The following is a 144,179-nucleotide window of genomic DNA, read 5'->3' on the forward strand; positions in this document are numbered from 1 at the left end:
GGACATGTCATTTTGGTTGCACAGTGAACGCTCTAAAACCAAAGCCCGTAAGAAAGTCGCAGAAATGCATTTTTTCTTCAAATCCACCCCATTCTGAATTTTTTCCCTGCTTCCCAGTACATTATATAGAATAAATAATGGTGGCATCAAGAATAAAAATTTGTCCCAGAAAAATTAAGACCTCATATGGCTCTGGGAGCGGAGAAATAAAAAAGTTATGGGGTTTAGAAGGAGGGGAGTCAAAAACGAAAAACGAAAATCAAAAAATGCCATCGGCGGGAAAGGGTTAACTTCAAATACTTCTGTCCCAAAGTCACTATGTAAAGTTTCTCACAACACCGTATATATAGCAGCTCAAATACAAAGTAACTTCAACACAAAAGTCTCACGTATTCTCTGAATTACAGCAACAACAAGATACAAAGTTACATTTCATATCCCATCCCTTATACACAGTACGAAAACCTTACCCGCGCCTGTATATACCCACTTCTACAATCACCGCAGACGAAGTCGCGGGTACCAGCTAGTAGTTAATACATGCAGCAGGTCATGAGTGCCTATAGTCAATGGTAGCTAGAAAGTACAAGATAGAAACAGCTGCCCCATGCAGTGGAGACAGTCAACCGACTTACCCACAGACATAGTGTGCAAAGTGTGGATGTAACCCTGAGAGACAGCAGCAACCCTGACGTGCATTTCGTCTGTCAAGACTTTGTCAGGAATTATAATAACTAACGGTAAGTATAAGGGAGCATTCACACGGCGTAACGTCCCGCGAGATTTGGCACGTGTACGCCGCGTGACCCTTTGCGTGCCGTACACGCTCCCATTCATTTCAATGGGAGCGGGGAGCGTATGCGCCGCGCTAGTTTGCGGCAGTGCATTTATTCACGGCTGCAAACTAGCGCGGCGCATACGCTCCCCGCTCCCATCGCTCCCATTCATTTCAATGGGAGCGGGGAGCGTATGCGCCGCGCTAGTTTGCGGCCGTGCATTTATTCACGGCTGCAAACTAGCGCGGCGCATACGCTCCCCGCTCCCATTGAAATGAATGGGAGCGTGTACGGCACGCAAAGGGTCACGCGGCGTACACGTGCCAAATCTCGCGGGACGTTACGCCGTGTGAATGCTCCCTAAGACTAGATTAAAACCAGCTTATTGAGGGAGGAGGGGCGTCCTTCTATGCGCTGGAAACAAACAGAATGTCTTACATACCATATAATGTGGAAGGACACGATGTCTGCCAGTATAAGCACAATTAAGAAAACAGAAAGTGTCCCGTGCTCATGGGCATGCCAATACCTGAGGCATATCTGCCCCAGACTGAAAATACATATACCTGCGGCAATAATCAACAGCATATAATAATGCTCAATGTTACATAATATAAAAAAACAGAAAACTTGCGAGTCTTCAGTAGATGATACCTTTTTTAATACTAACTCAAATGATGACAGAATATAATGTTTCGAAGCTCTCGGCTTCTTCTTCAGATATATCTAAAAACACTTTCTAAGGGTGCATGCACACTACGTAACGCCGGGCGTGTATGAGAGCCGTACATGCCGGCGTTACAGCAGGGCTGCCGAGCACTTCCCATTCACTTCAATGGGAGCGCTCGTAAATGCCGCTGTTACGAGTGCTCCCATTGAAGTGAATGGGAAGTGCTCGGCAGCCCTGCTGTAACGCCGGCGTGTACGGCTCTCATACACGCCCGGCGTTACGTAGTGTGCATGCACCCTAAAGGCTAAAGTGTTTTTAGATATATCTGAAGAAGAAGCCGAGAGCTTTGAAACATTATATTCTGTCATCATTATGAGCTAGCCATTAAAAAAGGTATCATCTACTGAAGACTCGCAAGTTTTTTGTTTTTTTATATTTCCTACCCACTGGCTAACACAGTACAAAAACAACATTTTTCTTATACCAATGTTACATAAGCAATATGCACATCACTCAAAGCAGCGTACCATCAGGCAAGAACACGCCACATGTGCATCAGAAAAGCATGGTATGAGCATTAAGCGACATTTTTAATATTGGTAGTAGTGATAAACAGCACTTATAGGAATGCAATAAATGTCCATATCCACATTAATAAAATGACTCACCACCAGCAATACAGGTACTAAAATACCATGTATAGTACTAGAAATAGTATAGGGTACAGCTCAGACCTGGGCAAAGCCCGGCCCGCGGGCCATATCTGGCCCTCTGACTAATTCAGACCGGCCCACACAGCTTGACTAGGGAGGCGTGTCTTAGTGCCGACAGGACAGCGCAAGAAGATGGAGACGTGTGTGTCATAAAGTACTGAGAGATGTGAGGTGAGATGCAGGGTGGAGAGTGTGTGTGTGTCTATATGTGTCTGTCTGTTTGTCTGTATGTGTATGTCTATATGTGTCTGTCTGTCTATATGTGTCTGTCTATATGTGTCTGTCTGTCTGTATGTGTGTGTCTATATCTGTATGTGTGTGTGTGTGTGTGTGTGTGTGTGTGTGTGTGTGTGTGTGTGTCAGTAACCTAGGGCAGAGATGAAAGGGGAATGTTATACTAGGACAGAGATGGCAGATGGAGGGGGGGACATGAAACTGGGGGAGAGATGGAGGGGGGGCAAGAAATGGGGCAAATAAAGAGGATATGAAACTGAGGGAGAAATGGAGGGGGGACATGAAACTGGGGGTAGATGAAGAGGGCACTTAAACTGGGGGGACATTAAACTGGAGACAACTGGAGGGGGCATTAAACCGTGGAGGAAGCTGTAGGGGGACCTGTCTGCCTCTAGTTGCCCCCAGTTTAATGTCACCCTCCAGCTACCCCTACGGTTTAATGTCTACTTCCAGCTTCCCGATTTTAATGTCCCCCTCTAGTTGCCCCCAGTTTCATGTCCCGCTCCAGCTGTCAATTTATTGCCCCCCTCCAACTACCCCACTGTTTAATGTTCCCCTCCAGCTGTCCCAGCTTCATGTCCCCTCTAGTTTCCTCCAGTTTATACTGGGGCACCACGAGAGGGACTTAATACTGTGGGGAAGTTGGAAGGGAACATTATAATGTGGGGGCATATAGTGTATGGGTGACTGTAGGAGGATTATACTTTGTGGGGGCACATGGAAAGATGATTGGGAATGGGCGGAATCAATGTAGAAGTGGGTGGAGCTAAATTTGCGCAGCGCGGGCCTCTCTAGCATAGTTTCAATTTCTTATGCGGCCCCATGGGAAAATTAATTGCCCACCCCTGGTATAGCAGCTAAAATACCATGAATAGAGATGAGCGAACAGTGTTCTATCGAACACATGTTCGATCGGATATCAGGGTGTTCGCCATGTTCGAATCGAATCGAACACCGTGTGGTAAAGTGCGCCAAAATTCGATTCCCCTCCCACCTTCCCTGGCGCCTTTTTTGCACCAATAACAGCGCAGGGGAGGTGGGACAGGAACTACGACACCGGGGGCATTGAAAAAAATTGGAAAAAGTCATTGGCTGCCGAAATCAGGTGACCTCCATTTTAGACGAATAGTGGATTTCAAATCCGGGTCATATGAGAATGTGAACTTTGTGACTATGAGACAGGGATAGCTGTACAGGCAGGGATAGCTAGGGATAACCTTTAATTAGGGGGGAATGTTATTAAAAATAACTTTTTGGGGCTCTATCGGGTGTGTAATTGTGATTTTTGTGAGATAAACTTTTTCCCATAGGGATGCATTGGCCAGCGCTGATTGGCCAGAGTACGGAACTCGACCAATCAGCGCTGGCTCTGCTGGAGGAGGCGGAGTCTAAGATCGCTCCACACCAGTCTCCATTCAGGTCCGACCTTAGACTCCGCCTCCTCCAGCAGAGCCAGCGCTGATTGGCCGAATTCCGTACTCTGGCCAATCAGCACTGGCTAATGCATTGTATTGGCGTGATGAAGCAGTGCTGAATGTGTGTGCTTAGCACACACATTCAGCTCTACTTCATCGGGCTAATAGAATGCATTGGCCAATCAGCGCTGGCCAATGCATTCTATTAGCTTGATGAAGCAGAGTGTGCACAAGGGTTCAAGCGCACCCTCGGCTCTGATGTAGCAGAGCCGAGGCTGCACAAGGGTTCAAGCGCACCCTCGGCTCTGATGTAGCAGAGCCGAGGGTGCACTTGAACCCTTGTGCAGCCTCGGCTCTGCTACATCAGAGCCGAGGGTGCGCTTGAACCCTTGTGCACCCTCGGCTCTGCTACATCAGAGCCGAGGGTGCGCTTGAACCCTTGTGCACACTCTGCTTCATCAAGCTAATAGAATGCATTGGCCAGCGCTGATTGGCCAATGCATTCTATTAGCCCGATGAAGTAGAGCTGAATGTGTGTGCTAAGCACACACATTCAGCACTGCTTCATCACGCCAATACAATGCATTAGCCAGTGCTGATTGGCCAGAGTACGGAATTCGGCCAATCAGCGCTGGCTCTGCTGGAGGAGGCGGAGTCTAAGGTCAGACCTGAATGGAGACTGGTGTGGAGCGATCTTAGACTCCGCCTCCTCCAGCAGAGCCAGCGCTGATTGGTCGAGTTCCGTACTCTGGCCAATCAGCGCTGGCCAATGCATTCTATTAGCCCGATGAAGTAGAGCTGAATGTGTGTGCTTAGCACACACATTCAGCTCTACTTCATCGGGCTAATAGAATGCATTGGCCAATCAGCGCTGGCCAATGCATTCTATTAGCGTGGACTGAGTTTGCACAGGGGTTCTAGTGCACCCTCGGCTCTGCTACATCAGATTGCTACATCTGATGTAGCAGTGCCGAGTGTGCATCAGATGTGTAGTTGAGCAAAACTGACTCAGCACTGCTAAGTCTCTGCATTCGCATAGGAATGCATTGGCCAGCCTTCGGCCAATCAGCGCTGGCTCTGCCGGAGGAGGCGGAGTCTAAGGTCGGACCTGAATGGAGACTGGTGTGGAGCGATCTTAGACTCCGCCTCCTCCAGCAGAGCCAGCGCTGATTGGTCGAGTTCCGTACTCTGGCCAATCAGTACTGGCCAATGCATTTCTATGGGGAAAAGTTAGCTTGCGAAAATCGCAAACTGACAGGGATTTCCATGAAATAAAGTGACTTTTATGCCCCCAGACATGCTTCCCCTGCTGTCCCAGTGTCATTCCAGGGTGTTGGTATCATTTCCTGGGGTGTCATAGTGGACTTGGTGACCCTCCAGACACGAATTTGGGTTTCCCCCTTAACGAGTTTATGTTCCCCATAGACTATAATGGGGTTCGAAACCCATTCGAACACTCGAACAGTGAGCGGCTGTTCGAATCGAATTTCGAACCTCGAACATTTTAGTGTTCGCTCATCTCTAACCATGAATAATACTGGAAATATTAAATCTCAAAAGGACATTATATATTGCAGCTACACAATGAAATCAATTAAACACAGCCTAAGCCATGTACCCAAAAGAAATTATGAAAAATAAAAAAAAAATAAAAAAAAATGAAATAATAAAAATTAAAATAAATAAAACTATAAAAAATAAAAAGGGAAGAGGGAAAATGTGAAACCACAGTGGTGAAAAAGAAACCAAAAGTGCAAGCCATGCCAAGTGGAAAAAAAAACCGAAATTAAAATATATACTAAATATAGATAAAGATTAGAGATGAGCGAGTAGTACTCGATTGAGTAGGTGTTCGATCGAATACTACGGTATTCGAAATACTCGTACTCGATCGAGTACTACTAGCTGTTCGAAGTTAGGATTCGATGCAGAACCAGCGTTGATTGGCAGAATGCTATACATTGCCAATCAACGCTAGTTCTACTCTTATCTTTAGAAGTCTTCTCCCTGTGCAGCTTCCCCGCGTCCTCTTCCGGCTCTGAATGCACTCTGCCAGGCATCGGGCCTGGGCAGAGCCAACTGCGCATGTCTGCTTGTAGTGCGGGCATGCTCAGTCGGCTCTGCCCAGGCCCGATGCCTAGCAGAGTGAATTCAAGGCCGGAAGAGGACGCGGGGACGCTGCGCAGGGAGAAGAATCCCGCCCGACCCTCACTCATGGACTTGGTAAGTAGAATTTGATTGAATGTTGCGTACCCCTGAAACGAGCATTTCCCCCCATAGACTATAATGGGGTTCGAAACCCGTTTGAACAGTGTGCAGCTGTTCGAATCGGATTTCGAACCCCGAACATTTTAGTGTTCGCTCATCTCTAATAAAGATATCAACACAACTACAAAAGCATCAAAATGTATCAATAATTGCATAAGTTATCAATGTATTTAATAAAATAGACATGGTAAAAACAATATCTAATACATGAAAAAACACCATTGTTTAAAAAATACAATTGTGTGAGATGAAAATCAATGAAACAATTATATACAGCGAAGGAAATAATTATTTGATCCCTTGCTGATTTTGTAAGTTTGCCCACTGACAAAGACATGAATTGTCTATAATTTTAAGGGTAGGTAAATTTTAACAGTGAGAGATAGAATATAAAAAATAAAATCCAGAAAATCACATTGTATAAATTTTATAAATGTATTTGCATTTTGCATAGAGAAATAAGTATTTGATCCCTCTGGCAAACAAGACTTAATACTTTGTGGCAAAACCCTTGTTTGCAAGCACAGCAGTCAGATGTTTTTTGCAGTTGATGATGAGGTTTGCGCACATGTCAGGAGGAATTTTGGTCCACTCCTCTTTGCAGATCATCTCTGAATCATTAAGATTTTGAGGCTGTCGCTTGGCAACTCGGAGCTTTAGCTCCCTCCAGAAGTTTTCTATGGGATTAAGGTCTGCAGACTGGCTAGGCCACTCCATGACCTTAATGTGCTTCTTTTTAAGCCACTCCTTTGTTGCCTTGGCTGTATGATTTGGGTCATTGTCCTGTTGGAAGATCCAGCCATGACCCATTTTTATAGTCCTGGTGGAGGGAAAGAGGTTGTCATTCAGGATCCATCCATTCTCCCATTGATGCAGTGAACTAGTCCTGTGCCCTTAGCCGAGAAACACCCCTAAAACATAATGTTTCCCCCTCCATGCTTGAATGTGGAGACGGTGTTCTTTGGATCATAGGCAGCAATTCTCTCTCTCCAAAGACGGCAAGTTGAGTTAATGCCAAAGAGCTCAATTTTATTGTGATATCTACCTCAAAAGGAATAACAAAAAAAAATAAAAAAAAAAATACAATACTACGAAATAAAATCCTACTAATATTATAAATGTGAAAGTTTGTGTGTTTGGATGTTTGGATGTTTGTGAGTTTGGATGTTTGTTCCTCAATCACGCTAAAACGCCTGGACGGATTTGTGTGCAATTTTCCACAAACATAGTTTTCCCTCAGGATTGAGTCACAGGCTACTTTTGGTGCCACTAAACAACTTGGCTTCCTAGCAGGAGACTCACAAAAGCAGGACTCCTAGCCCCAGCTATAGACTCACACACACTGCCTGGCATTTCCTGCCTCAACCTGCCTGCACACTCCTTACTGTCACCTCAGGAGTAGCCCTCACTCTACTCACTCACATAACACATCACATTGTCTGTGTCACTACATACACAACACATCACATTGTCTGTATCACTACATACACAATATAACACATCACATTGTCTGCATCACTACATACACAATACAACACATCACATTGTCTGTATCACTACATACACAATACAACACATCACATTGTCTGTATCACTACATACACAATACAACACATCACATTGTCTGTATCACTACATACACAACACATCACATTGTCTGTATCACTACATACACACTCACACACACTGCCTGGCATTTCCTGCCTCAACCTGCCTGCACACTCCTTACTGTCACCTCAGGAGTAGCCCTCACTCTACTCACTCACATTTTACATATAGCTTTCCACTATATAACATATCACATTGTCTGTATCACGACATACACAATACAACACATCACATTGTCTGACACAATACAACACATCACATTGTCTGTATCACGACATACACAATACAACACATCATATTGTCTGACACAATACAACACATCACATTGTCTGACACAATACAACACATCACATTTAGAGATGAGCGAACACTAAAATGTTCGAGGTTCGAAATTCGATTCGAACAGCCGCTCACTGTTCGAGTGTTCGAATGGGTTTCGAACCCCATTATAGTCTATGGGGAACATATACTCGTTAAGGGGGAAACCCAAATCCGTGTCTGGAGGGTCACCAAGTCCACTATGACACCCCAGGAAATGATACCAACACCCTGGAATGACACTGGGACAGCAGGGGAAGCATGTCTGGGGGCATAAAAGTCACATTATTTCATGGAAATCCCTGTCAGTTTGCGATTTTCGCAAGCTAACTTTTCCCCATAGAAATGCATTGGCCAGTGCTGATTGGCCAGAGTACGGAACTCGACCAATCAGCGCTGGCTCTGCTGGAGGAGGCGGAGTCTAAGATCGCTCCACACCAGTCTCCATTCAGGTCCGACCTTAGACTCTGCCTCCTCCGGCAGAGCCAGCGCTGATTGGCCGAATTCCGTACTCTGGCCAATCAGTGCTGGCCAATGCATTCTATTGGCGTGATGAAGCAGTGCTGAATGTGTGAGTTTAGCTCAACTACACCGGTGGAGTAGTTGAGCTAAGCACACAGATTCAGCTCTGCTTCAATCAGCGCTGGCCAATGCATTCTATTAGCTTGATGAAGCAGAGTGTGCACAAGGGTTCAAGCGCACCCTCGGCTCTGATGTAGCAGAGCCGAGGGTGCACTTGAACCCTTGTGCACCCTCGGCTCTGCTACATCAGAGCCGAGGGTGCGCTTGAACCCTTGTGCACCCTCGGCTCTGCTACATCAGAGCCGAGGGTGCGCTTGAACCCTTATGCAGCCTCGGCTCTGCTACATCAGAGCCGAGGGTGCGCTTGAACCCTTGTGCACACTCTGCTTCATCAAGCTAATAGAATGCATTGGCCAGCGCTGATTGAAGCAGAGCTGAATCTGTGTGCTTAGCTCAACTACTCCACCGGTGTAGTTGAGCTAAACACACACATTCAGCACTGCTTCATCACGCCAATAGAATGCATTGGCCAGCACTGATTGGCCAGAGTACGGAATTCGGCCAATCAGCGCTGGCTCTGCTGGAGGAGGCGGAGGACCAGAATGGAGACTGGTGTGGAGCGATCTTAGACTCCGCCTCCTCCAGCAGAGCCAGCGCTGATTGGCCAAAGTACGGAATTCGGCCAATAAGCGCAGGCCAATGCATCCCTATGGGAAAAAGTTTATCTCACAAAAATCACAATTACACACCCGATAGAGCCCCAAAAAGTTATTTTTAATAACATTCCCCCCTAAATAAAGGTTATCCCTAGCTATCCCTGCCTGTACAGCTATCCCTGTCTCATAGTCACAAAGTTCACATTCTCATATGACCCAGATTTGAAATCCACTATTCGTCTAAAATGGAGGTCACCTGATTTCGGCAGCCAATGACTTTTTCCAATTTTTTTCAATGCCCCCGGTGTCGTAGTTCCTGTCCCACCTCCCCTGCGCTGTTATTGGTGCAAAAAAGGCGCCAGGGAAGGTGGGAGGGGAATCGAATTTTGGCGCACTTTACCACGCGGTGTTCGATTTGATTCGAACATGGCGAACACCCTAATATCCGATCGAACATGTGTTCGATAGAACACTGTTCGCTCATCTCTAATCACATTGTCTGACACAATACCACACATCACATTGCCTGTATCACTACATACACAATACCACACATCACATTGCCTGTATCACGACATACACAATACCACACATCACATTGCCTGTATCACGACATACACAATACCACACATCACATTGTCTGTATCACGACATACACAATACAACACATCACATTGTCTGTATCACGACATACACAATACAACGCATCACATTGTCTGTACCACGACATACACAATACAACACATCACATTGTCTGTATCACGACATACACAATACCACACATCACATTGCCTGTACCACGACATACACAATACAACACATCACATTGCCTGTATCACTACATACACAATACCACACATAACATTGCCTGTACCACGACATACACAATACAACACATCACATCACATTTGCTAGCCCACCAAACTTTTTAAAGCACTTTTACAGTTTCACACGTCTATGTCCGCCCAATTCTCAAATCACCGCAGACGAAGTCGCGGGTAAAAGCTAGTGTAAAATATATGACAAACAAAAAAATATATGTACATAAATAATAATAAAAAAAAAATTATACAAAGAATTAAATATAAACATCAAAGATGGTGGCAAGTAATCCTTCCCAATAATACTTCCAGACACATTAGGCCATGTACATGAATCATAAAATATAAATGGTAAAAAGAGATTGGATTTGGCATAGCAAATGTGGTGCCAATTTTTAAAAAGGGGTGTAAAAGTGAACCTGGATACTATAGGCCGGTAAGTTTAACTTCTGTGGTGGATAAGATATTTGAGGGCTTTCTAAGAGATAGTATCCTGGAGTATCTCAATGTAAATAATCTTATAACGTCCAATCAGAATGGGTTTATGAGGAATCGGTCCTGTCAGACTAATCTGATCAGCTTCTATGAGGAGGTAAGTTCAAGACTGGACATGGGTAACGCAGTAGACGTGGTGTATCTGGACTTTTCAAAGGCTTTTGATACTGTTCCACATAAAAGGTTGGTATGCAAAATGAGATTGTTGGGACTGGGGGAAAACATATGCATTTGGGTTAGCAACTGGCTCACTGATAGGAAACAGAGGGTACTTGTTAATGGTAAATATTCAGACTGGGTCACAGTCACCAGTGGGGTGCCGCAAGGGTCAGTATTAGGTCCTCTCTTGTTTAATATCTTTATTAATGACCTGGTAGAGAGTTTACAAAGCAGGGTGTCTATATTTGCAGATGATACTAAACTTTGTAAGGTAATAAAAAATGAGGAGGATAGTAGAATATTACAAGGGGATCTAAGGAAACTGGAAGCATGTGCGGAGACTGGGCAAATGTTTAATGTTGACAAATGTAAGGTTATGCATTTTGGTCGACATAATAAAATGTATGATTATGTACATAAAGGGGCTCTATCATTGGGAAAAGTCATTTTTAGATAAGCACATTCTTGCATAGCCTTTAGAAAGGCTATTCCACTCCTTCCTTTTATATGTAAATTGCCTCAGCAGTCTTTGAATAAGTCTGTTTTTATTCATATGCTAATTAGCCTTCTTCGTGCACCGGAAGTCTATTGTCTCTGTGTATGCATAGCAGAGGCTGCTGTGATGATGACTCATCTCCCTGCTAGCATACACAGAGAATAGCAGACACAGACACTTCTGGTGCAGGGGGAAGGCTGATTAGCATGTGAATAAAAACGGATTTATTCAAAGACTACTCAGGCAATTTACATACAAAAGATACGTGTGAAACAGCCTTTCTAAAGGCTATGCAAGGATGTGCTTAGCTAAAAATTTCTTTTCCCAATGATAGAGCCCCTTTAATAGTAAATTACTGATTAAGACTGCCAATGAAAAAGACTTAGGGATTTTGGTGGACAGCAAGCTTATCTTTAATGGCCAGTGTCAGGCAGCTGCTACCAAGGCAAATAAATTTATGGGATGCATCAAAAGAGGTCTAGATTCTCATGACAAGAACATAGTTATGCCTCTATACAAATCACTGGTACGGCCACACTTAGAATATTGTGCGCAATTTTGGGCCCCGATATACAAGAAAGACATAAGTGAACTTGAAAAAGTGCAAAGACGGGCAACCAAAATGATTGGGGGAATGGGTGGATTGGAGTACAACGAGAGATTAACAAACTTGGTGTTATTCAGTTCAGAGAAAAGACATCTACGGGGAGATCTAATAACAATGTACAAATACATGAAGGGACAATACAAAGAACTTTCTAAGGATCTTTTTACTCCTAGGCCAGTGACAGTGACAAGAGGACATCCTCTACGTCTGGAGGAGAGAATGTTTCACCAGAAACATAGAAGGGGATTCTTCACAGTAAGAACAGCAAGGCTCTGGAACTCTCTGCCCCAGGAAGTGGTGATGGCGGATTCACTGAACAAGTTCAAAGAGGGCCTGGATGCCTTTCTTGAAGAGAACAATATTACAGGTTATGGACTCTAGATTTTAAGGACACGTTGATCCAGGGTTTTACACTGACTGCCAGATTGGAGTCGTAAAGGAATTTTTTCCCCTGAAATGGGGCAATTGGCATGAGCCTCATGGGGTTTTCTTTGCCTTCCTCTGGATCAACACTGTAGGGACTGTAGGGTTATAGGTTGAACTTGATGGACTGATGTCTTCATCCAACCTCATCTACTATGTTACTATGTAACTATGTAACTCATCTGATAAAAACAAAAGTACAACAATTAGCAAGATATAAAACAAATAAAAACCACACAAATTATAGAATGATTAAAATTCACACTAGATCAGTTATCCAAAAATGGCTTGAAATTCACATTCTTATTCAAGCCTGATGGTGAAATGATATTGAGCATAACTATCCATCTTGCCTCTTTCCTCAAGATGGCCCGCTTCATATCTCCACCTATGAAACCTAAATTAACACAATCAATCCCTTTAACCTTAAGGGCCCCTGGATTACAAGAATGGTAATCCCTAAAATATCAGGGAATAGGTTCCAGAGCCTCCAGGGCTGCTGAATCATGTACAGATTTAGCCCTTTTGATTCGGTTCACATGTTCCAGAATCCTTTGTATGTCAAATCCTACCATCCTCCTTTTCTGTACTGTTTTTAAATGAAGATGGAATAAAGAGACATTTCATTTTTAAGACTCTGTGGTGAGTGCCCTGGATTTTTTCTTGTTTTTCTTACGTTATATTGGCTATAATACAGTGAGCACCTCCTTACCCATTGAGAGCAGCTGTCTTCTTCCTGAAAACTACCACTATTCCTCCCTCACTTTCTGTCGTGGATTTGAGAAGTTCATGTCTGAGCAATAGTGCCACCTTTATTCTCTTGTTGTTGCCTTAGTTAAAAATTAGTTTTCCCAATGATAGAATCCCTTTAAAGTATTATGTTATCGTATCTTATCTTACTTCAGCGCATTGTCAGCTTTCCAGTTATGTGCCCCAGGGTAAGAGATATCGATCCAATTACCAATAGCTCTTCACTGTCAGAAGGGCATTCCTGAAAGTCTAGCTGGGAAGGCCCCTCCAGACAGTAGTGTCTGTAGTGCTATACTGTCAGAGGGGGCATTCCTTACCACCCAGTCATGACGTTGAGCTGTAGGGAACAACAAGTACTGTCAGGAGGGGAGGGGCGCTACTACTGTCGGGAGAGGCGTTCCAAGCTAAACTGTCAGGGACACCCTTCTGACAGTGAAGAGCTATTGGTAATTCAGCGCACTGTCAGCTTTCTAGCGGTATATAAAACCGCATGTGCATGAGGACATGAAAGGTCCTCTTTAAGACAAAAATTAAGGCAGACCCACAAACAAGCAACAACTGAAAACAGCTGCAGTAAAGTCCTAGCAAAGCATCACAAAGAAGGAGGTCCAGCATTTGGTAATGTCCATGGATCCCAGACTTCAGGCAGTAATTGCCTGCAAAATGTTCTCTACAAAGTATTAAAAATTAACGTTTTATTAGTGGTAATGTTAATTTGTTTAAATACTTTTGAATCCCTGAAATGAAATGAAGAGGCTTTGTAGAAAAATGTCTGCAATTCCTAAACTTTAAAAAAATGTATATTTACCCATATGCCTGGAGCAGTCATGTGAATGCCGGCAGAAGCAAAAAGAAGCAGCATTCTATTGCGCATGCATGGCTTGTGCCTGTGTTCTATTGTGCAGGTGCCAGTTCTAGATTCCAGGTGAAAAGGCAGAAGAGGGGACAGTCATTTCTAAAACGAGAAGACAGGTAAGTATGATAGGGTGGGGTGGGGAAGGGATTAGGGAAGTGAATTAGGTAGCAAGGTAGGTAGATAGGGCTTGTAGTCCGCGTACTAGCTAGGGAAACAGGGGGTTTGTGAGAGAAGACGTGAGAGGGGGGTCTGAGTGAACTGCAATGCATCATGGTAGTTGTAGGCTAAGACAGCAGAAAGTTACCCATGTAAGTAAATGCAGAGTACACCATGAGCTCCTAGAGAAATCCAGAAATCACTCAAAACACTGGTAAGGTATTTGGGTGCACCTATTAACCCATTGATAACAGACCTTTTTTAAAAAATAATTGTTTTTCCTGGAAAACCGCTTTAAGGAGACATAGTACCACTTTGACCCATCAAGCTGAACAAATGGTTCCATTTTAAAAGCTAAAAGGCTGAATTGATACAGGGATGGATGAATAAAATAGCATAATCTTTTAGTACTTCTGGAAGTGTTACTTTAGATGTTGTAGAGATGATAGAGTAGAGACAGTCAGAACATGGATGATATAGATAGATAGATAGATAGATAGATAGATAGATAGATAGATAGGAGATAGATGATTGATAGATAGATAGATAGATAGATAGATAGATAGATGATAGATAGATAGATAGATAGATAGATAGATAGGAGATAGATGATTGATAGATTAGATAGATAGATAGATAGATAGATAGATAGATAGATAGATCATAGATAGATAGATAGATAGATAGATAGATCATAGATAGATAGATAGATAGATAGATAGATAGATAGTCCTCTGACAGCATTCTAGCAGCTGGAAGACTGTGCAGAGCCTCTCATTAGGCAGTCACTAATTGCCAATGATGACTACCCCTCCAGTGAAGGCTGCAGTAACTGCTCTGCCCGTGCTCATGAGCCTCGATTACTAATTATGCTCATTAGGCAGCTTTGCAGGTGAACAGCCATCCGTCGTTTATTCAATTAATCCTGACAGCCCACGTCTATTTGCTCTAATGCTGCCCTGTCCCTATAATAACGTTATTATATGTAACATAGATGTAACACCTGTATGTTCCTCAATGTAAGGACTGTACTGCTGGTCCGCCAATAACACTGCGAAGGTCATCATAAGCAATTAATAATATACTAACGACAACCTCCCAAACATAATTGAATATTGCACATTATTCATTGTCTATTATTCTCATACTTCCAGTGATGCAGAGAAGAAACAACAGGTTCCCAATTTGTCACATAGGGAAGTGCTAACTGACTTTCCCTAGTACACGCAAACGTTTGGCTGTATGTAATACGTAGGTGTAAAATAGAACACTCTCTCTCTCTCTCTATATATATATATACACAACAATACTCTTAAGAGAAAGATAAGATGACCATAGAACCTTGTACTGATAGTACAATACACCTATTTTCTATTTTCTACCTATATAATTATATAATCTACCTATTTAATTTTCAGTATTCTTGTTCAGATTTTGTATTAGCTGTAAATAAATTATTTATATATATAATGCTATTGTATGACTAATACTATATCATAGTGCCAGTGTGTAACAGTGTAGTGCATATTATAATAAGGTTGTACTAAACTACTAATTTAACGATGCAGTAGCATGAAGTCGTGTACATATGAGTGAGATTACACTAGGTTGCTGTTGCATACTGTAAGATTATACTTGTATTGCAATAATTTTCTGAGCACAGTGTGAGATTTCATAGTAATCTTGTAATAATACGCCATATCGCATAACCATGTCATATAACAATGTACTACCACTATCGATCGACTGTATTCATTTTATGTTACATATTGTTTAAGTACTTTTTATTTTAATAATGCACATAACCAAAGTATTACTAGTGTATGTACAACAATGGGTGTTGGAAAAGTACTGTATTTGTACTTGTGTAATGTTTGGTATTATGTTGTAATAAATGTAATTGGAATAATGTACTATAACATAATTCAAGATTCTTGTACTGTAGGTAGGCACTGTACTATTCCAGTAATATGCTATAAGTATACAAGATAACACAATGTGAAATTACACCATGCTGTCTAGTAAATATATTGTAAGATAATGTAAGATCACTCCACTGTAATGGGCATTAGAAATATATTGCTGTATAACCTGAGATTACTATAATATTGCACTATAGTGTGCTCTACAATTGCACCTATGTGTTAGTATACTGTACCAGAGTTGTTATATAGTAGAGTATAGAAACTGTATATTATACTTTAATGTTACACTGCTGTAACAGTGTGCCCTAAAATGTCTACTAATGTTGTGTGAATGTAGATCTGAAATAATGTCCTGTGGCATCTACTTGTGATACTGAACTGATATACCATATTGTAATGTATTTGACTGTATAACTGTAATAATGCACTATGACTTCTGTAATTCTGAACTGTAATGTAATACTATAATATAGTACTACTGTAATATACTGTAATAATGCACTATAACTTCTGTACTGTAATGTAATACTATAATATAGTACTACTGTAATAATGCACTATAACTTCCATCATTCTGTACTGTAATGTAATACTATAATATAGTACTACTGTAATATACTGTAATAATGCACTATAACTTCTATCATTCTGTATTGTAATGTAATACTAGAATATAGTACTACTGTAATATACTGTAATAATGTACTATAACTTCTGTACTGTAATGTAATACTACAATATAGTACTACTGTAATAATGCACTATAACTTCCATCATTCTGTACTGTAATGTAATACTATAATATAGTACTAGTGCAATATACTGTAATAATGTACTATAACTTTTGTTATTCTGTACTGTAATGTAATATTATAATATAGTACTACTGAAATATACTGTAATAATGCACTATAACTTCTATCATTCTGTACTGTAATGTAATGCTATAATATAATACTACTGTAATATACTGTAATAATGCACTATAACTTCTATCATTATGTACTGTACTGTAATACTAGAATATAGTACTACTGCAATATACTGTAATAATGCACTATAACTTCCATCATTCTGTAATGTAATGTAATATTATAATATAGTACTACTACAATATACTGTGGCAATGCACTATAACTTCTGTTATTCTGTACTGTAATGTAATACTATAATATAGTACTAGTGCAATATACTGTAATAATGTACTATAACGTCTGCCATTCTGTACTGAAAATGTAATACTATAATATAGTACTACTGCAATATACTGTAATAATGTACTATAACTTCTGTACTGTAATGTAATACTATAATATAGTACTGCTACAATATATTGTGGCAATGCATTATAACTTCTGTTATTCTGTACTGTAATGTGATACTATAATACAGTACTACTGAAATATACTATGACTATGCACAGTAATATTGTATTGAGCTTTGCTCTTATAAAGTATTATTGTGCTATTTCAATCTGACCTAGCAATATAATATATTTTTATATCTAATACAGATATAATATTCGACTACTGTTTTTTTGTATTTATCCGAAAAGAAATATTTGACCATCTCAAGAAATAGTCGGAGTAATGGCTTCTATGGGCGGGTAATGTGCCATCATGTGGCTGCCAGTGCCCACACATGGCCCTCCTCTGTGTCGTTCTCCTCCCATGAATAGGTATCAGACAGGCAGGTGTGAACAGGTTCATGTTCAAGTAGGTTCTAATTATTATTTGCTAACAGCATAATTAGAGGAGAAGCTATCTAATACGCGGAATATTGCGCCCGATGTTTGTTGTCATTCATTTCCAATCAGATTTACTTGTTTATATGACAGGAGACGCGAGAAGAAGCGAATCCAGAGAGCAGCTATAGGTTAGGATGTGTCTACCTGCCATCCGCGACAGTGACATAGAGGACAGATAGCCTGGATAGTCTCCCTCCAGCCATCTGATAGCAGAGAATGACATAGAGGACAGATATCCTGTATAGACACCCTCCGGCCACCTCATAGCACATAGCATGACATAGAGGACAGACATGTACAGTCCCCCTCCAGCCATCTGATAGCATAGAATGGCGCAGACACTGGTCAGCTCCTATCAGCCAATCACACCTGCGACAGTTGTGCACATGTGTAGCGACACACACGACTTGTCACTTGTTATTCTCTTATTGATCGCGCATATTAGACACTGCGAGATGTTTCCCCCATCTATTCGGATTCTTTTAGCAATATATATATTTTTAATTATATATATATATATATATATATATATATATATATATATATATTAAATGTATTACATCGAAATATATATATATATATATATATATATATATATATATATATATATATATATCTCTGTCTCTATAAGTTAATCTATTTAATCATCTCTCAATCTATAATGTATTATCTATGTATATAGCTAGGGAATCTTTCTATCTGTCTATCTATCTATCTATCTATCTATCTATCTATCTATCTGTCTATCTATCTATATTCTCTATTCATATATTATCCATGTATTTTCTATTTACCCATTTAGTATTTATATGTTTAGAACCTCTTTATTATATAAATGTATGTATAGTTGTTCACTTTTAGTATCTTAATTTCTAATTGTTCTATTGTTTATCTGCGTTATGCATTTCTTATATCTATTGATTTTAGCTGGCAGTCCATCCAGCATCTTAACTCTATATTAATATCAATATCTATCTATCTATCTATCTATCTATCTATCTATCTATCTATCTATCTACCTAATAAGCCATGTGTTATCTATCATCCATGTATTATCTATTATCTATCTAGGCATTATCCATGTATAATCCATCATCTTTGTGTCCATCTACTATCCAATATTTATCTATGTATTTTCTATCTGTCGATTTATTATCGATCTAATTATCTATCCATTTACATTCTGTTATTATCTATTATTTTTCATTTATCATCTAACTAGCTGTTCATATTTGTAATTGTTCTATTGCTTATCTGCTTTATACATTTCTAATATATATATATATATATATATATATATATAATCTAATTGTACAATTGTACACCTCTATCTATCGTCCATGTATTGTCTACCTACCTACCTATCAGCCATGAATTATCTATTATCCATGTATTATTTATCTATCCATCTATGTATTATCCATGCATAATCTATCTATCTATCTATCTATCTATCTATCTATCTATCTATCTATCTATCATTCATGTTCTATCTATTCTATCTATATACCTAGTTAAAAAAAAAGTCTAAAGCAGAACAGTTAAAAATAAACAGAAAAAAAAAAGCGGGTGCAAGTCCCTGCCACAAGTCCTCCAACTATTCAGTAAAAATGGGCAGATAGACAGATAGATAGACACAGATAGATGATAGATAGATAGATAGATAGATAGATAGATAGATAGATAGATGATATAGATATAGATAGATAGATAGATAGATAGATAGATAGATAGATAGATAGATGATATAGATATAGATAGATAGATAGATAGATAGATAGATAGATAGATGATATAGATAGATAGATAGATAGATAGATAGATAGATAGATAGATAGATAGATAGATGATACGTCATGATTGGGGAACCTTTTACATTTATACATCTGCACTGACTTTGTAATTATATTAATTCTGACTATTTGTGCACTTTGATATGTTATTATTTCCCTTTTGATTGTATCTGTGACACTTTCTATTAATACTGTTATACTTAACAGTTTTTATGCTTATGTGGCTGTATTAATATGCACTGGATAGTGTTTTATATAAATTGAAATATATTAATTAGTCAGAGTTTGTGAGCTATCTAGCTATCTATCTATGAATTATCCAAGTAATATCTATTTATCTGTAATGTATTATCTGCATATCTATGATCTATCATCTATCTATCTATTTATCTATCTATCATCTATCTATCTATCTATCTATCTATCTATCTATCTATCAATCAATCAATCATCTATCTATCTATCTATCTCCTATCTATCTATCTATCTATCTCCTATCTATCTATCTATCTATCTATCTATCTATCTATCTCCTATCTATCTATCTATCTATCTATCTATCTCCTATCTATCTATCTATCTATCTATCTATCTATCTACCTATTTACCTATCTCCCTATCTTTCGTTCTATCACCCCTTTTATTTGACATATCCATGTATGCAGAGCCTCCAAACAGCCGAGTGTGTTTAGTCACCTTTTGTGGTGTCAGCTGAATGGAGAGCCGTATTAGTGAGGCTATTAGAGCCCTGTGCACTGAACAACTTGACAGATGTGAGGTAATAGACTTTCCACGGCCTTCACGTCTCCTCAGTCCCAGCTGAAGCTCATCTATCAGTCCTGTAACGTTCATTCACTCCCTCAGCCCACATCTCTCCTGCCCGTACTTTACACCCGTTCGCCACCCTGCAGGAACGGACAAGTCCACCACAAGGACAGTTCAGGGGGTCACAGGCCAGGACCCCTCACAGAGCACCGCCGTAGTGACGTAACGTCGGTGGACAGCCAATCAGTGCACTGCTAACAGAGACCACCGTCCAATGGGCTGCCGCGGGGCGCTGTGAGTGGCAGTGAGGGAGGATACACGGAGCGGCACCAGGGATGAAGTTGTACTAAGTGCAGCGCTGAGACAGGAACAAGTTAATGGGCATCCTGAGCTCCCAATTACCCGCCCTGTAATCAGCACCGCCGCCTGTACGGGACCCGCTCTCCACAGGACATAGTGCAGCAAGTAAGTGCCCTGTCTGCGGGGTGAGGGTGGGGGAAGGGAGCCGGGACTCCCCAAGCTACAGGTCTCCTTCCACCTGACCTGGGGGGAACTGGCTGCCCAACTTAGTAAATAACACCCTAGTGTCTGTGTATAGAGAGGGGACACTGCTAGGGTAAATGTTCTCACTGGACTGGACGGCGACATTACCTAGAACCAAGATGTCATCCAGTGGGTCCAATAAAAGCACATCTTCTAGCTGTCTGCCTATGTCATATCTGACTACCAAGCTTTCTCTCATAACTCCTTTCTTATCTATTCTTCTGGATATTTATTGCCCATCTATTTCTAATATAGTTTACGTTTTATTTTTGCCTGTACATAAATATATTCTGGTCGGTATTCTACTTTCGTTCAAATATATTGTCTGCTGTACATTGTACCATTCATAGATATCTAATAATAGTGTCAAATATATCTAATAAATAGATCAATAAATACAATGAACAGATTAAATAGACAATCAGATTTCTGTATAAGAAATAGAAAGATAAACAATATATTGATAAAAATAAATAGGATAAATAGAGCTAAAAGACTAATACATATAATACATGAATGGATACAGGAATATTGAAGAATAGGTGCTGAAATAAATACTATATATATATATATATATATATATATATATATATATATATATATATATAATCATTCAATTCTTAGAAGAAAATATGTGGTCAGATGAAAATAACATATCTTCAATATCGAGTAGAGTATGTATAATAAATAGATAGAAAACTGGAAAACTATCATAAAAAGGTTGTCAGATAGAACTAGCTTAGATATAACGGATATATATATATATATATATATATATATATATATATATATATATATATAATTTTAGAATAGGAGTTCAGTTAGAGATAGTATATATCTATAATATCGATAAAGTATTTAATAAATAGATGGATAGCTATAAAGGTATATTAGAATAAAATAGGTGGTCAGATAGAGAATATATATATATATATATATATATATATATATATATATATATATTTAGATATAATAAATAGATGGATCACTACTGTATATCAGAATAGATTAGGTGATCAGATAGAAATAATATCCTTAATAACATGATAAATAGATGAATCAGTACTGTAGAATAGAATAGGAGATGAGAGAGAAATTATTTATCTCTCTGTATATTTCTTATTCGATATGATAAATAGATGGATGGCTACTGTATAATAGAATAGAATAGGTGATCAGATAGAAGTAATATATTTACTCTCGATTAGAGATGATAAATAGATGAAGTACTGTATAACAGGATAGGTGATCAGGCAGAAATGATCTATCGAGCTATCTATGTTCGATTAGATATGATATATAGATGAAGTACTGTATAACAGGATAGGTGATCAGGCAGAAATGATCTATCTAGCTATCTATGTTCGATTAGAGATGATATATAGATGAAGTACTGTATAACAGGATAGGTGATCAGGCAGAAATGATCTATCTAGCTATCTATGTTCGATTAGAGATGATATATAGATGAAGTACTGTATAACAGGATAGGTGATCAGGCAGAAATGATCTATCTAGCTATCTATGTTCGATTAGAGATGATATATAGATGAAGTACTGTATAACAGGATAGGTGATCAGGCAGAAATGATCTATCTAGCTATCTATGTTCGATTAGATATGATATATAGATGAAGTACTGTATAACAGGATAGGTGATCAGGCAGAAATGATCTATCTAGCTATCTATGTTCGATTAGATATGATATATAGATGAAGTACTGTATAACAGGATAGGTGATCAGGCAGAAATGATCTATCTAGCTATCTATGTTCGATTAGAGATGATATATAGATGAAGTACTGTATAAGAGAATAGGTGCTGAGCTAGAGATGACCTCTTCCTATTCCAGTCCAGTGGTGATGTGCGGTGCCCTTTGACACGGCTGTGTTCTGTCCACAGGGTCGTATTTTGGGAGGCCTTCTGATGTGACTCTGTGGCGACCCCGCATCTGTCCTGGAATGACACGCATTGCACCGGCCACAAGAATTCCCGCCCGATTTGTGGATCTAATCCTCGCCCCGTGGCGGCCCCCATGTTTGTGAGCCGGAGGGCAGGAGCCGTGTACGGGCCGCTCTAATTGATGGTTCTGTGGAGTTGTATCTGTAGTCGTAGTCGTAAAGCAGGGTTAGTAGAAGACCGCCATGAAAGAGAAGTCCAAGAACGCTGCCCGGACTAGACGGGAGAAGGAGAACAGCGAGTTCTATGAACTGGCCAAACTACTGCCCCTGCCCTCTGCCATCACCTCCCAGCTGGACAAGGCATCCATCATCCGGCTGACCACCAGCTACCTGAAGATGCGAGTAGTCTTCCCTGAAGGTAGGTGCTAGATCTACCTACCTGTCACTTTGGTCCACAGACCGCCCTATACAACGTAAACATATCCATCTGTTCTCTGCAGACTGCCCATACATACCCAGTGCTACCTTCTCACTAATACACCACATACAGTATATGTGGCATTAGATCTATAGAAGTGCAGTCAAAAATAAGAGAAAATCATTTTATCCATTTATCCATCTTCATCGATCTGTCATAGTTTATATATATATATATATATATATATATATATATATATATATATATTATTTATTAGATAGATACTAGCTCTATTATTATTCAATAATATTTAGATATTGGAATTTTATTTTATTTATGGGCTTTATCAAACAATAATAGTAAAGATATATATATATATATATATATATATATATATATATGTATATATATATATATATATATGTATATATATATATATATATATATATATATATATATATATATATATTCTCTTCACACATCTTGATAGATTTTAATACAGAGGGATTGGACTAATTTCCTAGTAATCCTCCTGATGGTTGGGTAGGTAGGTGATTAGTGGTGTTTATGGCATTGACAGCATAGACTGTGTGCTTTGCACTGGATGGAGTCGGCCATAGCTGATATTCCATAGAGCTCTGCTACATTAGCCATGATTTGTCGCTCTGGCAGTCTCTGCGGGCTTCTTTTCTGCGTGATTTCCAGCAGATCTGGCCAATTATTGCCGCCTATGTAGCTGCCTGTGTGATCAGAGGAAGCATATGGTGCAGCGTGCAGGGCTGTGCCTGAAAGAATAGCGCCTGCCTGTCCCTGGGTGCCCAGAGAATAATGCAGCGTCCTCCAGGGGATACACAGCCTGGCACAGTGCGACAGATCCCTCCACTCACTATGCTAATGCATGTACAATGCCCGACCACCCAATTATCATCCTAGACCCAGGCTCTGCTCCTGAAAGGAAACCACAGCTCTCATTGTCCACAGCTCTGAACCTCGTATAGAACGAAGCATCGGGCAAATACTCGATAGAAACTGTACAGACAGAAGAATCATTATCCAGACTTCCAGAATCAAAATCTGGAAGATGTCACATTAAAATCCATTAGACATCTTAGATGGAAAGCATATAATATCTATTGTTTGCATATAGTATCACACGCTGTTACATTGAATATATATATAATATATATAATAATTAAACTAGAATTACTACTAGCAATCATAAGAGTACTAAAAATATATCACTTCCGGTAATGCTAATAACATTTCTAATATAAATAACAATGAAACTAATACTGATAATAGCACTACTAATAATGACAATAATACTAATAACACTTCAACTACAACTTAGAATAGAACTGCTAAAAACAAGACTACTAACAATAATAATAGTGCTAATAATAACCCTATTAATATCAACACTACTAACAAAGATAATAGAATTAATAGTAGCACAACTAGTATCAACACTTCTAACAATAACAATACTAATAATAACACAACTAATAACAATACTACTAACACTAATAATACTACTGGTTATAACACAACGACAACAGTACTATAACAGTACTAATATCAATACTACTAGCAATGATAATAGCACTAATAATAACATTGCCACTACCATTAGTAATGTACTACCAATACCAGCACCGCTAACATTAGTAGTAATAATACTGCTACTTACAACAATATAGACAATGATCATTGCATTAATAATATTACTACTAATACCAACACTATAAGGGATAATAGTACTAATAAAACACTACTAATACCAATACTATAAAAATGATATTAGTACTAATAATAACAACAGTATTAAAACTAATAATGACACTACTAATATTAGCCCTACTAATAATGATAAAGTACTGATAATAACATCACTATTAATACTAAAATAGCACTACTAATTACATTATTAACAATTATAATATTAATAATAACACTACTACTAAAACAAATAATAGCACTATTAATAGCAGCACGGCTAACAGTGATAATACTAATAATAACATAACTTCTAGTATTACTACCGACAGCAATACTTAAATCCCTAGTAACAGTGATAATAATACTAATAGTGACACTACTAGTAACGCTACTACTAGTAATATTACTGGCAGGAATAATTAAACCACTACTAACAATGATACTACTAAAAACACTGTTAGTAATACTAATACAGTAATAGTTGAACCACTACTAACAATGGTACTACTACTAGTGATACTAATCCAGCACTACTAACAATGGTACTACTACTAGTGATACTAATCCAGCACTACTAATAATGATAATAGTAACACTTCTAATAATAGCAATACTATTTACAGGACTAATACTAACACTACTAGCAGCAATGGTAATAATGACGATATCTCCAATAGTAAAAGTACTGATAAATAAACTAATACAAATAGTACTACTAAAGCTAATACTAATAAAATAGTAACACTACTACTAATATCAATTCTCTTCTTATTGTATACATGATATAAGGGGCTTCTCACGTTATTCTCCCCATTCTACAGTAGAGACACGTGGTGCCCTGTGCACTATTGTGTGTTAGGAGAGGTGAGGAGGGGGTGAGGGTCGGGTTACAATGTTTATTCTCCCTGCACAAGTTTTTCTCATCTCCAGGCCTTTACACTGGCCACTTTCGCTAATCCCTACGTTTTTCACGTGGGCTTATACATTGATGTACTGGACTCAAATTCTGCTAGAACAGTTTAGAAGCCGAGATTTATGTGCAGACAGCAGCCGCTCTCACATACGTGTATTTACACTATAGAACCGAGAAGTACATTTATACTACCCCCATTATACTGTATACCTTGTATGTGACAGCAGCAATGCAGGATACATAAGCGGGACGTATGCTGGGCATGGCAGATATCTGGCTGCATATCTAATATCACAGTCACGGCCAGCAATAAGTGGTTACATATATACCAGTGTATCTCAGGAGCTGTCCTCATACTGTCTGGAAATCTATGTGGTCGCAGTAATAACACTTATTTCTTGAAGACTAATATCTATTTCTTCTATCTATCTATCTATCTATCTATCTATCTATCTATCTATCTATCTATCTATCTATCTATCTATCTATCATCTATCTATCATCTATCTATCCCACACACACAAAGGTGGGGTTATATATTGCGCTGAATAGCTGTTAGAATACAATGTATGTCTTATACTATGCCATTAAAGTCTATGTACAATGAATTTAACAATCTCCCACCACTTTTAATCGGTAAAAACGTAAGTATGGCAAAAGAGAAGTATTAAATGACATAAAACACGGAATGTATTCGCAGTAAGATCTGAGGTCAGACATCCATACCAAATCCGTCACTTATTCTTAAAGTGGTCGATAACTTACATAGTACCCAGCTGATGTGATATGGTCTATAGGGTACTATGCTAGTCATTTCTGTATGTACTTGCATGGGGCGCTATATCTTATTGTATGTTCATGGTCAATATACAATGACATCATGCATATCATAGCGGCAGTATCTGAGGACGGGAATGCGATTAATTATACGATGATTATTACTCTTCTACAATAGGAAGACATTTGTCACATGTTTTTGTGTTGTCTGTTACTGATACTTAGATCCATTGGCCTTATGATGTATCCTGTATGATCATCATATCTATCTATCTATCTATCTATCTATCTATCTATCTATCTATCTGTCTATCTGTCTATCTATCTAATATCTATCTATCTATCTATCTATCTATCTATCTATCTATCTATCTATCTGTCTATCTATCTAATATCTATCTATCTATCTAATATCTATAATCTATCTATCTCTATCTATCTAATATCTATCTATCTATCTAATATCTATCTATCTATCTATCTATCTATCTAATATCTATCTATCTATCTATCTATCTATCTATCTATCTATTTATCTATCTCTCTCTCTATCTGTCTATCTAATATCTATCATCTATCTAATATCTATCTATCTGTCTATCTATCTATCTATCTATCTATCTATCTATCTATCTATCTATCTATCTATCTATCTATCTAACATCTATATAATATCTCTATCTATCTATCTATTTATCTATCTATCTATCTATCTATCTATCTATCTATCTATCATCTATATAATATCTCTATCTATCTATCTATCTATCTATCATCTATCTATCTATCTCTATTATTATCTATAATAATAGTAGTTGTATAATCGTATAAATATAATAATTCTTTAACGGGTATATATAATACACTGTACATATATAATATATTTCAGAATAATCGCTCTAATATATAGTAATTCATAACATTTGAGCTAACTGAATAGTTGCATACAATCGGATTGTATATAGAATGGCCTTCTGTACATGGGCTATACAGAGGTGGTCTATAGTAGTACTGACCCCGGAGACTATACACTGATACCTGCAGCCGCCGGGGTGACTTGTTAGTATTGTATTATTAGGTGGGGTTGTATATACATCTCGCAGGCAGAGTATATATAGCACCTCCCCTTGCTGTCTATTTATAGATATGCTTTCCTGTGTATTACCGCAGCCGACTTGTTGTGTACATTGTATAAATTATTTGTAACTTGCTTCCCTAAAGTTCTTGCAATAGTCCGATGTGTAAATCCCATTTCTTTCTAAATATGAATGAAGGCTTCATAGAGGTATGGTTATATACAGATGTGAAGAAGATCAAAACCATAATATTCCTGAGTGAACAATTAACCCTAAAATCACTGTAACAGCAGCCACTGACTGTAAACTCTACTACTATTTCCAGTTAAATCATTCCCATCAATCAAAAGGTAATATCATTTCTAGTGAAATATAGTACACAGGGTGAGACTAAACCACACTCCCTATAGTATATACATGTTATAGCCTTTTAGCAGTTTTTTTTTCCTTTGTGATTATTCAAGATACTATTGCAGGAAGTCTGACAGTAAAATATCTCAGCAATGTGATGACAAGCTCCACACCCCTCTTAGGTAGCTTATCTACCCTGACCAGCATTGTAGTAGGTCTATACAACAGCAATGAGCAGAGTACATGTTCCTTTACTGCTAAATCCTACACTTCTGCCATGCTACACATGGGGATGTATTTTACTAGTTTCATACCCAGGTATCAGAACACATTTCTCAGTTTGGAAGATATGTTGTCATTGATTGCTTTGCATTGTACTTAGTTGGATACAAATCCAGTCCCCCTGTCAATGGGAAGCTTACAGTAAGTCTTTTTTATACAGAATAATACAGAATAAATATGTTCTGCGCTGTCTGTTTAGGTTGTGTAAGGTCACAATGGGAAACATGAAGCCATTCTTCTGCTAGCATTCACTTGTGCTGGTTTTCACTATAAAATTGTCCAACATTAACACCAAATATCTCAGAGCGTGTTCCTTCCTAATGGAATATAGCATGTGACAAGGTATCACACATGGATACACTGTACTCTGGCAGAAGGCTCTTATTTATTTATTGTTATTATATAAAGGGATACATGATTGATCGTTTGATATATGTGAACAAGTCTTAAAAAGTAAATCATCTGTCGATTTGTTTAATGTACATCGGTTTTGCAATCCATGTTTTTATTCCTTGGTTAGAGATCAGACTAAGATTCCAATTTTTGCACTGGTCTGGGTAAGTGTCAGCTCACTTCACATACATTATTTGTGTCCAGCTAGTTGTTTTATACCTAAGACAGACATAACTGATAACATTTTGTGCACCAGCTTCCGTAGCTTGAAATAACTGGTCAGGATAGTGCAGAATGCTGCATTTTTCTGCTCAGCACAAGGAGACTTTTGGGGTCACCAATGTTATGTAGGATGCCAGAAATGATCCTATAGAAACCGATAGGCTCCGTTTAGGCATCTGCACCCCTCCAGGAGGAAGTATGCAGGATATAAACTTATTATTTGGCACAGAGAAACACCTGGCATAGTATCTGATGCTATGGAGCACAAACCATTTTTGTAGGAAACTATGGGATGAGTTTTGTCATCAGTTTTCCTCTGGTGCCTTAACATATCACAGGGAATTATGACAAAACACTAAATATATGTGAAAGGGAACTTAGTTTGTTATTATTGAGTTTAATGCCATTTTCCCCATTAACTAGCTAATATGGGGATTTGCTTTCTAATAATTCTAGAATACTAGAGTACATATAATAGTGTCTTGTAGGCTTGTACAGTAGCACAGAAATGACTGCAAGTGTCTGAGTATAACTAATGGTTGCTCAGCTACAGACAGGAGTTCCTGGCCATGTTTCAGCACCTATTAGTTATGCTGGATCCCAAACAACTGCTTTCTTAAAGGGTACTGCAGAGAAAGGTGTTGCCTCTCCAGGATCATGCACAAAAACTAGTGTTACTCAAAGTATCAATGTATTCACTGCAAACCATGAAATTACTACTCTCTATTTTCTATCTTGTTTTAATTTGTCCGTTTATTGAAAATTATTTTATGTACTAATTATGTTAATAAAAATGTATAAGTTGTTATTATACAATTAATAAGCTTCATTTACTGAGACGTAAAAACTAATGTCAATATAATGATTAAAATGCTGCTAGTTGCCATTGGAAACAGAGTGTAATTTATTTTCTCTCTGCTGTTTAACATGCAGGGCCACGTTAACTATAGAGCAAATGGTACATCCACAGTGGGCCCTATGGTGGTGAGGGTCCCTTAGTTCACAAGAATTTAGAGGGGCAGTCCTGTATTTCAGGTTCTGTCCCACTGTTCTGGTTGGTGGGTAACGATTTCAACTCTATCTGTGTCCTTAAGACATGGAGGGCGGAGGGGGGTACTTAGGAAAATTTTGAACTGGGCTCACAAATGTATTAAAATGGCCCTGCAAATATGTCTCCCTACACCATGATGTATATACAATTCAAATGTATATATTTGTAAGACAGAAGTAAATTCTTGCATTGTGATATATACATACACTTTAATTTGAGTTGCTGCCACACCTATGCACTACAGACAAAGGTCAAGGGTTGCGAATCCAACCAAGGACAACATCTGCAAGGATTTTGAAGGATGTTTTATGTTCTCCCCGTGTTTGCATGGGTTTCCACTAGGTGCTCTGGTTTTCTCCCAAACTTCATAGACATACTAATAGAGGATTTAGATTCTAAGTCCTCTATAAAACAGTGACTCATAATGTCTATAAAGCGCTGTAGAATATGTTGGTGCCATTCAAGTAAGAAAAACAAACAAACAAATAAATAAATAAGGGTTGATCATTGGTGTTTAACTAGTTAAACAAGGGATGTAGTAATAGGATCCCAGTGACATAATTTTTGTAATATGAGAGGTAACTTGGGCCCTTTGAAAGTATACTTTAGCTGTGCCAATACAGGTGACTATGTATTTTATATTAGGATATTTTTTTTACCAGTACATTAGACTTAAAACAATTATTTGTATGGTAAAATTGTAAAAATGTATAGAAAAATGATAAAACTTGCCAAATAATAATAATGATTTAAATAAAATCAATTTGATATTTATAATGAAAATGATGTGCACATATTTGTTATCTCCATGCCTGTAACAACTAGTTCACTAAACATAAAGGAGTTCTAACTTCATATTATTACTATTATTTTCATCAGTATTAAATCAGTTGGGGTCCAACACCAGGCACATCCACTGATCAGCTATTTTTTGTACTGTGTACGGAGCTAGGAGCAGACAGCTCTGTTCACTATGCAGTGGCTGTGCTGCGCTTATTTCAGCCCAACCCTAATTCATTTGCATTAGTGATATTGACTTCAATGACATTTTTTACACGTGTAAAAAAACACGTCAAAATACACACCAAAATACACGTCAAAATACACGTGTAAAATGTCATTGAAGTCAATGGGAGTCTTATTTTTACATGTGTATTTTTTACACGTGTATTTTGCCAAAATACATGTGCGTTTACTCCGTGTGAACGGGCTCTCTCAAATTTCTGTGTGCTTTTTTTTAATAATATATGTACAAATTGTAAAAACGTATTCACAAGCCAGGATTTCATGGCAGTGGGCTTCGTTTTTTTCACAGATAGCACACAGCCCCATTGAAATCAATTGGAACTATTCACATGACTGTATTTTTAATAGTCTGTGTATCCAATGAGTTAATTAATAGATCGTGTCATTTCTCAGGCAATTTTCATGGATCCTTCAATGGACTCAAGTCTATGAGGTATCCATAAAAACAGATTACCCTTGGATGTACACTCGGGGTGTGAAAAACATACTGTTTCATGGTACACAGCCCTGTTATGTGAATAAGCCCGAATACTTGGTTCTGTCTTTACATTATTTAAATCTACATTAGTACAAAGTAAGTGTAGCAAAGTGCAGTAAAATGTTGACAATCTAACATTCAATGAAAAAATTACCTTTAAATTTATGCAGCTCCTGCTACTGCTCACACCTGCACAGTTCTCAGTGACGTCACAGTAGTATAGCTAGGCTTCAATGCTCATACACCAGACCTGTTGCATATGTGTAATGAAGTTATGGTATAATCCTTGAACAACTATGCAGTTGCAGGGAGCAACAAAGATGAGTCTGATGAGATTCATTGGGCTCATCTCTTGGTAAGTATTAAGTTCGGGTTAGGTAGAGCATTAGCCCACCAGTCTGTAAGGGTCCATTCACACAGAGGAAAATGGTGAGGAATTTGGTGTGGAATATCAGCGCTGAAGAAAAAGCCTCCCATTGACTTCAATAGGTTCCTTTTTCTGCTAGCAGAAGTCAATGGGAGGCTTTTTTTTTAGCACTGAAATTCCACACCAAATTCCTCACCATTTTCCTCCGTGTGAATGCACCCTTATAAGGGAGCCTTCACACGGAGTAAACGGACGTGTATTTTTGCAAAATACACGTGTAAAAATACACGTGTAAAAATAAGACTCCCATTGACTTCAATGACATTTTACAGGCGTATTTTTACAGTCGTATTTTTACAGGTGTATTTTTACACGTGTAAAAAAAATCATTGAAGTCAATGGGAGTCTTATTTTTACACGTGTATTTTTACACGTGTATTTTGCAAAAATATACGCGTGTTTACTCCATGTGAAGGCTCCTGTGTCCCAAACTTCTGTTTTTTGCGTTTTTTGTTACAGATTTTGCTGTGTTTTTTTGAGCCACAATTTAGCAGAATGGAGAAGTATAAGTGCTTCATTTATAGTACCCTTTTCTTTTTATAGTCACTCAGCTTTGGATTAAAAACAGGGTGCAAAATCTGAACAAAGAAGCAAAAAACCCGCTGTGTGTACTGACAGGTTCACTTTAATAGCACAGGATTGAAAAGGGCTGCATGTTATAGGTCTGTACAGGGGAAGCCAAAGGAAATATCCCCTTCCCTTAATTTCTTCCTGTTCTGTAATTATTGGCTGAAATTTTACCTGGCATACATTCTGCACATAATACTGTCACTGCTGAGAGTTCTGTCCTCTATTTTTGCAGCTTTTTGCTCCAGGTAGATTTTTCTCTTTATTAAAAATGTAGCATTGGACTAAATTCAATATGCTTTTCAATATAGTTTGGGTTGTGGGGCTTCAAACATATAGCAAAAAGTATGCAAGATATAAATGGAATCAGCATTAAAATTAAATTTCTATATAATTTTCACCCCCACCCTCTTGCAGAACCTGGATTTGAAGCAGGCTGTACAAGCATCAATTGGGCAGATTTACTAATGCCATCTAAACGTTAGACAGTGCATAGTTAGAATGGATAGTCTTAAAATGCGCCATATTTATCACAAAGTCTGATGTTAGATGATAAATTTGTCAGATTATTATGCTGTCTAGGCTAGCGTTACACCTCCTGCTAGCTGAATTAGTATACACCAGGAAAATGTGTTAAATTTTGTGGAGCACAGTATACGATAAATGTGATGCGAGGCTGGTTACATAGGTTGTTGGAGTTAGTTACACCAGAATTCTGAACTTCGCTTAGTAAGGCTTCGCTCCCACGGAGTAACGCGCCGTTCATTCAGACACGTATACCTGTGTCAGAGTGTGAGCGCTCATAACAGATCCCATTGACATCAATGTGTGACGGCTTAGAGGCACTACACATTGAAATCAATGGGAGGTTTTTTAACCCATTGATTTCAATGTGTAGTGCGCGTGAGCCGGCACTCATTTAAGTGAATCGGATCTGTTTTGAGCGCTCACACTCTGACACGTGTATACGTGTCTGAATGCGCGGCGCGTTACTCCGTGGGAGTGGAGCCTAAAGCTAAGGTCCCATGTAGTAGGCCGAAGCATAAAAGTGCTGTGGGAAAAACCGTGGCAATGCATTGCAGTTTATCCAGCAGTGCTCGTCACAGAAAGTCCCCAGACGCTCTGTTTCATTTATGTCTATTGGGAAAACGCCGCTATTTCCGTATATTTGACACGCTACGATTTCCAAAACCATGGCGGTTTTGGAAATTGCATTTGTCCCCAGCACATATTTTTTCGCAAGGTATGGATGGAATTCGCTAAAATCCCATCCACTTTGCTGTGACTATATAACACTGCAGTTTATGCCACGTGGGGCCATGGCCTTAGTCCTCCCCTAATGTGTCCTCCACATGGACATCACAAACACTTGCCGTAGTAATGAGGTTATAGGAAACAATAGATGTTCTTATTTTAGGCTCCACATTAAGCCTCAGCTGAAAAACGCTGCAGAGAAGACTGAGGTGTAAAAGCATCATTTTTTTTCCACAGCATTTTTCACAGAAAGTCCACAGAGGAAAATTATTTTTCTGCATGTAGTAATCCTTTACGGAAAATGCCAGTGCTTCCGTAGGTATAATTGACATGTTGTGGTTTTTGAGCATTTTTTCTGCAATGTGTGGATGGGATTAGCCAGAATCACATCCAATTTACAGGTACTATTTTAACACTGCAGCCAAAATACTGCGTACTCGCACTGGCTATCCTGCACTGGGCCAGAAGAGATCTTGAAGAGATCTATGTAACATCTTACAGATAGTGTGCTCCTGGTTACTCCTCCAGCATGTATAGAAATCTGTTTTATATTTGCAGCATGTCCCAATATTTAATATGGATTCAGAAGAGGAAGGAAAAAAAATTGCATGCAACATGTAGTTGGATCAGAACTTTTATACTTAAATTAAAGAGAGTTAAGTTTGTTATGGATAATAAACAGATTACTGATTAGTGATTAATACTTATTAATATTATTAATAGAGATGAGCGAACAGTGTTCTATCGAACACATGTTCGATCGGATATCAGGGTGTTCGCCATGTTCGAATCGAATCGAACACCACGTGGTAAAGTGCGCCAAAATTCGATTCCCCTCCCACCTTCCCTGGCGCCTTTTTTGCACCAATAACAGCGCAGGGGAGGTGGGACAGGAACTACGACACCGGGGGCATTGAAAAAAATTGGAAAAAGTCATTGGCTGCCGAAATCAGGTGACCTCCATTTTAGACGAATAGTGGATTTCAAATCCGGGTCATATGAGAATGTGAACTTTGTGACTATGAGACAGGGATAGCTGTACAGGCAGGGATAGCTAGGGATAACCTTTATTTAGGGGGGAATGTTATTAAAAATAACTTTTTGGGGCTCTATCGGGTGTGTAATTGTGATTTTTGTGAGATAAACTTTTTCCCATAGGGATGCATTGGCCAGCGCTGATTGGCCGAATTCCGTACTCTGGCCAATCAGCGCTGGCCAATGCATTCTATTAGCTTGATGAAGCAGAGTGTGCACAAGGGTTCAAGCGCACCCTCGGCTCTGATGTAGCAGAGCCGAGGCTGCACAAGGGTTCAAGCGCACCCTCGGCTCTGATGTAGGAGAGCCGAGGGTGCACTTGAACCCTTGTGCACCCTCAGCTCTGCTACATCAGAGCCGAGGGTGCGCTTGAACCCTTGTGCACACTCTGCTTCATCAAGCTAATAGAATGCATTGGCCAGCGCTGATTGGCCAATGTATTCTATTAGCCTGATGAAGTAGAGCTGAATGTGTGTGCTAAGCACACACATTCAGCTCTACTTCATCGGGCTAATAGAATGCATTGGCCAGCGCTGATTGGCCAGAGTACGGAACTCGACCAATCAGCGCTGGCTCTGCTGGAGGAGGCGGAGTCTAAGATCGCTCCACACCAGTCTCCATTCAGGTCCGACCTTAGACTCCGCCTCCTTCGGCAGAGCCAGCGCTGATTGGCCGAAGGCTGGCCAATGCATTCCTATGCGAATGCAGAGACTTAGCAGTGCTGAGTCAGTTTTGCTCAACTACACATCTGATGCACACTCGGCACTGCTACATCAGATGTAGCAATCTGATGTAGCAGAGCCGAGGGTGCACTAGAACCCCTGTGCAAACTCAGTTCACGCTAATAGAATGCATTGGCCAGCGCTGATTGGCCAATGCATTCTATTAGCCCGATGAAGTAGAGCTGAATGTGTGTGCTAAGCACACACATTCAGCACTGCTTCATCAAGCCAATACAATGCATTAGCCAGTGCTGATTGGCCAGAGTACGGAATTCGGCCAATCAGCGCTGGCCAATGCATTCTATTAGCCCGATGAAGTAGAGCTGAATGTGTGTGCTAAGCACACACATTCAGCACTGCTTCATCAAGCCAATACAATGCATTAGCCAGTGCTGATTGGCCAGAGTACGGAATTCGGCCAATCAGCGCTGGCCAATGCATTCTATTAGCCCGATGAAGTAGAGCTGAATGTGTGTGCTAAGCACACACATTCAGCACTGCTTCATCAAGCCAATACAATGCATTAGCCAGTGCTGATTGGCCAGAGTACGGAATTCGGCCAATCAGCGCTGGCTCTGCTGGAGGAGGCGGAGTCTAAGATCGCTCCACACCAGTCTCCATTCAGGTCCGACTTTAGACTCCGCCTCCTCCAGCAGAGCCAGCGCTGATTGGCCGAATTCCGTACTCTGGCCAATCAGCACTGGCTAATGCATTGTATTGGCTTGATGAAGCGGTGCTGAATGTGTGTGCTTAGCACACACATTCAGCTCTACTTCATCGGGCTAATAGAATGCATTGGCCAATCAGCGCTGGCCAATGCATTCTATTAGCGTGAACTGAGTTTGCACAGGGGTTCTAGTGCACCCTCGGCTCTGCTACATCAGATTGCTACATCTGATGTAGCAGTGCCGAGTGTGCATCAGATGTGTAGTTGAGCAAAACTGACTCAGCACTGCTAAGTCTGCATTCGCATAGGAATGCATTGGCCAGCCTTCGGCCAATCAGCGCTGGCTCTGCCGGAGGAGGCGGAGTCTAAGGTCGGACCTGAATGGAGACTGGTGTGGAGCTATCTTAGACTCCGCCTCCTCCAGCAGAGCCAGCGCTGATTGGCCGAATTCCGTACTCTGGCCAATCAGCACTGGCTAATGCATTGTATTGGCTTGATGAAGCAGTGCTGAATGTGTGTGCTTAGCACACACATTCAGCTCTACTTCATCGGGCTAATAGAATGCATTGGCCAGCGCTGATTGGCCGAATTCCGTACTCTGGCCAATCAGCACTGGCTAATGCATTGTATTGGCTTGATGAAGCAGTGCTGAATGTGTGTGCTTAGCACACACATTCAGCTCTACTTCATCGGGCTAATAGAATGCATTGGCCAATCAGCGCTGGCCAATGCATTCTATTAGCGTGAACTGAGTTTGCACAGGGGTTCTAGTGCACCCTCGGCTCTGCTACATCAGATTGCTACATCTGATGTAGCAGTGCCGAGTGTGCATCAGATGTGTAGTTGAGCAAAACTGACTCAGCACTGCTAAGTCTGCATTCGCATAGGAATGCATTGGCCAGCCTTCGGCCAATCAGCGCTGGCTCTGCCGGAGGAGGCGGAGTCTAAGGTCGGACCTGAATGGAGACTGGTGTGGAGCGATCTTAGACTCCGCCTCCTCCAGCAGAGCCAGCGCTGATTGGCCGAATTCCGTACTCTGGCCAATCAGCACTGGCTAATGCATTGTATTGGCTTGATGAAGCAGTGCTGAATGTGTGTGCTTAGCACACACATTCAGCTCTACTTCATCGGGCTAATAGAATGCATTGGCCAATCAGCGCTGGCCAATGCATTCTATTAGCGTGAACTGAGTTTGCACAGGGGTTCTAGTGCACCCTCGGCTCTGCTACATCAGATTGCTACATCTGATGTAGCAGTGCCGAGTGTGCATCAGATGTGTAGTTGAGCAAAACTGACTCAGCACTGCTAAGTCTGCATTCGCATAGGAATGCATTGGCCAGCCTTCGGCCAATCAGCGCTGGCTCTGCCGGAGGAGGCGGAGTCTAAGGTCGGACCTGAATGGAGACTGGTGTGGAGTTATCTTAGACTCCGCCTCCTCCAGCAGAGCCAGCGCTGATTGGTCGAGTTCCGTACTCTGGCCAATCAGCACTGGCCAATGCATTTCTATGGGGAAAAGTTAGCTTGCGAAAATCGCAAACTGACAGGGATTTCCATGAAATAAAGTGACTTTTATGCCCCCAGACATGCTTCCCCTGCTGTCCCAGTGTCATTCCAGGGTGTTGGTATCATTTCCTGGGGTGTCATAGTGGACTTGGTGACCCTCCAGACACGAATTTGGGTTTCCCCCTTAACGAGTTTATGTTCCCCATAGACTATAATGGGGTTCGAAACCCATTCGAACACTCGAACAGTGAGCGGCTGTTCGAATCGAATTTCGAACCTCGAACATTTTAGTGTTCGCTCATCTCTAATTATTAATCTAGAATGTTCTACCTTCTGCTTGTGTGGTGATTTTTGCGATTGTTCTCTTCCTTTTTTCTTCAAGGCTCAGACCCCACATTGTGGATATGCATCTTTTTGTGTTGCAGATTATACTGCATTTTTTTTTAGCCAAAGCCAAGAAGAGCTACAAAAGGAATGGGAAGAATATAGAAAGTACTTATTATTGTAATTTCTGCTTACAAAAAAAGTTGTGTCTCTGCAATGTGTTGCCATAGCCTAAGGCCCCAAGTAGCAAGTTGCAGCCAAAAACACTGCATAAGGTTGGAGCCCCATGGGCTGGAAACGCTGCAGTAAAAGTCGTGGCGTTTTAAATTAACTGCAAACTGGATGGGATTCTTGTGAATCCCATGCTCACCCTGCAGTAAAAACTGTGGCACAGGCATGACGTGATTTCCAAAACCGGCGCGGTTTTGAAAATTGCAGTATGTCAATTACATCTACGGAAGCGCCAATGGCTTCACTGTAGATAGAATTCTAACAGAAAGTCCGTAGAGGAAAACGCCACAAACTTTCTATTTAAAGCGCTGCAGAAAGAACCGTGATGCATTCCCACCGCAGTTTTTCCCGCAGCGCTTTATAGCTGCGAGTGGTCCCATGGGGCCTTAGCCTAAAAAAACCACAGCAGAAATGCCATCTTTGCTGTAGGTATAATTGACATACTTCGATTTTCAAAAACGCAGGCGTTTATGGAAATGCATCTCCATTCACTTTGCAGGTACTTTAAAACACAGCATTTTTTGACACAGCGTTACCGCCGTGGACAAAACACTGTGTGTACACAACATGGGACTATGACCTAAAGGGGTTTTCTCATGAACATATCAATATTTAAATGTATAGACAATTAAAAGTTAAACATTTTTGCAAATATAAATTTTTAACAATTTAGTTAAAATTTTTCTCTAACTATCTTGGTGGTGTCAGTCTATTGTTTGGATTGGTTGCTGATGGATTCCACCATGAATGGAGGATCTTTCTATACTCTGAAACCCATGATTTCCTGGCTGGATCATCTTCTTGTACATGCACTGTTCTTGCTTGAGAAATTGGACACAGTAAGGAAATTTTGGCTGGATTTCTGACAAGTACCAGACCATAGAAAGTTCATGCATTCATGGTTGTATCCACTGGCAAGCTATAAGAAGGAATTGGGGAAATCTTTAGCAAGCATTTATGTTTCTCCCATCTGCTTAATCCATTCCTGTCTTTGGCTCAAAAAACTGCTGCAAAAAAAGCAGCTTTTCCGCAGCGTGGTGCCAAAGTCTTAGCCTTAATCTCCAAATCAGTTGTGTTGGGAAAAGTGGCCTTGATTTACTAAACATTTTCTAACTCTCTTCCTCTTTAAAGAGGACCTTTCACCGATTTGGGCACATGCAGTTCTATATACTGCTGGAAAGCTGACAGTGCGCTGAATTCAGCGCACTGTCGGCTTTCCCGATCTGTGCCCCGGGTAAAGCGCTATCGGTCCCGGTACCGTAGCGCTTTATAGTCAGAAGGGTGTTTCTGACAGTTAGCCAGGGATGCCCTTCTGCCCAGCAGTGCCTATTGCGCTGTACAGTGTGAGCGGGGAGGAAGCCCCCTCCCTCTGCTCACACAGCTCGTCCATAGACAAGTGGGGGAGGGGGGAGTTCCTCCCCGCTCCACAGTACAGCGCGATAGGCTCCTGCTGGGCAGAAGGGCGTCCCTGGCTAAGTGTCAGAAACGCCCTTCTGACTGTAAAGAGCTACGGTACCGGGACCGATAGCGCTTTACATCGGGCACAGATCGGGAAAGCCGATAGTGCGCTGAATTCAGTGTGACGTTCCATCTTTGCTGAAATTTTGGGTTGGGACCCTACGATCACACCTATTCATCATCTCCATCTTTGCATCCCTCTACTACTATGAGTTCTAGATCATTTCCTTTAGTATATCTGTCCCATAATTTCTTAAATGAAATACTGCATGTAAACCTAGAGTACTATTGTGTGTAGATTTGCCGAATGAGTGGCACAGACAGTCCTTATAGATCATCCAAATTGTGTTTGCCAGTGAATTGGTTCATCTGTCATGTAAAATAAGATTGTATGTTTGCCAATAACATATAGCACATAATTAGTTATATTATATAAAAATATAGTGACTGTGGAATAAACTTGGGTTTATTCTTGTAATGCATGCCTTGCTCCAGACAAAAGAAACATTGATCTGGCTGGTGTAAGAACGCTGTCACATTGTCAATGGGTCAGACCTGCAGTGTGATCCTTTGTTGTCCTTTTAATAAGCAGTCTATAAAATGTTTTGTACCTTGGCTATGGAAAGGATTGCTTAACCCTTCTTTTCTCTACCATTTTACTTGGCAGCAAAATAGTCAAATCGCCTCTAAGTACTCATGATATTTTGTGGAATTGGGAAAATGTCCTATTAAGGATAAATAACAAATAAACAAGATCACTGAACAATCTGTGCGCTGGGACCAAAACGCCCCATAGTTTTTATTATGGAACATTCCGTTCAGGGCAGTTACTCCCATAATGCATTATGTAATGCAGTACTGCTAATTTACTGAACTGACATCTCTTTATTGTCATTTCGCAGTATCTTACGTTTTTCCTGTTTCTACAAAACAGTGTTAAATATTATTTTCGCCATCTGTGCCTAGACCCTGGAAAAGCAATTAAAAATGTTATGTAAGAGTCTATCTATCTATCTATCTATCTATCTATCTATCTATCTATCTATCTATCCATCCATCCATCCATCCATCTATCTATCATCTATCTATCTATCTATCTATCTATCTATCTATCTATCTATCCATCATCCATCAATTTACTATCTATCTATCTATCTATCTATCTATCTATCTATCTATCTATGTTATCTTTAAAAGAACTGCATTGCTGGGCAGATGATATGGAGCCAAAAATGTCAGCAGACAGTTTATATCAAACCGAAATATTCAAATATGACTCCTGAGTGTGGTTGTTATTCTTGGACTTGGAGTTCAATAGGAGTCATAGTTTGCACATTTAAGTACACACAGTATACGCTGGTCCATAGATGTGTGTGTGAAATTGCAGATAGACAAGCCAGAGTATCAAGCGAAAGCTGGAGGTACAAGATGAGATCCTAATGAATTGCCTTCCAAGCGTTAGCGACTGGGGATGAGATATATATTGGCTGTGGTAAAGTAGCTGCAGCAATTTCCCCTCTGCACAGAACAGCCGGGCTCTCTCATTCTCCAGGACCTGGCCTAAATGATGCCTCTGGGATTAGGGCAATTTCACTGGATCTGCTCCGCCTCATTTGGTTACTAATTGCTTTCTTGTTTTATAAATCGAAATCTCATTTTCAGTAAATTACAAAGTCTGTGAAGCTAGTCCATTGAGGTAATCCGAGGGTCACGCTGTGTTTACAAGGGGATGCCTTACCAAGGCTGCATACTGTTGCTGGAAACTTCAATGTACTATATATATATATATATATATATATATATATATATATATATATATATAATGTGATGTGAAAGAGAGACATAGAAGCTGTGGGGATTCACTTTTAATAGGGGGAGGGGGTAGTGATTATAGAGTGCCCCCTTCAGTAAGCTGCTTGATTCTATTTGTAGCTCATTATTCCTGCAGCCTCTCCACATTACTAAGGGATCTTTAGATCTAGTTTTCAGTGTAATCCTGATGAAAGGGGCGGTGAGTTTCCATTTATTTTTTAAAGAGACTTAATCAAAGGATTTGCAGAATTTGCTGCGGTAGGTCAAGTGCAAAAATCACAGTGTGAAAGGAAAACTACAGCTAGAGCTCACCCATAATATAATGTGTACCTGAAGTGTGTATGGAGGAGCTTCTTACTGTCCCCATTGTTATCATCATACGATATTCTAGGCTGCACCCTCTAATAATGACTGGCAACTCTGCGTGAAAAATGGTCAGGGAAAAGTAAAGTTGGTGTTAAACTCTGCGACCTGGTTACTTATTAACTCCAAGCACTCTCTTCATTTCCTGTGTAGAGCCACATGAATGACTTTGCTCACCTAGGATTAATAAGCAACCATGGCCCTACACTCTTAAGACCTTACATGCCATATACAGTACTATAGAAACTTTGATTATTCTGTAGAACTAGATTTATATTATAGCTGCCATCATAAGAGCTACAGAGAGCTACTACGTCATGTCTAATTTTGTCTGTGCATGTACCCTCTGAAATATAAAGTGCTGTGGAACATGTCGGCCCTATATAAAGATTGTTATTATTATTAATAATTCAATGTTTAACAATCCTATTATTCTCCTAAATCACGTAGGAAAAGTTTATATCTACCAGCAAAGGACTTGTTTGGTCTGGATAGGTGGTTCTGCAGCCAAATTGAGGAGAATATTCATAGGGGGCATAGGGGGAGATAATAGTGGTAAGCTGGAGAAGGTATGAGGCAGATGGTAACGTGAAAAGAAGCATGTTTGGATAGGGCTGTTGGAAGCCTCTGCTGGATAAGCCCTTGTGAATGTAGTGAAAGGGATAGGAGACCGGACCACCTCTCAGTGTTCAGCCTTATCCTCTCAGTAGTGTTGTCTGAATGATTGTTATGGACTTATAAATAAGCACCTTTTATAGAGCTATCAGCCAGGGCTCCAAGCATACAGCCGCTGCTAATGTGCCTCATAACTGTTGCTCTGTCTGTCTTGGCACAGTGAAATAGCCCTGCCAAACCAGCCTGACGACATTTATGTATACCTCTGCTGGACTTAGTTGCAAATGATGACTACTCCTTTTAGCTTATGTTGATGCAGCTGTAGACAAATGACTTGTGTATATATATATATATATATATATATATATATATATATATATATATATATATATATCTGTGTGGTCCAGGAGTGGTCTCATATGATATAATGATTCCCTTGACTGCGCACACTAATCATCTCAATTCTTGACTTATTGCAGTATACATCAATGCTCCTACATGTTTCTTCTGGTTCTAAATCTGCTATAGACAACAGCTTTGCTACAGTTGAGGTTGTTCCTCAGTGAGGAGGTTGTTCCTTAGTGTTTCAACTTCAGAGATGTGAAAAGACATAGACTATTATGTATGATTATGTTTTACGTACATGAGCATAACAAGTTTAGAAAACCTAAATGAGCAGTTGACTTAAAAAATGATTGCATGTGTTTATCTCAATCTTGTCTTTTTTTTCTCTGAAATCTTTAATATATGAAGAATGATAAAGTATTTCTCTCATTTGTCACAGAAAGTTGTTGACTGCAAGTCTCCGCAACATTGCAGTTGTCTCTTGAATGCTATAAACACATCTTATAGGTGAGAATCAGTGGAGAAATATCATAACATCTTAGTTAAACTATTTGGTGTCATTATGAAATGATACGATTATTGGCCTACCAGAAACTAGTACGTCTTCATTATGCTGGTTTGGAAATTGAAAACTACATAATACTAGAAGGGTTTTTCCAGAATAACATATCATTGGCAGTAATACAACTTACACTGGTGAACAGTCTCACAGCTGAGACCTCCTAGTGTTCTTGAAAATAATTTATAAAAGTCAATCACTGAGATCCTATTAGTGAAATCGACTCTTCCCATGACAAACAGTATGCCAGTTTTTTATAGGGATATCTTAAAAAATATACTATAGTTTGTTTTTTAATATTTTACTACAAACATATATATTACCAAGCCTGGTAACACATATTTGGTTGCAAATAATCTCCATCAATTGCAGTAAGGCTTGTGGCTTTACAATGTAAGTTATTGGCAATGTTTAGAAGTCTCTCAGTCATTAAAGGGAATCTGTCAGGTGTTTTTTCCACCCTAAACTGGCCCCGGCATGTGTAGTATCAAGTATTGATTTTTCCTATGCTGCTCCTCACTAAGCTTTGTTTTGCTGAATAGTAAAGCTATAAGATTTTAGAACTTTAGATCGGCATAAGCAAATTTACCCTAACTAGTCTTAGGGGGTGGAGATCAGTTTCATCTGTATCACATCCTGTGACGCTGGTACTTAGGTGTGATATCATGCTGATGGCAGACAGTGAATGACCTGTCAATCACACCTCAAAGAATGTGATCCATCGCAACGATTGCCTGACTAGATGCAGCTTCTCCCTACTCCCTGTTACTAGTAAAGGTACATTTGCATCTGCCAATGTAAGATTTTAAAAACTTATAACTTGAATTTTCAGCTACTAAAAGCTTAGTGAGAGGCACCATAAAAAGGGACATTACCTGATCCCGCACACCCTCGGGTAGAAAAAACAACTGACAGGTTCCCTTTAACCACAGAAGAAAAAAAACTCTGCTATTACTACACAACGCAGACTAATTTCTCCAATGAGTATGGATAAATGTGTATGATAAGAATTATTGTCTATAATAATATTTTGATGTCCAGTTTCAGTTTCATTCTTCTTTTTCTTCTTTATATCTATTTTCTTCCTAGTTTATTTTCTATCAAACATAGGAGATACAAAATGGAAATAATTTCATAACTGTCTTTATGTAGTATATTATTTTTTAGCTCATTATTGGAAAACCCTTTACAGTTGCTTTGTATGACTACGGGAATAGTGATGTAAAGCTAGTTTCACAGTGTGTGTGTTGGCCACATCATATGATTACAGCTGGGCACAAGATAAAGATATATCCAAATATACACTGTGATGTATCCGTAACTCTCAGTGGGGCAAATATGTGTCCTTTGTGGTGCATGTTTGAGAGGCAAAAATATTTTACAGCTGAAACTTTACATGAGTAACCTGGATCAGACATAAGTCTGATCCCTCAGGGCCAACCCCCTCAATAGGAAGACTGGCTTGTGGCTAAGGGAGAGGATGCCCTCTGTCATGTAGTCAGTGCTCTTGCATTGCATTCATGGGATGCTGAAGAGTTGCCATGGTAGTTGGGGGCTTAAAGAAGAGCAGCCATGGTAGCTAGGGGGCCTAAAGAAGAGCAGCCATGGTAGCTGGGGGGCCTAAAGAAGGCTCTCTGGTCTGCTATATGTGTGTCTACTAGGCTCTAGTAGGCATAATACTTTGCAATACAGAAATATTGCTATGTATTAGGTAAACGACTAAACGATTGGACAAATCCCATAGTGGGAATAAAAGAAAATGAAAAACGTATTTTATAAACATTAATAAATAAATATTAAAGTTAAAACAGCCATTTTTGCTTATAAAATACTTTCTGATAGAATAAAATGAAATAAAACAAAACATAAAAAATTTGTCTCATTTATCTCTAATGAAAACCAGAAAAACACAATGCATTTTTTATTCTTCTCTTCTCCCTTATATGTGCCTCAGAGTTGTACCAAAGAAAATTGTACATGTCCTACCAAAAAGCCCACATGAAGTTCTGACTGTTAAAAGCAATGATTTATAAAAAGTGGGGTTTGTTTGCGCAACAGTTGTAAAACATAAATTGTTATCTTTGAAATTAGAACAACCTTCAGAATAAAGTGAAATTTTGCCCCCCACAAAAAAAAGAAAAATATCATACGTATAACAATTTGTTGTCAGAACAGGCTGCTAGAAATTGATCACGTGGACTGAAATTAATCTGATCTTCTTCGTCTTTAATCTTGTTTATTTTTAATTTTTTTTATACTTCTAGTGATGAGGGCAGTGAACGCTCAACATCTAATGAAACTATTTTTTAACATTATGGGAAACTGCTTTATGTATCTTATTTACAATTCTAGCTTATCAGGTATTGAGTTTTTGTACCTTTTTAATAAACCTTTAGGACCAAACAAATGATCTGTGAATGGCCGAATGCCTGATCACAACACACATTTTTCTATTTCGTAGTAGTTAAATGTTTTTGGTATTTTATTAAGAATTTTACAAACATAGGTTGTGTTGATGAAGACAAAGGCATAAAATTAATGATACCTTTAAATCAGATGTAAGCAGTTATTTAGAAGAAACTATCAGTTAATATAAAATGTATGTCGTCGAAAATCAAACAATACAGTGTATAAAATATGGAAGCATTAAAGTTCCAAATAAGATTGTTTGGTTAGGAATTATTGTATTTTAAAAATTATTATATCAGTTACAACAATCTAATAAGATTGTAAATTATAGCGATAAAATGAACTTTGTAGGAAACAAATCTTCTGAAGTTTTAATTGATTTAGCTTTTTATTCTAGTATCATGATATGATAAATAATACTAATGCCATAAAAATAAAGACGACAACACTCCTACTATCACTATTATTATTATGTTTTATTGTTCTACATTAAAACCAAAAAGATATCATCTAAATAATAATCTAAAAGCGTTCATCTTTATACAATAAACAATATTGCTTTGCGTTCTTATTTATTTTCTTTAAAATTCATTTTTAATACAAAAGTAACAAAACATGGCTTAATTAGATTGTCTTAATTTTTCAATTATTTAAAAGAAAACTAAAGTAATGTTTACACTAAACATTGCTTACCTAAAAAGCCAATGTTTTTCTTTATATACTTTGAAAATCTCCTGCATGTCTTTTCATTCGATTAAACTGGATATTTTGTCAATGAATTAACTCTAGTAAAACAAAAGCTGCAATATATTATACCAAGACAAAAGGAAACAATTATAATCGTTTGTATCATTAGGAAAATGTCTCATTATTAAAACTCTTAGACTGCATGTGGCTTATAACTGTGGAATTATTACAGTATAATGTAAGCACACTAACCTTTACATAGCAGTCACGAATTAAATTTTTGCAGACCGTTCTACCACTAGTCTATTCATCTGAATGTGGCTGACAGAAATCCACCTGTTAACTGCTGAAACAACCCTATCCAGATGAGTGGAACTGAGTTTCAGTTGTAGATATTTATTCTGTGTATGAATATCATCTTAAAGGCCTGCTTGGATTGTTTTGTTTGGCATTTCCTTATTTTTACATAATTATGTCATTATTGAACGTATTTATTGGCATCTGGTAATTGAACTGTTAAATAAACACATATCTGGTCCCTAAGCTTACATATGGTTCACAGATCCATGCATCCAGTATCCAAACATCCATTAATGCTGCCTGCCTAAACAAGCCATGAAAAGTGAAACTTCAGTTTCATTGTTGACTAAAAATATGTCACTTGTGTACATAAAAATCATGGGGCCCCATTGCAACAGTTAGAATTGGGCCCTTCCATTCCACAAAAAAATGGAAGTGTGAAAAACAACAGTGGTAAGAATATTGGGGGCATATTCCAATCCATATATGCCAGTTTTCTGCCATAGATATGTATTATTGTCACACATCTTTGGCAAATGGATCTTGTGCCAAAGATGCGCCGTGCCCTTCATTCTGCCCCTCACTCACTACTTTTTGTGAAAATGGGAACATTGGGGTGAAAAGCAGGATGGGCTGGGACATCTCAGCCAAACAATTTTATTATACCTCATGGCAAAAATCTGGCTATGTAGGAAATTTATACCCATTCCAGACTGGCATTCTTTTCCATTCTGACGCACAGGAGTATGCCTACTTTATTAAGAGTCTGGAGCCTCTTATTAATTTAGGTTCTCCTCACACCAGTCAGGAACTTTATTAAGACTGTTATAGCAAACACCAATTGTAATACATTCCCCCAATGTAATTTTTTTTCTTAATATTTCAAGTAATTACTTTTGAAGAATAAAAAAATTAAAAAACTCTCCTGTACAATTAGAGAGTTCTACAGAGGCTGCAGGTCTTGCTGACAAGCAGTAACCCTTTCAGTTACATCTCCACTGTCTCCCTTATTTGACTACATGCTGACCTACTGCAGTTTTTGAATTTAAGGGTTAAAGATCTCCTGATAGAGTAGGTGCATGTCTGATAGACTGTATTAATATCAATACGGGGAGGTTGGTAGTAGGACTGTGATATTGTGAGACTGAGTGGTAAGCCTCCTCCCTCCATGAGTAGGTAAGCCATTGGTCAGTGGTGAACTAAGTAAATAAGTAAGATCATATTATGTTCTTATCTTATCTTATTATTATCTTACTAAAATAATATTTTCAGTTGTAATTAACATAATTTATTCACCATACTCTAATGTTATTACTGTTTACAAAAATACTTGTGGAATAATGAAAAACATTGTGATCGCCGTTACAAATCTCCATTGCAAGTGCCTGATACACATGGATTTTTTTCCTCTAAATTGTCAAATTTGTAGTGATTGTTGTGATGTTTAGTTTTTCCTCTAAAAGGCTGTTCACATGTATTTTAATATGTGACTTCATCTGTGTCTATTTAGAAATATTAATGATTTGTATTATCGTAGTTATTTTGTCTTTCTAACATCACCATTGAAAGAACCATTCAGAAAGATTAATGTTAACATTTCGTATTTGGCTAAAGCATTTTGATGGATTATTGATCTACAGAGAGAATGATTGTGACTCTTTCCAAAGGGAAAAACTAAACCATCAAAGTCTGAAAGTATGAATGAAGAGACATTTTCACTCAACAGGCCTTTAGAAAAAGATAGCAGCTTTATCGGCCTGCTTTGTCTTGCTAGTGATACATGTACGTTAACATATCCATACACAATACTGGCAACTGATGTACTAACTAACATCCCATCTGTATAATAGCAATATTATACTCTGCTTTTCTGATTTTCCCATTGACTACTTGAAACTCCATTCTCTTTGGTAACCTAGTTTATCAAGGTTCATGGGTCAACTGGTTCATTATATGATTAAAATATAAACATCTAAATTGATAAAATATATATATATATATATATATATATATATATATATATATATATATATGGAATACACAACTATGGATTGGAAACATGCACATACCTAGAGTTAATGGTACACAGCTGCAGTTTATATCACTGTATTAGTGTAAATTGGAAATATCAGAGTAAGATTGAGTAACCCCTTTCATTAAACCAAATGTAATATTCACATTCTACTAAAATACTTCATTTATTGAGTATAAATGTAATACATCTCCTTTGGCATCTATATCTCTACAGAAAAAAAACCCGCAGGCAAATTTGAGGAATTTTCAGCTTGCAAAGTATCACATATTTAGGCGAATGTATACAATATGAAAGGGACATTTCTTATCTGTTGAATTTCTCACAACCCCAATACTCCTAATCTTTGTTTACTGGGCGGTAACAATGACATCATGATGACAACATATGGAAACTGTAGCTAATCACTATTATACTACTGGAGAGAGCAGCGGTAATAATGGTATTGTCTCATCTTAGCAACACTTCTGTGTTACAACTAAGTTGCACAAAGATTGTCTGCTTACGTAAATTTCTTTTTATGGGGATGGACCAGTAAAAATAAATGACTTTTAACCCCCTTTACATTTTCCATAGTAAAAACTGAAATATATTTTCTTTAATTTAAATGTCAAAATTGAGTTATTAAGTTTATACCTCTGTATATGAATTACTATTTAGTAAAATCGTAATTAAGTGAGATTTCTTTATTTTGGTACATTTATTATTATTGTTAATGATGTTTGGAAAAGACATGTTTATGATGTCATTAGGTCTGTGTCTATGTCCAAAACCAATTGTTTCTACTTATTGGTCAGAACAAGTGAAGAATTGCAGCAGCAGTCACAAACTAATGGTATTTGGAAACAGTGAGATATGATTTTCCAGATTGGAATCAGTCTGGTTGTTTTTACAATGTTAGGCTCTGTTCCCATGGAGTAACGCGCCGCTCATTTAGACACGTAAAGGGAGCCTTCACATGGAGTTTATTCTCCGCTCATTCAGACACGTAAACACGTGTCAAAGTGACCGCTGTAAAACACAATCCCATAGACTTCAATGTGTGCCGGTCTTACGCGTGCTACACACTGAAATCAATGGGAAGCTTTATAACCCATTGATTTCAATGGGTAGTGCGCGTAAACTGGCACCCATTGAAGTCAATGGGATCTGTTTTTAAGCGCTTCGCTCTCACATGTTTTTACGTGTCTAAATGAGCAGTGCGTTACTCCATGAGAATGGAGCCTAAGGGTCCTGATATTAAAGAACAATATTCGATGGGTGGGATGGGCAGGTGGATCTGTAGGTTGCTATATGGAGAGAGATTAATATATGCATCTATTCCTGGTTGCAGCTTATACAAAACCATATATTTTAGCAAATAAAGATCTTTTTAACTGAAAGCTTAACGTACAGTATTCCTAAATCTTGGACAGTTGATAGGTAAATGATAGATTTTTCTCTTGACTCCCCCATGCACATGCCTTTAATGTGGACTCTTCTAGCAGCATCATATTTTCTGTAACTGTAAATGATTGGCCATGTTGAAATTTAACATGTCTGAGCGTTCTTTCCCCTACTAATCTACAGGCAGACTCTGACTGAGGGGAGTCAGGAAGTTCCCATACCTTTTAGATAGCATATTGGACTCACCCATTTCATTGAGTTATCTCTACCATATGTAGGCACCTTTCGGGTAAGCTAAATGTAGGCCATGTAGGCCCCACAGCTAAAAAATGCAGCAGAAACATATTGCGTTTTTTTTTTTTTTGGGCTGAATTTTTTTATTGATTTTTTATGTGTTTTTATCTACATTTTTTCTTCCCTTATTAAATCTACAGTATACAGGAAATGCTTGTGTTTCAGAAGCTAAAATTTACATAAAGTGTTTTTTAAAAAATGACTGCATCTTTTGAATACATAGCTTTTCTGTAGCTGTTTTTTCCTGCAATATGTGGATGGGATTAGCCAGAGTTCACTTTGCTGGTACTGTAAAATTCAGCAAAACCGCTACGTTTCTGCAATATGGGGCCTCAGCCTTAAAGTGCCAACTAATTTTTCACAATTTTTTATACTGAATAATATTAAAAAGGTAATTTATTCAACTATAGATGTCCTAAAAGATTTTATATCTATGTTTTCTCAGTTTCCGTAACATTGAATTCATTAGAAAACCTAAGAGGAGGAATTTGCATCAATAACTTACAGTATGAATGTAAATGGGAAGAATATGCAAATCTGTCTCCCAAGATGTAAATAGGGAGGCAGTGCCTCTGTTATGCTGCCCTCTATAAGGCTGTATAAGTCTCCACACACCAAATAGGTGGTCTCTCCTAAAGGAGTGACATTATCCCCATAGTATGAATGTAGTTATTGAATATTCCTACCTTTTCTATGCAAGTAGCCACAGTAATGACATAAGAGAAAAGGGTGAAAAGTGAATAAAAAACAGGGAGATGTTCCTGTATAATTTAGGAGGGTTGCAGAGAGAATGAGGACTGAGATCCATAATAGCGAAATGATTGACTATAACATCCTGTCTCTAAACTTAAGTAATCTGCAGACTATCACTCTAAGCCCTGGACCTCTTGTGGCGAAAAATGCAGCGGTTTGCGCGCAATGTAAACGCTGCAGAAAAAAACTCACTGTTTTACAGTCACAGCAAGGTGAATGAGGTTCTAGCGAATCCCATCTAGCGAAATCCCAACCATACACTGTGGTAAAATACATGCAGCGGACATGCTACAATTTCCAAACCATTGCGGTTTTGGAAATCACAGTATGTCAATTAAACCTATGGAAACACCAGTGTTTTCCCTATAGGGATAATCGAAGCAGAAAGTCTTTTGGTGCAAAGCGTCTTGGAAAGAACCGCGATGTGTTGCTGCTTCAATTTTTCCCGCAACACTTTTTTGCTGCTGGATGCCATGTAGTACCTTAGCCTAAAGCTGCTTTAACATGACTGGATGTCAGCCAGTCTGAAAACTAGGAGGGGAGATAGACCCCTATGATGCTTGGAGTTCCTGCTTCTCCCTGAAATACTGTCCTATAGTGACTACAGTACAAGGCAGTATAAAAACGTAGTGTGTTTTTACTATGTTTTTTCAGCTGCTTTTTTTCCCCTGTGATTTGCTATGTGGAACCTCAATGTAAGGTTTGGTTTACATATATCAGTCATGTCTGGCCAGTCAGTCTTATACCTAAACTGGACACAACTAATGATAATTTTCCTATCCAGCACTCTAAAGCCTCAAATGGCGCACATCGCCAAAACTGTCAACAAGCCAGCCTGAAATGCTCACAGTGAATGTTTTATTGATCAGATGCAGCCACTCTTGAGGGAAACTACACTGGATCTGTATAAGAACACAGCCTTTTATCTATCTATTATTTAGATGTTATGTATTGATCACTTATCCATCTTTCCAATATTATTATATATACACTATTATATATCAATATCTACTTATTTATGTAAGTTGTAGCATATTATTCTGAGATGAGTAAAGTATTTCACTGGATGCAGGAATATTTGAAGACTTTTTTTTTTCTGTAACCTGTTTTTATATCCTGACTATCCATTTAAGGCCTCATTTACACATCTGGTTTTCAAGGCCACATGCTGTCAGTGTTTTCCACACAGACCTATTGTTTTCATGGACAAGTTTCGTCCATAGTTCATCTGAATAAGCACTGAGATTGCAGTATATATAAAGGACCCTATCATTGGTGTGTGATGGTACTTCTTAATGTTTAACAATCTGTAATATTTATGGGGATTGGAGGAAGACAATTTCTCAGTCAAAGAAAGTAAGTTTCTTGCTCACATTCCTTTTGCACATGCTTGTGAATGGATACTTCTAACACAGTAGTTTACAGGATCAGTTTTATTTATCCATTCTGCTGTAAGACTTTACTCAGTATATCCTATTGATGTATACAGTTTGTACAACAGACAGGCATTGCCTCATGGTCTGCGGTATTTGAAATGCATTGTGCTTGGAATGAAAAGCTGCTGTTTGCAGTGAGATAATGTAGCAGATGACCTCTGGTCCAGAAGTCTCCATCCAGCTTTCTCACCAATTCTTCTGTTTGTTTATGCATACAGGACTTGGAGAAGCCTGGGGCCATTCCAGCAGACCTAGTTCCTTGGATAATGTTGGTCGAGAACTGGGATCTCATCTTTTACAGGTAGAACATGCAGGGAAATGGCTACTTCTCATTAATGATTAAAGAATTCAGACCTTTCACTGAATGTTATCACATGATGGAACTTCAATGAGTTTTACCTTTTCCCACATTACCGTAAAATAAATGCAGCGTTAACATTATGTTACTGTTTTCAGGGGTATTTGCATGCATTTCTTACTTTATTAACATCCTAGTGAAATTTGTGCTCTTGTCATAGATTTTTATAAACTTTCAGATACAGGTACTGCTTCTGTGTATGAAATAGCTTCTTCCATAAATCCAGGACTTCCGTCTTACTATGTTGCTACTGAATAAAAAGCTTGGAAATAAGATTGTAATAGAATGAATGATTGTTGTGTTTAGGAAAATACATATCTAATCCCCTGTTGTTACTTGTATAAACTGTTTATCAGGCACCAGTGAAGTGAGGCAGAATAGTCTGTAAAGTCGATTTCTGCATTGTAGTAGCTTAAAGCCACTTTCCCTGCTGAGAGTCATATATCTTCTCAGTGTTTACAGGTGATAAGCGTTTGCAATGTTAAACAATAGAAGATTAAACCCATTTCCCATATAGCACTCTCTTGTCTAAGACCATGTTTGATTCAACAATGAGATGTTTAAACTAGAGGTGAAGGGACATCTGACCACCCGAGTGCTTTCTAAATGTAAATGGTATTTAAATTGATGCACTCTAGGTATTCAGATCGGGGAGCCTGAATTTTATGATTATTTTATTTTCCTTTCTCTCGCTTAGACCTTAGATGGTTTCATCTTTGTGGTGGCACCTGATGGGAAAATCATGTATATCTCTGAGACTGCTTCAGTGCATCTGGGCTTATCACAGGTAAGATTACAAGTCACTGTTTGTGCTTGTACCAATACTCCCACTTACAGGTGTTAATGAGAGAATCTTATCAGCAAATGATATTGGTAGATTAGATTCATGCATACACTATGTCAATATTTCCAGATCTGGTGGGAATCCAGTTACATTTACAATTGTAGTTGTTGACAGTGGCCATCTGTATCTTCAGAAAATAGAATGTATTTTGCAATTTCTTAATGGGTATTAAATTACATTGATGATACTGAAATCTTCTGTTCTTGTAGGTAGAATTGACTGGAAATAGCATCTATGAGTACATTCACCCTGCTGATCATGATGAGATGACTGCAGTACTTACAGCTCACCAACCATATCACTCCCACTTTGTCCAGGGTAAATCACTACCTGTCTTCACTGTGGGTATATGGAGGCTCTGAAGTCTTTCACGTATTTAGAGAAATCAGGATGTTAATATTACTTCACTTGTCTTGCAGAATACGAAATTGAACGTTCTTTCTTCCTGCGGATGAAATGCGTGCTAGCAAAGAGGAATGCAGGTCTAACATGTGGGGGGTATAAGGTAGGAAACTCTAAACAATGGAAAAGCCAAACATTTTTATTTTATCTTTATTTCTGAATTTTTTAAAGAAAGTTTGAATTGCTTTTCCAAGATCCGGATATTGATGACTTATCATTGTGATAGGCCATTAATATCAGATTGATGGGATGGACTCTTGGGACTCTTGACCAGCTGTTTGAAGGCGTTGTAGTACTTTTGAGCTCTGCATCCTCTTCAGTGTCTAGCTGCCCATAGTAGTGGCGGTGTAGTATACCACAACCTCCTTTCATTCATTTGAAGGGACAATTGTGCAATACCATGCACCATAGCTACTACTTAGTAGATGTCATGCATGAAGATGGAGAAAAATCCTGGAAAATCACTTTAACTGTACAAGTCTTGAAAATGGCTATTAGTTTGTGAACATGCAGTTAAAATAATCTATTAGGTATCAATTTAGTGCCCATAGCCTCTTTATTGGATATTAGGTGTAAACATCAGCATTTACTATTAAGATGATTATAATACTATGGTAGCTGAGGCCAATTTCTTGTTTGGCTGACCACTTTACTCCTGATCCCCATAAACATGCATGCTCTCTTTCACTGATGGTGCATGGATTATTAATGGGTAGAGGGAAGTAAACTTCTGCTAGACATCTCTGCTGGCAGCTTACCTTCCTTGAGAGGAAGTAAAAGATTGGGTATGTTGAAACTGGTGATGCCCAATGTTAATTTCTCCTTGCATAATCTAGTGGTAAAAAAAAATGTGCACACCCAAATCTGGTGGGTTCAACTGACTTTTATCATATATACTGTCTACCAATCAGTATTTGACACCTGTGGTAGAAAAGAAAAGCAACATTTATTCATATTCAATAGTTGGTAGAACCCAGAAGATGCTTCCTTACGGATGGTATTGATCAACACAATACTCCTGGATGCCTGTTGAAACTGCTGGTGTGAGCCATCAGTTGGGTGTGGTTCTTCTGAATTTTTCTGGCTAGCACCCGTCGGCCTCTATCTCCCAGTTTCGGGGGTCTGCTGACTCCAGGCACATTCCAACAATCACCATTCATCTTCCAATTCATGATCACATAAGCCACTATCGATTTTAGCTAATTCAGGTCGCTTGCTATGTCCCTTAAGGATTGACCATTTCTGTGATTCCCCCAATTACCCTTTTCTCGAAATCAGACAACTCTGCACTTTGTGGCATCTTGCATGCGACTAATGCCAATGCACTAATACCAATGCTGTCTCCTATTTAATGGCGGAAGGCGTGATATACATCACGACCGCAGATATATTCATTTGTATGGGTGTCCATATACTTATTGGTAGACACTGTATGTATGGGATCCTTTACAAAGTTATCTCTAAACTTTTATGAATTTGAGCTATGTGAACATTAATATAACAGATACAAATGGAAGTAATTTTTCACATAAGAAGTAACATGAGTTTATCATTTGTATGTCTTGCAGGTCATCCATTGCAGTGGGTATCTCAAGATCAGGCAATATAGCCTGGATATGTCTCCATTTGATGGCTGTTACCAAAATGTAGGCTTGGTTGCTGTTGGTCATTCTCTCCCTCCCAGTGCAGTCACGGAAATCAAACTACATAGCAATATGTTCATGTTCAGAGCCAGTCTGGATATGAAACTTATATTTCTAGATTCCAGGTAGGTTTGTCATAAATAAGTATATTTAATGGAACTATATGTGTTATAGAAAATTATTTTTGACTATTCAGAATAGCATATTTAAGTAGGTCTATTATTCTATTCTACATTATTATTGTATAGAGATTTCCATGATGCATCATTTTCATTCTAACATACTGTAAACTGGTTGTGTCATTGTAAAGAGTCGAAATCTAGGAAGTAAAAATATCGATATAAAAAGCTACTGAAGTGAGTTTGGAACATTCTTCTCACTATGTATTTGCTCTCCAGAGTTGCAGAGTTAACTGGATATGAACCTCAAGATCTTATCGAGAAGACATTGTATCATCACGTTCATGGATGTGACACATTTCACCTGCGATGTGCTCATCATTTATGTAAGGACTGTGTTTATTTATTACCCACTTTCTAAGGTTATCATTTAGTATTAGCCTTTGCTCATTGCTAATTGGTTAATTGGGGGTTCCTTCTGTCTGTATACTACTTTTTTTATTTGTTGAGACTGGATAGTATAGTTTAATAAGTGTACAGTTTTGCTGTATGGTCCTTACTTATATTATATTTTATAAAGTATAACCTTACTGACATTTAATATCATTTAGATTTAAGTCCATGTTAAACAGTTTCCTCACTGAAAAAAACATCAATGTCTGAGAGTATGTTACAAATTCTTATTGTGATGATGAACACAATGGTATTCTCTACACATTTTCTCCAGCAGGATCTATGAGCGCCTATTTGCAAATGGTATGAGGATTGACAGATGCAACTGTCAGTGTTGTAGAATAGACTGCAAAAGGAAAGTCCAGCTCTAAATACATACCTCCCAACTGTTCCAAATTCATTGGGACAATCACAGATTCAGGGAGTTTTCCCACTGTCCTGGACACCTGGAGGTATGACACAGATGAGTGGAATACAATGGTGAAGCAGGTAGCTGTCTGCTTAACTATTCAGCCCATGTGTCTGCTCCGGGAGCAGTTGGCGCGATGTAGTGACATCAATTACATCACACCTTCTGCTCTTTGAAGACCCCCATACTACAGATGGAAGAGGTGAACAGCAGGGGAATAGGGTGAAAGGAGTATTTTTTTTTATGTTTGTTTGATACAGAGTGGGCACCAGATTATACGTTATACTGGGTCAACTGGAGGGGGATATTATATAGTGGCACAGCTACAGGGAAACATTAAACTATGGGGCAGCTGGGACATTAAATTGTGGGTGCACCAGGAGAGGGACTTTATACTGTGGGCTGCTGGGGGAAAACATTAAACTGTGTGAGGCAGTTGAAGGGGAATATTATACTGTGTGCACACCAAAAGAGGAAATTTTACTGGGGGGAGCAACTAGAACTAGACATTATAATGTGGATGTATACCATGTCAGCATGACTGTAGGGGCTTATATTATATAGAGGTACAAAGTGAAATGCATGGGAAAGGATGGAGTCATATTTGAAGTGGGTGGGGCTAAATTCACAGCAGTGTCCATAGTACACCACACATTGTGTCCCTCTTTCAGTCCTTTTGAAAGTTGGGAGATATATCTAAATGTGCTGCTTTATTACATCAATCTAATGCCTGGTTCACATCTGTGTTTCGTAATCTGTTCAGGAAATCCACATGGGGACCCCCTGAACAGACTGCCAAATGCATTGGCAAGATGATTGCAGTGAAAGCATACGGACCCCATAGCCTATAATGGGGTCCATGTGCTTTTTGCGAGCTGCCTGCACGAGTCATGTGGACATGAAAGTAGATCACAAAGTACTTTTCTGTCGGCATTATTCGTGCGGACACCGTGTGGAGAGCACACAGACCCCATTATAGTCTAATAGATCCATGTTTAAGGATTAAGGTTTCCGCTTGCCAATGCGTTTGGTATTCTGTTCAGGGGAGGTCCCCATGTGGACTCCCCGAATGGATTACCAAACGCAGATGTGAACTAGGCATAACTTGCAGTTACTATTAAAATATTTATGAGCACAAGTTGCTGCATTGTAGGATGAAAAAGCTAATATTTGTACTGGTATTAACCACATTGCACTGATGCACGCTCACATTTGCCTGCATACACACATACTTATCTTTGCATTCATAGACTGTCTGTATACTTTTCTTTAGTAGGATTTCATGAGGATAATTGTCACTCAGGCGTGTCTGCTTACTATGGCTGTTCTTGTGTTGTCAACTCCCTTACACACTTTGGTTACACCCCCTTTGTGTCCAACATTGTCTCTTTCCATTAGTTGGATTTCAATGGCTTTTGTTCTGTGAATAACTGTGTAACAAAACAGTAACAAAAATAACAAAAGTAACAAAGGGAAAGTCGGGACGAAGTTAAAACTTTTTTCATTTGCCATTGCTGTACATACTGGACATCCAGGCTCTTATTTCAGTATAATCAATGTATTAATATATATTCTATAATTTTCATTGAAACTGTGTTCACATGGACATTATCAAAATCATTTTACTAATTCAGGAATTTTCTGTGAATATAGTTTATGCAGAGATTGTACATGGCCTTTTCACTGACCCATATCTAAATATATTGGGGATATATTTACTAAAGTACCAGCTTTGTGGCTCAGTTTGCACCAATAAAATGTGGTTCCTGCAATGTGTCAGATGTGGTTAATGTTTCAAACACTATTTACCCCTTACTATACAGTTTTCACAAATGGCTAGAAAAGGATTGTGGCTAAGAGAAGTCATAAAATGCACCATATGTAATAATAAGTTGTTCCACAATGTTGGTCAATTTGACCACAATACTGATTTTCAAGTGGCGTGCGGAACAGAATCCCCAAGCGCTAACTAAGCGCAGTCTTAGAGGGGTTGTCTGTTATAATAGAACCTGGCATCTGGTTGCAGCAGATTAGTCCCTGAGCCCTGCTTCCCCCACAATACACATACAGAACTGTTTGTTAACAAGGTATGTCTACATAATACTCTATGTACTGTGTAAAGATGTTGTCTACAGAAAATATATCCATGTCTAGTGCTCAGTTCACAGAGGTGCACGTTCTCTGAGATATCAATCCCTTACTTCTGGGAGCCAACATCTTTATAGAGATACCACCCACATCAATTTAAGCACAGGCTCAACTTATTTACACAGGGGAAAGACACTTGCAGAACAAGAACAATAACAACTCCACTACTTGCAGGTTATTCTGCCTGGAGAAACTTAACTTTTTTGAATAAGGTGGAAGGGATGTATTTTACTTAGCAAGCTAGTTGCTGCACTACATAATAACCTGCAGAGAAACAGCACAAGGACATGGATTGGTGGCTGTGCTACACTCTAGACACTGTGGCTGGTGTATGAGGTGGACCCATCAGCTCTATTAACACATCTGTTTTACTAAATACTTGCATTCTCCATGAAAAGGAACTCTTTTCTTGTAATTCTGTGTTATTCTGTTCCTCTGTTATTTCTTTTAGAAGTCTAAATCTAAGTCTATGATATCAACAAATATTAGGATGCAATGCTAAATGGATGTGCACATGTTCTGCATAGTTGTAGGGTGGTCCCTAGAAACATTTCCGCTTGTAGGCCCAAGATGTCCTATTCCAACACCGCATTGAACAGTTTTCTATACAGTCAAGGCCCATGTACTGTACAAATGACTTCTAGCAGATCTGCTTTAAGTAATGTGAAATAAAAGATAAAAGCTTCAGTTTCCATGATTGATAATACAATATAAAATGATATATCAACATATGCTGTCTTTATGTTTTTCTTTACAGTGCTGGTGAAAGGTCAAGTTACCACTAAGTATTATCGGTTCCTGGCCAAACATGGCGGTTGGGTGTGGGTACAAAGCTATGCTACAATTGTTCACAACAGCCGATCCTCCAGACCCCATTGCATTGTCAGTGTAAATTATGTTCTCACGTAAGTAAACCTGGATGTCTTAGTTTGCCATCAAGGCTGATAAACAGTGTCTTTGCTAATGCTCCGCTGTTTTTGGCTGATATTACTGAGGGAAAAATGGCTTTGTTGGTTTTTCATGGTTCACACGTTAAATGTATTGGGATATTTATATAGCTCTCAAATGGGACATCTGGTTTTCTTCAGCACAGAACAGTCTGAGTGTCTTAATTTCATCCAGATTGGCCAATAAATCCATAAAAATAAAAGTGATGGAATATATTTTTTAATCCATTGCTTATTTATTGCAAGAGTCTGAAGTTAGATGCCATTGATGTGCACTTTAAAAGAAATCTGGCTCGTAAGAGAATAGCAGCACTTTGGGTAGGATGGTTTTCCATGGGAATGCGGTAATCTGTAATGTAACAAGAGTTCTCTATAAGGAACCATAGTTCTGCTCAGCTGCTGTAAGAGCTTGCAGAGTCTGGTGACAAGTATAGATTTGCTGTATGTATTATATAAGATCTGTTACATATGTGTAGAATATCCATGTGTGATTCAAGTTTGATGATTACTTTAGTTAATCTTGTACATAAATAATGTTCAGTAGTTAGTAAGAGAATAATTTTAAGACAACATACCATGGAAATATAGAGTTGTGGATAAATCTAATCTCAGGACGTAAAATAGGTCAACGCGTGTCTTTTTTTCTGGAGAGATATTAAATGGTGTGCTGATAGAATTAACCTCCTAAGGCTAAGGCCCCATGGGCCGTATCCGCAGCACTAAAGCGCTGCGGGAAGAACCGCTGCGTTAATGCATTGTGGTTCTTTCTGCAGCGCTTTTAAGAGAAAGTTCACAGAGTTTTCCTCTGCGGACTTTCTCTTAACATTATATCTACGGGAAAGCCGCTGGCGTTTCCGTAGATATAATTGACATGCTGCGATTTGCAAAGCCGCTACGGCTTTGCAAATTGCAGCGTGAGCGAGCTGCTATCTTTTCCGCAAAGTGAGGATGGGATTCGCATGAATCCCATCCACTTTGCCTGCACTGGTATTTTTCCCGCAGCGTCTCCGCCCAGGCTTTAATGTGATCCCCTATCCACAGAGAATGGAGGTCCCATGATTCTATCCAAATGGAGTAGGCCAGGAATGTGCACTGCTGCTCTATTTACTGTCTATGGGAATGTCAGACATAACTGAGCACATTATGCTCCAAAAATCATCAACTGACGGATACAGTTTAAAAGAGCAGACATTAGATGGATACCCATTATAGTTAATGGGGTCCGTTGGGCATCATTCGCGTACACTATTTTAGAAGTCCATGTGTCTGTTGTTCTGATTCTCCAACAATGGAGAGTGGCGCAAGTGTAAACATAGAATCAGCTTGTTACATAGAATTTAATATTAAAACAGTATCAAGTAATCTTAGCACCCGAGAGAGTGATTAGGAATTTATTTAGTCTATATCTCTTTCTCTGTAGATACATATTAGTTGTCAGATTATGTCAATTTTGGTGGGAGCTGCTTAAAGTCTAAATCTGTTCATGAGTCCCCTGTTTTTTCTGGTGGTTTGGCAAGTAAGTAAGCCTATGTTTGGGATATATTAAGCACTGTTGGGTTTAGAGAACAGCCAGGTGACACTCTGGTACTTGTAATGTCTCTCTTATTACCCCAGTTCAGTATATAATTAATTACATGGCTTATGGTTCTAACTTGGGACTGTAATATCAAAAATAGTTGACACAAAAGAAGAATTTTAGAGGGAATCTGTCACCAGCAAACTGGATATCAAACCAGTCACAATTCATTGTAGGTTACATTATGCTGAGCACCATGAAACCTCTGGATGTCACCACCTTTTTTGGTCCATTTCTTCTGATCCTTGAAACACCTTGGCAGATGTTTCATGACTGCTGAGATACAGGCATACTTTGGATATTTTCTCTTACAGACATTTAACACGTATCACTTATAGCAAAAATTATCGAAACTATTGTTCGTAGGAATGGCAGTTACTGATAATTGGCGCAAGGGTGCTAATGGTCACATCTTTTATACAGTATGAAAGATCCTTGTTTTTCAGCACAACATTGCCCAGTGTAAATAGGGAAATTTGCTGCTGACAAATGTAAACCTGTTTTGGGATGATGTCGTTAGGAACGGAAGTTTATTGGATTGTCTGTTCCCCATGGTTAGATTGCTGGTTGGCCTATGTTTGTGGGCTCTTACACACCCTTACAGATCTATCCATGTGTAATTATATCATTAACATCTATGAGTTAGGAGTTAGTCAACTCAATTGAATTTCTTTCCGAAACCTGTTTTTAATGAATTACGGCTAAAATATTTTTAGTTCTTAAATGCATAGCAGAATTGGATTTTAGAATTATTTTATGTAATGCTTATTTTTTGGGCTAAATTTCTATCCATTCATACTAAGAAAAAGTTAAAATCTTTTTTCATATGTAATTTTTAAGCACCTTGCTTATAAGTGCTTCTTAGCTATGTTGCATTAATTATTAATACCTTGTATTGGTGCAAGTTGTCAACACTGGCATATGAATACTCATACAATTCGTATGAATTGTACAATTTATTTATAGATAAAGATTTGTCAGTGCATAAATAATGCTAGAAAATGATCTTATCTAAACAAATGTCGTAGAAAAAAATTAAATAACTGACCAAGTAAAGTAATATTATTTAAGAAAGCAAGCTTCTTCTTATTTTACCCCAGAGAATGTGTACTGTTTCTGACATATTTTGCAGTTTTGGCAGTCAGGGGGCACCTATTTAAAGCAGTGGGAGTTATTATCTGCTTCTGGCTCATGACATCATCACTCATCACCCCATTGCAAGACCGTATGATGAGCAGAGCTAAGCAGCTAATGTACTGAAGGCATCTGTGATTAATAGTGAGCTCATCTGATTATATACAGTATGGTGAGAGCACAGGGGCTTGTGCCAGTGTACTACGCTATATCATTATTAGGTGGCTGTTGACAACAGCCCTGTGCAATTGCATATCTTGCATATCCGAAGATTGTATAGCTCAGTAAAAATCTGGCTTATTACAGAGAGAGCATAGTTTTCTGACAAAACTTTGGATTTGATAAATTATCTTGATTAGAATTGTTATGGATACAATAAAAACAGACTACAGAATTTTTTGTAGGCATCTCAGGCTGGGTAAATCCATGCTTCTCTGGCTGCAATACAGATTCACAAAAAATTTGCATTGCATATTACACTTGTATACATTTATTTTGCTGTGCAAGTGCTGTCTGACTTTTTTCTTTTGCATTGGGCATATTAGCCTTGTGGCTTTCTGCATGTTGGACTTGCACTCCTCCCCTTCACACTCTCTGCTGTACTATTATTGGTTAATTAATGGTATGGTGCTATAATGCCTTCGGCACAGGAGCTGTGTCTGCGGCAGTACTTCAAGCTCTCGATTGTGTTACACAGCCGGGGTACAGAAGAAGCCAGAAGATTCCCCCCCACCTCCCGTAAAATCCCCTGCAATAAGAATGCGGGGTTCGAGGGGTTGCCATAGCAGCCAGGAGGCTGAGCAACAGGCTCCTGACTGCCTATGCACATTACAAATAGGGAAACTATGTGCGATGTGCTGCAATACTGTGAGAGATCCCAGGTTCAAGTCCCCTCCTTGTGGAACATGGAAAAAGGAAAAATAAAAGTTTGAAAAGTTCAAAATAAATAATAAAAAGTAAACAAATAATAACAAGTTAAAAATATCTTTAAATTTAAAAAACACAATGTAAACATAAAAATAAACAAGCATGTAAGACATCACCATGTGCATATAAGTTCCCACTATCCAAAATATTATTATTTATCCCATATGGTGAATGCTGTAAAAAATATACTGCAATGCACAAAATAACATTTCTTTGTCACCTTGCTTCCCCCAAAAATAGCAAGAAAAAAAAGATTAAATATCATACATACCAAACACTGCTACCAATAAAAAGTAGAATTTGCCCTGCAAATAAAGAGCCCTTACATATTTCCATCAATAAAACAGTATAAAAGTTCTAGTAGACAGAATACACTGACCCCAGGAAATCTGTTCATTTTGTATAAATGACATTTTATTTGTAAAATTGGTAAATAAAACTAATATAAATATGTTATTACCATCATCGTAATGACCCACTGGACAAAGTTGACATATCATTTTTAATGCAGAGTGAATACCATGAAAAGAAAATGCAAAAAATGATGATAGAATTTTGTGTTTTTCACATGTGTTTTTCACATGTTTTTCACATGGACTCTCAAAAATGTAATAAAAGCTATTTACAACATTATATGTAATTCAAAATGGTGCCAAATGTAAGTACAACTCATCATGCAAAGAATAAGCTCTCATGTATCTATGTTCATAGAAAAATTAAAACGGGGAAGGAAAATATGAAAAAAGTCACCAAGCATTAACGTACAGGTTAATAAGTATATATGAAGGCCTCAATCCAGACCAAAGGGAGGTATATCTGTCTAGTGAAGATTTCCATCTGCATTTGATCGCCTTGTTAAAGCAGAAGTGCTCTCACAGTTTGATCAACATTACATTTACATACATACGCTAGCAGTAATGCAGGTCAAACTTGATATACTTGAAAGGGTTTTTCAGGATAATTTTTTAATTTTATTTTAGGCCAGGGAAGGTGAAAAAAAAAATAAAATAAAAAAATAAAGAAATATATATATAATATATATATATATCCCATACCTGTCCCCCTCCCAGCGAGTCCATTTCTGCTGCTCCTGTGTTTTCTTTCTATGGAAGTCCCCAAAGCATGTGACCACTACTCCTGGCCACTTAGACTGCTGAGGCCGCTGATTGACTTCAGCAGTCATGTGACTGCCAAGGCCAATCAGTAGCCTAAGGAAAGGGACATGGGACGACACAGCCAGCAAGCACCTCCTGTAAAACAAGACACCGGATATATATATATATATATATATATATATATATATATATATATATATATATATATATATATGGACAACCTCTTTAAGGCTTGCATACATCTTAGGGCAATCTACAGAGTGCTGCTGCATTTTTTGTGTTTGTCTATATTGCAGCCATAGCAATATGTAACGGTGTAGGTTTATTTTACTGCGGTCGTGTCTGACTTTCTATCTATCTATCTATCTATCTATCTATCTATCTATCTATCTATCTATCCATCTCATATCAATTTTTTTTATCTACTATTTTATCATATTCTGTTTTTAGTTTTAAGTATTAGGTTTAGTCTGCCATCTGTGTGTTTGCACAAGATCTCTGTCTGCCAGACTGTAGACATATAACAACAGTTTGGAAATCATTCCTCAGAGACCTGTAGACCACCGCATTTTTAGAATAATTGATGAACTTGTAAGCAAACATGAATTCACTTAGTTTCCATGTGAATGGGAATATGGTCACTATTCCCTAGACATGCTTTCACCAGATATCCCTAAGGAGATCTGCTAAAACCATTGTATTACATTCTCTCTTAGACCATCAAGGGAAATGTGTGCCTATATGTTGTGATAAAAGAATACAAAAAGAAATGTCTTCTGGGAACATTATCCGGCAATTGAAACTCTGCAATAGAAAGTAAATTAAAGCATCATTTTGTATAGTCACTGTCACAGATATGGGAGAAATATGTTCATACAGACATACTGACAAAGACAAAAACTAAAATATCAAGAGATGAAAATGATATTGTACTATAGCGGTTTATAACTTATCCCATGGAGAACCAACATAACCATAATTCAAAAATGGCTGAATTCTAGCCTATTATACAACAAAAAACTTGTCTACGTGCTGTGTTCCAGATTCATATGTGCTTTATACATTTTTTGAACGGAAAGGGGGTAAATTGACCAAAAGGGGGTTGTGAATTAATATAGTGCACCAAACATGCACCAACATTTTGGGGAAAATGAACAGCTAAGTGGCATAAACGTAGAATAGGCAGTCTAATGCTATACCATATTTATCATCCACATCACTGTGATAAATCTGGTGGATTTTAAGACTGTCTATGATGACACGGTCTAAATTTTAGGATTAGGAAATCTGCTCCATTGTTCTTTCAAAATGTTATCTGTTCTTTTTCCATCTCTTTCTTCATACATTTTTATGGAAAATTGTGTAGATGATAAAAAGGTTATTACTTGGATTGGAGATATTACTAAGTACTAGTATTACAGGTTAGAGTAATTTGTGGTTAATATTTGGTTTATTATGAGCTATGAAGTGGCTTCTGTTATTGTCCATAATAAAGCTATATGCTTATTCTAGCATGTAATATTTTGTATGGTACAAGGATTCCATTTGTCTGAGTCTCCTAATATATTGGATTGAATAAAGGAAAAATAGAATATCATCAGTAACAATCCTTAGGACACTGCCCCCGACATACGCTGAATCAGTTGCTTCTCCAGATATCAGTTCCTTTAAAGTTCTCCACTTAATAATTGGGGAGCACATGAAGTGAAGAAAGTACAGATGATGATGGTTGTGCACTGCTTCCTAGGCTATGGTGGGGTCACTTATATACTATCTTCATGTTTTTTTTTTAATCTCTGGCTAGAGCAGAGCTGCTGAATACACAATATATTTGAAGACATCTATGTTTATGGAATTTAATTAAAGCTTTGTAAGCCTCTCAAATATACTTTCAAGCCTTTAGCATTGGTCATTACTTCTTCAGTCTGCTGCTTTGTTAAAGGGGTTATTCCATGAAGCATATTTACCCTACATCCATAGGATAATGTATAAATTGCTGATCATTCGGTCTGACTACGAAGACCCCACTGATCCCAAGATTCGGGGTGCTTTACCCTCCCCTGTCAACGCAGTCATGGAAAAAGCAGTCAATGGGAGTGCTGTAGATATTGGAGTGCTCACATCAGCTATCTCCAGTGCTCCTATTGAAGTGAGGAGGAGCAGGGTGCACCTGAATCATCCTAGAATTTTGGCTCAATTTCCCATGACTGCCTTCACAGCCAGGGTAAAATACCCCATTCTCGAGATTGATGGGGAATCAGTTGTCAGTCTCCACCGATCAGCAATTAATCCTCTCTTCTATAGATAGAGGATAAATATGATTAATGGTATATTCCCTTTCAATGAGGCAACTGCTAACCGTAAGGGAATGTGTCATGATAAAATGATTTATTGCTTAATTTGTGTTTGCTTGTTAAACATTTTTGTAAATAATTTTTAATTTACCATGTCACTATATAAATTTATAGAAACTATTCTAAATTCCTGCAGTTTTCACACTTACCACTAAGTGTGCCGTTCAGCCCATCAGATGTAGCAGAGCCGAGTGTGCATAAGGGTTCTAGTGCACCCTCGGCTCTGCTACATCTGATGTAGCAGAGCCGAGTGTGCATAAGGGTTCGACCAATCAGCGCTCGCTCTGCCGGAGGAGGCGGAGTCTAAGGTCGGACCTGAATGGAGACTGTACTCTGGCCAATCAGCGCTGGCCAATGCATTCTATTAGCCTGATGAAGTAGAGCTGAATGTGTGTGCTTAGCACACACATTCAGCTCTACTTCATCGGGCTAATAGAATGCATTGGCCAATCAGCGCTGGCCAATGCATTCTATTAGCGTGAGCTGAGTTTGCACAGGGGTTCTAGTGCACCCTCGGCTCTGCTACATCTGATGTAGCAGAGCCGAGTGTGCACACTCGGCTCTGCTATATCAGATGGGCTGACCGGCACACGGTGTAGTTGAGCAGAACTGGCTCAGCACTGCTAAGTCTCTGCATTCCCATAGGAATGCATTGGCCAGCCTTCGGCCAATCAGCGCTGGCTCTACCGGAGGAGGCGGAGTCTAAGGTCGGACCTGAATGGAGACTGGTGTGGAGCGATCTTAGACTCCGCCTCCTCCAGCAGAGCCAGCGCTGATTGGTCGAATTCCGTACTCTGGCCAATCAGCGCTGGCCAATGCATTCCTATGGGGAAAAGTTAGCTTGCGAAAATCGCAAGCTGACAGGGATTTCCATGAAATAAAGTGACTTTTATGCCCCCAGACATGCTTCCCCTGCTGTCCCAGTGTCATTCCAGGGTGTTGGTATCATTTCCTGGGGTGTCATAGTGGACTTGGTGACCCTCCAGACACGGATTTGGGTTTCCCCCTTAACGAGTATATGTTCCCCATAGACTATAATGGGGTTCGAAACCCGTTCGAACACTCGAACAGTGAGCGGCTGTTCGAATCGAATTTTGAACCTTGAACATTTTAGTGTTCGCTCATCTGTATTGATTATCACAGTTTACATCTCTTCCCCGCATAACGATCTCTGCACAGGTCATAGAGTATGCCTTGAAGTATTTCCTAGATGTCAATGAACATTTCTGGATGTTTCCATAGATGTCAATGAACATCTCCAGTATATTTTGTTTATGGTCTTTGTTTCTGCTAGAACAGAAAGCACGGTTGCAAACAGAAAATAAAAACAGATTAGATATAATTTGCAACAATTGTACACAATGTGGGCAAGAAATATACCAAATAGTCTTTGATATAAAAAAATTCAAGCCAAGTAAATATGTGTAACACTACACCAATGCATTAAAATAGTTTTGTTACTTATCTCATGAAGTTGGCATAAATTGGCTAAAATGCAATGTAATGCATATATAACAGTTACCAAACACGACACCAACACCAAAGATGCAGGAATAAAACTCTGTTATTATCATTATAATCCATTGAGAAAAACATTGCGAAGTTCAAAAAATAATAAACTGTGAACTAGGAGGAGCCTGTCAGCTGTTTCAGGTTTCAGCTTTCTCCAATTTTGTACATTTTCTATATATTTTAACTGTTATATTTATCAAAGGCATTTATTATAGTAATGTGGATGGACATAGAAGTAATGATCCATGTTGAACACTAAAAAAGTGATTTAATTTTACTTTGGTAGTGTGGGCCTATATGATTGTAGGATGGGATTTAGAATTTGACATATAGGCATGTTGAATATTACCTTGGTATTGTGGACCTCACTTAGAAGCTGCCATATAGGTACAGTATGTGATATCTGATGGGAGCCTGCTATTAAGAACCTGTATCATGGATTTCATTAATATTTCATGTCAACTACAATGGCATTCCATTGAAACTAGAGGCAATGGACTTCTAATTCATTACTAGAAATGGTAGATTTTAGGTAAGTTGGATAAAAGCACAAGAGGATATTGAGGGCAGAACACAAAATTGAGCTGCCATTTATCAATCACTTAGCCTGTTGGAGGCTAATATGCTACATCCAGAACTGGTGGAGGTTACAATTGTTCTAGTGTTAGAAGTGTGAGATAAAAGCACCGCTTTTTTTTCTCTCTTTTTGCAGATATGTGCACGTTACATTTTGCTAGAGTCCCCCCGTCATGAGATTGGGGCCCCCGAAGTTAGACCCTATACATATAATGGGGAAAAATGAAAGTGAAAGCGCTGAGGGGAAAACAGTTGTGACTGACAGGAACGGATTATAGCGACGGCGCCAAAGAGTTGCTGCTGAAGGGGCCGCACCACCACACACAACACACAAACATTTCACAAACACCATATGAACATCACACAGACAGCACACATACACCACCCCACAAGCACAACACCACACAAATGCCACAACACACCACACAAACACCAGACCACTCTAGACACACTCAACACAAACACCACCCCACAAATACCACAACAACACCTCATAAATACCACATGCACACCACACACACACACACACACACGGACGACACATGCACGCAAACACACACAGATGAATGCACACTACACATATGGATGAACAGAGCACATGCATACTCACACACAACTACTGCACAGATGGACACTTGCACTGTGTACGCACAAACACATGGATCACATGCCAACATACACGCATACATATACATGGACCACACACATGCATGCACACACACACACATACATACACATGGATCACACACGTGCACACACACACGACACGCACTGACAAAACACGTCTGGTATCCTTAGTGGCTGTTGGCACACTATAGTATTTTTCACGGGGCCTCCGGGCCATGGATTTGGTGGTTCCATAGATTTCTTTGTGCACAAAGTTGTGAATTTTGGCATTTATGGCTCAGATTTCCACTGGAAATGGGGGACTATTTTTCCTAGATGCAACAGGAGGTTCTGATAAAACATTTTTATTAATTTGCTGCTTACAGAAATTGGCTTAAAAAATGACATTGCCTTGGCTGCTGCATCATCTGGGATTGTGGCCACTCTTTTAGATAGAGGGCGCATTGCTCATTCAGCATTAGAATTCCCCTTTAATATAGCGCTGTCTGTGTTATCACTTAGGCTGGGTTCAGACGGGTTTTTTTGGTCCAGATTTTGACATGGAATCCGCGTCCAAATCCGGCTCAAAAAACGCCTCCCATTGAATTCAATGGGTTCCTTTTTCCAAGAGCGGTTTGTTCCTGCTCGCGGAAGAAAGAAGCGACATGCCCTTTCTTGACGTGAATTCCGCAGCTGAATCAATCGCGATGTCCGCAGCGCAACACTCCCTCCCCACTAGGCCCATTCATTTGGGCCTAATCCGGAGCATAATGCTGCGACTGGCTGCCGGTGCACTGTGTGTACTGCATCGGCATCCAGTCGCAGCTACCTGTTTTTTAGATTGAACTCTGCGGCGGCCACTGTGTCAAAATCCACTCCAAAAAATCCTGTCTGAACCCAATAAAAGGGCTCTGGGAAAGCTTAGGTATTACAAACTTTCAAACTAATTGTTTGGGATGACTGTACCATGGCACACAAGAATGCGGTCAGGCTCTTGATCGCACCTTGAAAGATCTGCAGGGAACCGACTGTTTAATTGCGGAATTGTTATAATTTTTGCAGGTGACTTCTTCCTGATGTTACCTGTTCTTAAAGGGATCCTATCATTAAAACTCAATTTTTTTTGTCCCTAACATGTAGGAACAGCCTTAAGAAAGGCTATTCTTCTCCTACCTTTAAATGTCTTCTCTGCACCGCCGTTCCGTAGAAATCCCGGTTGTCGTTGTTATGCAAATGAGTTCTCCCACAGAACTGGAGGTGGGCCCCAGCGCTCAAACGGCACTGGAGACCTCCCCAATGCTGCAAGAAAACTCTCCAGCGCCGCCTCCATCTTTTTCAGAAACGTGCTCTCTTCATGTCTTCTTCCAGCGCTGTTTGAGCGCTGGTGCCTGTCTCCAGTGCTGTGAGAGAACGGCAGCGTGGAGAAAACATCTTTCTTAAGGCTATTCCTACGTGTTAGGGACAAAAAATAGAGCTTTAATTATAGAATCCCTTTAAGAGTCTCATGCCCAATGTTATTAAAGCCACTGTTCTTATGGCAAACTCTAAGGGAGAAAATGTTTTCATTCCACGTATTCATTTGCTACCAAGTGATAGGCCCTTTAATTTTAAGCGTCTGCAATTCCCAATCCGACTTGCATTTGCTATGACTTTAAACAAAGCACAAGGCCAATCACTTAAAGTAGCCGGCATTAATTTGGAGAGCCCGTGTTTTTCACATGGGCAGTTGTACGTTGCTTGCTTTAGAGTGGGTAACTCCAAAAATCTTTTCATATACAGGTATGCACCTGAAGGTAAAACCAGAAACATTGTTTACCAAAAAGCACCACAATAGATAGTTGTGTAACTGGAAACCAATTTTACTCTTTTGCCCGTGAACTACTTATAGATTACACTGGAGGGAGGGGGAAGGGTTGTACTATGTTGTTAATTGGGTGTAAAGGTTTTATATGTTTATGTAAGGGGCAGAAATTTAAATTTTTATTAAAAAAAATAGTTGAAAAATAGTTGTAATAGTTCATACTACATAATATGTATTGAATATATAAAAATGTTGAAATGATAAAAAAGTTATTCACATCAATGTTACGACAAATGAGTAAAATGACAAAATAATAAAAATTTTAAGTGGAAAAAAAGATTTACTGTAGCACTCTGAAAATGTCAATTTTAGTGTGTTCTGAAAATTTTACTTTAGCCTAACCAACAATTTAACATATTTTCCACGAGCGAAGCCGCGGGTATTCTACTAGTATCACTATAAAGTTTAAAAGTTAGGGTAACATAGACATGGTTAATCTCCAAGTAAGAGAAAGGCTCCATACATGGAAAAGCAATTTCAGCTTAGTAGAAAACATGAATGCAGTTGTTGGTAATGTAATCAGTTCTCGGGGGAACACTTCATTCTTTTCACATAATAAACTAGCAGAACAGACAAACATAGTGTTTGGCCATCAAACAAGCTTGAAAAACCTCACTTAGATCAATTTGATGTCCAGTATTCCTCTAATTGCATGTATCACAAGGTCTTCCCATATTACTCTGAATTCTAATGAACACTAAATAACTGAAGTAGTTTAACCATTATTTTATATTATATCAATTTTAGAGATGAGCGAACACTAAAATGTTCGAGGTTCGAAATTCGATTCGAACAGCCGCTCACTGTTCGAGTGTTCGAATGGGTTTCGAACCCCATTATAGTCTATGGGGAACATAAACTCGTTAAGGGGGAAACCCAAATTCGTGTCTGGAGGGTCACCAAGTCCACTATGACACCCCAGGAAATGATACCAACACCCTGGAATGACACTGGGACAGCAGCGGAAGCATGTCTGGGGGCATAAAAGTCACTTTATTTCATGGAAATCCCTGTCAGTTTGCGATTTTCGCAAGCTAACTTTTCCCCATAGAAATGCATTGGCCAGTGCTGATTGGCCAGAGTACGGAACTCGACCAATCAGCGCTGGCTCTGCTGGAGGAGGCGGAGTCTAAGATAGCTCCACACCAGTCTCCATTCAGGTCCGACCTTAGACTCCGCCTCCTCCGGCAGAGCCAGCGCTGATTGGCCGAAGGCTGGCCAATGCATTCCTATGCGAATGCAGACTTAGCAGTGCTGAGTCAGTTTTGCTCAACTACACATCTGATGCACACTCGGCACTGCTACATCAGATGTAGCAATCTGATGTAGCAGAGCCGAGGGTGCACTAGAACCCCTGTGCAAACTCAGTTCACGCTAATAGAATGCATTGGCCAGCGCTGATTGGCCAATGCATTCTATTAGCCCGATGAAGTAGAGCTGAATGTGTGTGCTAAGCACACACATTCAGCACTGCTTCATCAAGCCAATACAATGCATTAGCCAGTGCTGATTGGCCAGAGTACGGAATTCGGCCAATCAGCGCTGGCCAATGCATTCTATTAGCCCGATGAAGTAGAGCTGAATGTGTGTGCTAAGCACACACATTCAGCACTGCTTCATCAAGCCAATACAATGCATTAGCCAGTGCTGATTGGCCAGAGTACGGAATTCGGCCAATCAGCGCTGGCTCTGCTGGAGGAGGCGGAGTCTAAGATCGCTCCACACCAGTCTCCATTCAGGTCCGACCTTAGACTCCGCCTCCTCCGGCAGAGCCAGCGCTGATTGGCCGAAGGCTGGCCAATGCATTCCTATGCGAATGCAGACTTAGCAGTGCTGAGTCAGTTTTGCTCAACTACACATCTGATGCACACTCGGCACTGCTACATCAGATGTAGCAATCTGATGTAGCAGAGCCGAGGGTGCACTAGAACCCCTGTGCAAACTCAGTTCACGCTAATAGAATGCATTGGCCAGCGCTGATTGGCCAATGCATTCTATTAGCCCGATGAAGTAGAGCTGAATGTGTGTGCTAAGCACACACATTCAGCACTGCTTCATCAAGCCAATACAATGCATTAGCCAGTGCTGATTGGCCAGAGTACGGAATTCGGCCAATCAGCGCTGGCTCTGCCGGAGGAGGCGGAGTCTAAGGTCGGACCTGAATGGAGACTGGTGTGGAGCGATCTTAGACTCCGCCTCCTCCAGCAGAGCCAGCGCTGATTGGTCGAGTTCCGTACTCTGGCCAATCAGCGCTGGCCAATGCATTCTATTAGCCCGATGAAGTAGAGCTGAATGTGTGTGCTTAGCACACACATTCAGCTCTACTTCATCAGGCTAATAGAATACATTGGCCAATCAGCGCTGGCCAATGCATTCTATTAGCTTGATGAAGCAGAGTGTGCACAAGGGTTCAAGCGCACCCTCGGCTCTGATGTAGCAGAGCTGAGGGTGCACAAGGGTTCAAGTGCACCCTCGGCTCTCCTACATCAGAGCCGAGGGTGCGCTTGAACCCTTGTGCAGCCTCGGCTCTGCTACATCAGAGCCGAGGGTGCGCTTGAACCCTTGTGCACACTCTGCTTCATCAAGCTAATAGAATGCATTGGCCAGCACTGATTGGCCAGAGTACGGAATTCGGCCAATCAGCGCTGGCCAATGCATCCCTATGGGAAAAAGTTTATCTCACAAAAATCACAATTACACACCCGATAGAGCCCCAAAAAGTTATTTTTAATAACATTCCCCCCTAAATAAAGGTTATCCCTAGCTATCCCTGCCTGTACAGCTATCCCTGTCTCATAGTCACAAAGTTCACATTCTCATATGACCCGGATTTGAAATCCACTATTCGTCTAAAATGGAGGTCACCTGATTTCGGCAGCCAATGACTTTTTCCAATTTTTTTCAATGCCCCCAGTGTCGTAGTTCCTGTCCCACCTCCCCTGCGCTGTTATTGGTGCAAAAAAGGCGCCAGGGAAGGTGGGAGGGGAATCGAATTTTGGCGCACTTTACCACGTGGTGTTCGATTCGATTCGAACATGGCGAACACCCTGATATCCGATCGAACATGTGTTCGATAGAACACTGTTCGCTCATCTCTAATCAATTTCCTATAAAAGCTATTTTTCTGTGGCAATTTATTTTCCCTACTTTACAGAAAAAGTGCAGTTTGTTTAATAGCATAGCAGTTTTTTTTGCTGAATACCATACATATTTAGTCATTTCAGCCACAGCTATTGCTAACAGTTTCATAAAAATCAAACCCACTTCAATCCATAAAACCCCCATAGACAAAAGTAGAATGGGTCAGTCTTCAGCATTCCACTGCCATAGTATGCCACCTTTCATCTGTGAAAGTGGAATGGTGAACCATACATTATTCCTTGTATCATGACAAATGAGTTTGACAGAATGCAATATTAGAACACTTTTTAAACTATGTGAGGCCTGGGCCCCACGGGACGGAAATGCCACGATTTGCCCACAGTGGAAACGCCACAGGAAAAATTGCAGCATTTTACAGTACGGGCAAAGTGAATGGGATTCTAGCGAATCCCATGTCCACTTTGCGGTAAAAATCTCCATGCGGACACGCCGCGATTTCCAAAACCGGCGCAGTTTTGGAAATCGCAGCATGTCAATTATACCTACGGAAATGCCGGCACTTTCCCCATAGGTATAATTGTAACAGAAAGTCCATGGAGGAAAACTCTGCAAACTTTCTGTGTAAAGCACTGCAGGAGGAACCGCAATACGTTCCCGCTACATTTTTTTCCTGCAGCGCTTTCTTTTATATTAAAATTTGATTTTTATTGAAGAAAATTTTTTCAAAATACAAGAAAAGCAAAACAACAACGGACCAAAGGGAGGAAAGACAAAAACCTGTGGCCGAATGGGACCGTACAGTACTATACATCAAGTACAATAATAGATTTGGTAAGGTCCACCTCCCACCTTGAAAGGCATAGAGGTTTGATCCGCTCTGAGGGGGTGGAGAAAAAAGTATAAAAAGCTGAGATGCCGCCCTTTGGAGGTGCCGTTCGTCTCCACAGTCTCCATGCAAGCCTGGGAAAAACAAGTCTTGACGCTCCGTGGGTTTGAACAAGGTGCCTAAGTCGCAGGAATTTGAAAAAAATCCTTGTGAGGGAGATCATATTCCTCCCGCAATACAGAGAAGGATTTAAAGCAATCGTTCTCATAGAGATGGGAGATTTTGCAAAGACCTTTCACTATCCAACTGCGAATCCTCAACTGGGGGAGAAACGCGGTTGCGTACAACAGTGGGAGTTTCGCTAGGGGGACCAAATCCTCTAAGGAGGTTTGTAACAGGAAATATCACCACGCAGATGCTTTTATACTCAGCAATGGGGCCTGATGAAGCTGCGGGCCAAGGTCCCTGGGGCGTAATATATTCATGAGTGGAGCCTCCAGCATAGACTCCTCAATCTCCGCCCACCTCAAATTAGCCACATCACTCCAGCTAACCCGGAGTTGATCAAGGGTCACCGCCGCATAATACTTTTTAATATCAGGGACTCCAGCGCCCCCAGAAGACCAGGGCCTAGACATCACCTGAAATTGGATCCTGGATCTCTTACAAACCCAGATAAACTGTGAAAGTATGCGCTGAAGTTTAGAGAAATAGGAGTCACGTATAGGGATGGTCACAGTGCGGAATAGATATAAAATCAAAGGCAGGTACAGAGTAGATTACCCCATTCCTTGGCACTAAGAGCTTAGAGGGGAAGACCCAGCGGTACCTGATGCCTTTATCTCTGAGAATTTTGGTGACAGGCGCGAGATCTCTCTGCACCTGCATAGTGGCTGCCGACAGGTCCGGATACAGAGAGATTGCCGAGAAGTGTGCGTGAAGGGTGCCACTTTTCCGGGCCTCTGTGAGTATGGAGTCCTTAATGTGATAAAAATGAACTCTCATCAGGATATCTCTAGGGGCCTCAGAAGGCGCTGAGCCTGCCTTGGGTATGCGGTGAGCTCTGTCCAGCATAAGGTCAAGCTCAGTGAGATTGGGCAAGATCTTTTTGAAAAGGCGTTTGATATAAGCTGGGAGGTCCACAGAAGCAATGTCCTCAGGGATACCGCGGAGCTTTATGTTGTTACACCTGGAATGATCTTCAGCATCTGTTGCTTTGATCTTTAACCAATGAACCTCCGCCTCTAGAACGTTATGTGCATCAACCAATTCGTTGTGTGCAGTGGAAAACTCTCCCATCTTGTGTTTGATGTGATCAGTTCATTCGACAAGGGCGTCAATGCTGTTCTGTAACTTTCCCACTAGAGAGGAGACACTCCTATTAATACCAGATTGCAGCAAAACTAGCATTCCCTTCAGGGTGTCACATGTAACCAGGTCCGAGGACGCTGGAAAGTCCGAGATATCCTCATGGCTGAGGAGAGAGGTCTCGCTGGAGGTATCAATCGCGGCATGACTGCCCTTTTTGCGTACCAGGCCTTTGCTGGATGGTGACCCTTGAGGAGACAGGCTTGGGACTTTTTTATCACTGTCCGCGTTGTGAATGACGGGAGTCAGTAGGTTGAGGGTTTGCCATCTCAGACAAATCAGTATCTTGTAGTAGAGGAAGACTACCAGAAGAGGAATGAGCAGGACTCCCTTGAGAGCCGGGTGGATCCACTGAGAAGAACTCAGAGATCTTTCTGGGGACTCCCGAGGAAGAGGGCTTCTTCCTAGGAATGGCAAAGACACCAAAGGGCGGCAATAAGAAAACCACTGAAGAGATGTCCTAGAAGAGGGGTGTGAGGGCTCCTTTGAGAAATGTCAGTGAAGTAAGGGTGACGCACAATGGTATTATTGCAAGTCAGCTGTGAGCCGCAGTGGGCGATTATGTTGCCTGGCTACTCAATCATAGTGGAGAAGTGAGAAGAGGCACTTTGAGCAACAGAGATAAAGTCTTTTCCTGCAGTGCTTTATAGCTGCGGGACTTCGATGGGGTGTTAGCCTAATACCAAATCGGTCTTACAAATATTGGTAAATATTGGTCTGGGTTGTTTTGTTTCATGGTTTGGGAAAAATCCCTCTTACTTATTGTGAAGGACTGCATATCATAATTTGAAGAAATTGTGAGCTTCCAGTTTTGTGGCCACAATCTGTTTTATTAGGCAGATTAATGCTTCCATGCAAGATCTATAAATATGGTTGTCGTGGTTGGTGTGTCTAACTTTTTACCCAATTAAACAGCATTGGATTGAGTTACAATGTTGACAATGAGCTAAAGAACATTATTGAACATTGTACCATTAGCAGCCATCCAATTGAGAAGTTTTCACAGAGTATTAGTTGCTGTTTCAAATGTGAAATGGGGCACCAACTGCATATTGTTGGACATGCCTTTGGAATTAGGTATGGGATGAATAACAAATATGTATTTTTTTTTAATAATTATTTGGCCATGTTTAAGTGCATTTGCTTCACTCTATGCTTCAGATAACATTAGGTCATGATATTTATTCTACATAGTCCAAGTCAAAGTGTCTGCATAAATGCCATTTAGATGATTTAATAGATTTGGAGAGAGTTAAGCAGATTAGTGTACATCTCTGCTGGGATCATTGATTCCCCCCACCAGAATAAACAGGCCAGTGAACTAATCATCTTAATTGATCTGGTAAATGTTAACATGGAGAAAAGGAAAGAAAATGAAACCTAATTATTCCAAGCTTTTAGCCCATTAGTTGTAACAAGTATTGTAGTTGCAATTCCATATTGCCCATTCTCCTGTAAAAGCAAGTTTCAGATTAGTTATTTTTTTATTTTTTTTGCTGTTCCTGTGTCAATGAAAAGTGCCAAACTCAGTTTTGTTCTATCTATCTATCTATCTATCTATCTATCTATCTATCGATCGATCGATCGATAGCAAAATTAGACAGAACTCCAAAAATCAGGTGAAAAAAGTAGAAGGTACTTTATTACTTCATAATAGTGACATTTAAACTTGTATACACAATCCTTTCTCAAGCCATCTTTATATCTATCTAAGCGAAAAAGAAAAGAGTGCAGCAGCACAGTGATGAGTAAGACAGTGCAAATGCCAAGGACCAGGAAAAAAAGTATCCCATATATAAGTAAGAAAATGGTCAGCACACTTTACTCTATTCCAAGCTTGAAAAAGGGTTGCATTGAGCCAAAACTTTGCAGCTCAAGGAATAAAGTATCTGTAACTTTTTTTTTTTAATATTGTGGAGTGCAAACCATTTTCTTATCTATCTATCTATCTATCTATCTATCTATCTATCTATCTATCTATCTATCATCTATCTATCTATCTATCTATCTATCTATCTATCTATCTATCACCTATCTATCTATCTATCTATCTATCTATCTATTATCTATCAGTCATCTAAATAGCTGCATTGTTACACCATTTGGAGGATATGCAGAAGTAAAATGTAACTGAACCTCATGTCAAGTGGGGTGTGCCAAAGTTTCCAAGGGCTCTGTGTTCAGGTTTGAAAACCTAAGGCTCTGGTATGTGCTATTGGACTTGAACCTCATTTGCATATTTGCAAGAAAACAACACATTATTTTATCTAAAGGAATCTAATGGTGTGGTGGTGTTCTGCATAGGGTTCTCTAATACACTATGGCTGTGATCTGGGACTGAGTTTCCTGGTGACAGAAAGAAACATTAAAGCTAGAAGCAAAAGATAAATGGAAACTAGAAATACAGTTGGGTGCACTATTTGTTAGTCAGCATTTTCCCCATGATACTGATACAGTCTTATCGTGAAGAAAACTGATTTTTTTTTTTTTCTATCTTTGGCAGAAGACTGACTGTGGAGCTAGGGATTTCAAATAAAGGCAGGAGATGAAAAAACTTTTTAAATGGTTTTTGTGCATTTTTTGTGTTTAGCATTGCAAGTAAAGTAGAGATATTTTTTTATTTCGCCAACTCATTCAATGTCTATTGCTAGATGTCAGCGGTATTTAATCCAGTTAGCGGAGGAATGGAGTTGTAGACTGCAAATCTAGGGCAAGTATTTTACTAACTTTACATCATAAAACTTAATAAGCATCTGGGAGAGTTCCTGCTTACCTGGCCTTGGCTTGACTTGGACTTGGCGATGAAAACTTCCTCAATACAGAACTGGAACTTGGAAGTGGATGTCAGATCTGTTACTGACACCTTGATTAATGTTATTCTGAAATGAAAAGGCTTTCTGTCTATAAAGCTGTCTTCACTTCAGATGTAGTGTCATTACATTTATATCAATATCTTCTTGATTATTAAGAGCTACATTAATAGTCCAATAGTTTATTCAATGTCTTCAGGTAATTCTAGAATTACTTCCATAGCCATACGGTAACTGTAATGCAGTGAGATGTAGAATATGAGTGTAGAATATGAGGAGTGATAATAACTTGAGTATAAAGGCAAATTAATTAAAAAGCTTTTATCACAGAGTTTATGACTGTGTAGTAAAGTCTGTGCCAGAGCAGGACAGAATGTTTTAAAAGCAGGGACAACACAGTGCCTCAGTGGTTAGCTTTGTAGCGCTGGAATCCTGGGTTCGAATCCTGCCAGGAACAACATCTGCAAGGAGTTTGTATGTTCTTCCTGTGTTTGCGTGGATTTCCTCCTAATCTACAAAGACATACTGATGGATCCCTATATGGGGCTCACAATCTACATGAAAAAAAGAATGCTTTAAAAGCAATGTATAATCAATTTTTTTTACATTTATTTAATAGAACCAGTTAAATATACCACTTTTTCTAATCTTTTTTTATTTTCAGGCTGTAAATTTTTTAGTCTATTTTCTAGTCTGTTAACAACATTTAGTAATTTGATTTATGACATAGTCATGGCCATATGCAGCAATAGTCTGGAATGAACCCATTGAGGTCTATATAGAGTTTTCTAGGCATGCGTTGTGTAGGCAGGATAAAATGATGGGCCACTGAGTGTGTTATGTGTGGTGATGTGATTTTTTTTGTCTTGTTTCTGATGTTGTTGAAGTGACTATTGTAAACACTGAACATTGCAAGATTTAGTACTTTCTTTTTAATATAAATGGTAACATGGAAAATTAAAAATAAAATAATCAAAATTCCTAAAACATATGTTTCACATAAAAACTTGGCGTAACAATAATAGGCCATTTTTGGTGACACATTCCGAGATTTTTTTTTTTTACAGATAAAAAAATGTGTTTAAATTATTTTTTCTAATTGAGTCCAAATAAAAATTTCCTACCCTTTTGCAGAAATGTGTGACCAATACAATCTCTGTTGCAATCACTCCCTTACTGCTTCTGATAATGTGCCATTCATTGTGCACATGCCTTAAGGTGTTAGCCACACCCACCATAATCATGATGTCATCACTGATGAAAGCAGCATTTTTCTAAACTTTATTGACTGCCAGAGAAGCCAGGAGGAGGTGGAGGCTGGTCCTGTTTACCAGACAAGCCAGCATCTGGTTCACAGCAGTGGTTGCCTGGAAAAGCTTTGAATCTCCCACAACTTGGAAGTAGAAACCAGATAGTATTGCAAGCAGCTCAGCGGTACAGAAACTATTTCACCTGAGGAAGGGCGTGGTCTGACGCCCGAAACGCGTTGTGTGAGTTTGTCTTTTACCAATAAATTTGTGTTTACTAATCTTTGAGGAGAGCGCAGTTCCTTATTACCAGATTTATCACCGAATCTGGGTTGCTGGTCCTTCCATTTCACATATGTACGCCCGCGAGGTGTTAAGAACATTGCTGCTCCATCTGACTATATAGTCATCGCAATCACAGAGTTGTGACTTAGGTTCACAACTCTTTAAGGTGATGCTAGGTTCACACCTGCGTTCAGCCTTCCATTCTGTGCTTTCCGTCTTCTGCATGCCAGAAGACGCAAAGCACAGACCGGGTGAGCGGCGGTGAGCGTTTTATGCTCTCCGCCGCGAAACCGGATTGTTTAAATCCTGCTCTGTTTTATGCAGGAAATGGAAACCTGCAGAACGGAGACCACAACGCAGATGTGAACGAGCCCTGAGCATCATTCCTTTGTTAAATATTCTGTCCTATCAAAAGTACTACACTATGGTTTGCTCGGTGTCTGCTGTTCCATTTTGTTGTTGCAAAGAAAATAGTAGCAGTATAATAATGCTAAACTGGATAATGCTTCCAAGGAAATTCACGGGTAGGAAATATTACATTTAATCTATTTAAAGTGAGCACTGAAATTATGGCAATCAATATATTTTGTCTTGACAGTTCCCTTGTTGTATAATAGATGTCATGTGGATATACCTACTTCAGTGTGGGAGTGCCTTCCTCTTGTATACTAGTCTAACTGTTGAGTGTGATTATTGCATCAAATTTCATCTCTTTTTAGCATTCATATTTTTGCATTTGTCAAACTGATATGGCTACATGGATGCTAAAAACGTTAAATGAATTGTCTGTAATATTCATGGCAGAAAGGAAAAAGGAATTGACAGCAGAGAAGTGTATATCTAAGTAAACACGTAGGTGAATGGATGACCAAAGGCAGCTCTCCAAAACCTTTAGACTGGCAGACCATAGTTACAACTTGCCTTTGTAAAGAGAAGAGCAGCTCTGGAGCACAAATTGCAGCTCTGAGTGAAATACTATACAGATTTCGTAAACAGTGGTGTTCATATATAGATGTATTAGAGTGACAGCGGATAGTTGATAAAATATATATATTCCTAAATAATATCTATATAACATACAAGCCACTGTTCTCTGGCATAGATTAGTGTATGGCTGCTAAGACTCACAAATAAAACTGTGAAAAGATGATAAATAAATGTTTGTACATTTGTATAAAAATGATGTTTTCTTGTAAATGAGAAATAAATTTTCGACATCTGTGCTCTTCTCCTTAGCACGGTGACTCACTGTGTGTATAAGAACTGTTTGCATTTGGCATATCAGAAAATTGTTTTAGGAGTTTAAATAAAAGAGCATAATGCATATTTAGTCAAGCATTACTGTACTAAGGCATTAAGTAGATTAGAAATAAATGAAAGTAATTAAGGGAGCTGTCTAAGAAATGTATTATATCAGACATGAATCAACTGTTTGCACAAAACATTATAACTGGCTGGAGATGAGATTTAATCAAGTATGTGTGTTGTACAACATTCGTGTTAGAAAAAAATATTAATGAACCAAGGAAGAAGCAATTCTGGAAACTTTACTAATGTATTAGGCGAAATTTAGAATTTCAGAGTCTGTGTTGTCATTCTTTTTGCCAAATTTCACAAACATCACTACAATTTGTACAATGCTGGAAAGCATTGTCATTGGCAGTCCCTGAAATGAAAATACACTTTCATCAGGTTTTGTGAGCAATCCATTCCAGCTATTAATTTGACTTTGTTTGGTGCTGCTAAATAATTAAATATACATTTCTTATTATACAAACACTATTAGATTAGAGTAGAAACTATACACAGCACCATGCATTACTCTAACTATTATAAAGGAACCTATCTTGTTGTCCAGTCTGTAGGCAGCATGTTATGAAGCAGGAGGAGCTGAGCATGCTAATAATACTTTTATGGGAGAAGATTCAGCATAATTGCCCATAAAATTATAATATCTGCCAGTCAAAAACTTACTTTCCCATTTCTCCCAACTCCCCCATGTATATGCACACTTGACCCTCCCAAGAGTACATGTGTTTTTAGTAAAGGGGGGAATAAATTGCTGCAAAACATATTTAGCATCAACTTGGCTCTCGTAGGATGAAAGCATAGGGAATGTTAAAATACAACATGTCCGATCGTTCTTTTTCCCAACATCTGCTGTCTGAGCATTGTTCTCACACTCTCATACACATTAGTTAGTTGTTAGTTAACCATTGTGCAATTTTCATGTATTGTGTTTTGGTGCCCCTATGATTCCAATAAATTTTGGGGGTTTATATAGAAATAGCTGTCAATCACATAGTGGGACCGCCCAGTAGACTCTAGAAGTCTAGAGGAAGCAAGTTATGTAAATCAATTCATTATGAGTTGTCATGAATCTTTAGAAGAAAACTATACTATACTATATTACTCCTATCCACTAGATACTGGTGGGTACCTGTTCATTACTCCTATCCGCTAGATATTGGAGGGCACCTGTTCATTACTACTATCCGCTAGATACTGGTGGGAACCCGTTCATTACTCCTATTAGCTAGATATTGGAGGCCACCTGTTCATTACTCCTATCCGCTAGATACTGGTGGGCACCCTCTCATTACTCCTATCTGCTAGATACTGAAGGGAACCCGTTCATTACTCCTATTCACTAGATATTGGAGGGCACCTGTTCATTACTTCTATCCGCTAGATACTGGAGGGCACCTGTTCATTACTCCTATCTGCTAGATACTGGTGGGCACCCTCTCATTACTCCTATCCACTAGATACTGGTGGGCACCTGTTCATTACTCCTATTCCTTGATACTGGTGGGCACCTGTTTATTAATGATATTGTGGCATTACTGACACTTGGTATGAGGATCAGAACATAGAGGTGGTACTAGACTCCAGGCTCAGGAACATATAACAGGCATTTTATACTATACAGTTATTTGATGGGTTTTGCCACCTATGAATTTAATAAAGGATGTCTGCATGTCTCTTAACTCAGTGTGATTGACTATGAGACATAAGGAGGGAAAATAATTCCCTGGGTGACATTCACTTTGTGTGATCGACTACAAGACAGAGATGATAGTGAGAAAAGCATTCACTGGGTGACATAAAAATAATTCAATGACAGGAAATATGACTGACAATGGTACCTATCAAGTAGCTACAGTAACTGAAGACAGTAGCTTGTAAGAAACTTATAAGAGAATGGCTGCATTATAAAGTCAGTTTGAGATGTACATAATATGGGTGCATTTCTGTATTATCAAGAGATAGAAAAGAACACTGAGCAACCAAAATAGTGTAGATCTGTTGCAACTTTGGAATCGCAAAAAATGTGAAATGTAAGGAAGGAATAAAACAAGTTGGCCTCTCACCTGGAATGGTTGTGAAAATGCCACAACCCCATAAAAAGCATGTAGGAGTTCCCAGGCAGAGGAGGCTGCGACACCGCTGACGACACCAAACACCAGAAACGTGGACGGGAATATGATGGACAGACTACCAAAAGGAATTAGGGTGGCGCACTCTGGTCAAGGAGGTCAGTCGCGTATAGGATTGTATATACACTTTATTGGAAGGCAATACATACAATCCTATACGCGTCTGACCTCCTTGACCAGAGTACGCCACCCTGATTCCTTTTGGTAGTCTCCATTTCTGTATTATGGCGGGTAATTTCATGTGTGTCCAGACCAGTGGTTGGAGTGTGTCTTTTTTCTATATGACAAACATAAAACAAACTCAATATATGCATTCATTTTTTTCAACAGAGATACTGAATACAAAGGACTTCAGCTATCATTGGATCAGGTCACAACAAAGCCAACATTTTCTTATGCAAATTCTAATCCAGCCATAAATGAGAGTCGAAAGAGTAATAAATCACGTCTACCTAGTACAAAGTCTAAATCTAGGACATCCCCATATCCCCAGGTAAGTTACATTTACTAAAACACAACTTGCAGGCTTAAATCTGCAAATGTAAAAGTCAAAACTAACAAACATCATTTTGTATTTTACAGACATCGCCCCTTCATACCTGTAAAGCCACGTTCACACAACAGTGAATACTGGCCATGTGTGATGTCCTTTTTTTTTAACAGACATTACACGATAGCATAAATTTCACTGAATTGGAACTATTCACATTACCGTTATTTTAAACATTATTTTATGTAGCTCATGTCCTATTTCCACGGATCCATCCATACACTGAAATGTTTGGGGGATTTGTGAAAACGGGTGCCCCTTGTGTGCAAGACTGCTGTAAAAAAAAATTCACGCCCATTTTGCACCTTGTCATATGAATCTAGCCTTACTGTTGATTTGGCTGGAATACACAGCTTTTCATAAGTGCATCAAAATTAATTTTCTCAACTGTATATGCCAAAAACCGTTCACAGAAATCCAACGTTTTTAGGGCACAACCCCAATTTGAGTCAAAGATGGATCATTTGTCATTTTGTTGTTTTCCCACCAGGCTTGCTATGTTTTTTAGACAGTGGGTGGGTCAGAATGGGGATCAAAACTGGTCAGGGTGTGGCGCCTCATCTTCTCAGATTTGATATCATTCATGCCAGAAAACTGGTGTGAGTTATAGCTAAGATTTTATATCTGGCACATGCGACCTCCTGTGATTCATCAGAATTATTAGTAGACCTGAACCTCATAAGAATTCTGGGGGATCTGGCGCAGGTAGTCTTTGAACACTTACTTTCTCCAGGAATTTTATGTGCCAAACCCAGAAGTCCTGGGTGGATTTTGACCCTGGAGCATGTGATTGGGAACAGTACCAGGCCCACAAGAACAGTGTTGACTGCTAACGTTAGCTTACATAACACTGTATACTACCTTTGAACATGGGAGAGAAGGCAGGTGCTGGTTCAGATCCTGTGACCTGGTCTGGGTCCACCTGGGTGTGGGGCCTTAAAAACCTCTTTAATTAAGACTGGCGTAGGGAAAACCAGTTAATATAAAATTCCCCAATTGGTTTTGCAATTATTTTAAAGGGATCCTATCATTAAAACGTAATTTTTTGTGATTAACACGTAGGAATAGACTTAAGAAAGGCTATTCTTCTCCTACCTTTAGATGTCTTCTCCACGCCGACATTCAGTAGAAATCCCGGTTTTCGTCGGTATGCAAATGAGTTCTCTCATAGCACTGGGGGAAGGCCCCAGCGTTCAAACAGCACTGGGGGCGTCCCCAATGCTGTGAGAAAACTCTCCAGTGCCGTCTCCATCTTCTTCAGAGCTGACTGCACATGCCTGCATGCCACAAGAAAAATGTCCGCTTACACAGTAAGTAAGCGACCATTTTCTTGTGGCCTGTGGGCATGCGCAGTCGGCTTGGCGCGAGGCCTAGAAGTTTGACCACCAGCGCCGGAAGAAGACGCGTGAAGAGGCCGTTCCTGAAGAAGATGGAGGCAGTGCTGGAGAGTTCTCTTGCAGCATTGGAGACACCCCCAGTGCAGTTTGAGTGCTGGGGCCTGCCCCAGTGGTATGAGAGAACTCATTTGCATACTGACGAAAACTGGAATTTCAACCGAACGGCGGAGCGGAGAAGACATCTAAAAGTAGGAGAAGAATAGCCTTTCTTAAGGCTATACCTACATGTTAGTCACAAAAAAAATTGCATTTTAATGATAGGATCCCTTTAAAGTAATTAAATAGGGATCATAGCATTGCTGATAATGTCCATTAATAAACATCTCATAGATGATAAGGGGTCATGTCATGTTATTTTGTAGTATACTTAGAAAAATAGAATAAAAAACCATTATATGCAAATTATATTGACAACTTCAACTCAGCGTTCTGCATCTTCAAAATGAATGTGAATCAAAACTAAAGAACATTGTGTCCTGGGTGAAATGGTTCTTGTTGGTGGGTGGTAGCTGTCTATTTGTGTAACATTTATTTCCCTGCTAGCAAATGCTAAGTGTTATTAATAGATTGGGTAGTGTATATATTTCATCACAGGATCAAGTTCATATCTAAGAAGGGAGCATGAAATAACATGATGCTACAATGTTTATTTCATTACTTTGAATGAAAATACTAACCAAATGGTTCAACTGGGATTTCAGCTGAGATACACAGTTGTAATGAAAATTACTGTGTAGGGAGAGTCATAAATGTTTCCTAGAATGAAAGCAGAAGGGGAAGCCTTATTTTCTTATGTATTGAGCTCTGTAATTTTATACACATGATAAACATTCATCTTCATATGACTTTAATAAGTATTAAACAATGCATGATATGCCCTACTTATCACTCAAAATTTTGTTTGGGCACATAGAGTCCTGAAAATTAGCTCCATGTACATGGAGCTAAATGTGTGCTGATCAACATGTTTTATTTCTTTATTATATAAATCACGGGCCTGTACCCATGTCCATTCTAAGACCACTTCCCCTGTCTGTGTATAACTGAAGCATATAATTCTAATTTTGCAATAACATTTGCAGAATTGGTGTTTTACATGTCCATACTTTCTCCTTTTCAACTCTTGTAACAAATTGTCAAATGTAAAATGAGAATAAAGGCACGATATGTTCTTCTTCATTACAGTTTAATTTTCATCTTCATTATTATCTTTCCAGCAAATTATACACTGCGGGGCGCTGCACGGCATGACTTACATGTAAACCCTTTGACTACCAGGATAACCAGTGTGATAGACTGACATGTCACTCCAAATATAGATAAAGAGTGGTGTAAAATTAGGCCCTAATCATTTCTATTTGTGAGAATATAGGCACCATGGAGAGTCATGCCATTTACCAGTTAGTGGAAGCAGAACATTTAATCAAATGTTATGATTTTACAGGTAAAATTAGACTTTATTACATTGTCAGAAATCTGCCCACTGTCCTCTCTCTAGATGTTACTCAGTTATACTAACTTTCATCTCTGCATATTCTCTGTAATCTACATACACAAATAGGGTGTTCTACAGTACATGCAGCCCGGATTTTTTTCTTTTTTTGTCTTTTAAATATAAACACTTTTATACAATATATCGATATAGTGAATCATTTCTTAATATCAAATTAGCAAAAAAAACATAAATAGATGAAATAAAGAAAAAGCAGGAGAAAAAATAAAAATACATAAAATGCACAAAAACGTATTATTTATAGCGTGATATTAAACAATAGAACAACAGACCCTGTTTTAGGACTATTTACCATTATGTTTCTTAAAATTATTTTTTAATGTTTGATTTACATACAAGTGTTCATCATATTGACTAGACTTCTATGTGTTTGCTAATCAAATTAACTAGATTTAAAGGGGTTGTCTAATTAAATACAATCACTTTTTAATAGCGGCTTCCAGAATCCAGCAAAATTTGAAATTGCATACAGTCAAGCATTGTAGTAGGCTGTTGATGATAAGTTTATAGTCAGAATTTTCATTATTTTTATTTCATAATTATGACGCAACACATAAGCTTTTCATCACATATGCAAATTATTGGTGTCCTGGACACAGCAGTGTCTTATTTATTTATTCTCTGTAGCCACATAGCTCCAACAACTTCAGCAGTGCAGTACAGACATTGTTGTAAGGCACATCGGTCCCTGCCTCCACACACAAAACACAAAGAAGTACAAACTATATTTAGCTGTTGCTCACGGTTGAACTCAAATAAAAAAAACTTTTACTGCCATACTCCTCTGGTTTATATTAGGCATATTATAAGACTCATGATGTTGCCTCAAAGAGCATCTCTCACTCACGTTTCTGGTATCACTTGGACAGTCCATGGATTTCTACGAGCACAGTGTAATGTTTCGCTGAACAAAATGAACAATCCCTATAATCATATTTGTAAAAAAAAAAAGTTTATTTTTTTTGCTAACCTTCCATATTCCTATTGATTCCCTGTAAATATCTTTTGTATATACATTATACAGATATGCAAGAAAAGAAATATCATTTTAAAAATGATATTGATTGAAACCATAAATAAGGAAATAAATGAAATATTTTAGGTAGTTGCTTATACAGCGGTCCCTCAAGTTATAATATGAATTCTGAAGACCCCAAAATGCCACCAAAATATAAAAAAATGAGTATTAAAAAGAAAAATTACCAGAAAAATAATAGAGATATAGCAAATATATATATATATATATATATATATATATATATATATATATATATACACTGTACATATAAAAGACAGAGAGTTTCCCTGGAAACTATAAATCACTTTCTGTTATGGTGACATGAGCTTTTCAGGGCCCTGAAAAGTATACAGAGTGCAAACAATAACATAATACAAATGAATAGAGTATACACAGTACAGACAATAACATAGTACATGCACAGTGCAAACAATAATATAACACAAATGAATAGAGTATGCACAGTACAGACAATAACATAGTGCATGCACAGTGCAAACAATAATATAATACAAATGAATAGAGTATGCACAGTACAGACAATAACATAATACAAATGAATAGAGTATGCACAGTACAGACAATAACATAGTGCATGCACAGTGCAAACAATGATATAATACAAATGAATAGAGTATACACAGTGTAAACAATAATATAGAGCAGCTCCCACCTGATGTCCAAAGGGGCGGCTCATCTTGTACATATAGTACAGCCCTATACTGTATAGAGGTGCTACTAGTCACTCAGTGCCTGGGGTCTAACCAGTGAAATGACCATAATGGGTTGTCATCTTCAGCTATGCATTGTATATTGAATTCAGTTTCAAGTTACAATGGTTCAGAAAATACTACTGTAGGTTGTAAATATTGTATCCTGAGACCATTGTAACTTGAGGGATCACTGTACTGGAATCTCTTAAGAATGCATACATGTATGTCTAGAAAGCATGGTGGTCGCCTCTCTGGCTACTCATCCCAGAAGACTTGGCTGTGAATTTTTGCTGTAATTTGTTTAAAAGATTTATAGGAATAATTACATAAGGCTTACAGAAGTCTTTAATAAACTGTTCCCTACTTCAAGCATATGTTTTCTGTGATACACATTTCTAAAGGTTGTGACTTCATATTAATATTCTGATATGCTACAAATGTCACCTTCAATCATTTTTTTCCAAGATGATCATAAATTACATTTGGCAATATAGTCATGGTAGTCTTTTCTCTAATGTCAGTACAAATTCTCACGGCGGAGTTTCATTACTTATAGATTTCTATGTTTCTACTCGATACATTTCATAAAAAGAAGTACACTATGAAAATATTATTTCAAGACATTATTAACATGTGCATGTACTAGTCCTGTGAACATCTTATTGTCATTGAGAAGATATTTCGAATGTTCGAATAGTTGAAGGATGGTCAATGAATTGTAATCTCATTATTTGAAATCTCTTTTTCCCTAATTTGTGCATTTTTTGGTTTGTGTCTAATTTATAATGTGGCTTATGGTTTTATTTTTGATTTTTCTTATTGGTTTGACATGGTTTAGATCAGGGGTGTCCAATACGTCGATTGCGATCTACCGGTCGATCGCGAAGGACGTATGGGTCGATCGTGGGATCGGTGTCTGCTTGTTGACAGCGCAGGCTGAGAATCATCTCCGGACATTGGCAGGCCGGGGCCTTGCACTCGTTTGCAGTCAGGGCTACGGCAGCCCTGCCTGCCAGTGTCCGGAGATGATTCTCAGCCTGCTTTGTGAACAAGCAGACACCGGAGAGCTGTCTCCTGCTCTCACGCTCTGCCCCGCCCACAGGCCCTGCCCCTGGCCCGCCCCACCCCTGCCCACAAGAAGTGGGTAGTAGATCTTATCCCTTGGTCAGTTTCTAAAGTAGCTCACATGCTCAAAAAGTGTGAGCACCCCTGGTTTAGATGGTGCATATTTTTACACCTAATTTAATGGAAGAAAGGGTTTGCACAAGCACACTCCATCTCCAACTTGGCTGATAAATAAGCACCAAAAATATTTAGCAACTCTGGCTCCCTTCCCTGAGAAAATTGCGACAAATTTATAAATTAACATTTGACATTTTGGTAAATTTGTCACAAATACAACATGTAAGGAAAACTCTATCCACATGATGAATCAGCTACATTATGGCTAGGATATTCCGGGGAATCAATCCTACGTACAGGATTTATAACAGTTGTTTAAAATTTTACCATAGTGGCTAGTCCTAGACTGCGCATTCTTCATTGGAGTCATTGAACATTTTTGACAAGTTTGGACAACTGTAATGTGCATTGGGCTAAAGCCCCACACTAGGTAAACATAGCATTTTTAGCTGCTGCAGAAATGTAGCTGATATAAACTTTGTGAATGAGATCTTGGTAACCCCTTGTTCACATCTGTGTTAGTATTCCATCCGGGGGAGTCCGTATTGGGCCCCCCCCAAACGGAATACCAAACACAATTGCAAGCACTGTGCAGTAAAAGCACATGGACCCCATAGACTATAATGGGGTTCGTGTGCTTGCCGTGCGCTGCCCACACGAATCCTGCAGACAGGAAAGTAGATTGTGAACTATTTTCCTCTCTGCATGTTCTATGCGGAGATCTGGCGGCAAGCACACAGACCCCATTATAGTCTATGCGGTCCGTGTGCTTTTACTGCACCGTGCCTGCAATTGCGTTTGGTATTCTGTTCGGGGGGTCCCCACGCGGACTCCCCTGGATGGAATGCAAACTCAGATGGGAACCAACCCTTAATCTCATCCATACATTGTGGAAAGAAAGAGCTACAAAAACTTGTGTGTTTTTTTCAATGTAACATTTTAGTTTTAGCAGAATTGCAAGCCTTTTCCCTATAGATTTAACAGAGGAAGGAAAAAAGCAATGAAAAAAGTAGCAAAAATGCAATGAAAAACACTGCCAAAATGCAGCACATTCACAGCATTTTTCATTAAGTGTTTTTTTTTTAGCCGCATTCGCCCTACTGTGTATGTGTGACACCATTTGTCAGACTTCACTCATTGCTATGAACCCTTTTCAGTGGTTATTATATGGATGAATCAAATGCTTTGCAGAGGAATCCACTTCAGTCAGTTACATTGTATCTACCTGCTCAACTCATTTAACATCACTTTGACTTCAACTACAGGTATTTGTAGAAAAAAACCAAAAATATATATATATTTCCACTCAAAATTATATTTACATTTCCATGTATTACTACTAGTACAAATGTTTGATTGGCATATGGACGCAATGTAAAATATAAAGGGTAGTTTCTAGGCATGCTATGCATATGCACTGAGCCATGTGTCTTCAGTTTCCCAACATTTTCTAATACAGCAAACACATCAAATAAGATCACATTTTGTCTGTTATTTTTATGGATATATTATGTTACCATAAAGAAGGCTTCTGCCATCTGTGTCATGTTATAATATTCAATGCAAAAACATATTTTAACTTTCAGGTTTACATCAGTAAAACATAAGATAAAAATGATTTAATGGCCACCATATGGTCAGAGCATAAGACATCTGTAGCATTTTTCTTTTGCTTCAGGTACACATTAGTATCATGAATTTAAGTGCTGTTTGTATAATCCGCAATAAAGGAATTTTATTTTTTCAAAGCGAGTAATAATTTACTTTATTTTTTACTTTTCATCTTCTAGAATTGTTTAAAGATGAATTATTCCACTACCCCATATCTATTTACAATAAGTAAAAGTAAGAATAAGTAAACGCTCTATAGCCAATAAAAGTTATTAGGTTTCAGTTAACACTGGTAAGATTTGTCATTGAGGACTTCATTCATATTATGAAAACCATTTCTGTTGCACAGTATTTTTTTTATAGGGACAAATAGTAATAGGGCAAATTACCAAACAAAAAATTGTTTTTGTTGTCCATAGCAAGAACCGCCATAATAACCTAAACCGCAATTCTTGTTCAGAAGTTATAAGGGTCTAAGTATGGAGGATTAAAATGACTGTAAATGTAATTAATCTCCAGCAGAGTATGGGTACTCTATGGGGTAATGGTCAACAGATATGCAACCTCAGTACTTTTATGCGTTCTACATAGATAGAAGAGATAGTTTGTGTTATATATCCAACTTATCGCAGTCACCCAACACAAACTAATAGTACAAACAGAATTCTACAGCTAGATAAACATACTAAAACCATAAAACGCATAACGGGGGACCTTTGTATATAGTAGTATATGTATATTATTGCTTATCTGCTAACTTTATCAAAATCTAATATTTTTTTACCGCATTAAACATATTTGTAATGTTTTTCAGTATTCTGGATTCCACACGGAGAGATCAGAGTCGGATCACGACAGTCAATGGGGTGGCAGTCCTTTAACAGACACCGCTTCACCACAACTTATAGATCCAATAGAAAGGCCAAACTCACAGCAACATGACGTCTCTTGTGCATATCGACAGTATCCGGATCGAAGTGCTTTGTGTTTTGGATTTACCCTTGACCATTCAAGATTAAGTGATGAAAGACACCATCATAGTCAATCCTGTGAAAGTGGAAGATGTGAAGCTGGTAGATACTTTCTAGGAAGTCCACAAGCTGGGAGAGAGAATTGGTGGGGTTCTCGATCAACTCTGCCTGTGCCTAAGTCATCTCCTGAAAGCAGAGATGGCTATGAGAATTCCATGCCACATATAACCTCTGTTCACAGAGTACATGGTAAGGAAATTACTTCATGATGTTTTTATTTTTAGGTTTTTGAACCATTTATAACCTAATAATTAATATATAGGACAGAAACAAGAGTTATCATTTGCCGATCTTGGGTTATGTTTCCTATTATATTGGCTGTTTCACTAGGAGAACTTTCCTTTTGCTCTATTAAATCGTATAAACCTCATAACGGGGGTTCACTATATATGACCACTTTTATTAGTGAGTACAAAGAGCTTCACGCAAAAAGAGTCTTTGGCTCATCCAGCCCTGCCATTTATGAGTAGCCGTTCATTTGAATGGTCATGAATGTGATACTACATTTCCTCTGTTGGTGATATGATTGAGGAAGTGTCCCTTGGTGATAGCAGATAACCACTTTGGGTTTCTGTGGGACTCGTGGCAAACGTCAAGCAGAATGTCTTTGCTGATGTAGTACTTAGTATAGGCTGTAACATAATTAGAGATGAGCGAACACTGTTCGGATCAGTCGATCCGAACAGCACGCACCCATAGAAATGAATGGAAGCACCTGTGATGCTGACTTTGCCGGCGTCCGGCGTCACAGGTGTTTCCATTCATTTCTATGGGTGCATGCTGTTTGGATCAGCTGATCCGAACAGTGTTCGCTCATCTCTAAACATAATTCATTTACAGAGTTTTACCTTTTTTTGAGTATCAGCAGCTCTCACACACATGCTATACTCTCCTGCAACTAACTGTAAGGATAAGATCACATGGCATAAATTTGAGCTGATTTCAAGGGACGTCCCACCTCAAAATGAACTCTCCAATTGTGTATGCTGAAAAGGAAGTTACCTACTTGATCTTCTTGTGGAATCTTCACCCGATTTAGCCCCATTGTGTCTAGGGCTGATCAGCCTGCAAAGCTGCAGCAAAGAGTTCTGCTGCGGTTTTCCACTGCAGGATGCACAGGGCCGTAATTTAGAGGGGAATCTGAGGCGGAAGACCTCATCAAATTCTATTGTAAATTATGCAGTGTAGCAAGCCGTAAAGCTTCAGCATTACCCACAGTTCTTTGCTACTTTGACACCTAAGCATCTGTAGACTTTAATTTCTGTTCATATGACTGTTCTTCAGTATTAAAAATGGGAAGGGAACCCTACAGTAATTTTTTTGGGGGGCAGGGTTTGGGAAGATTTCTTCCTGCCTTAATGAACACATTTTTTCTACCATATTTTGAGATGTATATATATGTATAAAGTAAGCTACAAAACTGAGTGTTGCTTCTCCTTCGCATCCAGGGAGAAATCATTGGGATGAAGACAGCGTTGTCAGTTCTCCAGACCCCGGTTCTGCAAGCGAGTCAGGCGACCGTTATCGCACTGAGCAATATCAGAATAATCATCACGAGCCAAGCAAAATAGAAACGCTTATACGTGCAACACAACAAATGATAAAAGAGGAGGAAAATAGACTACAGCTACGTAAGTCTAGTCCAGACCAGCTAACTCCCATTAATGGAGCAGCAAAAAGAAATTCAATTTGCTTTGTCAACTACCAACAATCCCAGCTAACTGGAGTTGTGTGCCGTGGCCCATCTGTCTCTAACACTTCTCCCTGTGACCATCTACAGCAAAGAGATGGGAAAATGTTAAGTCCAAGAGACAATGAATATGAAAACAGTCCCACAACCCTGTCCAGGATGAGCAGTCCAAATTCTGAGAGAATTTCAAAAGCAGGAGTATCCATTACGAAGGACTACTTACATACAAATGTGTCCCCTCAACAAACAGTGGACCATTCCACCTCACCGAACTACTACAACGCCCACCGTCCGTACTTTGATAAACACGCTTACACATTTACTGGATATGCTTTTGAGCACCTATATGACACCGAATCTATTAGAAACTATTCACTGGGCTGCAGTGGATCCCATTTTGATGTGACTTCTCATTTACGAATGCAACAAGACCCTGCACAAGTGCACAAGGGTACATCAGTAATAATTACAAATGGAAGTTGATATTTTATATATGATGTGTCTTATGCTTCATAACCTTTACAGAGAAAAGCAACCCTTTTTCATGTCATTATTACCAGCATCTAATGACTTACAGTGCACTGGATGTAACAGCAGGGGAGAATTGACTTGTTTTTTTTGTATTTATAAAATTTAGTATGACATTTTGGCTGAAATAATGAAGTTCGGAGAACTTTTACATTACATATCATATGTCTATGGTAACCAGTTGTGTGGTCTTGCAAAAGAAACATTTCAGTGTTACAGGCTACGCATTTTTGCTAATCACAATTGCATGTATATAAATACATTTTCCAAAAAAATCACAAGTAAAATAAAAAAAAAAGAAATGAAACCCCCTAAAACTATGCATAAAGGACTTGAAGCAAAGTTGAATGTACAACTTTATGTATACACAGGCACAAACGCACATATATTTGTATGTCTATAATTGCAAAAACGGAATTAGTTTTTAGCACGGTAATACATTTGTTTAACATGCATTACATCTTCTAACTACTTGAAGAGAACTTTTCACTTACACTATATACACTTTAGATAAATGTATGGCTTGTTTCCACACACCCTTACTCATATTATAGTAACTGTGTCACTACAGCACCCACAGTTGATATAAATTGACCGTACCATATGTAAATGCAAGCAACAGCTGTTTATTTTTTTTTTAAATTTATGTATATCCTTAATTTCCTATATTTAAAGAAATTGCCTAAAGGACAATGATATAAGGTAAAAAGTAACCATTACTTGTCCAATAAGTGCCCCACCACTGCAGAGCTGCTCCTCCGCTTGTCTTCACATACATTATTCCTTGACTGCTGGAGTCCGCCATTGGCTTCAGTGGTCATGTGGTCATACATGCATGCATGTGCCACTGCTGAGCCAAGTGATTGGCTGCTGCAGCCATGTGAATGATGTACTCCATGCAGGGAAGGCAGGGACAACCACAGCAGCACATCTGAAGAGGTGAGGGATTTAATGGGGGAAGTCATAGTTATTTTTTGGTTTTGTACCATTACCTGCTCTTAGCCAATTTTTGTAAAACAATCTTATACAACTTTCTATGTAGAATTTTTGGTCTCTACCATAATGTATCAGTCACACTATTTCTGCTACAGGAGCTGCTGCCACTGTAAGAATTCAACAAATGGCTTGCTTGAATAGATATTTTCAACAAGCATATTATGCTAAGTACAAATATCACACTGTTGTATATACAGAACTTATATATTGCAATAGAGCTTTTAACAAAATTTTACAATAAGCTGGTCAGAAGAGAAACTATACTCCAGGAAAGTCCATGTTTCCAATAATAATATATAGGCTTCACCACAATGACTAGATTTCTAGATTGGTATTCTATATACTGGAATGTTTATCTGGCATATTAGTTATTCTACGCACATGTTTTCTTCAAATTTTCATTTCTATGTTGTTGACTAAGGCTAAGGCCCCGTGGGAAGAACCGCTGCGTGAATGCATGTTTCCGTAGATATGATTGACATGCTGCGATTTTCAAAACTGCAACGGTTTTGAAAATCACAGCGTGTCTGCACTGCATTTTTTTCCGCAAAGTGGGCATGGGATTCGCATGAATCCCATCCCCTTTGCTTGCACTGTAAAACGCTGCAATTTTTCCTGCAGTGTTTCCACAGCGGGCAAATCGCGGCGTTTACATCCCATGGCGCCCTGGCCTAAAAATTATATACTCAAGTTCCTCTTACTTGCAACATCAAAAACAGATTTAGGCTAAGGCCCCACGTAACAGAACACAACATGTTGCAATTTTCAAAAATGCAAGAGTTTTTGAAAACGCAGCTTTACCGCTACTGATTTTTTTCTGCAATTTGTGTATGGGATTAGCCAAAATGCTTATCCAATGGAAATTAATGGATCTGTTTTTGACTCATGTAAAACGGATTCATGTCTGACTAAAAATGGATCAATGGGTTGTGTCAAAAAAGAAAGACCAGTGAAATTGATCCTTTTTTTTAAATGGCCCATTAAAATGATGCAAATAAATGATACCTGACCATCAAAAACTGTAAAACAAAACAGATGCACAAATAAAAAATAACTGTTAAAAATACAGTCCTGTTGTTTGTGTAAGACTATAGACTTGGAGAAGCACAGGCTAAAGCCCCATGTTGCAAAAACACAGCGTTTTTGCCACTGCAGAAATGCCACGGAAAAAAACACAGTGTTTTAGAGTACATGCAAAGTGAATGTGATTCTGGCCAATCCCATCAACACATTGCAGAATATAATCTGCTGCAGAAATGCGGCATTTTCAAAAATGAGCAGGTAGCAGGTTTAAGGCTAAGGCCCCACGGGACGATTCGCACTGCAGGAAAAACCACGGCGAGAACATATCACAGTTCTTCCTGCAGCGCTTTGAACAGAAAGTTCACAGAGGTTTTCTCCATGGACTTTCTGTTACCATTATATCTACGGGAAAGCCACTGGCATTTCCGTAGATATAATTGACATGCTGCGATTACCAAAACCATGCCAGTTTTGAAAATCGCAGGGGGTATATATTTTTTAGCAGCGTTTCACTATGCAGGGCCTTAACCTTAATGTGAACATATACTGATGTCATATACAGGATCCTATTGCATATATCTTCTAAAAGGAAATATAGTGTAAGTATCTGTTGAAAAATCTACAGTATCTCTAAAATCCAGTTTGCGTGTTCTGTGGGTTGTGTGACTACAACGAGATACCAAAAAGTGATTAAAATGTTAAAGCTGAAGAGATTTTGTGAATTAGATACAGTTAGTTCTACAAAATTAATAAAAAAAACAATACTATTGTGAGCCTAGTCTAATAAAACATAAATGATACTGTCTTCTTCCAATATTAGAAATCAATTAAAGGTCACCTAACATAAAATTATTATGATTTGCTTATCATTTTCCAACCACATTAGAAAAGTTGATTTTTTTTTTAAATTTAAATGTATTTTAAATGGTTAATATATTTATATGGTTCAAGGAAGAATAATGTTCACGGTTTGTTACTAGAGTAGCCCATAAAATGGTTCATTGGACATGTAAGTGTTGAAAAAAAAAAATGAAATGATACCTGTTGCTATTATAGGATAGAATGTGGAAAAATGCAACATTTCTTTTAATTTGGAGAAATCTAAATATATTTTCCCATCATATTTGGATATATTTGTGTAGATTATTCAGCATCATGTGAAGACTAAAACATTTGGGCAACTTAAAGTATTGCTAGTTGGACTAGGGCCGAGACCCCTCGTTGCGGAAACACAGCCTTTTTTTTGTTGCAGATTTTGTTACAGTTTTTTGAGCCCAAGCCAAGAATGGCTACAAAAGTAATGGGAAATATATAGGAAATTCTTATACTTCTCCCTTCTGCTCAATCCACTCCTGGCTTTAGCTTAAACAACCGCAACAAAATCTACAACAAAAAAAGTTGCGTTTCCACAATGTGGTGCTTTAGCCTGACAGTAACGTGTAGCTAACAGTACAAACATATGAACATTTCTCAAGATACATTTTCAGAACTAGATACTGTTCAATGATGGTTTCATGTTTTGCATATTGCATTCTGCTCTTTATTTCCATTATGGAGAGCTTCCAGTGCTTGCCTGGGCCTAGTCATTTAAATCAACCTCAACCTTCCAGGGTGTAAAAATGCTACCTACAATATTCAAACAATAAGATGGTCTTATAATACAAAAAAATGCAAAAATTATTTTCCATTCTAATAAAGACACTGATATGCATAGTTTTATTATATACAGTAACCATATTTTATCATGCACCTTTATACATTGATCTGTGTTTTCTTATAAGTTAACTGTTTTTTTTTTTCCATTGGTGTCAATATTATATTACATATGTATATTCATTCTTGGAGACGTTTGATAAAATTACGGTATTGATTACATCTTCTTTACAGTTTAGACCATTACCCAGAAGTATTGGACACATTTAGCAGTTGACTGCACTTTAAAATCAAAGGTGTGTTTATGTTATGAGAATAGAACGGTGTCTGACATTAGGAGATGGCGGCCACTTATGTTTGCTTTTTGGACTGGTTCCCTTAAATACCATTGAAATATTTAAGAGGTCAGATGCTCAGCCTCAAATGTCTGATCAGACATGCCTTGCAATGTATATTTCTAGTAAGATTGTACAATATTATCTGTAACTTGAAGTATCCTTTTTAATTTTCATGTAGGAAAGATGACAAATCTATTGTCACCATACCATGTAAAGTGTTCCCATTTCTAATTATTTATAATGTAAATAGCTTTCTGAGGTCAATTTCAAGTCAATTGTGCATAAAATGTATTTATTATGTGAAGATTTTTTTGGTTTAAAATATAGTTAAAATACTTATATTGTGTCAATTTCTGTCTCCAGTTTATTATTTGTGCTAAAATTGCATCTGCATAATATACAGGAAAATACATGTACTGTTATATTTATAGTTTATTGTTAGAATTTGGCATTTATATTTTTGAAAGACTTAAGAGGACAGACATGTACAGTAAATGTGCTCCACTTGACCTAGTGCAGACCTGGGCATTGTACGGCCTGCAGACCACACCCGTCCCTCAAACTGCCTCTTACCGGCTTGTATAAGGTGTAGATTAAAGATAGATGCCAAATGGCAAGTCGGCTAAAGGACCTTTGATGATGTCATCAAAGGTCCTTTAGCTCACTAGGATATGATAAGGCTCTTTATTGGGTGGAGCCACACAGGACAGTGAGGTTGGTATTACACAGTAAGAGCAAGCTGCCGGGAATGTAGACTGATGGAAGATAAGAAGGAGAGAAGAGACAGTATATGTGGCAAGAGGGGGGAACTAGGGGCAGATGTAAGAGGCAGTTAAATTGAAGGCAGATGGAGGTGGGAGATATTAAACTAGGGGACAGATGGAGGGGGACATTAAACTGGGGTCAACTGGAGAAGGATATTAAACCATGGGGTTAGCTGGAGGGGGGACATATCTGCCTCGTTTTCCCCCAGTTTAATGTCCCCCTCCAACTGCCCCAGTTTAATGTCCCCTATAGTTTCTGCTAGTTTATACTGGGGCACCAGGATAGAGACTTAATACTGTGGGAAATTTAGAGGGGAACATTATAATGCAGGGACATATAATGTTAGGGTGACTGTAGGAGGATTATACTGTGTGGGGTCACATGGAAAAATGGATGAGAATGGGTGGCGTCAATATAGAAGTGGGTGGAGCGAAATTTGCCGTGGTGCGCATAGCCCAATAGAATCATTTCAATTTCTCACGTAGCCCCATTCGAAAATTAATTGCCCACCCCTGACCTAGTGTGCACAAGTTAACATTTCTAGTAAAATGCTGATTTAAATGCAAGTTTATGATATAACATACACTATATTTTTCTTCATTGAAAAGCATCATACAAGTCACAATATTAAAAATCCATAATGCAGTGCTCATAGTATTAGAAAGGATTCTGTAAATATGCAACCATAGGAAATAATTATGGTTTTTGGAGGTAATATCCACTAGAGCAGCTCTACTGAGGAAGTGCGAGGTGACAGCCACAGTGCTGGGGAGCGGCACAAATAAAATATTCCACTTATAGAGTACTGCTGATTGATTCCACCAATTTCCTATGCTTGTTGGCACTTGACAAAATGGCTGAGCAACCATGGTGAAAGGCGTTGAAATTGATCCATAGTAGTACAGATTTATTCTCATGATGCTGGTTGTATAGTGGGCATTTCCACCCATTCTTTTTTATTTATACAGTGATAAAGAGCAAAGTAACTCCAAAAGCTTCACCTGCTTCTTTGTCATAGTCCAGCTAGTCACTTCATGTTTTCTCACTGCTAGGTTCTGTTAACCACGAAACATTGTCTATACTGCCCTTTACATTTGCAATGAAGTATTGGCAGTGCTGTGGGGGTATTTTACTCTGCATTGTGGTACCTTTTGGAACTCCTAGGAGATGGGGATGAATTTTTGCTGTAGTGAGGTATTTGGTGTGGCGGGGAAGTATTTTGTGTAATACTGTGGTATTTGTTGTGGTAGGAGAAGTATTTTGTGCTGTACTGTGGACAGACGATGATTCTTGCTGGAAGTAATAGTACAATGGTGATTTTAGACCTCCCTCTTTACATATAGGATACCTCCAAAAGTATTTTCATTAACACTTTCCTTAATATATATGAAAAAATACCCCTTTTGATGCCATCAGGTCCAGTGTTGTCATAGAGACACTGTAAAAAAGGAAAACTATCTTAATTGCTTATAGCAACCAATCACAGTTCAGATTTCATTTTGTATGCTGCACCACAAAACTGCTTCATTATGATTAAACGCTATGGGCAACTAATGCAGTTGTCCTTTAAGTCTGAAGCCTCAACTTTATATTGCAGAAAAAAAATCTGCAGCAAAAAAGCTGCATTTTTTAAAAAACAAACAAACTAGAGTTTTTGAAACTTGCAATATGTCAACTCTGCCTACGGAAACGCTGACATTTTCCTTATAGGTGTAAGGGAGCCTTCACACGGAGTAAACACTCCGCACATTCTGAATGTAAACTCGTTCAGAGTGAGCGGCGTTAAAACAGATCCCATGCGCGTATCACATTGAAAGCAATAGGTAAAAAAGCCTCCCATAGAAATCAATGGGATCTGTTTTAACGCCGCTCACTCTGAACGAGTTTACGTTCAGAATGAGCTGAGAATTTACTCCGTGTGAAGGCTCCCTAATAAAGGAAAAAAGTCTGCAGAAAAATTCTCTGCGAAAACACAATGAAATATGCTGCAGAAAAAAAATTTCATGAGTTTCCACCATGTTTGTTTTCCGCAGTGTATTTTTTAGTTGTGTTTTACTACATATGGCCTTAGAAAGTTTAATAAATCTGCCACTTTGTGTGCACTCAAATGGCAAATCACAATATTGTAATGTGTGGACATTGATATAGATGGTGCTTTAAATTCTCAGAGTGAAATGTCTACAGGGATTCTATCATTAGAAACCCTTTTTAAAGTAAATACATGTAGAAATAGCCTTAAGAAAGGCTATTCTTCTCTTACCTTTATTATTCTGATCCGCACCACCCTTCCTTAGAAATATCTTCTTTCTTTATGTAAATGAGTTTTATTGCAGCACTGGGGCATCCCTAGTGCTGCTTGAAAACTCTTCAGCTACGCCTCCTTCTTCTTCTCCACCTCCGCCTTCTTCTCACGTGATTCTCTTCTCTGGGTCCAAAAGCACCAACTGGTCATGTGGGTTGAATGGGAGAGACCACAGGAAAATGGCTGACTGCGCTTGTCTGTTGGCCATTTTCTTGTGTCCTCTCCCATTCGGCCCATAGGAAAATGGCCGACAGATATGCGCAGTCGGCACTTTTGGACCCAGAGAAGAAGGAGTGTGAGAGAAGAAGGTGGAGGCAGAGAAGAAGACAGGCTGTTGCTGGAGAGTTTTCAAACAGTACAGGGGACGCCCCCAGTGCTGTTTAAGTGCAGGGGAACGCCCTCAGAGCTGTCTGAAAACTCATTTACATATGGAAGAAAGAATATATTTCTCAGGAACAGTGCCGCAGATCAGAATAATAAAGGTAAGAGAAGAATAGCCTTTCTTAAGGCTATTCCTATATGTATTCACTGTAAAAAGGGTTTCTAATGATAGAATCCCTTTAACTAATCTGCATCATTTTCATTATTTTAATTGTAAATGCATTAGAGAAAGGTATTACTCCAAATTTGAAACATTCCACCAAGTTATTCATTTATACCAGGAGGTCTACGTAAACATTTGCGCACTGTAGAGCTGCGGGGAGGCATAAAACTAACAGGAAAACCTCAGCAACAGCTTTTTAAACTTTGGCTGCGGTATCTGGAGGAATGTACTTATGTGGAAGGATTTTATATAGGATTCATAATCATTTCAGATCTATCGTCATAAAGAGCGCTTTAGTTGCTTCAGCGAATGTTGTTCAGCAGAATGTAAACAAACTGTAAGTTGATAGAAAATGCATTAAGTTCTCTAAAAGTGGTTCTATAGGATTATATAAGAGTGAAGAGACACACAGTACAATATAATGTGGCTGCAGGGAGGTAGATATTGTCTACATTTTTCTTCACGTGTGCGCCAAACAGCCAATAAACACAATTAGCAGGCTTCTTCCAATGGGTTATACATCGTTGTAGGGAATGGTATGGAATTCAAGAATAACACTCGGCACCTTCATGTTACAATCTGTTAGTTTTATTTTCAGTTGAAATTCTTAACAGTTCCGTAATCATATCCCTGAGCAAGCTTAGGCCTGGTTCACATCTGCGTTCGGGGAGTCTGATTGGGGATCCCCGAACGGAATACTGAATGCATTAAGAAGCGGTGAGCAATGAAAGCACATGGACTCCATAGATTATAATAGGATCCGTGTTTTTCCGCGTGGTGTCCGCACGAGTCATGCAGAGAGAAAAGTAGTTCTTGAAATACTTTCTCTCCCCATGATTCGTGCAGACACCGCACGGAAAAACACAGACCCCATTATAGTCTATGGGGTCTGTGTGCTTAAACTGCTCATCGCTTTTTAATGCATATGGTATTCCGTTTGGGGATCCCCAAGCAGACTCCCTGAACTTAAGTTCATGTTCATTCTACTTCCTCAGTTCAGGAATGACCCCGGACTCTACTTGCTCATCTATATAAAATTTATAGTTCCTTCAAATGATAGGAGATAAACTACAGTACCAGAGACAGACATAAAGGGAGTCTGGAAACAGAGCCTACTGTAGCATATCAACCCAGCCCCACACATAGATAGGGTCACCTAACTCAAACAGTGTTTTCCCCCTTGTTTCCAAGATTTAGCCTTTTTAGTCAATTTGCAGCTCCGTTCTCTAGTGCAATAAGAGTGTTGTCATTGCGCCAAAGAGCTAATATGCATATTGGTAAAACAGCGCTGTCTTGGCAACGTAGGCAGCAGTTTACAAGTTGAAAACACAGTTTGACTCAGGTGACCCTAACCTATCTCCACGGAAAATAAAAGCAGGGCTGATATGCTGGGTTCTGGTGAAGGACTTCCTTTAACCCTTTCTGACATCCCTGTAATAGTATAGCAGATGCTGGGTCTTTGAAGATGTACAACAGAGACCTGGAGCTAATGTAGGTGATCAGCATTCACTCTGATCACAGGTATTGTAAGCTATGACCCCCGGGGCTAGTCTCCTCCAGCCTCATACCTTTAACTTTATAGGCCGGCTCCCGCATGGTGAGATCGCAGGAACCCACCTGTTCCTATACAAGCCTAAATAATGATGTAGTGAATCTCCCATAGGCATTGTTTTGATCCAAACCAAGGCATGGCTACAGAAGGATTGGGAAGCATATAGAAAGTGTTACACTTCTACCTTCTGCTTAATCAACTTGCGGCTTTGGCTCAAGAAAACACAGCAAAATCTGCAACAAAAAAAAGATGCGTTTCTGCAACTTGGTATTCCCCAAATTTTACCAAAACGAAATACAAGTGATATTTCATTTTGGCTGCAGAGTGAGGGCCATAAAAAAACGAATCCCATAAGAAAATTGCACTTGTACAATTTTTCTTTAAATCCACCCAATTCTGAATTTTTTTCTAGCTTTCCAGTACATTGTACAGGTAATAAATGGTAGCATCATGAAGAACAATTTGTCCCGCAAACATTAAAGGGGCTCTATCAGCAAAATCATGCTGATAGAGCCCCACATATGCGTGAATAGCCTTTAAAAAGGCTATTTAGGCACTGTAAATGTTATATTAAACTACCCCCCCCCCCCGTTTTAAAATAAAACCCTAAAAAAGAATATGATCTACTTACGCATCGTGCACGCTGGGCGGGCATTCAGGGTGTGTCTTCTTCTTCATCCACGCCACCTCTTCCTGTGATGTCCTCAGGTCCCGTCCTCCTCCAGCGCTCGCAAACTGACATTGATAAAAAAAAATGACCTGGGCGCCTGCGCAATAGCCGTAGTAAAAGCCGCATGCTACTGCGCATCCGCCCAGGTCATTTTTTTATATTAATGTCAGTTCGCGAACGCCAGAGGAAGACGGGACCTGAGGACATCGGAGGAAGAGGAGGCGTGGATGAAGAAGACAATGCACCCTGAATGCCCGCCCAGCATGCACGATGCGTCAGTAGATCACATTTTTTTTAGGGTTTTATTTTAAAATGGGGGGATAGTTTAATATAACATTTATGGTGCCTGAATAGCCTTTTTAAAGGCTATTCACGCATATGTGGGGCTCTATCAGCATGATTTTGCTGAAAGAGCCCCTTTAAGCCCTAATATGGCTCTGTGAATGGAAAGTTAGGGGGTTTGGAAGGTGGGAGATCAAAAATGATAAATAAAAATATTACTCTGGTGGGGAGTAAAAGAGTTAAATCCACTCTTGACTTGACTTTAGCTTAAAAAAACACAGCAAAATATGCAATAAACAAGGCTTTGTTTTTGCAATGTAGGGACTTAGCCTTAATGACCATTTTTAACTTCTTCCTGACATCCGCCATACTATTATGATGGATGTCGGGTGTTAAAATAGGCGGCCACCATAGCTATCAGGTGTCCACTGTACAGTGTACAGTGTAGGCCCAAAGCTAATGCCTGTGATCAGAGTTCACACTGTGCTGTGTTCCCTCAATGGTTCTGAGTGTTCCCAGGGTTGTCATAGTAATAGAGCTATTGAGACTTTTCTGTTCAAATGTTCCATAGACTGCAATACAGCTCGGGAAGGGGGACTAGTAAAATAGAAATTTTTTACTAATAAACAAAATAACAAAAATTCAAATCACCCCATCTCCCTAGATTTGTAATAAAAGTATATAAAGAAAAACAAATAAAAATATTTTTCTCTTTTGGCAAACACCACAGCGGACAAAAATAAATCAGCCAAACTGCTTCTGGCTTGTTTCACCGTTTCACCTCTGATAAAAATTTGAATAAAAAGTGATCAAAACATCAGACATTCCCCAAAATAGTACAACTAAAAATTACATCTGGCCACACAAAAAAGATACCTCATGCATCCCTGTACATGGATATATAAAAAATTATGGGTGTCAGAATATGGTGACTTCAAAAATTTTTGTGGGAATTTTCTATTTTTTTTTAAGGGGTTAAGGCAAAAAACTATGTAAGTATCCTGTAATCGTTCTGAGCAAAAGAATACAGATGACATGTCATTTTGGTTATAGAGTGAATGCCATAAAAACAAAGCGTGTAAGAAAATAACAAACAGTTTTTCTCCAGGTCCTCCTCATTTCCTAGTGCATCATGCAGAATTTTAAATGGCACCATTACAAAGTATTTTGTCCTGCAAACATTAAGCCCTCATGTAACTCTGTGAAGGGAAGAATAACAAAGTTTTGTGATTTGGATGGTGGGAGTCGCAAATTGAAATAAAAAATGCCTGCGGGGAAGGGGTTAATAAATTGTTTAAGCAGGAGGTAACAGGTTACAAACTGAATCTCAAACCATTAAGTTGAGTAATAGATTAGAGAAAAATTTACAAACTGTTTACAAAAATATTAGAGGGGTACGTATATTTGTTTTAGTACTGTAAATATTTAGGCATCACTATGATTAATGTAATTAAAGTTAATTAAAGGCTTAATAACTATGACTACAAGGGTAGTTACAAGAATATCTGTTGGAATTGAAACTGTATTATACGTGCAGCTCCAGTAGTGTCCCCTAAAACATTTTGACAACTGTATTCATTACCCTAGTTAGTCTTGTAGGCAAGCGGAGGGAAAGGTTGTGGAAGGAAGATACCTCCCATTGAGATGGCATCTCTCCACTAGATAATGGACGAATCCAGTTACGGGTGTTGGGTGTAATCATAGACCCGGGTTCAAAACTCAGGGCTAGAGCTTTGATCCCAGGTCTATGATTACACCCAACACCCGGAATTGGATTCATCCATTACCTAGTGGAGAGGAGCCATCTCAATGGGAGGCATCTTCCTTCCACAAACTTTCCCTCTGCTTGCCTACAGTCTTTTAACCAGAACATATGTAAAATTGCAAAATTTGTAATAAAGGGAATTATTTTTCCCTATTTCCATTAGGACTTTTTTTTTTTTTTCTTTACATTATCTTGGCTGTCATTAACATGATCTGGCACAATTTTGGGTAACTGTAAGATATCCTTTAACTTACAATAATATATATCATGGAGGAATTATAGAAAAAATATTTGTAAAAGAATATTAACGAGTGAAGCAAAAGAAATTGCTATAAAAGAATCTACAAAGAATTAAAATATTCTTACAATGTTACCACAAACACAAAGTAACTAAAAGCTATACTTGTTACACACCAAAATGCTCCTCTTTACGCTGTTATTTTTGTGTCTGTCAGCTAATAAAAATAAAGATTTAAAAAGAGATATAAATGGAAATTAAAATTTAAATATTACAGTTCTGGCAACCCCATAGAAGTGCATGAAACACTGATCACATGCGCCCACTGGTGCTCCATTCACCAGGAGACTTTCTGGGGATTGTTATTCCCCCATCATCCGGATCACTGGTGGACCTTGCATTTGGGTTCCCAGTGGTCAGAACCTAATCTCCTATCCTGTGGATAGGCAATAAGTGGACATAATAGCACAACCCCGTTAGGTTAAGGCCCCATGTAGCGAGACACAAACAAAAAAAAGCAGTGGAAATAAACATGGTGGAAATGCATAGCATCTTTTTCCACTGCGTTTTTCAGAACATTTTTGCAGAGTTATCCTCTGCATTTTACATTCACCGCAATGTGGAGCAGATTCTGCCTAATCCCATCCACACATTGCAGAAAAATATCCACAGGGCAAATGCTGCAATTGGAAAAATGCATCGTATCAATGATACCTACGGAAACGACTGCATTTAATTAATTTGCATGATAAGAATAAAGATATTTCATTAAAATATTACACTATTGCAGACTAATCAATGTACCCAATTGCAATTTGCCTAATCACGGAAGTGGACTGTCAATCAAATTTTATCCTGCTTAGATGTCTCTTCAGCAAGACAAGAATGTGCTGAGATGTATTCTTCTTATTATGGATGTTCAGCTATGTCCATAGACCTGTATGGGCTCCGCTTACTTCGTTGGAGCACATAGAAGGCAATGAGAACAGAAGAGCATGATGTTACTGATGAATTCTGATGGAGCTTCATCTTAACTTTGTAAAGCATTCCAGATGTCTACAAATAAGACACTGGAATTGTTTTAGTGTTCCCACTCAGCTACTCTAGTCTGTCGGCAGGAAGAGCAAAGCCTTCTCATCAGTAAGTGGTTTATAGATAAATTTAGATATATATTCTAGATAGATAATATGAGATAGATAATGAGCTGGGAAATTGCTGGAAAGGAAACAGATTGCAAGGACAAACTATCACAGGCCGACCACGTTTTCAGCTTTGTTTCAGGACAAACAGACGAACCAGTAAGCGCTGAAACATGTGGAAACTATTTTTTTTTATAGGTGTCCTTTTGAGCTAACTTTCATTGATATGTCCTTTTATCCTACTAATATAAATGTGAAAGTTTGTGTGTTTGGATGTTTGGATGTTTGTGAGTTTGGATGTTTGTTCCTCAATCACGCTAAAACGCCTGGACGGATTTGCGTGCAATTTTCCACAAACATAGTTTTCCCTCAGGATTGAGTCACAGGCTACTATTGGTGCCACTAAACAACATGGCTTCCTAGCAGGAGACTCACAAAAGCAGGACTCCTAGCCCCAGCTATAGACTCACACACACTGCTTGGAATTTCCTGCCTCAACCTGCCTGCACACTCCTTACTGTCTCCTCAGGAGTAGCCCTCACTCTACTCACTCACATTTACATATAGCTTTCCACTATACATACACAATACAACACATCACATTGTAATTACATGTATCTCCTATCACTGCTATATACAGTACCTGATACATATATACTCCTGTACACAGGCTGTATATACTATATAATTACATGTATTACCTATCACTGCTATATACAGTGCCTGATACATATATACTCCTGTACACAGGCTGGATATACTATATAATTACATGCATCTCCTATCACTGCTATATACAGTGCCTGATACATATATACCCCTGTACACAGACTGTATATGCTATATAATTACATGTATTACCTATCACTGCTATATACAGAGCCTGATACATATATACTCCTGTACACAGGCTGTATATACTATATAATTACATGTATTTCCTATCACTGCTATATACAGTACCTGATACATATATACTCCTGTACACATGCTGTATATACTATATATTACATGTATTACCTATCACTGCTATATACAGTACCTGATACATATATACTCCTGTACACAAACTGTATATACTATATATTACATGTATCTCCTATCACTGCTATATACAGTACCTGATACATATATACTCCTGTACACAGGCTGTATATACTATATAATTACATGCATCTCCTATCACTGCTGTATACAGTGCCTGATACATATATACTCCTGTACACAGACTGTATATACTATATATTACATGTATCTCCTATCACTGCTATATACAGTACCTGATACATATATACTCCTGTACACAGGCTGTATATACTATATAATTACATGTATCTCCTATCACTGCTATATACAGTACCTGATACATATATACTCCTGTACACAGACTGTATATACTATATAATTACATGTATCTCCTATCACTGCTATATACAGTGCCTGATACATATATACTCCTGTACACAGACTGTATATACTATATATTACATGCATCTCCTATCACTGCTATATACAGTACCTGATACATATATACTCCTGTACACAGGCTGTATATACTATATATTACATGTATCTCCTATCACTGCTATATACAGTACCTGATACATATATACTCCTGTACACAGGCTGTATAACACATCACATTGTCTGTATCACAACATACACAATATAACACATCAAATCACATTTGCTAGCCCACCAAACTTTTTAAAGCACTTTTACAGTTTCACACGTCTGTGTCTGCCCAATACTCAACTCACCGCAGACGAAGTCGCGGGTAAAAGCTAGTATTTTAATAAATAGGAAATTTGGTGAAATTTTGGAAAAAATTTGCAATTTTCTCATAATTTGTATTGCTATGTCGTGATATGTGTTCCTTTTGGAATAGAAATACTAATTTGGCAATTAAATCCGCATCATGATAGTAGGCTTATTAACTGAGTCATGCATGATGTTAAGGAGGCTGCCCTCTAGAGAGCAGCATACAGAGGCACTGTTCTCCTAATTACATCCTGGAAAATAGACTTGCATATTTTTTACCCTATGTCGTGATAGTCATTCCACCCAAATCTCTTAACAAATATCAGTTACCATTGCTCTGCTTTATGTCGTCATTATCTTTTAATTGGCCTTTATTTTGGCTTACAAATTTTTGGCTTACAGCTTTTCCAAATTTTCAAGAAAATTTACCAAAATAATTTGTTAGGGACGTCAGTTCTGAAGGGGATTTTAAAGGCCTGTATATTAGAAACCCCCATGATTCCCCCTTTTTCAAAACTGCACCCTCAAATAATTCAAAACAACATTTCAAAAGTTTGTCAACCCTTTAAAGGGGTATTCCCACCTCACATACTCATCAGTCTTTACTGCTGTAAAATCTTCTTTCTTCCTGGTTTCTTGCATCATTTGGTGGGCGGGGTTTCACATGCAACCTGCCGTTTAGCTCCGCACCCAAATTTGCGTGTAGCCCCGCCCACCCATATTGGACTATGAAGTACAGGCAGCAGCAACTCCATTCTGTGTTACATACAGAGACTGAATGTCTCTGCCATAATGAATACAATGGAATTAGCTAGCCTGATAACTGGGAGAACAGAAGAAATGAAAGCAGCTCCTCTCCCCTAATTGCTGACAGGAAGCTAGGTCACGTGGTGTAGACACAGGAATAGCTAGATACACAGGCTCGCTCCCGTGCACTTAGCCCCTCCTCCCTCCCCCCTGAGAGCAAGCAGATACATCACTTGACTCATGAGCAGCTAAGTCAGGGCTGTGGCCACAAAGAATTGAATAAAGTAAGATAGTGGACAAACAAAGCAGTCTTGCTGAAGCAATGTATTTAGGAAAAGTCTTACATCCACATTAACAAGCAGTATAGATAGGATCCTTGTGATGGGACAACCTCTTTAAGCATTTAATGGGAATGAAAGGAAACTTAGTTGAAATGTAGACATTTCATTTGTTTAAAATAATTTGTTAATCTAGCCCTCAATTGTTATGTTAGTAATTTGTTATGCAATTTCTTCTGAGCATTGCAATACTCCATATGTGGACATAAATTGCTATATGACATAACACCGCTCAAAAGGAAATGAGTGCTATTTGCCTTTTGGAGGGCAGATTTTACCTGAATAGTTTTTGGGTGCCATGTCACATTTGCAGAGCCCCTAAATTACCATTACAATGGAAACCCTGCAAAAGTGACCCCATTTTGGAAACTTAACACTTTAAATAATTAATCAAGGGGTATAGCGAACATTTTGATCCAACAACTATTTCCCAGATTGTATTAACATTGGTGCGTGAAATGGAAAATGATTTTTTTTTCCAATAAAATGTCACTTTAGCCTCAATTTTTAAATTTTCACTAGGGGTCACAGGAGAAAATGTACCCCAAAAGCAAGATGGAGTGGAACTGGGTAGTTGTCAGGTGAGTATTTACCTAATGCTGCCATGGGGGCAACCAATGAAAGAGCTACTGCATGGGACATACAGTGTCCCCTTCACTATTTCCCCACCCCCCAACAGTGTCCCCTTCACTACCCCCCCCCCCCCATAAAATGGCCACTTCACCTGCTCCCCATACAGTGGCCCCTTCACTGGTTCCTGATATTGTATGGTGACCATTGATAGGGACATTATATTTGGGAGGCAGTGATGGGGGACAATATCCTTTGGGGGGCAGGGAAGGTGAAAAAAAAGAATAATTAAAAAAAACCTAACATACTTTCCTGTCTCCAGTGTCTCCCAGCGCAGTCCAGTTCTACACGTGACTACCAGCAAGGACTTCCTGCAAAATAAGAGCTGTAGGACTGGACAACGCTGGGAGGACTCTGGAACACCAGGGACAGGTGAGTATGCTTTTTTTATTTTGTTTTTTCACCTCACCCGGAATAATTATAAAAATAAAATATGCTGGACAACCTCTTTCAAGTGTGGGGCTTGAAGGGGTGTATTAAAGGGGTTGTCCAGGCATAATGTTTTATGGTCTGTCCACAGGATACGCCATAAATACCTGATCAGTACAGTGCCAAAACCCAACCCCCGGAACGATAAGCTGTACGGAACCACTTTTGGTGCCCCAATTGTACATAATATGGGGTCAGAAGCAAAAAGCTCTGTCCACTGTATATTAGCCAGGCACCTTCACTGCATCTCAGCACATATTGAAGTCAGTGGAAGCTGAGCTGCAATGTCGGGAACAGGCAACTAAACAGCGTTCTGTCGTGTACAGAACAGGTGCCGCAAATGGTTCTGTACAGATGATAGGGCTGGGTTTAAAGAGGACCTTTCATGGTTTGGGGCACAGGCAGTTCTATATACCACTGGAAAGCCGACAGTGTGCTGAATTCAGCGCACTGTCGGATTTCACGATTGGTGCCCCATTCGAAGAGCTATCGGTGCTGGTATTGTAGCTCTTCACAGTCAGAGGGGCATTCCTGAGTATGTCGGGAACATCCTTCTTCACAGCAATGCCTATAGCGCTGTACTGTGAGACCTGGGAGGAACGCCCCCTCCCCTCCTGATAGTACTCGTCTATGGACAAGTACTGTGAGAAGAGGGTGGGGGGCATTCCTCCCCGCTCACACACTACAGCGCAATAGGCGCTGCTGTGAATAAGGAGGTACCTGACAAACTGTTAGGAATGCCCTTCTGACTGTGAAGAGCTACGATACTGGCACCGATAGCTCTTCACATGGGGCAACTATCGTGAAATCCGACAGTGCGCTGAATTCAGCGCACTCTCGGCTTTCCAGTGGTATATAAAACCGCATGTGCCACAACCCATGAAACTTCCTCTTTAAGCCTCCTACCAATCAAGTATTTATGGCCTATTCTGAGGATAGGCCATAAAAGAAAAAGTAAGCCTGGACAATCCGTTTAATATTCCCGACATGTCCCCCCCCCAACAGGATATTAGCCCCCATCATTGCCCTACCTCACAATTTAATGACCCCATCACTATTCCCAAAAAGAAGTATTTATATATATTTTTTTATTTATTCCTCCTGCTCTCCACATGGGTTTTTCCAATTCCTGGACAACCTCTTTATCCATGTTTCTAATATTGATGGCCTGTCCTTAGGATAGGCCATCAATATGACATATTTGGGGGTACAATAGCCAGGACCTCTGTAGATCAGCTTTTCCAGGACTATGTGGCAACAGGTAATAGTAACGATTCCAGGCACCACATTTACCATACAGGGTCTAGCAGTGGATTTAGGTAGTGCCATAGTGCCCATCGTATGGTGGGAGAGCAGCATGGCATTGTTATTACCCGTAGCCAGCTGGTACAGCTGATCTGCAGGGGTCCTGGCGGTGGGCCCTAGATATTCCAGCCTGACACTGATTTTGTAGATAAGAAAAAATATGATAGTGAATAAAAATAAATAATAAACGTGGTAGATAATGGTGGATGCAAATAGAAATTCTATTGTAGGAGGATTTCTTTATATGATAGAAAAAATAAGGGTTGATCTTGAAAAATTTAGAAAAAAAAATCTTAGAGATAAAGATGAATGCCATTAATTATGCATATGTGTAAAATTGTTATAGGTGCCTTTTCATGAAGGGGTTAAATATAACAAATGCTAGACCATTGTATTCGTATCTGCTGTATATTGGAACGTCTAATAAAATTGAATAATACAAGGGACAGGTTTGGTTAGACAGAAAGGATTCTTCATCAAATTAACTGCTCTATTTTATTCGCCATTTAGTGTTGACAAGTTTATGAAAAAGCATTTTATACATCATTTTAATGTTTTCCCGAAATATCTCAATTTCTATAAAATACAATAAAAGGCTTTTAATGAAAGTAAGAAGAAGGGCAGATTAGAACTGTGATCAGCAATATGTGGTCAAACAGTAATAGCTATTTCAGGCTCCATTGATTTTTAGCCTCTGGAGAAATAGGCAGATAGCACCAATTTAGTTGAGGGGGAAATAAATCAAACAAAGAAAGTATTCTTCTAGAAGTGTAAATAACAGTAAAACAGTACGGCCATAAGCAGAAAGATGACGACTATTGTGAAATAGGACATAGCTGCAAGTTATTGTCAAGGTGCTTTATACACAACATGACAATGGTTTTACTACTTCTCTGCAGTGAGCCGCTAAAAAAACACAACTACTGGAGGATGAGGCCACATGTTGCAGTTTTTCTTCCAGATTTTGCTGTGTTTTTTTAACCAAAGCTAAGAGAGGATTCAGCAAAAAGGAGGCTTTTTATATTAACCATTTCTTTTGAAGCCTTACAAATCCCAATCGGAAAAACAACAAAATCTGCAAAAAATACATGGCTTTTTATACAACATCTGGCCTCAGAACTGATGTGACTTCTGTTAGTATGGTATTTTCTGTTAAAATATTAGAAGGCAGAGAGGAATCAGAAAATATATAGGAGTATTGTATTAAAATAACTGTAGTTGACACTCTGTTTGGGCACAACTCTAAGGCCCATTTCATGTCTGCACATGGGTTTCTGTTCAGGGAGTCCGCTTTTGGACCATCCAAATGGAAACCTAATCTGCATAAAAAAGCAATTACCTAAGGATACCCAGGGATCCCATAGACTATAATGGGGTCCGTGTGGTAAAGCAGAGTAAAGGACAGTGGTTGCAGAAATGCTTTATTTTCTATGGATATTTGCAGTGATTGAGTCTTAAGTTTGAATCTGACCGAGGACTTTGTATATTTTTCCTGTGTTTGCATGGGTTTCCTTTATGTTCTCCGGTTTCCTAAATATTTTAAAGTAGATACACTTGAAAAATATAAAGTAAAACAACAATTGGAATGGTGATAACTATTAACCTACTGTTACTTTTTCAGTAAGGGGTTAATGATCTGGCAGGGTGGGGGGCATGTCTTGCAGACGGTATAATAAATTTCAGTAAATAGTGCAGGGGTGAAGGATTTACAACACTTGGACTGCTAGGTATCAAAAGAGATCAATGTGCTGTGAGAGGTACCTGTGGACCTCCTCCCTCCAATGACCCTATAACAGGACCCTACCTCAACAACTGGATGAGAAACACACAAAATCACACAGAAAAACCTGCAGGAAGAACACCAGAAAGTGAAAGATCTGCCGGAATATAGCAGGACTAACAAGCTACTCCGAATCCATGGCAGATTCCGTCCTGAATCTGCTTCCCATTGCTTTCCATGAGAGGCAGAGATCGCAGCAGGATGAGGAAAAACTCAGTCCCTGCCGATTAGACCCATTTATCTGAAAAACACAGCGGAAGACCAATACCCTGCATCAGCAAAATGACGTGACAATCCTACTGCTAAATACAGCAGCGGAGGGGCCACACAGTGGCTCAGTGGTTAGCACTGAAGCCTTGCAGCGCTGGGTCCTGGTGTTCAAATGCCACCATGGGCAAAAAAACATCTGCAAGGAGTTTGTATGTTCTCCCCGTGTTTGCATGGATTTCCATCCCATATTCCAAAAAAAAAGACATACTGATAGGAAAAAAAGTACATTGTGAGCTCTATGTGGGGCTCACAATCTACACTAAAAAATAAATAAATACGGCAGCGGAAAATTAAGGGGAATTTCGCTTCATTTTCTTCCATGTGAATCTAGCCTAACACTTACCACTCAATTTAAAGGTTATAGAATTACATTCACGAAAACGGTTTTCCCACTTCTGCTTGGACTATATAGCCCGATAACCTTTTGCTTACGTCCCTTCATTTTCCTTTAAGCATTTGCTTACCTCTTAGTTATGTTACATATCTTTGAGATTGTATTGATATTGAAGGTACACTGACCGTTATTCAATCTTTTTGCTCTCCCTTCTTGTATGTTGTTTTTTGTTATGAAAACTGAAATTGAAGATTCTTCATCTCTCACTTGGAGACTACAATAAAAGGTGAAATAAATAGTGTATTTGGCTAAGGCCCCAGGTAGCGGGCGGCCCCTGTTTTGTAGGTATAATTGACATAGTGCGTTTTTGTAAACAGATCGATGGATGGATGTGGATGTGGATTTTTTTCTGTAATGTTTGCACGGGATTAGCTAGAATCTAATACACTTTGCAGGTACGGTACTGGAAATGCAGCTATTTGTTGCAGATTTTGCTGAAGTTTTTTGAGCCAAAGCCAGAATGGCCACTACAGAAATGGGATATATATAGTAAGTTCTTATACTTCTACATTTTGCTCAATCCACTCCTGACCTTTGGCTTAAAAACCACAGCAAAATCTGCAACAAAAAAGGTGTGTTTCTGCAACGTGGGGCTTTAGCCTAAACTTGTGTTTGGTCCCACAAGATAATAGGTAGAATTCAGAATGAAAAAACTCGTATTCTCTCCCATAGCAATGGAGTCACTGAATTCATATCATACAGTAGTTCAGGGAAAAAGCAGTGTGATGTGCTGATGCCCACCCGAAATTCTTGCCGAAAAAACAAAGACAATATGATTAGGGTTGAGCGATCGTGTTCGTAAAAAATCAGATTCCGATCGGCGATCGAGAAAATTTCACGATCGCGATCGGAATTCCGAACACGATCTTTTTAGGTGGGATCGGGATCAGGAGTATTTCCCACAATGCCTTCACCCTGAGTATATAGTGTATACTCAGTGTGAAGGCTCCGCTGCGGTTCCATAGGAATGAATGGAAGCAGCCGAGACACAGCCTTAACCCCCTGCGCGCCGGCTGCCTCCATTCATTCTAATGGGAGGCTAAACGAACATGTCTCGTAGCTACTTACCTCCAGAGATGGCTGATCCGCTGCTCTTCACCTCGCTGCCGGTCCAGCTGCAGTCTTCTTTGCCTTGCGGCCCCCTCCCTGCCAGGTTAGGAGAGTGTGGGCGGGTTAGGAGAGTGTGGGCGGGTACAGGGCGGGGAGACGTCACGTCTCCCCTCCCAGTACCCGCCAACACTCTCCTAACCTGGCAGGGAGGGGCAGCGAAGGGAGAAGAAGACTGGAGCTGGAGCGGCAGCGAGGCGAAGAACACCGGGCACCGGACCAGCCATCTCTGCAGGTAAGTGGACACCAGGGGGGACTAAGTAGGATTAAAAAAAAATTCCTCTGGCTACTTAGTGATTCACTACACAGCGTGGATTCTAACAATTCTTAGATTCCATGCTGTATAGTGAATAGGATTGCTTTTAAAATCCGATCTCCGATTAAAAAAAAATTCCCATTGACTTGCATTGGGATCAGAATTGGGATCGAGATCGGGTTCGAATGAAAAATGATCGGAAATCAGATTTTAACTCCTTAACGCTCTGGTCAGTAATAGTACGTCCTGGCAAGTAGCACGTTCGCGCTCAGGTCAGTACTATTACTGACCAGTAATGGCGCTGGCACAGAAGCTGTGTCAGCGCCATTCCACCCGGCACTCGGCTGCATTACACAGCCGAGGGCCTGGACGAGCTGCCCCAGTGAATTGCCGGTCGGAGCTCTGCTCCGATCGGCGGTATTAACCCTCACGATGCCGCGGACGCATGTCCGCGACATCGGGAGCGTTTTCTCTCACATCACCCCCCCGGGCACCCCCTGCGGCGAGATCGGGGGGTGCCCTGATGAATTTTATGCAGCCCGGGGTCTGGTTAGTGACCCCGGGCTGCTAGGACCCCTGCTTACCTGCTTGTCCTGCCGTGATGCCCGGAAGTGTGTCTGTGCGTCTGCAGAGACACACTTCCTATATAGCCTGCAATACATGTGTATTGCAGGCTATAGTACTGGACCAACAATCAGAGTATTGCTGGTTCAAGTACACTAATAGGACAAATAAAAAATGTGAAAAAAGTGTAAAAAATAAATAAATAAAGTGTGTGAAATAAATAAATAAATTAATAAAGCCCCAAAATTCCCTTTTTCTATAGCAGATGAGTTATTAAAAAAAACACCTAAAAAATAATAAAATCAATGCATATTTGGTATCGCCGGGTCCTCCTCCGGCGCTTGCTCGCGGACACTGATATAAAAAAATGGCCTAGGCGCATGCGCAGTAGCATGTGGCTTCTACTACAGCTACTGCGCATGCGCCCAGGCTATCACTGTCTGTTTGCGAGCGCTGGAGGAAGACGGGACCAGAGGACATCGGAGGAAGAAGAGGTGTGGAAGAAGATGAGGACACACCCTGAAAGCCCGCCCAGCGTGCACGTTCGGTAAGTAGAGCACATTCTTTTTTAGGGTTTTATTTTAAAACGGGGGGGGGGGGGTAGTTTAATATAACATTTACGGTGCCTGAATAGCCTTTTTAAAGGCTATGCACGCATATGTGGGGCTCTAGCAGCATGATTTTGCTGATAGAGCCCCTTTAAGGCCCAAAGTACCCTGCGTCCTTAAAGGGGTTGGCCACCCTTAAGCTGAAAAAATCAAAGTGCCCCAGACAACTCAGAAAGATGGTTATAGGACAAATGTGCTATAAAAATGATTTTTATCTTACCTGTTCCTCATTAAAATTAGATTTTGCGGTGTAAGCTCAGCCAGCTTGTGTGGGCGGGACAATCAACAAACTGAAAGTAAAGCTCCTGCCTGCATTCCATTGGTGGAGCTAAGGTCACATGACAGCTCTGCATCTTTCCACACATAGGATGTTATCACACAGCTTTATTCACTTCAGCTCCTCCACAGACAGTGACAGAAACACTGAAAATGGTGAGATTCCTCCAATCTAAACACTAGATAATGTTTATTACCCATCTGAAGCTATATGTTTACATTCAAACATATACTGTTTAATGTATACAGAATAATATATATATAGCTGTACTAGCATCTGCCCGCAACTTCGTCTGCGGGTTGGCGCTGAGCCGCTTCTATTTAGCCAAGTTGTGTTGGTTACAATCCGCCATGCACCCTCACCTCCCTTGGCCCTTGTCTGGCCGCGTGGCCTGTCTACCACCTGCTCCTGCCTTCCCCCCTGTCACCCGTGCATCTGCCCCTTCCCGTCCCCGCACCTATGGCCCTGCTTCCTACTGTGTCGCGTGCCTCTGGCCCCCAACCTCTCATCCCGGGGCACCCCCTTCACAGGCGCCATTTCCCTCAGCGGCCCCCCACCCCTATCTCACGGACCCCTGGGCTCCCTGCCCGCGTCCCAACCTCCCCTCCTGCGGCCCCCGCACCTTCCTCCCGCGGGCCCCTGCCCCCCCCTCCCCTCTGAAGGCACCCACCAGCCCCTCTTCCTCCCGGGGCCCCCCGCCCCATCCACTCTGTGTGGCACTCCCCACCCCCCCTCCACTAAGTCTCCTTGCGTTCGCTTCCGCAACCAGCGCCCCTTACCCCCCTGCAGCCCACCCAACCCCCCCTCTCCCATGTCCAACCCAACCCCCCCTCTCCCGTGGCCAAACTCCAGATAGTATAATGTCATAGCGGCCCCTCCACACAGTATACCGTCATAAAGTGGCCCTTCCACACAGTTTAATGTCCCATAGCGGCCCCTCAACATGGTATAATGTTCCATAGCAGTCCCTCCACACAGTATGATGTTCCATAGTGAACACTGTAGACAGTAAAATGTTCCGTTATGGCCTCCCCATACAGCATAATGTTCCATAGTGGCCTCTGCACACAATATAATGGCCATAGTGGCGCTCCCACACAGTATAATGTCAGATATTTGGAGTACACCACCCATGAACTTTTCAGACCCCAGAGTATAATAATTGGAGGCCCAGGGAATGTGACAAAAATATAAAACAGTGCTACTTACCTCTCCTGGATTCCAGCAGACGATGGTTATGCCAGTATAATTATGCATTTTGACGTTGGCCTGACCCACGTAAAATTATTAAAGAGGCCTGAAGACATACAGGATTCCAGAGGGATCATTATATTTATGAGTATAATAATAGAAGTTTCAGTTTGAACGTCTTTGGTCCGAACAGAACCACCAGGCAAATGTTATAAAATACATCTCATGGGGTTTGCTAAACATATTCTCATGCTGTGGGCTCATGACCTTACTCACTGATCCCTACTCCTACTTCTGCCCGCCTCTGATTCCTCTTGTTCCCTTCGGGGCCCTGTGTGTCCCATATCATGTTGCTGTCAGCACATGATATGAAGCTCACAGGGCCCCATGGAGGGAACAAGAGGAAGTAGAGGTGGCTGTGAAGAGTAACGGGGATCAGAAAGTAAATAGGGTCAGTTACCTGCAGCAGGTGATGTGGGTTACTCCAGCAGGTGATGGCCTATTACAAAAACAAACAAACAAAAAAAACCCACAGAGGCCCACGGAGAACCCTAAGGGTATGTTCACATGGCGGAAAAGGTGCAGCACTGGCATTCCGTCGCAGCATCCTGATTAGGCCCGAATGAATAGGAGCGTCAGTGCTGTAAATGCAGACAATTATAGCACATGCATGTAGATTGCAAGGACACACAGCTGCAAAAAATGCGATTGTGTGTCTGGGCCCATAAAAATGCATGTGTCCTTACTGTGACAAGACATTGAACCCAATTTCCCACTAGCTACTATAACACTGATGGGGGGTGGGGAGCACTTGCATATTCTCTCTCATAAGCTGTAAATCTGGGGTGTCCCTTGATATTCGCTTGCACAGCTTATACTGACGCAGCCAGTTGTGTTCTAATGATTAGGCGATTTTTGGGTTTTATGTCTTCACATTGTATAAGCTAAATTTTTGTTTGTTTTCTGGTGATGTCGCCATATATGTTTGCGATATGAGGTGTACTTTTCATTGCCACCATTTTGGGGTGCCTGTAACTTATTTTATAAATTTTTAACTTCTGACATTGCGTTTTAGCATTTAATTTTTTTCCCGTGCTGCATACAACATAAGTAACATGTGATCTTTATTCTGCGGGTTGGTACGATTACGGCGATACCTCATTTATATTCTTTTTTCCATTCGCTGCTAATTGTACAGAATAAAATTCAATTCAGGGAAAAAATCTATTATTTTTGCATCGCCATCTTCTGAAAGGCATAACATTTTTATTTTTCTGTTTAAAAAAAGAGCTGTTGAAGGGCATTTTGGTTTTCATCTGACAATTATAACCTGATTAGGTGGTGAATAATCATTATTTTGTGTGTTTTTTCTACGTTTTTTTAATGTTGTTTAGCGTGCAGGTTAAATAATGTTTTATTTTTATTGTTCGGGTTTTTACAGACGTGGTGATACCAAATATGTATTTAAAAAAAAATAAAATCACATAATATAATATTTCACCAATGTAAATAGAACCGGGGGGGGGGGGGGGGGGTTGGACACAGGGATACCAAATGTGTATGTGTTTCAACAGTAATGTTTTTGTTTTATATGTATTCTAGGGATATGGGGGTGATTTGAACATGCATGTGTGTGTGTGTGTATATATATATATATATATATACATATAATACATATATATATATATATATATATATATATATATATATATATATATATATATATATATGGCATTCAGGGTCTAAGCTAATGTGGTGGATCCCAGAAGAAATACTGTAGACTCAAATGTGGTCAACTCTAATTTCAGATCTCACTGAGTGAGATCTCACATAGTGAAGCTGTGCAAGAAGAGAAAAAGGGGCGGGCCAGACGGGTGAAGGAGGCGTGGTTTTGTAAGCAAACTTGAAAACACACCTCCTTCACCCATCTGGCCCGCCCCTCTTTCCCTGTCTGTGTGGCTTCATTGCAGGAGCTAGATCTGAGAGACAGTTAAGGAGGGGCGGGACAGACGGGGAAGGAGGCGTGGTTTTCGCGGCATGCTTGAAACCACGCCTCCTTCACCCATCTGGCCCGCCCCTCCTTCCCTGCCTCTCATATCTCACTCCGGCAATAAAGCCACACAGGAGGGAAGGAGGGGCGGGCCAGACAACGCTGCTCTTCTTTTGCTTCGCAGAGACCGGACAGGGACAGGACACAGCGGTATACGCTGCAATACACATGTACAGTATTGCAGTGTATAGGAGGCTGTCAGCCCGTGTACACACATGGGCTGGCAGCCTCCATTCCTGGCAGGATCGACCAGGTACGTGTAGGGACACATGGAGGGCAGACCCGGGGTCACTGAACAGACCTCAGGCTGTCCGAAACTGTCGCGGGGGGAAGGGGGCGCCGATCGGGACCCCAGTACATAGAGAAACCCCCTGAGATGCCCAGAATATAAGGAAACCCCTGAGATGCCGGCATCTCAGGGGTTAACACAAATCATAAGAGCAGCGCAGGCGCGCACAAAGTCGTCACATTGCCCTCCATGTCACGCGCACGGTGGTCAAGGCAGGCATGTCAGGGAGCCTTCAGAGCCATGTTAGTGGGGGGCGTGGCTTTAAAAATAAAGAGGCAGAAGCAAAAATGCAAATGAATGTCTATGAGTAAGTTTATTATTTATGTTTGTGCTACACATTGCAGAGTTTTACCTATATAGTGGCCATCCCCTTTAAGGGGTTAAAATCGATTCTGAAAAGTCAGGATCGGCTCAACCCTAAATATGATTAATGGCTGGGCACTACAACTACAGAAAAGACTGCCTAGACTATGTGTAAATAGTTTGTTCACTATGGTTTCAGTCATCTGTCATGTTCTGTGTGTTATGTGTTGATTTTCTATAGTATAAGGATTAGCTCTGGGCATTTTGTGTATTTCCGTGACTTTCAGGCAGCTCAGATTTAATGCTCTGTGTAATCTCTTATGCCAATTTTCCTTTAATATTTGATGAAAAGCAAATATGGGAAGAAATTGAATTACCTAATGTTTATTAAATACAAAATAACATGTTGTTAAACTAAGTCAATCCCATTTGGTCACATTTGTGTGCAGTCTGCTCTGGAGTACAGAGAAATGCTGTATTGATGGCAAAGAAGGTTAAGAGGTAAAGCATATGTATATTAATCTTGTTTTTACTTCTTTCCAAAAGGTCAACTGCAAATAGTAATCTGACATTGGTAGATGCCTGAAACATCTGCATGCAGTGAATCCTGGGTTAAGATGCAGAAATATTGGTAAAGCATGTGGTTTGATGAGACGTGCACTTAGGGTCATACCCCCAACAGTAAGAAACACTTGCTTTTTCTAAAGATCAATGCATGTAGCTTGTAATATGTAACAACAGCTGTACCTGATTACATTATCCCTACTCATTTTCAACTTGTCAGGGTTGTCAAAACTAAAGTAAGTTATGTGAGTAACGGAGAAATATGGCATTTATATGCAGACATTGGGCAAAACCTGATGTATTCGGGGGAATTACAAGTCTAGAAATACCAAAAGAAGATTATCAACCTTACCTACTGTAAAGGGAGTCTGTCACCAGGAATCTCAATATCAAACCGGTTACAGCGCACTGTAAGGGACATTATTTCTTAAGATAGTCCAGTTAATGCACCAATTTCTGTTTCCACAAATATGCAAATGAGGCTGAAGTGCAATGAAGGGTTTTCAGGGTTGAATACAGGCTTTCAGACTTTTCCAAGGAAATGATGCATTTATTGGACTATCTAAAGGTATGATGGTTCATCTGCAGGCGCAATGTGAGTGACGTTACCACTTTACACCTACAGCTCCCAGCGCTAGTGCTTACAGGAACACAGTGATGAAGCAGAGTCTATCCGCGAACAGCTCCCATTTCATCACTGTATTCAATTCATTTGCGTGCTCTCTGGATTAATTGAAACCAGGACGTACCTCCCGCTGACCAGGACCGCGGGACAGTACCCACAATCTGGGACTGTCCCCGAATTGGGAGGGAGGTCTTCCTTCTGCTAAATCTACTCCTGGCTTTGGTTAAAAAAAAAAAAAAACTGCAGAAAATCTGCAGCATATTATAATGCAACATGTGGCCTTAGCCTAAGAGACAAGATGACTTATGCTTTTTTCTTTGCTTAACTGGGCTGTTCTCACCACCTTGTGGATGCTGTAAACAGAGCACCACAAATACGACTAATTAAGATTTCTGTCTGCTTTCAGTTCCTTTAACCCCTTCCCAACATGCGCTGTAATAGTACGGCGCTGCTGGGAAGGGCTTCCCGCAAACCGTCGTACTATTACTGCGGCTGCATGGTGCGCACACAGGACCTGTGTGCGCACCATGCACAGCGGGTGTCAGCCGAAATACACGGCTGACAATGCCCCGTTACACCCGCGGTCGGAACCGGGTCCGATCGCGGGTGTTAACCCATGAGATGCCGGTGGTCAACATGACCGCCGGCACCTCCGGGGTTTCGGTGTAACATGGTGGCGATCGGCACCCCCCGCGCCGGTTTCGGGGGGTGCCGGTGTTCGTAGGGGGCAGCCCGGGGTCTGATCAGTGACCCTGGGTCTGCCCCTTCACTTACCTCCTCCTCGCGCCTGGCCAATCCTGCCGTAAATGAAGCTGTCAGCCTGTGCGTCCACACAGGCTGACAGCTTCCTCTACACTGCAATACACGTGTAACACGTGTATTGCAGCGTATATGTATTGAAGCGGTGATCAGCGGATCACTGCTTCAATCCCCCATGGGGACAGAAAAAAAAAGTGAAAAAAAAGTAAAAATAAAAAAGTTTAAAATAAATTAGAAATAAATAAAGCCCCAAAAATCCCTTTTTCCCCATATAAAATGTTTTACTATGTAAAATAAAGAAAAATAGAAAAAAAACATTACATATTTGGTATCGCCGCGTCCGTAATAACCTGAACAATAAAATTAAAACATTATTTAACCCGAACGGCGAACGGCGTAAAAAAAAAAACGTATAAAACTGCTCAAAATAATGATTATTCACCACCTTTCCCTTACAAAATGTTCAATAAAAAATAATCAAATGGTCAGATGAAAACCAAAATGGTACCAATAAAAAGCAGAGGTCATCCCGCAAAAAATAAGCCCTCAACCAGCTCTGTCTACCAAAAAATAAAAATGTTACGCCTTTCAGAAGATGGCGATGCAAAAATAATAGATTTTTTTCCCTAAATTGAATTTTATTCTGCACAAATAGCAACGCATTAAAAAATCATATAAATGAGGTATCGCCGTAACCGTACCGACCCGCAGAATAAAGGTAACGTGTTACTTATGCTGTACACTGCGCGGGGAAAAAAATAAATGCTAAAAAGCAATGTCAGAATTGATGTTTCCTTTTACATCCCACCCAGAAAGAGTTAATAAAATGTAGTCAATAATTTACAGGCCCCAAAATGGTGGCATTGAAAAGTACATCTAATACCGCAAACACCAAGCCCTCATATGGCCACATTGCCAGATAATAAAAATAAAAATCTACCTTGTACAATGTGAAGACAAAACCCCCAAAAGTCGCCAAATCATTAGGACATAAGTGGCTGCGACTAGAAGGAAATGTGTAAGCTGTGCGAGCGTTTTCAGGGGACCCCCCATATTTAGAGCTTATGAGAGATAATACACCAGCGCTGATCCCCCGGAATGCTCCTCTTCCCCGTCCGTGTCATAGGAGCTAGTGGGAAAATAGAATGGGATTTGGTTTACCCAATTTACTCCGCACAGCTTACATATTTATTTCGGGGTTACTAATGCTACTACATCACTTGATAAATTCTTTGAGGGGTGCGGTTTTCAAGATGGGGTCACTTTCTAGAGGTTTCCACTGTTTGACACCTCAAGGGCTTTGTAAATGCGACATGGTGCCTGAAATTATTCACAGCCAGATCTGCCTTCTAAAAGCTCTTTGGCGCGTCTTCCCTTCTGCGTCTCGCGGTGCGTCCATATATTAGTTTACACCTACAAGTGGGGTACTATGGTAGTCGGGAGAACTTGCCTAACAAATTGTGGGATGCGTTTTCTCCTTTAACCCCTTGTAAATGTGCAAATTCTAGGGCTAAACAAAAATATTAGTAAAATAAAATCAAATTTGAAAATTTCACCTCCATTTTGTATTAATTCCTGTTAAGCACTTATAGGGTTAAAATACTTGGTATATGTTGCTTTGGCTTATTTAAGGGGTGCAGTTCTGAAAATGGGGTGATTTATGGGGGTTTCTAATACAGGGGTCCTTTAAAACCCCTTCATAACTGGATTAGTCCCTTAAAAAATGGGTTTTGGAAATTTCTTGAAAATTTTGAATATTGTTGTTTCACTTGTAAACCTTATAATGTCCATAAAAAATAAAAGGGTGACTAAAGTTTGATGCCGACATAAAGCAGAGATCTGGGACATGAGATTTATGATATAATTTTGGCGGTCTGACTATAAAACATATCAACCAAAATTTACCACTAACATGAAGTACAATGTGTTACGAAAAAACAATCTTAAAATCACTTTGGTAAGTTAAAGCGTTCCAACGTTATTGCCACATAAAGTCACACATGTCAGTTTTGAAAAATCGAGCTTGGTCAGGAAGTCAAAAAGTGCCATCGGCGGGAAGGGGTTAAAGATTTGCCACTTTCTTCTGATTTAAACAACTGAAAGGCAACAGAAGGGACCTTCCATCTTCATTTCCTTACTTCATACCAGCAGCACAATGATTGGGTATTTCTGCCATTGTGTGCTGTAGGACAGGTGGAGTACTATTTTAATTAAACTAATCAACTCCCCACCTTATAAGAGGGCAAAAGAAACCGCCCCCCACATGTTTATGTCCTGTGTGATGGGACAGGTGTTGAGAAGTCACTTTTGGCCTCTTCCTTTCTTCTTTTTCCTTCGCTTTATTTTGTTCTTATTTTCAGGCTTTTCTTAAGCTTCTGTCCTCGTGTATGATGCTGCCTTCTGATGTCATTACTTATGACATCAGCATCCCCACACCCTTTTTCTCATATTTGGGGGCCACTGAGGATTTTCAACCATCTTAGCCCATGGGTATTGTGCCGGCTTCTTTGGATAGAGGACTCTTAGTAGAGGGATGGTGATGGAACTGAGATCCCTCTACCATTTACATTAGCAAATTTCTTCAATTTTCCATTAAGGGTTTTGCCTATATCTTCTAAGGTGATCTTTTGCACAAAAAAAAAATTCTTTAAAATTTCTTTGAACAGAGATATTAATTTTTTTTTTCTTCCTTAGATGTCTTCTTATACCTCTGGTGGTGGCAATTAATTTAGGAGAAAGACCTCCTCCAATAAATTACATTTTGCCTACAGGGAGTGGGGCGTCCCTCTTCCTAATGGCTATGATTAAAATCACTGTCGCCAGTGTCGCAAAACTCTCCCTGATGAATTTTCCATACAAGATGTAATAGTTTGGGTAAAGGAATATGTGAAGGACTATATGAAGGAGATTAAAGAATCCATCTCCCAGATTTCCAACAAACCCAGACTCTCTAGGTCTGTCATAGTTTCTGATGAGGAGTTTCGTATGTTGGACGTGACTGTGTCTTCTGGTGATGATGTGAAATGGTCCAGCATGTCCATCTTTCTTGAAGAAAAGATTCAAAAGTTGTTCAAGTTGCCTCTGTAGTGATGTCACAAATGTCATGTGGGTCAGTCCAGGCCACCATCGTAACCCATGTTTGTGATGTCATTGAAGAGGGCCCCAAAACAACAGGGAGCTGTGCCGACGCGCAGGAGAGGTGAGTAACACTGATTTTTATGTTTTCACCTCCCCTGGGCCTCCAATCATTATACTTTTCAGATCCCAGAAAATAATAATAGTTCATGGATGATGTACCCCCCAAAATTTGCCTTCTGCCAAACCCCAAATTTTTGCAATTTTTGCAACAAACACCATAGGGGCCACGATGAGACACAATACTGTGGAATGGAACATTTTACTGTTGGAGGGTCCGCTATATAATATTATACTGTGTGGACTGGCCATGATGGGACATTATACTGTGTGCAGGGGCTGCTATGGGACATTATACTGTGTGAAAGGTCTACTATGGAACATTATACTATGAGGAGGGGCTGCTATGGGACATTATACTGCCACTTTGGGACATTATGCTGTGTGAATCAGGCGTTGTACTGTGTGGAGGCCAGGAAAGGGAAGCTATGCCTTAGGGCAAGTCAAAGTTTTCTGGAGGGGCAGTGTTTGCTAGTTATGCCCCTGTGCAATATTTATTTTTCTTCAAAAAAAGAAATTCAAGAAACCAAAAATCAGTGAGGTGTGTCCAAACCTGGACTAGTACTGTATATGTTGATGGTTTTCTTAATTTCTCTGTATTAGTAATGGTCACATTCATTCTCTTGTAAGAATTGACCTGTTGGGGGGGTTTCAAACATATCTGCTTCAGTAAATGCTTGCATATTTTAACATTACAATGTAAGACTGCTGATTGTCTACTATTGATAGTAAGATTGTCTAGGGTCAATATCAAACTGTAAATTTATTCATAATTTTCTGTGAAGAATAATAGAGGCAGCGCAAATGTAGAATTGTAAGAAAAGATGTTCCAGAATTGTTATTCCTTAAGAGTACAAGTACCTGTATTTACTTATATAGACATGACAGAAGGGGTGATAGGCCCCCTTAAAGGGGTTTTCTGGAATTATACAAAAAAAAAAAAGTAAAAAAAAAGTCAGAAAGATGTGGGAGCTTGTTAAAAAAAATAACTCATATTGAGACAATTTTTTCTGGCTTTTTTTTTTATAAAGTTAATTCTTTATCACTTCAGTTTTTTAGTGGCAGGTAGGGTTGAGCGATTGTATTTGGAAAAGATCAGATTCCGATCAGCGATTGAGAAAATTTCACGATCGTGATCGGAATTCCGAACACGATCTTTTTAGGTGGGATCGAGATCGGTGATTATTTCCCACAATGCTTTGCTACTGGCAATGTTAGCCTTCACACTGTTTATATGGTCCGCTCATTCTGAGCGGAGTGTATACTCAGTGTAAAGACTCCGCTGCGGTTCCATAGGAATGAATGAAAGCAGCTTTAACCCCCTACGTGCCGGCTGCGTCCATTCATTCTAATGGGAGACTAGCTAACATCTCTAGTAGCTACTTACCTGCAGAGATGGCTGGTCTGGTGCCCGGTGTTCTCGTTCTTCTTCGCCTCGCTGCCCCCACCTCCCAGGTTAGTGTTAAAGAGCTAGGAAGAAGGTGGGGCTTGTGGCTTAGGAGAGTGTGGGCGGGTACAGGGCAGGGAGATTTGACGTCTCCCCTCCCAGTACCCACCCACACTCTCCTATCCTGCCCACACTCTCTTAACCTGGGAGGCAGAGGGCAGCGAGGAGAAGAAGAACGAAAACACCCGGCATCGGACCAGCCATCTCTGCAGGTAAGTGGATACCAGGGAGGACTAAGTAGCCAGAGGATTAAAAAAAAATCCTCTGGCTACTTAGTGATTAAAAAAAATCACTACACAGCTTGGATTCTAACAATTAAAGCGTTCAATTGTTAGATTCCATGCTGTATAGTCAATAGGATTGTTTTTAAAATTCGATCTCCGATTAGTAAAAAAATCCCATTGATTTGCATTGGGATCGGAATTGGGATCGAGATCGGGTTCGAATGAAAAATGAACGGAAATCGGATTTCAAAATCGATCCTGAAAAGTCAAGATCGGCTCAACCCTAGTGGCAGGCAAGCTCGCGGCTTGCCAAACATTTTCTTCACATTCTATAGTTGCTAGCACCACTTGCCACTGCCACACTGTTGGCATAATAACAAGAAAATAAAACAAACAACCCGCCATTGCTTCCCCCAGTTCCAGCACAATGTTGGTGCGGCATTCTCTTCCATAGAGGAATAGGAATAATTTTTGGTGGCGTTTTTTTTTTTTTTTGGCAAGTCAATTCTTTATCACTTTTCAACTAGGCATACAGCCATAACTTTGTTTCCCAGGATTATTAATATATAAATAATGAAATGTATTTAAATTTTTATGTAGATGGTTTCTTTATATAAACTATGATAAGGTGGACTTCTCAATTGTGACCCCCACTGGGGAAAGAGATTGATATCAGTGATGATATTCTATATAAAGCATTGGGGAAAATGGGTTCTTTGGAAAATTCTAAGTATGCCAATCTCTCTCTCCAATATGACAATTATTCTACAGTGCTTTTTTCATCTTTTCATTATGACACTGTGAAAGTCAATACCTCTGGAAATACTCGGTACTGGCTTGGTCAATGCATCTTGAATTACACTGTATTTGACACATTTGGACAGTAAATCAGCTCATCAATGCTTGTACTGCAGACCTTTAAAACAGATGGTGCATTACATTACTGTGTCATTAGCTGCTGAATTGATATAACCAGCATTTTAATAAGTTCAAGCTACAGCAAGATCCTATGACTGACTTGCAGAACGCTATATGATTTATGATAGTTTTGATGGTTCTGCATAGTTTTATGCGTTAAAATCTAAAATGAATATTTGTTAATTGATTTCTAGTCACTTGTGCTTAGCCTTTTCATAGAATTACAGGTGAAGTCATATTGGGGTAGAATATTTATGCATAATACTGCCATTGTTACAACCTTTTGGTATTGATTGGTTGTCTGACATTCAATCTCTTTAGATATCCATGTTATGCTTGCTATACTTAAAGGCCAGAAATACTTAGATTACAGAATGTACAGTTCAAACCAGAAGTTTCCGTATACTATATAAAAAGACACATCTGCATGTTTTTTCTCACTATATGACAAGAAACCTTTTGCCCTATTAGGATTACTAAAATTATTTATATTTGCCAAATGTCAGGATAATAAGAGAGAAAGAAGTTTTTATGGTTTACGTACATTTCCCTAGTATTTGGTACCACGGAGATGGCAGCATCATGTTTTGGGGTTGTTTTGCTGCAGGAGGGACTGGTGCACTTCACAAAATAGACGGCATTATAAGGAAAGAACATTATGTGGCAATTCTAAAGCAACATCTCAAGACGTCAGCCGGAAGTTAAAGCTTCCAAATGGACAATGGTAGACTTTATCAGTTATTTGTAGGAAAAAGACTGATAAGATAAGATAATCCTTTATGGTCAGTCATGCTGGAACACTATAAACGGCAAAAGTTGAAAACAGACCCAGTTACAGGGATAAACTTTTGGAGAAGACCATTTTTGGCTGCTTTTAACCATACGCTGGTCTGCAAATGGATGATATAGCAGGCTTGGAAAATGTGACCTTATGGGTTGACTATGTTGAGTTAAAAAGTGGAGTTAAAAGCAAGAGTGAACATAATCGTATTACTTTAATATTTAAATATATCTATATAACTGTGTATTGTAATTTGGATGATGGATAACAAGAATAGCTGCTTACTTCAGAGCATATTCTGTTATATGTATGTGTCACAGGGAAATGATGAAACTAGGCATCTCATCAAATCCCTGAGAGATGTTAAAATAACAACTCTGTGGGGTCGTTTCCCTAAAGAAAGTCAGTGGTTTGATCAAATCCCTGAACTGTTTTAGTGAAATGATGAAATGATATTGTTTAGATATGAAAAACACTTATTTAGTAAAGCATGCATTATTAAATGTAGAGCAGATAATACAACAATAGTCATTGAAACACAAATTATTTATTCAAAACTAATTAACCAAAGAAATTGGTACTTAAGTTGATATTTTTTCAGTACCTACTTCCATAACATTGTAATTTTTTTCCCCATAATAGTCCCGTTTATGTGTCCTTTGTAGTTTATGTAGTGCGGCTATTTGTAATTTGTTCAATGTAAAGCATCTTCTATCCTTTCGCGATTCCACAAAGGTGTTTTCTTTATCATGCCACTTGTTCAAAACACGTCCTAATAGTTTCATTAAACTGTTCTTAAGATACAAATTTGGTCAGAGTTTAATTTTTTATATATATATATATATATATATATATATATATATATATATATATATGAAACCATTTTTTGTGTGCGTCACATCAGAAGCGCGGCGCACTGGCTGGCACGGGCACCGGAGTGGAACGGTTACAAGTTAAACATAGAGCTGTGCGAGTCCTGACTTGTATTATTTCAGAGGAGTTTCTTCTCTATATCTGAACCCACTCTTTCATGTGCATCATGTCAGAAACGCGGCGCGTTGGCCGGCATAGATGCCGGAGGGGAGCGGTGAGGTAAAGGTGGAGTGGTAACAAGCGAAACAGAGAGCTGTGCGACTCCTGACTTGTGTTATTTCATCATTTCATTAAAACAGTTCAGGGATTTGATCAAATCACTGACTTTCTTTAGGGAAATGACCCAACAGAGTTGTTATTTTAACATTTTCCAGGATTTGATCAAAGCCCTAGTTTCATTATTTCCCTGCGACATATGCACTACAAGAGCAAGAGTTCCTGGGTAAATAAAACTGTTGCAGATATGAACTTGTTGTCCATCACCGACTGTGGGCGATCAGCAATTTGGAATGGAGCATATTACTCACTGAGCAAGCAGTTATTGGATTATATATGGAGGTTGTAGAAGGGGCTCCAAGAAAAGGAGGCAACTCCTGTTTCTGTTTATCCAAACAAAATTGCCAAGTTGGATGATGATGTGAGGATGTCAGTGTCAAAAATGGCAACCCTAGCTGGTACTGCTTTTACTAACAGGTGGGATAAAAATCCAGCTAGTAGGTGGGGGCAGTAATGCATGTAGTTCAAGGCAGTTAGTTATGATAGAGGATAGAGATGAGCGAGTAGTACTCAATCGAGTAGGTGTTCGATCGAATACTACGGTATTCGAAATACTCGTACTCGATCGAGTACTACTAGCTGTTCGAAGTTAAGATTCGATGCAGAACCAGCGTTGATTGGCAGAATGCTATACATTGCCAATCAACGCTGGTTCTTCTCTTACCTTTAGAAGTCTTCTCCCTGCGCAGTGTCCCCGTGTCCTCTTCCAGCCCTGTATTCACTCTGCTTAGGCATCGGGTCTGGGCAGAGCCGACTGCGCATGTCTGCGCGGGCGCGGGCATGCGCAGTCGACTCTGCCCAGGCCCGATGCCTAGCAGAGTGAATTCAAGGCTGGAAGAGGACGCAGGGACACTGCGCAGGGAGAAGAATGCAGCCCGACCCTCACTCATGGACTTGGTAAGTAGAATTTGATCGAATGTTGCGTACCCCTGAAATGAGCATTTCCCCCCATACACTATAATGGGGTTCAAAACCCGTTCGAACAGTCAAACAGTGTGCGGCTGTTCGAATCGGATTTCGAACCTCGAACATTTTAGTGTTTACTCATCTCTAATAATTTGCTGTGGTGACGCAGGAGGAAGACGACAGAGAAGGGTGGGATCCAGCCATAGATAGAGGCATCACAGGATCATGTTCTCGAGCAGAAGTGGGGACACCCCCATCGCATTTTCAGCGCTGGGGCCTGCCCCCATCGCTGCCAGAGAACTAATTTACATACCAGTAACAACCAGTATTTCTAAGGAACGGCACGGCGGAGATCACATCTAAAGGTAAGAGACGAATAGCCTTTCTAAAGGCTATTCCGACGTCTTATCCACAAAAAAGAGGTTTTAATGATAGAATCCCATTAAAGGTTTGTCCAGTCAGGAAAATGGCTACAAACTGTATACAATGTTCTACAATAACAAAGTAATACTTCATTGATTTGCCACCACACTTGTCGGTTTTGATGCATCCATTCCAGTACAAAACTTGAAAAAAGCTCTGAGCAATGTACTATAAAGCTTATTGATTCCCTTTTATTGACTCCTGCTCTTATACTCTTATTATTGCTTATCCCATTCTCCGTGCAGTATACTGTAAATATCATAGATATTTTATTCTGTGGGTCAGTATGATCACAGCAATACTCATGGTGAATGTGTTTTTCCTGTTTCCCTTTAAAAAAATCATTTGTTTTGTGCCACCATATTGTTTGTGAACCATAACATTTTAATTTTGCCAATGGTGGAGCTTTATGATGGCTTGCTTTTTGTTATAAATATGATAGTTTCGGCAGTATCATTTTAGGGTATATACAATATTTTTATTGATTTATCTTCTATGTTTTGGATGGTGAAACATACAAAACCAGAAAATTTGGCTTTATTTTTATGGTGTATACTGTGTGGGTTAAGTGACGTGATAATTTAATAGTACATGTTACTATAGACAAAAAAGGGAAATGGTTTCTGTATTTTTTTAAGTATTAAAACTTATTAGCTTTATATTCCATTTTATTGAGGTGCCCCTATAGAAATTTACCAGTAGCTTGATTACTAGTATAATACTCTGCAGTACATATGTACTGTAATATATTATGCTTATTATATAAACATTGTTAGGCAACCTATTAGGACCTGCCTCTGGTAAGGCCTAATAGGTGAAACAAGATGGCAGCCAAGTGGACCATTGTCAGGACCCCAGCTGTTATAGCCACCAATCAGGACCCTGCAGTCAAGTTGCAGGTTGCCCAATTGGGGTGTCAGTGTCTCTGACAAACCACTAAGATAACACACTCGCTATTGACTGAGGCATCTGAAGGATTAAAAGTTGTGTGCTACCACTGATCTTAGCCATTGCAGTGGATACCGGGCTGTCAGTTATACTCAGGCTTCCCCAGTGATCATGTGTGTAAATGCAATCACATTGATGTACATGTACAGATAACATGCATGGTGTTTAAAAGAGTTATCCTCCAAAGAATATTGTTTTTTGTTAAATCTAAAGTTATACATTTTTTTGGGATTTGCACTTATTTTAAACAATTTCTTACAACCCCAGATGTTACTACAAGAAGCCTTTCCTGTCCAAGGAGGACCCACAAGCGTTTGCTTCTCTATCAGCTCCACAGAGTATGCAGAGAGTCACCTATTATAGTGAGCCATCTAATTCTGCCTCGGCTCACTACACCTTGACATACACTGTGGAGAACAAAGAAAATGCAAATGCAGGAAAGATTATTCAAAGAAACAGCAGATGGCGCTATACTAACATTACTCCTGAAATATTTGAAGATATAACTATTTATAAAAAAAAAAAAATGTAATTTTAAAATGTTTCTAATTATGAGCTGCATTCAACTTAGAAACATCTATTCTTTATGGGACATCTCCTTTAACACAAGTGAGGAGTAATAAGAGATATGGAGAGAGAACTGGTACATCTTAAGTATATTTGCTTTACTGCAGAGAATAAATAGCTCTCGGTATCTTTTGTACACAGAGATGTTGTACTACAATCCCTACTTCAGATCATAGACACTGGTGTCTGGTAAATACAATCTCCACACCATGTAGTTATGCTCTAGTATACTGATTATTGTAGAGAAGTTGGAATCTGTCAGATATGTTGAAAACTATTTTCATCTTGGTTTTCTTGATATGTTTGGGTGCATATGTCCTTCTGTTATGTATGATTGGGCTTTAGGCTATCATCATATACAGTACGTATCTGTAATACTGCATGGATGTATATGTCCTATTTGGACATGTATGTCCTTCTGCCAGATATGGATCTTTATTATCTGTTTTGGCTTCCTGGCCTTAGTTCTACAGTTCCTGCTATAGTCTTGGCTCTCGTGTTTTGTTATATATTCCTTTTTGTTTTTACTGTTTGCATGTACTCTGTGGGTTCTGATTTTAATGTGTATTAAATTATCTGTTTGCATGATTTTGTAGTGCCCTGCACCATAGTACATCCCCTTCCTAGTCAGCCGTCACCAACACCAGAACCAGTTTAAGACTAGCAGCATGGAAGACTCTCTGTGCTAAGGGGTAGAGACTAGCTGCCAAATGAAGTTCGCAGTAAGCATAGGAGAATCAGCCTCCTAACGTTCTCTATCTCACTCAGAAACAGCCTCAGGATCATACTCTCCATAGACATATCTAATCTGATGAATGTGAACTAATGTTAAAGGGAAGAAGGAAGGAAAACAACATGATAAGGGGAAAAAAAGCATTTTTCTAGGATAATATATACTATTTCTTATACTATACTGTGGGGAAGATAGCTCAGTAGAAGGAGTGGTACAGAACCAAACAGTCAAGACAGGGACTCAAAATGTGCAGCAAACTGGTTTATTTAAAAAAAACAAAAAACAAAAAACAAACAGGAAAATAAATAAACGTTGACTTCAGGCACAAAATGAACAAAAGAAAATACAGCCTTAAGTTAGACAAAAACAAAATAAAAACCTGCTTGTCTGAGCCACTAGCTAAATAGAACTGATAACCTAACTATACGTGTGGCTTACTTCCAGCTACATGAATAAATCAGGCACTCTCTTGTCTCACTGGACTCAGGGTTACAGGACAGAACCATCCACCTCCTTTCACCTCATGGAACTGCACACAATGCAGGAGCTGCAGCCTTATCTGGCCAAGTAATGAGCCAAGGATCTACACCTGGGCTGAGGCCTAATCCAAATCCACCCTGGACCACACATATGTCAGAAACCTTCGGCTGATATATCTGGACCCCAGTGCTCTGCCTGTCACCTTCTCACAATACTTATACTATAATTTATGTAAAGTATGATGAAAAGACAAGGACCGTTATTCACCTGAATATGTTATGAATTAGATGCACATAATTTAGTACAAAATAGAGTAGGATCCAGCTCAATAACAGATGATCAGCCTCTATGACACTTTTCAGTTAGGCGTCAGGACAAAAACATAGCACTGAATCCGTATTTACATGAGATAAAATGACCCATTCATGGCCAGAAACAGAGGCAAAGGCATCATCCTAATTCTCTTAGACTTCTCAGCAGCATTTCAATCAGTTAACCATGGCATCCTAATATATAGACTGAAAGAATTTTGTGGAATTGATGGCACAGATCTTCAGTGGTTTAGTTCCTTTCTGACTGGCAGGTCACAAAGAGTATCTCTTGCTTCATTATTGTCATCACCAGTGACCCAGAGTTCCAAAGGGTTCAGTGCTATTCCCAATGCTGTTTGCAGTTTACATGCATTCATTAGACAAATTAATCCGAAATCGTGGCTTGGCCTATTACTGCTTTGTAGATGATGTCCAACTATATCTATTCTTCAAGCCCAGTGAACCATCTCCAGCCATAAACTTATGCCTAGCTCAATTACAAGTATGGATAAATGCCACCTGGCTAGAGCAGAACCCAGAGTAAACTGAAGTTCTCATGGTTGGAGGTCAACACTTAATGGCAAAATGGCCACCTCTATCCCTAGAAACACAAGACTTCAAAGCTCAGACTATGTGCAAAGCTTCGTCATACTTATTGATGAGGATCTGTCTCTCAGGAACCAGGTATCCTCTCTTTTCAATATCTCCACCTGCAGAACATTGTAAAAATCAAACACTTTACTCCAACTGAAGACCTCTCCACGTCAGGCCAAGACCGGCATCTGGACTTGTGATGTCCTATACATAATTGTTCCAAAAAAAGAAATACTTCCCCCTAATCTCTCAGATCAGCAGTAACAAATAAACTGTCCATCGCCAAGATCCACCTTAAACGATTTGGAGCCAATGCCAGAGCTTTCTGCCATGCAACCCCCCACTCTCTCGAATGTATTATCTGCACCGATCAGAGAGATCTCACCCTTGGGCAAGTTAAAATCAAGACTCGAAACACATTCAGTCCAGCATTTGGTGGCAAATAACACCCCCCTATACATAGAATACTGGAAAATACTGTTTAACCATTGGACTATGCTTTAAGTCTATTGCGAGAAAGGCGCATTATGTTGTTTGCTTATTACTATTTAGTATATTTTATGGCGCAAGGATGAAATTTAAAGGGGTATTCCCATGTACATAGTCATATCCATATTTGTAGGTCATTAAAAGTTAAACATTTTTGCAAATATAAGTAGTTAAAAATTCTGCAGAGTTTTAAAGATTTTCTTCAACTATCTTAGTGGTGACAGTCTATTGTGTTGATCAGTTGCCACTAATGCAGAAACTTTCAGTAGTCTGGGACTTGTCAAAAACCAGGCATGATTTTCTTATTGTAGACAGGTTATCCGGCAGGGACACTACATGTAGGAGGAGAAAATCCGGTCACATCACATCATTGTTGATTTTCTGACCTTAGAAAGATCTTGCATTCATAGTCGTATTCATTGGCAACCGTTTATGACAATAGGACTGTGATCACAGGATATTATAGAAATTCTTTAAAATGCTGCAAAATATTTAATTATTTATACTTGAAAAAATTTTAAACTTTTTATTATCTACAAATTTAAAAAAGGTTATGCACATGGGAATACCCCTTTAACAAAGCTAGCTCAACTTTAATGTCGAGTATTCTTTTTTTCCATGTTATTATGCCAGAAAGATGAAACATGTAACAAACAAAAAAATGGAAGGAATTTATTAACCAATCTACGACAGATTTCTGGTGTATTTGTTGTGCATCTTTGGCGCAAAGCCCTTTCTTGTGGCAGAGAGTGAGGTGAGTTATATATGAGATCTAATCCAGTTTCTTACTGGTATAGACTTCAATTCTTGTGCATGGGAGCGCTCCTGATTTGCCTGAGGCTCCTCATATCAGTCAGGGACTTTATTGAGACTGGTGTAGGAAACACCTATCTTAATAAATCCACCTCTCCACTTTGTTGTTCAATGCAAAAATAATATGTTTAAAAACTGACTCCATTCACTAAGACTAAACTTACATCGTACCTCCCATTTCATCAAATATTTAGGGATAAAGATAGGAAGGCCACCTGTGTAGTTATATCAATTACCCCTCTGCTCATAGACAAAATAGTGACTGAACTAACAAGATGGAAACATCTCCCCTTAAGGGTCTTACAATGTTTTTTTTTTTAAAAAAACCATATAGATGAAGTGTCTTCACTATACCTGTGACTTCACCCACCTTCTATGTTCCCTCTCTTTAAAGATCTGCACCCCAATAGCACCATTACATTCTCAGTTTGCAGTGGCCGGAGTGTACAATCCTTACTATGGAACTAGTGTAATGGAACTAGTCACTATGTGACTGTCTGCTTACTAATGAAAACTACATTTCCTAGGTAAACCTTGCTCTGTGAGCTTACTAACTGCTGAACTGGCCATTACTCCTGGCCATCAGAATCATTCATGCACTGCACGTGCTCCGTCTGTTAGGATGACACATGCATGGTTATGTAGCCTTCATCTAATAAGCAGCTATAGGAAAGTGAAAGAAACAAACTGGGAAGGCTTGTCCTAAATGAAGATGGTATACAGGTCATATCCTTTGGCAACAGTGCTCAAACAGTGGTAGGGAAAGGGGGATTTTACGTATTCTAATGACAAATACACTTTTGCTAACTGACCATGATATTTTGTAACTTACTTCTATATAAAATATGATTGTTGTTGTAGGAAAATTTATTTATTTATTTTTTTGTAGATTGTGAGCCCCATATAAGGCTCATAATGTGCACTTTTCCCCATCAGCATGTCTTTGGAGTATGCAAACACGGGGAGAACATACATACTCCTTGCAGATGTTGTCCTTGGCAGGATTTAAACCCAGAACTCCAGTGCTGCAAGGCTGTAGTGCTAACCACTGAGCCATTGTGTTGCCCCCAAATTTAACCTTTTTATGGACATGTCAATTGGTCCAAATGATCAGATTCCCACAACTTTTGTATCCCTTACAAACTCTTCCATTATTATTTAAACAAGACTCTATTCCTCTTTGAGGCTAAGGCCCCAGACAGCAAGCTGCAGCCAAAACAAAGCTACAGAAAAGACCATGATGGAAACGTCACAGAAGAAGACAGGAAAACTCTTTGGACTTTCTGACACTATTATACCTATATGGAAAACACTGGTGTTTCCATACGATCTAATTGACATGCTGCGATTTTCAAAAATTGTTTTTGAAATCACAGTTTCTCTGATGCAGATTTTTTCTGCAATGTATGGATGGGATTATCCAGAATCCCATACATTTTGCAGGTACTTTAAAATGCACTGTTTTATGTTGTGGCATTTCTGCCGCAGCCAAAACTCTACATTTTATCAATGTGGGGCCCTAACATAAGATGTTTAGTCTGGGCAGGAAAGCAGCTGCACATAGGCTTGAGGAAACTGATGCTGTATAAAATTGGTGGAGGTCTCTACCTCCCTAATATAAGGGTATATAGTGTGATATGTGTGTCTCAGCACACCATTTGTCAGGAGTCTCATGTTAGCTTCTATTGCTTTAACCCTTTGGGGATGCAAAAGTACCTTAACCCCTACATGCAGGATGAATTTTTCAATTTTCAAATTTTATTTTTGACTCCCTGCCTTCCAAACCTCATAACTTTTTTTTATTTTTCAATTCACATTGAGGGTTTAATGTTCGTGGGACAAATTGTTCCTCATAATGGTAATATTTATTATTCTGTACAATGTACTGGGAAGCTGTAAAAAAATTCAGAATGAGGTGGAATTGGAGAAAAAGTGCTTTTGTGGGGCTTCATTTTACGGCATTCATATTGCACCAAAATTACATGTCACCTGTATTCTATGTTACAATTCCGGGGATACCATAAATATATAGTTTTATTTACATTTTAACTCCTTAACAAAAATCTAAAAACTTGCAAAAAAATGTTTTTTTTCTAAAAGTTGCCATATTCTGACACCCATAACTTTTTTTATATTTCTTTTTACTGGATTGCATAGGGTGCCTTTTTTTACAGGACTAGGTTTACTTTTGGGGAATGTCTATTACTTTGATCACTTTTTTTCAAATTTTTATCAGAGGTGAAACATTGAAAAAACAGCGATTTAACACTTTTGTTTTTGTTTTTTTCCTCTACGGCGTTCACCATATGAGAAAAATATTTTTGAAAATTTGTAGACTGGGAATTTTCAGACGCAGGGGTATGCATGTGTTTCACAGTAATTTGTAACTTTTATATGTATTATAGCAAAAGGGGGGAGATTTAAATTTTTAGTTCTTTTTGGGTTTTTCTTTAAATTTTTTTTTGCTTTTTTATTGCATTTATTAGACCTCCTAATGTCTACATAAGGTCTGCATAAAGCAGCCTGCCATATAATAGGCTCCTGGCTGTCATAGCAATGGGACGCTGGCCCTGGATCTTGCCCCAGGGTCCAGCGATCCCTGTCAAAATGTGGGTAGATTTGAAGAAAAAGTGCATTTGTGCAACTTTCCTCCCCAGCCAGTTGCCTTCTATTTGGTTCTATCTAGATTGGCTCTCATAACCTGATTGCTTGTGCTGCACTGCTTTATACTGATGTCTGGCTTGATACTGGAAATCCATCTTCTAAGATTATAAGACCGGTGGTAATTGGCATAGAAAAAAAGTCCTGTATGGAGGACTTTTCTCACTGCCAGTTTCAGTATCAAAACAATGGATGCCTGGCAAACACATAGTAGGCCCCTTTATAGTATATGAGGCCTGCCAGTGTACACAGGTACCAGCTGTTTTATTGGTCAGGCTCACTGTTGTTTGGGTCCCCTGATTGTAGATGGGATTCTGTCCAATCTTTTATAAAACAGGAAGATGGTTTATTTGAGAGACCACTCAAATATGGTAGCTCTCAAAGGAGTTCTCCCCTTGGTGTTGGAAGGCAGCTAGTATTCCAGACGAAACATTGTATGAACTAATGTTTACTGAGATTGTGACATCACAAGAACATCTGTAATCTTTTGTTAGTCTGGAGGAGCCCATTGGATGGTACCAACCACAGCTTTCCCACAAGAAGAGAGAAGGTCTTTACTTCATCACTGTTGAAGCTACAACTGGACTGTCAATCCCACTAGAAGGAATTGGACCCTGTACTTACAGAAGATACATATCCAAGCTATTTGTTAGTCTTTTTGATATGGGCAGAGTGGATCCAGCAAGCAGTGTTTAGAATGTAACAGGTGTTTTTTGTATTTGAAGATCTCTGTTAGGCATAGTTCACATGGAGTAAACGTGCATGTATTTTGGCAAAATATATGTGTAAAAAATACACGTGTAAAAATAAGACTCCCATTGACTTCAATGACATTTTACACCTGTATTTTGACGTGTATTTTGATGTGTATTTTGACGTGTTTTTTTACACGTGTAAAAAAATGTCATTGAAGTCAATGGGAGTCTTATTTTTACACGTATGTTTTTTACACGTGTAATTTGCCAAAATACACACGCGTTTACTCTGCGTGAACTACCCTTAGGCTGAGGCTGCACATTGTGGAAATGCAGTTTTTTCTTGTTGCAGATTTTGCTGCGTTTTTGTGAGCCAAAGCAGGTGTGAATTGAGTAGAAGTGAAGAATATGAGTAATTCCTATATATTTTCCATAAACTTTGGCTTAAAAAAAGCAGCAAAATCTGTAAAAAAAAGCTGTGTTTCCACAATGTGGGGTAATAAAATGGCTTTTAGTGATTAGATTTATAGAATTTTATGCATCAACTGTTTTACAGTGTGGTGGGGTTTATAAAGTGGATTGGAGTGTTACTATTCATGTATATATTAACCAGTCACACTTGGTTGCGTTTTTGTGCTGCAAGTGTCATATATATATATATGACACTATATATATATATATATATATATATATATATATATATATATTTTATATTATATCATACTCGGTCATTGTTGGTTATTGCTTTAAGTATATCTGTACTGTCAATGGAAAAAAACCCCAAAATTCCAAATTAAAAATGATATTGTAAAAAAACAAAACAACAAAGAAAACCTGGCTCCTATATTAAGTTTGGATTCTAGCCTTAAAATATCTTTTTGCGTATTTTAACATTTTAAATTGTTGAAAGTACAAAGGCTCAGATACTGTCTAAGTTTTAGACAGTGGAAACTATGCCGCTGTATCAAAGTGTCTAATGATTTTTGATAAATCTGGAAAACTTTACTCCACTTATTAGTTGGCTTAGATTTGGATAATAAATGTTGGTGCATGGCATCATAGGCTACAACCATTGCGTGAAAAGCCACCCTTTGTCATACAAGTTGTTAATGTGTCTAATAAGTGTCTAAATGCGATAAATGTGACACAAGGCATGTTAGACATTTTTTGATGCAAATTATGCCAGTATTTTGGTGAATTTTGCTTAGTAAATCTCCCTCATTACCTTTTATTTTAGATAAATATGTAGATAGATACATTCATAGATTGTTGAGACATTGATAAATGTAATCTTATAGATTTATATTAGACAAATTAGTTAAAGATAAAATAAACAGATCTATATGAAATAGTTCCATGATGTATGGAAAAATGAGATGGGAAGATAGATGGATAGATAGAAAATTCTTGCATTGCTTAAGAAGACTGAAGCTACATGCAAATTGTCTTTCTGTGTTTATTTCATTGCATATTCACAGTTTGCTATTGTTGGAAGGCTTTCATCTTCTATTTGGAATATATCCCAGTTAGTGG

General features: G+C 39.3%; 1 protein-coding gene across 1 annotated transcript; it reads left to right on the forward strand.

Annotated features, from left to right (window-relative positions):
• The first annotated feature begins 22,861 nt into the window (after positions 1 to 22,861).
• Positions 22,862 to 95,753, forward strand: SIM1 (SIM bHLH transcription factor 1). Its single transcript, XM_075268138.1, has 11 exons — positions 22,862 to 23,036; positions 52,722 to 52,804; positions 53,559 to 53,648; positions 53,915 to 54,023; positions 54,125 to 54,210; positions 55,676 to 55,875; positions 56,149 to 56,255; positions 59,637 to 59,784; positions 84,896 to 85,058; positions 93,364 to 93,769; positions 95,029 to 95,753. Exons 1-11 carry the CDS (start codon positions 22,862 to 22,864, stop codon positions 95,751 to 95,753), a joined length of 2,292 nt encoding a protein of 763 aa, XP_075124239.1.
• The last annotated feature ends 48,426 nt before the right edge of the window (positions 95,754 to 144,179 follow it).

This window comes from Leptodactylus fuscus, chromosome 3, assembly GCF_031893055.1.
Source record: "Leptodactylus fuscus isolate aLepFus1 chromosome 3, aLepFus1.hap2, whole genome shotgun sequence".
Lineage (NCBI taxonomy): Eukaryota > Metazoa > Chordata > Amphibia > Anura > Leptodactylidae > Leptodactylus > Leptodactylus fuscus.

Coding starts and splice junctions, on each gene's coding strand:
- SIM1 (XM_075268138.1), top strand. CDS start 22,862: ATGAAAGAGAAGTCCAAGAACGCTGCCCGGACTAGACGGGAGAAGGAG. Junction 52,805..53,558: donor TGGGATCTCATCTTTTACAG/GTAGAACATGCA, acceptor TCTCTCGCTTAG/ACCTTAGATGGTTTCATCTT. Junction 85,059..93,363: donor GGACATCCCCATATCCCCAG/GTAAGTTACATT, acceptor AATGTTTTTCAG/TATTCTGGATTCCACACGGA.